General features: G+C 47.7%; 2 protein-coding genes across 4 annotated transcripts; one reads left to right on the top strand and one right to left on the bottom strand.

The window, feature by feature from the left end:
• The first annotated feature begins 31,429 nt into the window (after positions 1 to 31,429).
• On the top strand, positions 31,430 to 80,774 carry PNPLA1 (patatin like phospholipase domain containing 1). 3 transcript variants are annotated; one of them, XM_019456925.2, is made up of 10 exons: positions 31,434 to 32,112; positions 57,405 to 57,637; positions 58,781 to 58,846; positions 60,037 to 60,246; positions 62,316 to 62,376; positions 70,427 to 70,984; positions 73,600 to 73,678; positions 75,037 to 75,162; positions 78,493 to 78,619; positions 79,368 to 80,774. In XM_019456925.2, exons 1-10 carry the CDS (start codon positions 31,908 to 31,910, stop codon positions 79,416 to 79,418), a joined length of 1,716 nt encoding a protein of 571 aa, XP_019312470.1. In that variant the 5' UTR covers positions 31,434 to 31,907; the 3' UTR covers positions 79,419 to 80,774. The 3 variants fall into 3 exon arrangements, with proteins under 3 accessions (XP_019312471.1, XP_019312470.1, XP_019312472.1); XM_019456927.2 differs by lacking the exon at positions 31,434 to 32,112 and adding an exon at positions 56,347 to 56,420; XM_019456926.2 differs by lacking the exon at positions 78,493 to 78,619 and having other exon boundaries at positions 31,430 to 32,112.
• A 3,072-nt stretch (positions 80,775 to 83,846) lies between these two features.
• On the bottom strand, positions 83,847 to 104,144 carry BNIP5 (BCL2 interacting protein 5). The gene is made up of 12 exons (XM_019456924.2): positions 103,955 to 104,144; positions 95,344 to 95,954; positions 94,273 to 94,392; positions 92,685 to 92,749; positions 92,199 to 92,439; positions 91,028 to 91,159; positions 89,502 to 89,560; positions 88,947 to 89,184; positions 87,698 to 87,829; positions 86,767 to 86,831; positions 85,103 to 85,360; positions 83,847 to 84,360 (listed from the first exon to the last, which is right to left on the bottom strand). The coding sequence occupies exons 2-12, from the start codon at positions 95,948 to 95,950 to the stop codon at positions 84,325 to 84,327; spliced, it is 1,953 nt and encodes a 650-aa protein (XP_019312469.2). The 5' UTR covers positions 95,951 to 95,954; positions 103,955 to 104,144; the 3' UTR covers positions 83,847 to 84,324.
• Positions 104,145 to 126,353: the final 22,209 nt, after the last annotated feature.

Here is a 126,353-nt window from a genome sequence, read left to right as displayed (position 1 = left end):
GCACAAGTGGGGGAGGGGCGGGGGGAGGACAGAGGATCCGAAGCGGGCTCTGCGCTAACAGGCTGACAACAGTGAGCCCAGTGTGGGGCTCAAACTCGTGAACCGCAAGATCATGACCTGAGCTGAAGTCAGACGCTCAACCGACTGACCCATCCGGGCACTCCAACAATTTTAATATTTTTGAGAGGGCCAAGACTCCGGCTACGCAGAGTAGAAAAATCTAATCGTCCCCAAATTTCAGAAGGGTTGTTGTCTTTCAAAGAACATTGTGTCCTTTGCCTGGCCCCGGGGTTGGAAGTGGCTGAATTCAGTCTAACTGCTTTCTCCTGTGGCAGTGTGTGAATTCCTTCCTCTTCCTTCCAGCTTTGCATAGGCTCCTTTGGGGGACAAAGAGGCAGTATTGGCAATGCGACACTTTTGGCTCCTGATGGGCAAGGGTGCAAGATGCACGGGGCCCCGGGGGAGGGCTTCTTCTCTCCTGGCTTCACAGTCTAGAAAGATCCCCCAGGGGATTTTATCTGAGCTGGCAGGAAGGTTATAAAATGTGTTGTTTGCTACCTCATTTGGGATTTTTTTTTTAAGTGCAAAGGAGAAAGAAAAATTATCCGAACTACCCAGAAATAACCATTTCCAACCACTTTAATGTAAGTCCTTATAGTCTCTTGTGTTTTCTAAGTAAAGCATGTATTGCAGTTTCTTGTACTGGGTAGCTGAGAAATTGGCCTCCCCAAGAGGGTGTGGGTTCTGACATCTGTGCAGAAGGTCTTGGCATGATCGGAACACGAGGCCCAACACCTCTCCAGCCTTTTCTTCCTTTGTGTATCATGAACTGGCCCAAGCCAACTATTGGCTGTTTTTGTTTTTGTTTTTGTTTTTTCCTTCTGTTTTGCTAACATAGTGGCAGCCTCCAGCAGTTGAAATTGAATGGGCGTTATAGACTTTTATCCCAAGAAATTTGCTATTGGGTGTGCCTTTCCATGGAAATAAGTCCTAGACCAAATTCTGCCCTGTGTTCAAACATCTGCGAATAAGGAGACACCCCTCCCCACCCCCACCCCCGCCGCCCAATGGCCATATACTTTCTTCTCTAGTTTGAGAAGTTTCCACTCTGTGCTCAGGTACAGCCACCAGCACCTGGCCTACGAGGTCACTCCAAGGTATACACAACACTGTGTTGAGGGCAAGACCCTGTGTTGAGGAGCGGTGGAGCTTTAGACCTTGAATTTTATTGTTGTTTTAGATATAACTTTACATATGACAGTTACAAACCTTACAAACCTTAAGTTTAATCTCCATGAATTTTTACATGTGTATCTATCCATGAAACCACCACCCAAATTAAAGTCCAGAACACTTCCAGTGCCCCAGAAAGTTCCTCCCATTCCTTCCCAGTCAATATCTCCCTTCTCTAAGGGGGTAACTACTGTCCAGCCTTCTATGGCCATAGATTAGTGTTGCCTGTTCTTGAACTTCATATGATGAACACATACAGTTTGTGATCTTTTGAGTCTGGCTTTTTTTTTTTTTACTTTTATTATTTATTTTTTAGAGAGAGAGTGCGAGCAGGGGAGAGGCAGAGAGAGAGGGGGACAGAAGACCCAAAGCAGGCTCTGCGCTGACGGCAGTGAGGGGGCTCCAACTCACAAACCGCGAGATCATGACCTGAGCCAAAATCAGACGCTCAACCGACTAAGCCACCCAGGCGCCCCTTGAGTCTGGCGTCTTTAATTCAACGTTATGCCTCTGAACTCCATCCTTGTTTTGCATGTAGCTGTAGTTTGCTTTGAAGAGTATTCCATTGTACAATTTGTCCGCCCTCCTGCTGGTCTTGGGTTGTTTCCGGTTTGGGGCTCTCACGAATAACACTGCTGTGAACATTCTTGTACATGACGTTTTGTAGACACAGTGCCCATTTCTCCTCAGACTATCCCCAGGAGTGCTAGGTCACGGGGTTTAGCTTTAAGCATTTAGCTCTAGCTTAAAGTTTATGTGTTAAGCCTTAGGAGTTTCTCCCAGTTTCCATTGGCTGCTCTCCCACAGCAGTGTGCGGGGGGTCCAGCTGTTCCACACCCTCGGTGCTTAGCACCATCAGCCCATGGCTTGGCCCTGGAGGGGTTTGTTGACAGGCTCCCTGAGTTCCACTATATAGCCGGGCTTGTCCCCTGCTGTACAGCCCTACTTTGCTAGGTCCTTTTCCATCAGGGAACCCACGTCTCAGCGCCACACAGATGCCTGCACCGGCTCTTTGTGAAATAAGGCACCTCTAAGTTCAGAGTAACACAACCCTCCCTGGCCCTCTCCTCATCCCTGGCTACTGGGCAGGGGGGACTGAGCCCAGCCTCAGGCCCCCTCCCCTCTCTTACAGACCCAAGCCTCCAGGGACTGAACTGGTATCCTGTGAATGAAGGAGGTGCGAGCCTGTTTTGATGTCCTTGAGGGGAGGATCAGAATGGGGGTGAAGACAGCCCATGTGCTGTTAACTGTCCTTCGCGACGCAGAAGCACATTTCAGAGTCATTGAGGATGAAGGCTCAGAAGACCCTGAAGCGACTTCAAAGGAATTGCTCAAATCACCGGTGGGGAGAAGGTCTGAGCTAAGACGGCAGGGTCAGGGAAAGAGACCTGAGGACACCTTGTTTGGAGACAAAAGATTGCAGAGCCAGAATTGACTTGGGCAACTGTCGGAAGGTGGCTCTGTCCTTAGGGGCAAGACAGTGATCTGGTTCTAGGCCTGAGCTGTGGGATGAGGACACAGGCCCCCCTGGCCCGTCCGAGGGGTTTCTGGCTCCACGTGCGACCCTGGGCACACAGGAAGTTTTTGGCACCCAGAGTCTGGCCAGTCTTCCTCCTGCTCCATCCCTCCTCCTTCCCTCACACCCTCCTTTTCCCTCCCACAGGCCCCCACCTTGTTTCTCTGTCTTCAAATTTTATTTTTTAAAGCTTACGTATTTATTTTGAGAGAGAGAGAATCCCATGTGGGGCTCGAACCGATGAACCGTGAGATCACGACCTGAGCCAAACCAGGAGCCAGATGCTCAACCAACTGAGCCACCCAGGTACCCCTCAAATTTTATTACTTTTAATTTAAGTTGGTTTATGTGATTCAAAATTTAAAAAAAAATTAATTCTTTTTCTATTTTTGAGAGAGAGAGAGAGACAGAGGGCAAGTGGGGGAGGGGCAGACAGAGAGGGAGACTCAGAATCCGAAGCAGGCTCCAGGCTCTGAGCTGTCAGCACAGAGCCCAACGTGGGGCCCGAACTCATGAACCGTGAGATCATGACCTGAGCAGAAGCTGGACGCTCAACCGACTGAGCCACCTAGGCGCCCCATTTACATGATTCAAAATTTTAAAAATTCAAGGAAGTTTGTCATTCCTTGTCCCCAGTCTCCCAGTTCCCCTGCCAGAGGCAACCAGTTTTGCCAGTTGCATGTGGAACTTTCCAGACAAACATTAATACCCTTGTACGTGCACGTGCTGGTGTGGGTCCCTTTGTTATACAAATGGGAGCAAACTGTTCACACTGGCCTAGGCCTTGTTTTAAAAAATTTTTTGTTTTTATTAAATATTGAGCAGATACAAAAATAGCAGTTATACAATAATATATAAATTAAAAAATCCACCGCACGATAAGCCGCCTGGTAACTGCCACCTGCCCTAGACAAAGAAGCAGAACTTCTAACATCTCTGTGGCCATTCCCACCCTGCCTTCTCTTTCCCCAAATACTACTCTGAATGTTATACTTGTCATGCCCTTTTTTTTTCCCCTTTATAGTCCTGCCATATGTTTAAATCAGCACACTATTTATTTGTTTGTTTATGTGTTCATTCATTTGATTTTTTTTTTTCTTGAGAGAGAGAGAGAGTGAGCAGGGGAGAAGAGAGAGAGGGAGAGAATCTTAAGCTGAGCATGGAGCCCAACTTGGGGTGTGATCCCACAACCCATGACCCAAGCTGAAATCAAGGGTCGGATGCTCAACTGACTGAGCCACCCAGGCACCCCAGCACACGATAAATATTGTGTAGTGACTCACCTTTTTGATTTTGAAGAGAAGGAAGTATATTGCATGCAGCCTTACACAACTTGCTTTGATACCATCCATGACTATGATTCTGAGATTCAGTTATGCTGATATGCATGGCTGTTGGTTCATTTTCTTCATTTCTAAAAATTTTTTCGGGGTGCCTGGGTGGCTCAGTCAGTTAAGCGTCCGACTTCAGCTCAGGTCATGATCTCGCGCTCCGTGAGTTCGAGCCCCTTGTCGGGCTCTGTGCTGACGGCTCAGAGCCTGGAGCCTGCTTCCGATTCTGTGTCTCCCTCTCTCTCTGCCCCTCCCCCGTTCATGCTCTGTCTCTCTCTGTCTCAAAAATAAATAAATGTTTAAAAAAAATCTTAAAATGTTTTTTAATGTTTATTCATTTTTTTTGAGAGAGAGAGAGAGAGACAGCGTGAATAGGGGAGGGGCAGAGAGAGAAGGAGACGCAGAATCCAAAGCTGGCTCCAGACTCTGACCTGTCAGCACAGAGCCTGACACGGGGCTCGAACCCACGAACCGTGAGATTGTCACCCGAGCTGAAGTTGGACGCTTAACTGACTGAGCCCACCCGGGTGCCCCTGCTAGCCGGTTCATTTTCACTCTGTATGAATTCCATTGTGTTCAGATAATGGCATTAAGTTTTCATTGTACTATTTAAGACATTTGGGTTGGTTCCAATTTTTTGCTTCTAGGAACAGTACTGGTGTGAATGTTGTTTATTGTTTCTTTTTTGGTGTGTATGTTTGGGGACCTTGCTGGGGACTTGGGTACAGATCTTCCTTGGGCAATTTGCGGGATCCTAGGGAATGCACCTTGTCAACTTCAGCAGATAATGCCAAGCGGTCTTCCAGAGTGGTTGTATCAATTCACACACTTGCCAACATGCTTAAGAATTCCCTTTGCCCCACTTCCCCGCCAACACTTGGAATTAACAGTTTTGAAAAATTTCCAGACTGATAACGTGTAAAATTATCACTCAGCATGCTTTAAAATTTTATTTCCCTGGGGCACCTGGGTGGCTCAGTCGGTTAAGCACCCAACTCTTGATTTTGGCTCAGGTCGTGATCTTCCGGTTGGTGAGATCGAGGCCCATGCAGGGTTCTGCACTGACAGCAACAGAGCTTGCTTGGGATTCTCTTTCCTTCTCTCTCTGCCCCCCTCCTCCTCTTTGTCTCTCTCTCTCTCAAGATAAATAAACAAACTTAAAAAAGATTTATTTTCCTGATTATGCACATCGCATTTTTTTTTTTAACGTTTATTTATTTTTGAGACAGAGAGAGACAGAGCATGAACGGGGGAGGGGCAGAGAGAGAGGGAGACACAGAATCGGAAGCAGGCTCCAGGCTCTGAGCCATCAGCCCATAGCCCGACGCGGGGCTCGAACTCACGGACCGCGAGATCGTGACCTGAGCCGAAGTCGGACGCTTAACCGACTGAGCCACCCAGGCGCCCCATTATGCACATCGCATTTTTTCTTTAAAATATATTTTGGTGATTGTTCCATATCAGAGCAATGAGAACTTCTTCCTCCTTTTTTGGGCTAGAGAGTGACCTATCAGATGAAAATCTGACTGATGTGACCAATTCCTTATTGATACACACGGAGTTGGCCCCAGTGTTTCCCAGACAATTCCGCAATGAATAGGTGTATGTTGGTGGTAAAGTGTATCTGTTCGCGGAGGAGTCTGTGTACTTTTCTAACACAGGAACCTCCTGAAACGTTTAGATGAAAATGGAAGACCGTTTTTGCTCACCTCTGGCACTGTGCCTATTTCCAGAAAACTCCTTTCATTCCGAGTTCCCCAAGGTGGGAGCCGCATATGCCCTGTCTTGTTTCATTGCACTGTCTTTTTCCTCAGATGATGATGTTCATCTTCCCCCGCCCCACCCCCCGCACCCCGTCCTTCCCTCTGCACCAACCCAGAACCATCTTGTTGGCGTCTACACCGCCACCCCCACCACCAGAGAGATCACTCAGGGACAGTCCCTGCCCCAGCATCTCCTTCTTATGACCATCCCTGTCTCAGAATTAGTATTCCTTGAGGGGCTGGACTTGGCTCGGCCCTGATGGAGAAGAATAGAAACTAAGAGAGTATATAGTCTCAAAGGGGTCGGGGCAGCACATACACAGAAACAACCAGAGGGGCTAGGATGGATTCCAATCCAACACCCATCAGCTATGATACCCTGAACAAACCCCCATGTCCCTGAAGCTCACTTCTTTATAGAACGGGGACAGTAACATGTCTCTGGGGCTCAGGGCACCGTGGGGCTGATGTTTACAAAGCACCCCACGTTCAGGCCCTTGTGAGTCATAGCTCTCTTTGTTACCGAGGATACTTCTAATTCAAGGAAGCCACGGTGGTGCTATTTTAGATGCAAATTCTGAGTCTGAAAGTACCTGGAGGAAGGGGGAAATCAGAGGGCCTTCCTGGAGGAGGAGATATTTGTGCTGGATCCATCAAGACAGGCATCATTTAGACAAGTGGGGAAACCTCCCTTGAGGACGAGATCCTTGAAATCCGAAGCGTGGAGAGTGAAGGTGGAAAATGCTTGAGGAGGGGTGAGTGATCTGGGGAGAGACATGGAGTGTAAAAAGTGTGGGACCGAGTGCTGGAGATGTGGCTGGATCTCCATCTTGGAGGCCTCCGTGGGCAAGCGAGGTCCTAGGGAGGACTCAGGAATCTGAGGTGTACCTACTATTCAGACGCACGCTGTCATGTTTGAGAATTGCTGTTTTCAACAGAGTGAGGGGCTGCAGAGCAGCGTGAAGGGGTGTGGGGCTCAGTAGAGCTGATCCCTGTTACCAGAGAGCCCAGCAGCCTATCTGCAGGGTTTTTCTCTGGGAGGAAGAATTGTATTGCATTTGACTCAGGACACTCCCCTCGCCCCCCAGCCCCACACACCCTCTGCTTGGACCTGGTAGCCCGGAGGCACAGGGACTCCCTGGGGCTGGGTGCCTGGGGCATTGCATGTACCCTCCAGGAAGTCTGGAAGCTGATCTGGAGAGTGGGAAGCCCTGGCTGGTGAACCGGCTACAGCAACCATTTTCCATCTGAGTGCTTCAAACTCAGCCTCAGTCTCCCGAGTCCAGGTGGGTTACACCAGGAGGTGTTACCACATTACTATGCCCCTTTCATGCAGGAATGGAGCCTCAAAGAGGTTGAGCGGCTCATGCAAGCTCCCACAACTGGGAAGAGGTGAAGCTAGGATTCACGCCCGGCTCCCTGATTCCACAGCCCACACAGTGCTCCTCGCCCCACCCCCTCCCCTGTACATACTGCATTTACAGGGCCTCCAAAATCAAAAAGGGCAGACGGATATACAGTGATACTCCTCTTCCTACCCTTCCTAGAGACAACTAATGGGACTATGGGACTCGTTTCTTATAACTACTTTTAGCATCTTCTGTGCCTATATAAATAAAAATATTCCATAGATACTCTCCCCTGCTTCTTTGAACAAAAAATGGTAGCATCCTACATACTGCTTTGCACCTAGTTTTTTTTTTTTCCTTAGTATTCTCAGCAGTCTTTCTACGTCAGTTCACGGAGAACTTTTCTTTTCTTTTCTTTTTTCTTTTCTTTTTTTTCCCTTTCCTTTCCTTTCCATAGGCTCCATGCCCAACATGGGGCTTGAACTCACGTCCCTGAGATCAAGAGTCACATGCTCCACCGACTGAGCCAGCCGGGCACCCCTCCTTATCCTGCTTTATAGCCCATATATACAACCCCTGCTCATTTTGGTGGGTATTCAGGGGGCTTCTGAACTCATGCTGCTCTAAACCATTCTGCAGTGAACAGCCTTGAGCTCAGGTCATTTTCCATGAGCAGGAATATCTTTTGGGAGGAGCTCTTGGACGAGAATTACTGACTACACTCAGTACCACCATTGTATTCTCCCCAATTCTGCTCATAGGCTTAACAATAAAAACACTTCCTCCTGTAACCTGACCCCTCTAGCATTTTCTCCCATAGACTCTGGCTATCTTTTGGGTGCTTCTTGGCAGGGGAAATTCCATGGGCCAAATTCTGAATCTCTGTGCTCAGCGCGCAGGAGGCAGGCACTCAACACAGTGAGCCACACACACTCCTCCAGAGAGTCACCACTTACCTTCATGGAATCTTTCCTCAAAGGGGGATGATCGCTCCCTTTTGCAGGTGGGCAAGCTGAGGCTCAGAGACACCAGGCGTGCCCTTGGGTGCACTCGGCTGGGGCCTCGGAGGCTGAGGAGGAACTAAATCCCAGGGCTCCTCACGCCCAGCGGACTCCCTGACCTTGGCCCACACTGCCTCCCAGCGGCTCTCAATGAGTGGAGGAAGGACCCATGTCTCAGCTCTGATCTCTGGCTGGTTTTCCATGCAGAGAAATAGGAAGGATGCGGGGCCTTCCAGGCCTGCTTTTATTTGCTTGTTTATTTGCCAACAGAGATGAGAAAGAGTAGAATATCTAGCCAACATTTCTTTTAGTCCTCCCACACTCCAGGCTAATCTCTCTGCATATATCCGCTCATTTACTTCTCAGAGGCGGAAGGGGTAGGTGCTGTTATGACCCCCGCTGTCCGATCTGGTGAACTGAGGACGAGTGAGGAGCGGGGCTGGGATTAACACCGGGCAGAACCCAAATTCTTCACTCCCCTACACCAGGGCCTCTCAGTCAACGGCTTTCCATAGATGACACTCCTAAATTATCATTATAATTGCATTATTGCATTACTGCATTATTGCATCATTGCATCATTGCATTATTGCAAATTTCTGTTGGAATGGTGGCTGCCTCCTTGGTATTTCAGGAGAAGCAAGAAGACCCCTCACGCCTGAAAAACAAAACACCTTCCCATCAGCTTAGGGCTGCTTTCGATGGCACGCGTAGAGCTCCGTCTCTTAGGCTGACAACTTGGATCCTGGACGAAACAAGACTCTCCCAGGTACTTCCCCACCCTTTAATGCTCAGGCCTGCCTTTCGTGACAGAAACAGCTCTCTCCCTTCCTGTAGGTCTTATAAAAGCAACAGAGGACTTCCCGAAATGTAACATTAAATTGCACTGGTAAATATGTCCTTATAAGCTCCGCCACTCACCGCTGTCAGTTTAATGGATTACCTGAGGGTCTTAGCTCCCCGATTACTGTCCTCTCTCCGCTGGTCCTGCCACCGTGCTCGGTGCTTTCGTCTGTCATCCACTGATGTCCTGGCCTCCCCGTTCCCTGATTTCCTCTCCTGCAATGGCTCAGCTACTCAGCCCCACGGTCAAGCCCTGGGCCCTCCGAAGATCCCATGTTCAAATTTCTTCCTAGCTCCTTCCTTCAAGCCTTCGGCTCGAAGGGCCCCACAGTCACTGACTCACTACCTTTTCACTGTCCCCTCCAAGCCCCGCCTCCCCTCCTTTCCCAGCCTCAACTCCCCAGTTAGTCACTACGGCTTTTTCTTTCTTGCCTACACCTCTCACATCTCAAGCTTGCTAGATCCTAGTCATTCTGCAAAATCCCCACCCAGTTAAATCCAGGTCTCCTGCCCCATGGTCCTGGGTTCTCTGCTACTGCTATGTCACATGCAGTCACTTGCCCAACTGTCCTTACCCCTAAAAGAGGCAGAGAAAATGTTTTGTCTATGCCACACTCAGGGCTCAGATGAAAAATGCTGTCTGTGGGGGTGCTTGGGTGGCTCAGTTGGTTAAGCATCTGACTTCGGCTCAGGTCATGATCTCACAGTCCGTGAGTTCAAGCCCCGCGTCGGGCTCTGTGCTGACAGCTCGGAGCCTGGAGCCTGCTTCAGATTTTGTGTCTCCCTCGCTCTGACCCTCCCCTGTTCATGCTCTGTCTCTCTCTGTCTCAAAAATAAATAAACATTAAAAAAAAAAAAAAAAAGAAAAAGAAAAAAAAGAAAAAGGCTGTCTGTGGAAGAGACTGAAGGGTCCTACGGGCCTCCATCAAATGTGAACACAATGCTCCCTGTGGGGCGGACTCACGGTCCTTGGCTCTCAGGCCACATTCTCTCATCTCACCCCCACAACAACCCCCCCCAGGTAGGCACTATCATAATATACCCCCATTGCATGGAGAGGGAGACTGAGACGCAAGGAGGTTACACAGCAACACACAGACTTGGGAAGTGTCAGAGCCTAAATCCAAACCCTTGTGTGATTCAAGAGCCTATGCCCATAACCTTCACTCTCCAGGGCCTTAAATGTCACAGCCCAATGACTTTTCAATTCCAGCAAACTCTTCCCCCAACAGTTGTGAGTCCTGTCGGCAAAAGAAACTTGACCTTCCTGAAACAGGGCGTGGTGCGGGTAACACGGGCATTGCTGGTTAGGTCATCTGCCGGCTGCACTTTCAGCCCTGAGTCAGAAGGGGAAGTAGACCAGGAAAGGGGACCGACACCTACCGCGTGCCATTTTGTGCCGGGGGCTTTCTGTACACGAGCCCCACTTGGTGGGTTCCCACAGCTAGTCCATGGTGGAAGGAGAATTTGAATCAGATACATTCTACTCTATCGAGAGGCTTCCCAAGGCTGTGTGATAGACAGGACGTATTTACACACCCCAAGGAAGGCATTTCTGGGCCATGAGCTTGGAGTCTGAAGTGATCTCGGGAAGTCCCAGCTGAAGCTCTGAACTTCTACTTTCTCTTACGACTTGAGAAAATAGTGTGCAGACTGGAGTCTCAGATGGGTCACTGATACCTTTCCACTGAGATGGGTAAAGGAGTTTGGACCAACTCATCACCAGGTTTTGACTCCAAAAAGGAAACAACTTGTTCTGATTTGCCCAACCCTAAGTCCAATAGTTATTTTTTTAACTGCATTGTCAACGGGATCCCAAGTTTGGCAGTTCATCTTTTTAAAGATCAGTGAATCCGTGAGATTTCTAAATAGAGGCAGTGCACTGTGGTAGAGGGAACCTGCGAGTCAGGTCAGGACTCCTGGGGCCTGGACCCGGCTCTGCCCTGGGCTTGCTGGGTGACCTTGAGCAGGTTACCTGCCATCTCTGGGCTTTGGCACCATGAAAATAAAGGGCTTAGTTCTAATGAGCTCTCCAGTGCCCTCTAGACCTAAAGCTCTAGGGTAGGAACACGGGCTCTAGACTCAAGACACTGGAGTTCAAGCCCCTGTGTTATCACTTATTAGCTGGTAAGTGAACAGGTTGGACGGGTTGTTTAACTACCCTGGGATACAATTGCTTCATATGTAAAACAGATTGATCAGAACTTTGTCATGAGGTTGCAAAGACTGAATTAGAAAATTCATGTAACTCGTTTGGCCTAGGGGCCGGCATGAACAGAAGATGCACTCAGACTGGTTTGGCACAACAATGATGGAGTTTCTTTCTGGGTGGTGAAAAATCAACAAAGAGCCAGATCATGAAAATCTGAACTTCCACCAATAAACATTTGTTGAGCACAGATTTTGCACTGGTGGCGAACCCTTTCGGGTTTTTCCCCGCACGGTTCCCAGCCCCTTCTTTGCCACATCCAACCACAGAGACTGGAAATCTAGGGACTCTTTATCTTGGCCTTCCTTGAGGCTTGGGGTGGCCATGTGATCCATGGTTTGCTGTGAGACATCCGCTCCTGGGTGGCTTCTGGGAAAGCTTTTGTGCCTTGAGATAAAAGACAGTCACCGGAGGAGAGTCCCCTCCTACCCCCCCCCCCCCCACTTCTATGTTTTCTCACCTTAACTGTGAATACATTACGCGGAGCAGTGGCAGCGGTCTTGTGACCCTGAGGCACAGTCACAAGGAGAAAAAGCCAATAAGCCGAGCATGTCCTGGCATAAGGCTGGAAAGAGCTTGGGTGCAGAGAAACCAACCACGGCAGCTGCTGGCTGTTAGACTCGTCACTGTGTGAACGCACGAGCGCTGTTTATTTAAGCTGCTGTCAGCGGGGCTTCCTGTTCCTTATAGCTGAGCCCAACCTATCTCATATATCATTCAGCAAACATTTATTAAGTTTCGACTAGCTCTAGGCGCCATTCGAGGTATTAGGTTTACAGGGAGGGAGAAGACCTCTTTAGGGTTTTACAGCCTATTCGAGCAGACAGCCAAATTTTTTGACTGTTTGTTTTTAATGCAATAAAAATGTAAGAGGTGGTACAGTGGGAGTCTTTATATGTTAGCATGAGGGCATGGCGGAAGAACTTGCTTCCTTTCTAGACTGTAAATGCTTTTGGAACAGATGCAGTACTTTGTGTTTCTTCCCAACGCACCTCCAGCACCTTGCCTAGTATGTAATCAATGCTCAATAAATATTTGCTGAATGTGGTAACTGGTAGTGCTATTTACCCTGCACAGAGGATGATCTCACTTTTATCCCCTTTTGAAGTTAGGTGTGGCTGTACGACCTGCTTTAGCCAATAAAATGTGAGCAGAATTGATACATGTTGATTGTAGGCAGAAGCAGGTGAGAGCTGGTATGGATCTCTGTGCTCTATTCCCTCCCTACCCCCCCCTCCCCCCCCCCCCCCCCCCCGCCCCGCGCTGCCCATGGCCATTGAAAATTAACCTGATTCATCAATGGAGGAATCATTAACTGAATGAATGAATGAATGAATGAATGATGGCAATGTTGGAAATGAGTTAAAGGGGTGGGAGACCCAGGCAGGGATTTTGAGACAGATACTATTGAGTCCCTGCCCTCATAGAAGCTACCTCTTCAGCCTACTTTCTTCCAAACTCACTGTAGAGTTTGAAAATGCCACATGTGGGGCGCCTGGGTGGCTCAGCCGGTTAAGCGTCCAAATTTGGCTCAGGTCATGATGTCGCGGCTTGTGAATTCGAGCCCTGCGTCGGGCTCTGTGCTGACAGCTCAGAGCCTGGAGCCTGCTTCGGATTCTGTCTGTCTGTCTCTGTCTTCCTACTCCCCACCACCCCCCCCTCCCCCCAGCGCTCTGTTTCTCTCTCTCTCTTTCTCTCTCTCTCACTCTCTCAAAAATAAATAAAGATTAAAAAAATTTTTTTAATGGGGAGCCTAGGTGACTCAGTCGGTTGAGTGTCCGACTTCAGCTCAGGTCATGATCTCGCAGTTTATGGGTTCGAGCCCCGCGACGAGCTCTGTGCTGACAGCTCGGAGCCTGGAGCCTGCTTTGGATTCTGTGTCTGCCCGAAGCCCTCCACCCTGCCCCTCCCCGCCCCCCGCCTCTCTCACTGCCCCTCCCCCGCTCACGCTCGGTCTCTCAAAAATGAATAAACATTAAAAAAAAAAAAAGATGAAAATGGCACATGATGGCCTTCCCAGCCTCCCCTGCAGCTGAGGCATGGATGTGTGACCCAACGCTGGCCAGTGGACCCTGAGGGAGCGTCTTCTGGAGGGCTTTCTGGAAAGGGGTTTTCTCCCAAACAAAAAGAACAGACTTTCCTCATGATTTAAGCCACTCTGCATTGCGTTTTCTGTTACTTGCAGCCAAGAGCAAACTAAACGATACAACACTGTTAGCCACAGGACTGCAGGAGTCCACCTGAGAGATTTAAGGAGGCACTGGGTGCAGGCCTTGGTTGAAGGAATAGAAAGAGAGCTCAGGGAAGCTAGGAGGTAGAATCAATAGGACTCAGTGATTGGGTTCAGGGGTTGGGCTGCAGGCTGTGCGAAATAAAAGGAGTCTGAAAACCCAGTGGCTGATGTCAAGGATCCCAGTGGAGGAGACACGTGCTGTGTGCTGAAGGCGTTGTGAATATACTTTGAATGTAAGCATCATTTAAAATATGGCTACTTGGGGGAGCCTGGGTGGCTTGGTTGGTTAAGCGTCCAACTTCGGCTCAGGTCGTGATCCCACGGTCTGTGAGTTCGAGCCCTGCGTCGGGCTCTGTGCTGACAGCTCAGAGCCTGAAGCCTGTTTCAGATTCTGTGTCTCCCTCTCTCTCTGCCCCTCCCCTGTTCATGCTCTGTCTCTCTCTGTCTCAAAAATAAATAAACGTTAAAAAAAATTAAAAAAATAAAATAAAATATGGCTACTTGGGTGGGAGGGAGGGGAAAGTGGGTGACGGGCATTGAGCATAAAAAACCAAAATAAATAATAAATAAATAAAATGTGGCTACTTAGCATCATTAGGTGGATACACGGTAGGTCATTTAACTATTCTCTTACTCTCAGTTGTTATGAATTTCCAATGCTTGAATATTCAACATAGCACTGTGGTGAGTTCTTCCGGCCAGAGTTTTTCCTCTGACTTAAGATTATGAGGATAAGTTTCCAGAGATGGAATAACTCATTCAAAGAAGTGAGTTGGAAGCAGTGGACCTCACCCAAGACACAACTGCTATGATTTTTGGTAAATAGCCAAATTGCTTTCCAAAATGGTGCTATGATTCTGAATAGTCAAATTGCTTTTGCAAATTGGTAGAACCAAAATGCTTCTATGATTGCATGAGAGAATGTGTTTAATGTTAAAGTCGCGAGAATGGATTGCCTGACTCAGGAAGAACTTAGTATGTGTGGTGGCTATTTTCACCTTGGAAGCTGAGCCCTCGCCACTGTTTTTTTCATCTTAGGATCCTTACAGTCAGGGTATGCTGCTCTGATCCTGAGTTCATCTGGTCTGGATACGGGGCTTACGTTGTAAATATTGCTAACTGAGCTAGAAGGCAAAATATTTCCTCTAAAAAACAAAACCGCGGGGCGCCTGGGTGGCTCAGTTAAGCATCTGACTTCAGCTGAGGTCATGATCTCACGGTCCGTGGATTTGAGCCCCACGTCGTGCTTTGTGCTGACAGCTCAGAGCCTGGAGCCCGCTTCAGATTCTGTGTCTCCCTCTGTCTCTCCCCCTCCTCTGCTCGTGCTCTGTCCCTCTCTCTCTCAAAAATAAATAAACATTAAAAAATTAAAAAAAAAAAGCAAAACAAAATCGCACCCCTTGGTCAAACAGCTAAACAAAGTAACCATTAAATAGCCAAGCAAATAATCCAACATCGTCAATTGTTAAAAAAAAACAACAACAAAAAAACCCCTCTGAGGTGTAAACAATACTTAAGTTTCATGAGAAATAAATGCTTCTGTTCTTTTCTCACAAATCCTGAATTATTTTCAATCACAGCTTAATAACATCTTGGCCTTGATCCTCTAATTGATTAGAACGGGCCATTCCAACTGGAGTGGAGTTTAAAAGTCCTTGCTAGGCTGGTGTAAGCACCCGTCTGGCTTTCTAGACCTGGAATCTGTTACCCTGGCTATTCAGCCTTCGGCTCAAGAACCCCCACTGGGGCTTGAGTCCTCTCTGAAGCCTGGCTAAGCAGACAGGTTGAACTGTGAACTGGGTTGTCGTATTTTTCCTCCTAAGGGGCAGGACAGCCCTGGGCATTGAGAGAGGAGTACAATCGTAGCAGAGACTGGAAGGGATGTCCGAAGGGGTGGAAGGGACTGACCACCCAGTCTAGTTGGACGTCAAATGTCTGCATTATCAAAAACCCTGACAGCATCTGAATAATGAATTGGCCACCTTTACCCCCAGGATAGGACTAGTGAAACTCAATATAATAAATATCACTTTATTACTCTGAGCCTCATTTTCTTTTCTGTAAACGGGGGTTTAAAAAAACCTCCAACTCAGTATTGATGTGAAAGCCAAATGAGATGATTATCTGAAGGTCTCTGAAAGCAGATTAAGAAATTAACTAATTACTATGTTTTGTTTTCATTAATGATAACGCAGCTAACATCTATACTGCAACATGTTGTCTGTAGTAGTTCTCAAACTTCGGTGTGTGTATGAATCATCTGGAAGTCGTGTTTAAATGCAGATCTTAGGGGCGCCTGTGTGGCTCAGGCCATCCGACTCTTGATTTCAGCTCAGGTCATGATCTCAGGGTCGTGGGATGGAGCCCTGTGTCAGGCTCCAGCCTGAGCATGGAGCCTGCTTAGGATTCTCTCCCTCTCCCTCTGCTTTTCTCCCCTGCTGCGCTCTCTTTCTGAAAAATAAAAATAATAAAAAATAAATGCCGATCTTCGATTCAGTGAGTCTGGGGTATGAGATGCTGTTGCTGCTGCTGGTTCACACCCCGCATTTTCAGTAACGAGGGTTTGCGGTAATTTGCAAACGTGACATTTTCTAATAGAACATTCCAGACAGGCATGCCTGGGTGGCTCAGTCGGTTAAGCGTCCAACTTCGGCTCAGATCATGATCTCACGGTTGGTGGATTTGAGCTCCCGTCAGGCTCTGTGCTGACAGCTCAGAGCCTGGAGCCTGATTCAGATCGCATGTCTCCCTCTCCCTCTGCCCCTCCCCCACTTGCACTCTGTCTCTCAAAAATAAATAAACATAAACAAATTTTTGAAAAAAAGAAGAAGAAGATTCCGGGCAGGCTTCAAAATCCTCAGTTTGGACAGTTGTTATGTATTCCCCTTTTTCGTATGATCAAAACAGCCTGTGGCCTTTAACTTCCTACAGGTGATATAATTGAATGGCACAGATTTAGAAGGTAGAAACTAGGGCCGACACAGGACTCACCTAAGTGTGCTTGACATTTCCATAGGTATTAGTTAAAAAAAGATGTGGTCACAGAAATTTGGTCAACCTTGGGTTAAGCAAAATTAAGTCAAGTTCTTCACTATGGTGTTACAACTTATAATGCTTCCTTTCTCGTCTAAGTAACATAAAACCCAAATAGAAATTGCTTGTATAAGCACTTTTTATTTTTCTCCCAATGCGAGAAATCAGGGAAGGTCCCAGGTTGGTTAATCCAGTGGCTGACTGATATCATTAAGGACCCAGGTCCCGTCCATCTTCTTGCTCTGCCTCGTGTGGCGCACGGGCCCCATCCTTGCGCTAGCTATCCTCGCAACTAGAAGATGACAGTGGTAAAAGAATCATCACCTCTTGATGCTGGCCAAAGGCAAAAACTGGGCTATTTCTTCTTCCAGTCTTTTTCCTTTGGGGTATTTTTCAGTTCTAGAATTTCCATTATGGTCTTTCTATAGTTTCTGTTTCTCTGCCGAGATTTCTAGTTTTTCATTTATTGCTGATCCTTTCCTTTATTTTCTTTTATGTTCTTGGACGTAGTTATAAGCGCTGCTTTACAATGCTCATCTGCTAATTCTAACATCTTGGTCATCTGGAGGTTGGTCTCCTTTCATTGAGTTTTCTCTGTCAATATGGGCCGCGTTTTCCTGTTTATTCTAACGTCAAGTAACTTTGGATTGTATCCTGAACATTGCAAACGATACGATGTAGACTCCCGATTCCTGTCGTTCTTCTAAAGGGTGTTGCTTTCTGCGTGTGTTTGTTTCGGTAGGCCGTTGGCGTGGCTGAACTCCCACTTTGCAAACACCGTCTCCCCTCTGGTGGATGTGAGCGGATGGACGTCTATCTCAGTGTAGACCTTTTTAGCCTTAACTGTGCTGCTTGAAGTCTGTCCTGCACAAGTGGGCTTCAGAGAGTTGTGCAGTCTACATACAGAGTTTGGGACTCCCATTTTGTGGCTCCTTCTCCTTTCTAGGATTTCGCTCCTCACTTGCCAGCCATGTGTTCACCAGAACTCTGTCCTCTTGTTTTTCATGCCAGCACAACTGTGGGCTTCTATTCCAGTTTTGACCACCCCACATGCACCCGATGGGCATTCCCTCGTGTAAAAATTTACAAAAAAAGAAAGAAAGAAAGAAAGAAAGAAAGAAAGAAAGAAAAGAAAACAAACCTATCCAGTGCTATCCCCTTCTTGCCAGTGTTGATTCCTCCTCATTACCTGTGTGCTTTGATCACTCTTCAGTGACTTCATAGTTGCGTTTTATAATTTTGTCTTGTGGATGGTTTGTGGTCCCATAGGAGCTGCTCAGTCATCGGATGCATGACTTTTTTTTTTTTTTAATTTATGTGTAATTGATATATAACAGTTTCAGGTATACAACATAATAATTAGGATATTTGTATATATTGTAAAATGAGCACCACAATAAGTCTAGTTAGTATCTGTCACCACACGTAGTTACAAACTTTTTTCTTGCGATGAGAACATTCACGATTTATTCTCTTAGCAACTTTCAAATATGCAACACAGTATTAACTATAACCACCATGCTGTATATTACATCCCCAGGACTTATTTATTTTAGAACTGGAAGTTTATACCTTTGAGTCCCCTCATGCATTTTGTCCACTCCACCCCAGCCCTCCATTGCCTCCGGCAACCAGCAAGTGGTTCTCTGTGTCTATGAGCTTCCTTGGGTTTTTTGTTTTTGTTTGTTCAGATTTCACGGGTGAGATCACATGGTATTGTCTTTCCCAGTCTGGCTTCTTTCATTTAGCACACTGCTCTGAGGGTCCATCCATGTTGCAATGGCAAGATTTCATTCCTTTTGTTCCTAACCTGGTGGCACGGATAGCTTTTTGAGTCATTGTTTTAATTTTATTTGAACAAATACCCAGAAGTGGAATTGTTGGATTGTATTTTTTGTTTTTATTTTTGTGAGGAGTCTTCATACTGTTTTCCATAGTGACTGTACTAATTTACATTCCAAAATGCACTACACCAGAGTTCCCTTTTTCCCACACTCTGGCCAACATTTGTTGTTTCTTGTCTTTTTGATAATAGCCATTCTAAGAGGTGTGAGATGCTATCTCACTGATGTTTTGATTTGTATTTCCCTGACATCTAGCGATATTGAGCGCTTCTTTGGAAAATGTCTATTCAGATCCTCTTCCCATTTTTTAAAAAAATTTTTAACGTTTATTTATTATTGAGAGACAGAGAGAGAGAGAGCATGAGCAGGGGCGGGGCAGAGAGGGAGAGACACAGCATCCGAAGCAGGCTCCAGGCTCCGAGCTGTCAGCACAGAGCTTGACGCGGTGCTCGAACTCGTGAACTGCGAGATCATGACTTGAGCTGAAGTCGGATGCCCAATTGACTGAACCACCCAGGCGCCCCTCCTCTTCCCAATTTTTAATCAGATTATTTGTTTTGCTATGGAGTTGTATGAGTTTTTTAAATATACATTTTAGATATTAACCCCTTAGCAGATTTATGATTTGCAAATATTTTTCCCATTCCATAGGTTGTCTTTTCATTTTGTTGATGGTTTCCTTGGCTGTACGGAAGTTTTTTAGTTTGGAGTAGTCCCAATATTTATTTTTTCCTTTTGTTGCATTTGCTTTTGGTGTCAAATCTAAAAACCTATCACCAAGACTAGTGTCAAGGGTTCAAGTCTTATGTTCAAGTCTTTAATCCATTTTGAGTTAATTTTGGGGTATAGTGTAAGATAGGGGTCCAGTTTCATTCTTTTGCATGTGGTTGTCCAGTTTTCCCAGCACCATCTTGAAGGGACTGTCCTTCCCTCATTGTATGTTCTTGGCTCCTTTGTCATAAATTGACTGTATACATTTATTTCTGGTCTCTCTATTCTATTCCTTTGAGCTATGTGTCTATTTTTATGCAAGTGCCGTACTGTTTTGAATACTATAGCTTTGTAATATAGTTTGAATCGGGGAGCATGATGCCTCCCGCTTTGTTCTTCTTTCACAAGATTACTTTGGCTATTTGGCATCTTCTCTGGTTCCATATAAATTTTAGGACTGTTTGTTCCATTTCTATGAAAACTGTATTGGATTTCCTGATGAGGGTTGTATTGAATCTGTATATTGCTTTTGAGCCACCTAGGTGCCCCAAGATTTTATTTATTTTTAAGAAAAAATTTTTAGTGTTTTTTTTTTTTTATTTTTTATTTTTGAGAGACAGAGAGCACAAGCAGAGGAGGGGCAGAGAGAAAGGGAGACACAGAATCCAAAGCAGGCTCTGGGCTCTGAGCTGTCAGCACAGAGCCCAACATGGGGCTCGAACCATGAGATCATGACCTGAGCCAAAGTTGGATGCCTAACCGACTGAACCACCTAGGTGCACCTAAAGACTTTATTTTTAAGTAATCTCTGTACCCAATGTGTGCTCGAACTCACAATACCAAGATCAAGAGTCACATGCTCTACCAACTGAGCTAGCCAGGCTCCCCTTTAGGATTTTCTGTTATAATATCATGTCATCCTGGATGCATAATTTTTATTAGTGTCTCTTTAAAAAACAAAGAGGGCTTTCTTAGAATCCCCCAGCAGATTTCTTCTGTCTCATTGGCCACAACTGCGTTCTCCTGCTCTTTCTTAATCCCCCTTGTTCTGGGACTTAGTTGCCCTGAGGGACATGGTTGCCCTGAAGAGGGTAAACAGATTTAGGGTTTGATTAGCTAGGAATAAGTTAAGAATCTCTATTAAGCAGAAAAGCAAAGGAAATTGCCACCCAGGACTTTTCAGAGCCTTTAATATGAAGGTTTGCACTGTGGATCTCCAAGTTCTTATCCCCAATCTCATCTGCAGTATTTCTTACACTTGTTCATTTGATTAAGAAATCCTTTACCCACAGAGCACATGTCAGAACTGCGTCCTGTAGGGTACACTCAGCACACTGAGCAACAGGTTTCCTGGGCCACCTTCTGGTTATAACGTGTGCTTCACTGCAATGACAGACTGACCAGCGGGCACTGGGTTTTATCAGCGTTCTCAACTCAACAAACGTTTGTGAACCATGGCGATGGTTCGGACCAAAACCTGAGTTCCGAACCGATTGCAGGAATGAACACCCCTGGTGGCAGAGTGAGTGTTTATCAATTTTTGAAGCAAGATTCCTGGAAGGTGGTATCTTGGAAAAAATTCACGGGAAGTGAGTCTTTCCTTGTAACCACAGCTAAATGGAGGGACCAGGGCTTGGCTCTGATAATTATTTAAACTAAACGAAGCTGAGGAAGGGGTGATTTTCCTGGATTTACCGCTTTGCGGGTTAGCTAAACCCTGCTGCTGGGGAACAGCTCCCTTTCAAACCATTGATTGTCCTAAAAAATGGTTTAAAATATGTTTTAAAAAACCTCCACAAACTATTGAAAAGATGATACAAAAATACAAGTCAGGACCATTGTAAAGTAGAAAGATCCCCATCACCTCACCACATAACAGTTTTGGTTGTTACAATCCCTTTCCACATGCCACATTTTTATGTACTGTTTTTCCTTGATTCTAAAATACCATCAATGTTAAGACTTAGCATCCGTTTACTAAAAGCATTTTAGGGAAAAAAAGAAACCACTGCAAGAACCTATTAAGGATGTCCATTGATCATGAGATTCATTCTGATATCAGAAACTTTAAAATGTAGGGAGCAAAACCCATACCTTAGAATTGAGGAATATAGTAGGAAAAAATTATGGATCTGTTTTACTTTGCTATGTATCATCAAGTGTTTTATTTTACTTCTCTCTCTCTCTCTCTCTCTCAGTAATCTCCACACCCAACGTGGGGCTCGAACTCACAACCCTGAGATCAAGAGTCGTCTGCTCTGCTGATGGAGCCAGCCAGGCACCCCTTAAACTTTTCTTTTTTCTCTTTCTTTCTTTCTTTCTTTCCAGCAGGTATTTGAAATTATTTGATTTTTTGAATTGGAAACATTCTCGGATGGCTCAACATTCAGAAGGTACAGAAGAATTGTCAGTGACTTGTCCCCCACTGCTCACCTCTCTGTCCCCTCCCTACAGGCCCTCAGTGTTCTCAGTCTCTTGTGTGTCATTCAGAAGTATTTTATGCTTATAATTGAGCGTGACACCTTATATTCTCTGCCCCTTTTCTGACACAAATGGTAGCTTATTATACTCCCTCTTCTGAGCGTTGCCTTTTCAGTTAACGAAATATCACCAAGATGGATCAACATCATGTCCAGCCTATTTTGTTTTCTTTTGTTTTTCTAAGACTACATCATAAGCGTAACTCGATCTTTCTCTATAAATGCAATAATCGTCCTTTTCAAGGACTGTGTGGTTTTGTGGGGTGACTGGACCACATTTAATAATAACTCCCTGTTGTCCAACATGTAGATCATTTCTAGTGTCGCTATGACAGGGGACGCGCTATGACCATTTACTCATTCAACAAGTACTTTGTTGACAGCCATGAATTGTGATCCTCCTGTGTACCAAAGTGCTTTCCCCTAAGGGGCTGACAGGCAAGCATGTGGAAACAAATAACAGCACAGAACTGTTTCTACTCCCCAGGGAGCCTCTGAGCACCAGTCTAGGTTCCCACATGGGGAGCACAGAGAAGGATGATGGACCCACCCGCTGTGCTGGCCAGTGTAAATGGACAAGTTGGCTTCCAGTTTACTCATCAGGCTTGTGAACGTGGTTAATGTTCATCCACGACAGACGTGTCTGACAGACATGTGCTGACCCTGTCCCTGCCAGGGCCTCAGCCACGGTGAATTTACAAAGGTGGTAAATAAGGAAAGAAGAACAGAGGTTAAAGCTTCATCAGCATTTACTATATGCCAGGGCAACCCCCTATGCGGGTAAATATTATTCTCCCATTTTATAGATAAGAAAACTAAGGCACAGAGATGTGAAGTAACCTGTCAGCGGGGCAGTGTTGCAGCTGTGATTCGAACCCACAGAGCCCGGGCCCCTCACCAGCTACACTGCTCTGCCCTGAAAGGAGCAGCTGGGTTTAACCCTGGCAGCACTTTTCGTCTTTGTTCTATGACTGCTGACCTGATTCCTTTTCCTTCTTAAATCTCCAGGGTAGGCTCAAGTGCCTTTAATGCTCGTTTGCAGGCTGAGCATTTTCCTACTTTGAGCATGGCTTTTCTTCCTCTCCAGAGAACTGCCTGCCAGGAGCATTGAGCTGGGGGCTCCCCTCCTCCACTGGGGAAAAGGGTGCCTCTTCTCACCCTGCAGCCAAGCAGCTCAAGGTGGCCCAGACCTCGGGACTCAGACAGCCCAAGACTGCAGGGACCTGGGTGGATCCTCCTGGCTCAGACCTGCCCCGACCTTCCATTGTCTTTCCTGTGTCCCCTCCCCCCACATCTCTCAGCGCCCCATCCCCCTCTTCTCTCAGACAACCCCCCTGTCCCCCAGACAGCGGCGGTCTGAATCTCATCACCAGGCTTGCTCTCTGCTGGGAGCGCTGCCCTTCCGACCCAGCTCCAGAACACATGTAATGAAACTGTCCTGCGGATGCCCAGTCTCCTGCCCCATTTCTAATAATTCAATTTCATCTCCGCTATTGGAACGAGAGGCCCTCTTCACCTCGGAATATTTCAAATGCCAAAACAAATAGCAACTTACAGCAAATGGGACCATCCACAGCGATACTGCTTTGTTTACAGGAATGGAAATAACAGTGAAAACAGCACAAAAGATTGGCAATGAAAAATGGGTTTCCTTGCCGCCCTCAAACCCCGGTCCCCCTCCTCCAAAGTAACCACCCTCAGTTTTATTTCTGAAATGTTACATGCGTGCACAGAGAATCTTTTTTTTTTTTCTTTTCAACATAAATGATAGCATACTGTTTGGATCCTTGGTTTTTTATTTTCATTTTCCCTACTTACTAATATATCTTGGAGAACTTTCCATATGAGCACATCCAGATCTCCCTTATTCTTTTCTGTGGCTGCAGAGAATTACATTATATGACTGTGCCATAATTCATTTAGCTAGCTTTCTTTCCACTGATGGATATTTAGTTACTTCTAGATTTTTGCTATTACAAATGTTGCTGTATTTAACAACCCTGTGCATATATTTTTGGGGACTCTTGTGAGTATGTCTGTAGGATAAATTTCTACAAGTATTTATTTTAAAATAGATGGTGCCAAATTGCCCACCAGACTGTAGTTTTTCGACGGAGACTGAACCGATAGCTTAGGCTTGATGGTTAAATCATTTAAAATAACCAAGATTCTATTTTATATGGGAAAGCATTTTTATGACTTCAAGCCACAAAAACGTAAATCATAAAGGAAAAAGAATGATACATTTTAAACTTCTGTATTGTAGAGACAGCATAAAAAAATTAAGGGGTGCCTGGGTGGCTTAGTCGGTTAAGCCTCCGACTCTTGGTTTTGGCTCAGGTCATGATCTCATGTTGTCGTGAGTTTGAGCCCCGCATCAGGCTCTGTGCTGACAGTGAGGAACCTGCTTGGGATTCCCTGTCTGTCTCTCTCTCTCTCTGCCCTTCCCCTACTTGCACTGTCTCTGTTTCTCTCAAAATAAATAAACTTAAAAAAAATTTTTTTAAGTTACAAGTCACAAACTGAAAGAAGCTATTTGCGACACATTTAATATTAGCTAGTATTCGTACCAACATGTATTCTTTACTGACAAAAGACATATACTGCCCCCACCCCCAAAGGAAAAAGGCTAAGAAAAAGCAATTCAAAGAAGAGCAAACTGGATTGACCAAGGGATGGATGAAACGATGCCCAGCCTCACAAAGAACCAGGAAAATGTCAGGTGAACGATGAGATCGCGTTTCACATCACTCAGATTGGCAATTTTTTAAATTCTGGTAATACAAGGGAAGCAAAGCAATTAGATCTCTTATGAACTCTCAGTGGGAACGTAAATTGGCCCAACCATTCTAGAGAGCAATAGCCCGATTGAAGAAGTGCCCTCTGCATTAACTCTATTTTCTTATTTTGTATATTCTTGTTGCTGTGGCCTGTGTGGCATCCCTGACTGAGGAGAGACTGCCCACGCGCCCAAACCCCCAGGGCTAGCCAATTCGAGGAAACACCTTTCCTATGCCAACAAGCAATTGCAAGCCCACACTCCGACCCACCTCCTCCGTGGGCTCCTATACTCCAGGAGGCAATATTCCTCTGCCCTAATCACCCAGGGCCAGGGACCAGACAGCTAAAGGCCACTCCTACGGTCCACAGCCCCTGACATCATTCAAACTAGCCAGCCCAAGCTTTTCCTCCCACCTGCCTTGTGTTTCTGGCAGAAAACACAGGAAAGGCTCTGGGCCCTGCCTTCCCCTTATCCCTCTGCTTCCTGACCAAACCCGTTGCTTCCCCAGGTGGGCCTGCATGTGCCCTGGTCTCTGGAAATGTAAGTGCAGCACCACCCCCCGCCCCCATCCCCCTGCCACCCCAACCACTGGTTCGCTGTCTGTGGTTTCAGTTACCAGTGGTCGACCACGGTCCGGAAGCAGGTGACCGTCCTCCTGACGTATTGCCAGAAAGTCAGTGGCAGCCCGGCGCTGTGTCACAATGCCTGCGTCATTTTCCTCGTGGCATCTCCTCATGTAGGCATCTTGTCATCTCACACCAGCCCAGGAAGAAGGGTGAGCGCAGCATAGTAAGATATTTTGAGAGAGAGACCGCATTCACAAAACTTTTATTATGGGATTTTGTTATAATTGTTTTATTATTGTTGTTGCTAATCTCTTACTTACTGTGCCTAATTTATAAGTTAAACCTTACCATAGGTACGTACGTACAGGAAAAACCTAATGCATAGAGGGTTCACTACTATTCAGGGTTTGGGGGATCCACTGGGGGGGTCTTGGGGCGCATCGCCACTGTTATGGGGAACCACTGTAAGAGAAATCTGCTTTCAATGGCATTGGGCTTTCCCATCATCACTCAGTCCCCTCCATAAATTCAGATACACCCATACCGAGACCCGAAAAATTCCCATACCTTACAGAGGGAGATGTACACAAGGGTGACCACTTCAGCATTGCTGTTATAGTGAAGTGTTGGAAATGACCAGAATGTCCGTCAGTAGGAGAATGATAAATATGTTGTCCCACGGTCCCATAATGGGTTACCCAAAAGCAGCGAAATGCAAAAGACGAGAACCGTGTGTCACAACCCGAAAGAAAATGGCAAATCGCAGAATAAATCAAAGGGTTTGCTTACATGAAATTTAGAAACATTTATGAAACAACAGTATACATGGTTATAAATCATATTTGTGTAATAGAACTATAAAAACATGGAAGAGATAGGTTCTGTCCAATGTGGGACCTGGTATCCCATGGGAAGGAGAGTGGGGCGGGGGGATAAGATTAGGAAAGAGGGGAAGGGTTCAAAAGGAGGTTTCAACTCTATCTGCGATATTTCGTTTCTTGAAAACCAAACAAGCATTTGACTGAGATGTGGTGAAATGTTAAGATTGTTCAATATGTCTGGTAGGTCCTTGGATACTTCCTCTTCTATTTTTGGTACTTTATGTTGGAGCTATTTCATAATGGGAAGATATGATTGAGGCTGCATGAATTATCTCAAGGTCATGTAAAGGACACCATGACACCATGCCAGCAAGCTCTGTCCCCAACTCCCTTGTGTCACATTTTTCTTCTCTCCCTCAGCCTTAATTTTAAAAATTGCTGACTTTTTATTTATTTATTTATTTTTTAATTTTTTTTTTTAACGTTTATTTATTTTTGAGACAGAGAGAGACAGAGCATGAACGGGGGAGGGTCAGAGAGAGGGAGACACAGAATCTGAAACAGGCTCCAGGCTCTGAGCTGTCAGCCCAGAGCCCGACGCGGGGCTCGAACTCACGGACTGCAAGATCGTGACCTGAGTTGAAGTCGGACGCTCAACCGACTGAGCCACCCAGGCGTCCCAAAAATTGCTGACTTTTTAGAAAAGGTGTGAACCTTTGCACCACACAGAGGATACACCTATAGTCGATCAAGTATCCAGAAATTAAGCCATATGCATCAAAGTGCCGTGTTAGAGCCCTGTTTGATTAATTAGCAAGAGCCCCACTTCATTTTCAGGAGGAATACCGGAGAGAAAAACATTCTACTTCTTCTAACAAAAGTCATTGTTGATAAGCAGTTTCTAAAAGGTATTATAAAAATTTCCTGAAAATTTTTAAATTTTTCAGAATTTTCACACATCGAGATGATTTCATCGATAATAACAAACTACCTTAAAGTACTTCTTCTTGTTTTTACTAAAAACCCATGGCATATTTTATTTGTTCCTTTCAAGGTCAAGTTTACATTTTACTGGAAATATTTAATAGCCCTGGCATTAACCCTGAGATTTTTCACGGCAAGTATAAAATCAACAGTGGCTTAAACATTTGAGATGCCCAGTTGCCTGGCATAATAGAAAGGGTACAAAATGGTTGGGGGATTGGTACAGTCAGTCACCAATCTTCTCAAGGACTCAGGCTGTTTCTTTCTTTCTCTTTTGCTATCCCCAGTGGTAGCTGGCCTCCAGACTGGCCCTCAACAGTTCCCACCTTGGTATTCATATCCCTCCTACACTTTACCGGGGTTATCAATGTGGCCAATAGAATATGATAGAAAGGATGCTATTGCTTCTGAGATTAGGTTATAAAAAGACTACAATCCCCAACGTGGGTTCACACTGTTCTCTTTCTTTCTCTCTCTCTCTCTCTCTCACTTTCTTGCATCTCTCACTCTGGGGAAAGCAAACTGGGATCTTGTGAGCAGCCCACTGAAGAGATCCATGTGGCAAGGCATCAAAGCTTTCTATCAATAGCCAGCAAAGAACTGATGCCTACCAACAACCATGAGAGTGTGTTTGGAAGTGGATTCTCCCACCCCAATGACCCTTGAAATGACTGCAACCCTGAGAATCGGTTTAACTACAACCTCATGAGAGACCCTGGGCCAGAACCACTCAAATAAGCCATTTCTGGGCTCCTAATCCTCAGAAACTATGTACAATCATAAATGTTACTTTAAGAGATTAAGTTTTGAGGTAATTTGTGACACAGCGATAGATAATGAATAAAATCCATGTGTCCACCATGTTTCCCCTGATGGGCACAAGATGGCTGCCATAGCTCCAAACATCACATTCTCACAGGGCAGCATCTCAGACAGGAAAAATGGAGGATGGAGCCAAAGGGGCTTTCTCTCTGTACCTTCTTCCTTCACCAAGGAGGAAAATACTTCCTAGAAGCCACTAGCAGATTTCCCCTTACTTCACATTGACAGGAACTGGATCTCATGATTGTTTCTAGATGCAAGGGTGGGGGCGGGGGGGGGGGGCGGCAGCGCACCGGGAAATCAAGTATCACGTCTTTTAGCTGCTTTATAGGGAAGTGGCCAAAGAACAAGTGGCCCGGGAACGACTGTTGTGGAGCAACAACAGTACCTACCAGCCCTGCCCACAGTTGCAATTTGGTTGTTTTCACCCGGCACCCTTAGCTTTTTCCTTCACACTCTGTGTTCACTGTAAGCTGGAAAGTAAGTCTTAATCAGATTCAGGTTAAACATTATTGGCAACATCATTCACGGGCGATGCTGTGACCTTCATACTCTCTCGCCTCAAGAAACAACGAAGTTTCTTCACTAAAGAAATATTTTACAACATTTAAGCAGAGGGCGGGGCATCATCAGTGAAAGGCTAACTCAGTCTCCCCGCTGCCTTTCTCCCCGAGAGCCGTGTCCTGGGTGGCTTCACACATTTTCTACGAATGGGAACTGCAGGTTCTTCCATAAATTCATTTGGGGTCATCTTGATGGGATTGTGTGCGGTAAGCAGTCTCCTCTTCCCGCCTGTGATTGCCCCAGGGGCTGATGAGTCACATGGGCCGTGGTAACTTCGTTCAAAACACCTCAGAGGATTATGAACTGACCTGAAAAATGAGGCGCAGAAATGTTGCAGTAGGATCCTTTCTTGACGTCGTCCACTTGGAGTTCTCGGGGCTTTCAGTATAACATCCGGAACAAGGGGAAACGAGATGAACCTTCCCAGTGGTTTGACTCCGAGGCGCAGGAGAAGATGCGAGAAGCAGTCCGCCGGGGTCAGCACTGGGGGAACACGTTAGCAGCGCCCACAGGGCCTCCTCGTGTGCTATCCTGACTTTCTGGGTTGCCCGTTTGCAGAGAGGCTGTGCTGCACCTGCCGGGGCCTCCATCATCCCCGGCAGATAAGTGCCCTCCAGCGAAGATGACAGCCCGACCCAACAGCCAGGCCGGGGCGGTGGGGGCTCCTGAGGCCACGTCAGGGCAGGGCACCGTCCTTGAAAGGATGGCGGGCCCCAGCCTTCCCGAAGCCTCGCAGCCTTAGCAGAGCAAGGTGGTCTTGCTTCCTGCTTCCTTGGGGATGGCAACATGGTTCTGGAAGGAGACTACCGGCCCGAGATTGTCTTTCTTCAACGGAACACTGTGCCAACCTCCAAATGCTTACCCTTCTCTCCTGCCTCAATGGCAGGGGTCTCTGCCCCCTCTCCGGAGCCTTCCCTCTCCCCACCCCCCCTCCAGCTCCCTCATCGTCTTGTCCTCTCAGACACGTCTTCAAGTGAACTCAGTTTCCCCTGCCTTGTCCCAGTCTCCTCCAGTTAGGCAAAGGCCGCCCTACCCCTCCCGACCCCCAGGCTGAGAACGAGGCATCAGCAGTGACCCCTCTTCACCCAACCAGTCACCTGGTCATGAGAGTCTCTGCAGCGTTGGCTTCATTACCTCGTCTTCCTTCCGCTTCGGCGCTGGCCTGGCCACCAACATCTCTAGGAGGATACAGTGCTGTTCTCCTTCCCCACCCTCCAGTCCTGGTCTCACTGCCCTGTCCGAGCCCGCTGCCAGCTCCCGAAGGTCGCCAGTGGATCATGCCTCCCTCTTCAGAGCCCACGTTTCTATTATCTTACCTCCCAGGTCCATCTGTTCCAGAAGCCTCCACCCTTACTACCCTTTAATAATAGCAGAGGTACCACGTGCCAGGCATTTTACAGCCATATCTTTAACCTTTATAGCCACAGCATAGGCATTATCATCCCTTTCACAGATGAGCAAAACTGAGGCCAGGAGCCTCACACACAGGTCACGCTCCCTATAAATAGCAGACCTGGGAGGGGGCGCCTGGGTGGCTCAGTCGGCTGAGTGTCCAACTTCGGCTCCGGTCATGATCTCGCGGTTCGTGAGTTCGAGCCCCGAGTCAGGCTCTGTGCTGACAGCTCGGAGCCTGGAGCCTGCTTCGGATTCTGTGTCTCCCTCTCTCTCTGCCCCTCCCCTGCTCATGCTCTGTCTCTCCCTCTCTCTCAAAAATAAATAACCATAAAAAAAATTAAAAACATAAATAAATAGCAGAACTGGGATTCAACTCGTGTCGGTGTGATCCAAAGCCCTTCATCCTGTGTAACTGCCCTCCATCACGCCCATTCCGCCTTCTGCGGGGAGTTTGTACTGTTCCTTGCCACTATTCCTTCCCTCTTCCTTCCAGTTTCTTCAAATCCCCCCAACCCAGGGGTCTGCCGCATGGCTTCTCTGGTGGGTCCAGCCCATGCTACCTACTCACCCTCGGATCTTAACTTCCTTGGCAGGAATCTCAGCTCTGCGCAGTTTGGTCCTTAATTATAGACTGCCGTGTGTGCTTCTCTGGCTGTTTCACGTTGGCTTTGCCTTATTCCCAAGAAGCCTGCGAGTGTCTGAGTTCAAGGATGGTGCTTCTACACACTCCCGTCCCCCGGGCCCCCGACACAGAGCTGGGTGCGCAAATACTCAGTGGAGCTGACCTGGTTTCCCAGGAAGGAGGCAGGGTCTCCGTGTTCCGAAAGCTGGTTGGACTCCACCTTGTCACGTCCTGCCATCCTGCCCACCAGCGGTAAAGCGTCGCGTCCCTCTGTCTGTACTCACAGACGCACACGTTGTCCCTGTTACAACACACAGTTAATCAAAAGGTCCCTTCCCAGATGGAGGAGACAATTATATATCTGGAACTATCCACCCAAGAGAGAAAACTTCCTCCTAACTGAATCCGGGGTGTTGCCCTCATTGTGGATTCCAGTGTGGATCCATGGGGCCACGAGTTGGCGGGGGTTCCCTGGGACAGGGGGAAGCACTGACATCGCGTGTGGAGCTGGGCTGAGCGTTGGGTGGGGGACTTGGTGTCTCAATGCTAATTCTGGTCCTACCACTGTATGGTCTTGGGTTGGGGGGAGGGGAGAGATGTGATTTTGCCACTTTGCAGCTTTGTGGTATCCAAGGCAGAGAAATTTGTGGGGTGAGGAAGGGCCCTCCTCTCCGGGCCACATTACACAGCTGCAGAAGGGGCATGACCGATGCTCCCTGGAGCCAACCTTGGTCCCCACGCACCACTTCCTTTGCCCTCTGGGCTCCAAACACCTCTCGGCCCTGACCCCAATGCCCCCCTGTCTGGCCTCCCGAGGCTGTTCATTCTCGGGGTTAAATTTTGCCCTCTCCAACTTATCATTAGAAGAGCATACAGTATGAAGCTCCCATCACTTAGAATGTCTAGATTTCAGGTTGACTTTTTTCCTGTACACTTAGGAGACAGCATGGAAGTCTGGCGCTTGGTGAGAGGGTGCTGAGCGTGAGTGGGTCAGTGTAGGGCTGGAGAGGAAAGGTGGGGAGAGATGGTGAGGTGGTGATGGGTGGGGCCCTGAAGCCTGACTTCTCTTCCTTTACAATTTTGCCCGTGGCCAGTCCTAACACGTGAACAAACACACACGGTCTTACATAAGAACAAATAAAAACAATTGTGTAACACACATTGCGTGGCCCGTAGAGCCTGGAGAAGGAGCCTGGGGAGGGGCGATGCTGTCGGGGGGCACGGGTGGAGTGAGTGGGTCCCCCTCAAAGACCATAGCCAACCTGCCGGCCCTGCCCCTGTCGGGGAGGGGACACCATCCTCTTGGAGGGAGGCCAACACATAATTCCTTTGCTGCCACAGCATGTCAGAGACACCCTATGATAACCATCAGTGGAGGTTTTGCAACTCAGTGTGTGAAGCCTCCTGGGCTGAGAGCTGAGCAGTGCCTGCCTCTTTGGGATGGCCCTGGTGGCAGTTGCCGGTCTGCTAGCTGAACGCAGCACGGGACAAGGGCTGAGGAGTCTGTGCCAGAGATGAACCTAGCCACACAATGAAGCCAGAGGCGCGCTCGGAGGTCCAGGACGCCGCTCGCACATTCGGGGTGCCTTCTGCCCCTCGGCCTGGGCCCGAGACCTTGTACCAGCCTTTGGGACTGCCTCCCGGAGGAGCCCGACAAGCCCAGGTGGTGGCTGCCTGAGCCGCCCGTGAGTGTCCCAGCCGACCCGGGAGAGACGGCCCCACTCTAGGCTCCGGGCCGGCAGGGAAGCTTGGCCCTGAGTTCCAGTAGGACAGCAGCCAGAGGCAAGCACTGAGGGGCCAAGGAGATGGAAGAACAGGTGTTCAAGGGGGACCCAGACACTCCTCATTCCATCTCCTTCTCCGGCAGTGGATTTCTCTCCTTCTACCAGGCCGGGGCTGTGGATGCCCTTCGAGACTTGGCCCCCCGGATGCTGGAAACGACCCATCGCTTTGCCGGGACGTCGGCGGGGGCAGTGATTGCGGCCCTGGTCATCTGCGGGATTGAAATGGGTAAGGCCTTGGTTCTGGGTTCCCTGGGGGAACTTCTGAGCCCTTTCGGAGAAGGCGGCATTCAAACAGGGACCCGAGTGATATGAGAGCACAGGTCGTTTGAAGATGGGGGAAAGAACGTTCCAGGTGGAGGAGCAGCCAGGGGGCCAGGGAGTAGGGGTGAGGAGGAGGGGGTGGGGGTCAAGGCTGGAGAGGCAGGCAGGGGTCAGATGGTGCACCCGTGATGCCACGAACTTGGGGCAAACTACTGAATGCTCTGTGCCTCTGTTTCCGCCTCTGTAAGGTGGAAATTCTGTCTCGTACCGAATTCCCAGTGTCGTTAAAGGATTAACTGAGCTAGAGGGACCGGTTTATCAGAGTCTGGCACATGGGAACTGCTTGCTTGGTAAGCGTCAGCGACCGGCTGGGTTTTGAGTTTTTTTTAATGTTTTTATTTATTTTTGAGGAGGGGGGAGAGAGAGAGAGAGAGAGAGAGAGAGAGAGAGAGAGAGAGAGAATGAGCGGGGGAGGAGCAGAGAGAGAGGGAGACACAGAATCTGAAACAGGCTCCAGGCTCGGAGCTGGCTCGGACCCACAAACTGCAAGATCATGACCTGAGCCGCAGCCAGACGCTCAACAGACTGAGCCACCCAGGCGCCCCTACCGGGCTGGGGTTTTTAAGGAACCTCATTCAGCTGCTGGGCAGAATGAGTCAGAGGGGGAAGGGCAGCAACAGGGAGACCACCGTTGTGTCTAACGAGGGATGAGCACAGCAGGTGGCTGGGTGATGAGGACAGTATGAATGGGTTCAGGATACACTTTGAAGGTAGAACCAGTGAGCCTTATAGAAGGCGCAGCTGCATTGTGTGAGGAAAGCATGCCGGCGGGACTGCCTTCCCCTCCTGGGCACCTCTGTGCTTGCTGAGAAGTCTGTCTGTCTTCCTTGTAAAGAATAATAGTAACGCCCATCTACTGAGGACCTCTTATGGGCAAATCACTTTTTCTTTCTAGTATTTCACAAGCAATTAACTCTTTCTCACTGCACAAAACTCGAACAATGCAAAAGTAAATGGAGTTTTTTGTTTTTTTTTTTTTTAAGCCTCCCTCCTGTAGCCAGTGCTAAGGGCTCTGCTTAGATCCTTCTAGATCTTTTTTTTTTTTTCTCATTTAAAAAATTTTACATCCCAGTATAGTTCACATAGAATGTCACATTAGTTTCAGGTGTACAATACAACAATTCAATAATTCTCTGCATTACCCAGGGCTCGTCATGGTAAGTGTGCTCTTTAATCCCCCCACCCTCCTCCCCTCTGGTAACCATCAGTTTGTTCTCTATAGTTAAGAGTCTGTGTTTTGGTTTGTCTCTTTTTCTCGTTTGTTTGTTTTGTTTCTCAAAGTCCACATAGAAGTGAAATCATGGTATTTGTCTGTCTCTGACTGACTTCTTTCACTTAACATTATACCCTGAAAGTCCATCCATGTCGTTACAAATGGCAAGATTTCCTTCTTTGTTTTGGCTGAGTAATTATCCATTCATCAATAGGTGAACCCTTGGGCTGCTTCCATAATTTGGCTATTGTAAATCACATAAGTATAGGGGTGCACCTATCCTTTCGAATTAGTGTTTCCGTATTCTTTGGGTAAATTCCCAGCCGTGCTATTGCTGGGTCATAGGGTAGTTCTATTTTTAAGTATTTGAGGAAGCTCCACACTGCTTTCCAGAGCGGCTGCACCAGTTTGCATTCCCACCAACAGTGCCCGAGGGTCCTTTTTCTGAACATCCTCACCAACACTTGTTGTTTCTTGTATTTTTGATTTTAGCCACCCTGACAGGTGGAGGTACTATCTCATTGTGGCTTTGATTTGCATTTCCCTGAGGATGAGTGAAGTTGAGCATCTTTTCAGGTGTCTCTTGGCCCTTCTACATCTTTTTTAATGCACAGAGACCTCTTTGAATGTCGCAGTTAATGTTTCAGTCACACAATGGACCCTAGGACAAGCCTTCAAAAAGCGGCTGGGTGAGAGCCCCCACTCCCTCGTCTGATAGTCACAGAATTCCTGCCCTTGGAGACATCCTGCCTCTGGGATTCTGTCCCTTTCTGTGTATCTGTGCCACTCACCTGCTCTGTTGCTCCCACCCTCGTCGTATCTTTATTGCAACTTCTTAAAATACACCATCTGGGAGAGTAAGTGGTGTTTCCATCCTCTGGCATTCAAGGACTTGTCAGAACTCATTCATTTCAATCAGGAGAGTAGTTCAAGGAGGAGTGAGGTGCATGTGGGACTTACCCTCGTCATTCAGCAGCATGTTTGTGAGGTTTATTATCTCACGGCATTCCAGTCGTCTTCATTCAAGTTAACTGCCGTGTAATTTACTAGCACTTCCTTTATATCAGGCACCGTTCTAAGTCTTTGGCATATCAACCCACTCAGTCATCACAACAGCCCTCTGAGGTAACTATTATTATCTCCATTTACAGAGGAGGAAACCGAGTCACGGGAAGCTTAACTAACTTGCCTAAGGTGATACAAGCAGTAGTTCGTACAGCTGGGATTAGAACCCACTCTGGCCCAACATCTGCACACTCATCTTTTTTTTTTTTTTTCCTTTTTTCTTTTAATTGAAGTATAGTTAACACACACTGTTACATTGGTTTCAGGTATAAAACAAAGTGATTTGGCAAGTAGAAATACTATATGATCTGGTATTCCACTACTGACTATTTACCAAAAGAAAATGGAAATTTTCTTTTTTTTTCAATATATGAAATTTATTGTCAAACTGGTTTCCATACAACACCCCGTGCTCATCCCAAAAGGTGCCCTCCTCAATACCCATCACCCACCCTCCCCTCCCTCCCACCCCCCATCAACCCTCAGTTTGTTCTCAGTTTTTAACAGTCTCTTATGCTTTGGCTCTCTCCCACTCTAACCTCTTTTTTTTTTCTTCCCCTCCCCCATGGGTTTCTGTTAAGCTTCTCAGGATCCACATAAGAGTAAAAACATATGGTATCTGTCCCTCTCTGTATGGCTTATTTCACTTAGCATCACACTCTCCAGTTCCATCCACGTTGCTACAAAGGGCCATATTTCATTCTTGCTCATTGCCACGTAGTACTCCATTGTGTATATAAACCACAATTTCTTTATCCATTCATCAGTTGATGGACATTTAGGCTCTTTCCAAAATTTGGCTATTGTTGAGAGTGTTGCTATAAACACTGGGATACAAGTGCCCCTATGCATCAGTACTCCTGTATCCCTTGGGTAAATTCCTAGCAGTGCTATTGCTGGGTCATAGGGTAGGTCTATTTTTAATTTTTTGAGGAAACTCCACACTGTTTTCCAGAGTGGCTGCACCAGTTTGCATTCCCACCAACAGTGCAAGAGGGTTCCCGTTTCTCCACATCCTCTCCAGCATCTATAGTCTCCTGATTTGTTCATTTTGGCCACTCTGACTGGCGTAAGGTGATATCTGAGTGTGGTTTTGATTTGTATTTCCCTGATGAGGAGCGACGTTGAGCATCTTTTCATGTGCCCGTTGGCCATCCGGATGTCTTCTTTAGAGAAGTGTCTATTCACGTTTTCTGCCCATTTCTTCACTGGGTTATTTGTTTTTCAGGTGTGGAGTTTGGTGAGCTCTTTATAGATTTTGGATACTAGCCCTTTGTCCAATATGTCATTTGCAAATATCTTTTCCCATTCTGTTGGTTGCCTTTTAGTTTTGTTGGTTGTTTCCTTTGCTGTGCAGAAGCTTTTTATCTTCATAAGGTCCCAGTAGTTCATTTTTGCTTTTAATTCCCTTGCCTTTGGGGATATGTCAAGTAAGAAATTGCTACGGCTGAGGTCAAAGAGGTCTTTTCCTGCTTTCTCCTCTAGGATTTTGATGGCTTCCTGTCTCACATTCAGGTCCTTTATCCATTTTGAGTTTATTTTTGTGAATGGTGTGAGAAAGTGGTCTAGTTTCAATCTTCTGCATGTTGCTGTCCAGTTCTCCCAGCACCATTTGTTGAAGAGACTGTCTTTTTTCCATTGGATGTTCTTTCCTGCTTTGTCAAAGATTAGTTGGCCATACATTTGTGGGTCTAGTTCTGGGGTTTCTATTCCATTCCATTGGTTTATGTGTCTGTTCTTGTGCCAATACCATGCTGTCTTGATGATGACAGCTTTGTAGTAGAGGCTAAAGTCTGGGATTGTGATGCCTCTTGTTTTGGTCTTCTTCTTCAAAATTACTTTGGCTATTCGGGGCCTTTTGTGGTTCCATATGAATTTTAGGATTGCTTGTTCTAGTTTCGAGAAGAATGCTGGTGCAATTTTGATTGGGATTGCATTGAATGTGTAGATAGCTTTGGGTAGTATTGACATTTTGACAATATTTATTCTTCCAATCTATGAGCACGGAATGTTTTTCCATTTCTTTATATCTTCTTCAATTTCCTTCATAAGCTTTCTATAGTTTTCAGCATACAGAGGTTTTATATCTTTGGTTAGATTTATTCCTAGGTATTTTATGCTTCTTGGTGCAATTGTGAATGGGATCAGTTTCTTTATTTGTCTTTCTGTTGCTTCATTATTATGCACACTCATCTTTTAAACCACTATGCTTCTTTTTGTTGTTGTTGTTGTTGTTTTTAAATGTTTATTTATTTTTGAGAGAGAGAGAGAAAGAGAGCGAGTGTGGGAGGGGCAGAGAGAGAGGGAGACAGGATCCGAAGGGGTCTATGCACTGACAGCAGAGAGCCCGACACGGAGTTCAAACTCATTAACCGTGAGATCATGACCTGAGCCAAAGTTGGACGCGTAACCGACTGAGCCACACAGGCGCCCCAGAAATATGCTTCTTCTTGACAAGGCAACGTCAGGGAGTACAGATGCCGGTCGTGTGGATCCTGGGGTCAGGGAAGTCTGAGCAGGTCGAATTTGTGCACGGACCTGGAGCGGGTGAGGGAGCCAGCTGTGAGAATATCTGAGGAGAGCATTCAAGAAAGAGAGACAAGGGACTTGTGCAACATCCCATCATCAGTTAGAAGCAGAACAAGAAGGAGGACTCCATTTCCTGAGCATCTTTACCTGAGGACTCCTTTCTGTGAGCATCTTTACCTCTTTCTGTATATATTCCATTAAGACTATATCATGGCTCGCTTAGCCATTCCATTGATGGAACAGTCAAGTTTGTGTTATAAACACGTCAGTGAACATCCTTCTTTGTGTCTCTGATGCCCTTATCGAATGTTTCTCTAGGACACGCATTCCCATTAACGTTACCAGGCTTGACTAAATCATTCTCCAGCAGCATGTGCGAGTTCTGAGTTTCCCACAATGTCATCAGTTCCTGGTATTGTCAGACCTCAAAGTTTTAAGACAATCTAATGCATGTGAAAATATATCACATTTTATTTTGCTTATTTAATTGTCATATCCTGATTGGTCATAATGTTAAACATCTCTGTGTATTTCCTGCCCACTTGTGTGCCCTCTTCTGTGACTTACCTGCCTGCTTGTGAGCTTTTCCTGTTTTTTTTTTCCTACCATCATCTTGTTCTCTTTAACTTGTAGTCGATGTTCTTTACACAGTCAGCACACGAATTCATGTGCCAGTTACAGACATTACAGCCCTTTTATTCCACTCCGTGGCTTGTCTTTTTATTTTAGGATGTCTTTTGTCATTCAGAAAATGTCACTTTTAACACAAATGTTTCAAACTTTGCCTCTTATAATTTCTGTTTTAATATCTTTACTTCATTACGATGGCTTCTTCTACATTTCCTTTCAAAAGTTCTGAAGGTTTTTGCTCTTTCGTTAATCCATTAAAAAAATCCTTAATTTTTATTTTGTGGCTAGTTTGAGGGAGAAATCAAAGTTTCTCATTGTTTTGCCGTGTGAGAACCAATTTCTCCACACCATTTACAGTCAACCCTCTTCACACTGGTTTGAGATGCTGCCTCTGGCTTACTCAAGCTTCGGACTCTCAAGAGTCTGTCCCTGGCGTCTCTCTTCTCTCCCACTGGTGAATTTGTGCATTTCTGCACTACATCTCACTGTTTTCATCACAGTAGCCTTATTATATACGGCAACGCCTCTCCTCCTCTGCTCCTGTTCCAATTTCTTCTTCAAATATTGCCTCTGTTATTCTTGACCCCGCTTTTCCCCTTGGGAAAAGCTCTGTTGGGATTCTAACTGAAATTATATCTTCCCATTTGTAAATATAGTCTCTCTCTATTTCTTCTGGCCTTTAATGCCATTCAATAAGGATTGTGTATGTCTTTATTGAATTTATTAGTTTTTGTTTCTGTGAAATACGGGTTCTTTCTTCCTATGGCATTTTCTAATCTAATTGATTATTGCTGATATAAAGGAAGGTTGACTGTTTTTGACGTATTGAGCTGGTTTTGAGCAAACGTGCGAACGTTCTTAATAGTTCCAAAAGTCTGTTGGTAGATGATTTCATATTTTAGGTGCAAATAATCACTGTATCACCATGTAACCAGAGGTTAGTCTCTCTTTATTTTATTTTATTTTTTTTTGTGAGTTTATTTTTGAGACAGGGAGAGAGAACACGAGCAGAGGAAGGACAGAGAGAGAGGGAGAGAGAGAGAATCCCAAGCTGCTGTTGGGTCCATGCTGCCATTGCCAGGCTCGATGGGGGGCTCAGCGGAGGGCTTGAACCCCCACACCGTGAGATCATGACTGGAGCTGAAACCAAGAGTTAGATGCCACTCAGGTGTCCCTGAGGTTTGTCTCTTTTTTAGAAAATTCTTCAACATGTGGCACGCGGGGCCTCTCTCCTCCGGGTCACATTCCCTCCTCTTGTTGCCAACCTGTGCTTTCTGCCCCGAGATTGTATGTTTTGTTCCTGGGAAAGCCGAGGCAGCAGGGGGTCCATCTTCTGGAAATGTGTGCCAAGCTCTGTGATAGGACCGATTTGGAGTACGTGAAATTGTTTGTAAAACCACTTAGCACAGTGCCTGGTTTTCATTAGTGATGCAGTAAAGGTCTATGTTCATTCATTCATTCATTCATTCATTCAACAAGTGTTTGCTGAGCCTATGCTAGGCTCTACAGAGGACACAGACATATAACATAAAATGAAACTCTGCCTTCACCCTTAAGGAACTTATTTATAGTCTACTCGGACCTAAGGGCAGCCAGCAGGTAGGTATAACACAGGAGAGTTCCAGCTGAATGTCAGAAAATTCAAAGGCATGGGAGTGCAGAGGAAGGGGGCAACGTCTCCAGAGATGCCTCATGGAAGTGGCATCTGAGATGGTGTCTGAAAGGGGAGGAGAGAGGCACCTGGGTGACTCAGTCTGTTGAGTGTCCTGCTTCGGCTCAGGTCATGACCTCATGGTTCGTGAGTTCAAGCCCCACATCGGGCTCTCTGCTGTCAGCTCAGAACCCTCTTCGGATTCTCTCTCATCCTCTCCTCCTCTTGTGCTCTCTCAAAAACAAACATTAAAAAAGAAAATGGTGGGGGCGCCTGGGTGGCTCAGTCGGTTAAGCGGCCAACTTTGGCTCAGGTCATGATCTCGTGGTCCATGAGTTCGAGCCCTGCGTCAGGCTCTGTGCTGACAGCTCAGAGCCTAGAGCCTGTTTCAGATTCTGTGTCTCCCTCTTTCTCTGACCCTCCCCCGTTCATGCTCTGTCTCTCTCTGTCTCAAAAATAAATAAAACGTTAAAAAAAATTAAAAAAAAAAAAAGAAAAGAAAAGAAAATGGTGAGGAGAAGTTCCATAGGTAGGGGATAGGTTGGGCAGGAGCCGGGGCTTCTCGTGAGGACCTCAAATTGCATCACAACAGTAACACAGCAGGGCAGGGGGGAAGGGGATACCTCCAGGGAGTGGTGAATGGTGCAGGTTGACTGAGGTCAGCGGCCATGTGCAAGTGTCAGAGAAGCGGCTTTGGGCTCAGCAAGAGTTGTCCAAGATGGGAAAGGGCCGCTCCGGAAGAAGGGAACACCAGCCCTCTGAGAGACCCACCTGCCTGCCCGATTGCTGCTCCCGTGGGTCCCCTTTGTTTGGTGCAGTCACAGAGATGACCTGTAGACCCAAGGTCTCCAGATTCCCAGACTGAAATGCACAGGGAGAAATACCGTTTATGTTATAATCTCATGTACACGTAATTCTAAAAAAAAAAAAAAAAGATAGAATGCCATACTCTAATGTCATAATTTCAATATTCTCTTCTAGTCATTAAAACAGTCTTCCCCTCAACTGCACATTCGGATCACCCGGGGCGCTTTTAAAATGCCCGCTGCCCATGGGGCACCTGGGGTGGCTCAGTCGGTTAAGCGTGCAACTTCGGCTCAGGTCCTGATCTCTCGGTTTGAGAGATCAAACCCCGCGTTGGGTTCTGTGCTGACAGCTCAGTGCCTGGAGCCTGCTTCGGATTCTGTGTCTCCCTCTCTCTCCCCCGATCCGGTTTGTGCTCTGTCTCTCTCTTTTTCTCAAAAATAAAAACAAAAGTTAACAAAAAATTTTTTAATGCTCACTGCCTAAAACAAATTAAATCACCATCCTCCTGGGGCAGGGGCGGAACCCAGGCACCAGTGTCTATCCAACCCCCAGGGGATTCCAGTGTGCAGCCAGGGTTGAGACCCAGTGAACTTTGGAAAACTACCTCCCTAAGACTCTGTGAATGTCTGACCAGGAAGCAGTGGAAATGGCTGGAGCATTTCGTATGGAAACCTATAAAATGCCCATCACAGTACTGGCCTAATGAAAATTCTCTGTCCGATTATTAATGGGGAATGGCTTTTTCCATTCAATTTCCATCCATTCTAGAACATTTTAGTTATCTCCAAAGGAAACCCAATATCCCTTAGTTGTCACCTCTGAATTCCTACACCACCTCCACCCCGCGCCCCCCTCCAAGTGCCTGGCAACCGCTAATCTACTTTCTGTCTCTGTAGATTTGTCTATTCTGGACATTTCCTATCAATGGACTCACACAATGCGTGGTCTTTTGTATTTGGCTTCTTTCGTTTAGCAGAATGGTTTCAAATGTGTCCATATGGTCACATGTGTGGTTGTTTCATTCTTTCTCTTATCCAATATTCCATTATGTGGATATAACACATTTTATTTATTTATGTATTCACTAGGTAATATACATTTGGGGTTTTTACTTTGGGCTATTATGAATAATGCTGCTATAAAAATACATGTACATTAAAAAAACTTATTAATAACTTTTTTAACAAAGAAAATTTCAAACATGTTGGAGAAAGGGCAATATCATGGACACTCACCGCCCCCCCCCCCCCCCCCCCCGCCCCGGCCAAGAACCCATCCTGTAACTTCAATAGTTATCAGCATTTACAACCTGGGTTTCATCCAGAGCCTCCCCACCCAGCTTTGTTTTGTTTTGTAAGTTGCATGTAGCCTCACCAGGCTTTGTTTTTTACATGAACGTCTCAGACCATGTATCTCTGTGCAGAGAAAGACTGTGAGTCTGAGGAAGCCCAGGGGCACGGAGGCGGGTCGATCTGCTCACACAGCACAGACTGTGGGGGCAGGCACCTGCTTCAGTGGCTGTTACGCAGCATCTCCTAGTGGGTGAGAGGAGGGACCATGAGCTCATCAGGTGACTTTGTTTTGTCCTCTAAAAGTAATTATCTTCCTGGGGCGCCTCCGTTGGCTAAGCATCTGATTCTTGGTTTCGGCTCAGGTCATGATCTCAGTTTGTGAGTTTGAGCCCCACATTGGGCTCTGCTCTGGCAGCATGTAGAGCCTGCTTGGGATTCTCTCTCCCTCTCCCTCTCCCTGCCCACCCCCCCCCCCCCCCCCACCGCTCAGAGTCTCTCTCTCTCTTTCTCTCTCCCTCTCAAAACAAATAAACAAACTTAAAAAAATTTTTTTAAGTAATTATTTTCCAAGCACTGGCATGCTGCCTTCTCAACCCCCAACCTCTGCCCCAGCCCCCACCACTCCAAACCCCCAAACCACTAAATAAAATATTAAAAGGGTGGGACTCCGGACCAGGGCTAGGATTGGGAGCTTTTCTTTTCAGTCCCACGGTATGGAGTCTCAGGATGAGTCATATCCCTGTGCCTTTGCTCCAGCTGTTCCCTCTCTGAGGAATGCCGTCCCTTCTCTCCCCATGTAACGTCTCCCCATCCTCCAAGGCCTACCTCAGACATCACTTCCCCTGAGAGTGAATCCTGATTTCCTTCTTGCTCCCACAGCCAGAGAATAGCCCTTACCTCAGATGCCAGAATCCCCATGGGAAAGAGCACCTGATTGGGCATCAGGCCCTCTGGATTCTGAGAACCAAAATGTCCTAGAGGCAGATCATCAGCCTAGCTTGCCACACACATTGTTTTCACCTGGTCTTTCATGGTAGGGTTCAGTAAGGAGGGAGGTGGGGTTCAAACCAAAGCTGGTGTGATCCCAAGGTCTAAACTCTCTCCTTTCCCGAGGTCTAAACCCTTCCTTTCCCCCTGGGCCCAGGAATCCACTCAGCAGTGAGTGACCTTGGACCAGCCATCTTGAGCTTAGCTCGGTGGCTGTACAATGGGAGAGAATCAGGCCTGCCTTCCCCTCTCCACGGCCTCGCTCTGGGAATCACAGTGGTTCCTATGAATGAGCTTTGCCAACTAAGGGGTTGATACTATAGTTGCTTTGGTTGGGATAGCAGAGGCTTCAGCAAGACAGAAGAGCATTGCTCACTTACGTGACCTTTTGCACTCCAGCCTCCCAAAGCTAGTGTGGTTAGCTTTGGGACCACAGAGTTAGGACCAAGCTTCCTTCCATTGTGCTGCCTACAGTCCAGTAGGGCTCCCCATGATGTCTTTATTCCAGCTAGGTGGGGAAGGAAAAGCGGAGGGCACACCTCCTCTCTTTAAGGGCAGGCCTTGGAGGTGACACACATCATGTCACCTTACATCCCATGGATCTGCACTTAGTCACGTGGCCACATCTAACTGCAAAGGAAACTGGGAAATGTAGACTTTATTCTGGGAAGCCAACGTGTCTGGCTCAAAACCGTAGGTTCAAGTCCCAAGGAAGAAGCGGAGAATGGATGGTGGGGACAATTAGCAGTTTCTGCCACAACGACCATAACTGGAGACATGGCAATGAGGGAAAACTCAGTCTCGGCCTGGGACCAAGACCCTGACTCCATAACCACCGGGCCAAGTCCATTCTGTTGGCTGGGAGGGCCTCAGCTCCGAACCATCAGTAGGCTGCCCTCCGGGCAGCTGAGGGTGTGAGAACCTCAGTCCTGCTACAGGGCCCGGACGGTGCAACACAGCAGCCATTACACCCTCTACCTAAAATGGCCTTCTGGTTTTCTCTGGAGAGATGTCACCTTCTTCCAAGGTACCTTCCCATTTTACCCCACTGGATCTCTTTCCGTGATCTCTCATTTGCCCATAGAACCTGTCTACCTGTTCTAGAACTTGATGGTAGACTGTCTTAATGATTTCGTTTCGAGGGATGAGTCTTGTTTCATCAACTAGCTGGTGAGCAATCTGAGATTTTATGAGTCCCGTGGCTCCACAAACTGCTTGTCAAACAAGAAATGCTTGATAAACTCCCGATGATTGCTGGCTGTTGGCAGGCATGACGTTGAACGTGTTTTTGCAATTTCTATCTTGGAGTCTACCTGACTCTTAGATAAGTTTCTGCATTTATGGAGCTGATTAGACTTATAATACTAGAATTTCATAGAAGGAAGGTCAGTGAGTCCAACTTTTTCATTTTACAGATGATTGTATTTAGACTTTGGGAGAGGAAGTAACTGGTTGGAGGTGGACCTTGCTTTGGCCAATGTTTTCCAAACTGTGTTCCGAAGAACCCCATCGATCTATGAGAACAGGGGAGGTTGAGGGGAGGGAGGAGCCAGGGAACAGGGAGAGGACACACACAAAAGCCCTGGGACCTCCCCCCAGCTTCAAGAAGTATAGTCCCGGGGGCGCCTGGCTGGCTTAGTCGGTTGAGTGTCCGACTTCAGCTTGGGTCATGATCTCACAGTTTGTGGGTTCAAGCCCACATCAGGCTCTGCGCTGACAGCTCAGAGCCTGGAGCCTGCTTCAGATTCTGTGTTTCCCCTCTTTCTCTGCCCCTCCCCCACTGGGCTCTGTCTCTCAAATATAAAGGAACGTTTAAAAAAAATTTTTTTTGAAGTATACTCCTGCTATTGTTCCATTCTTCTTAAAATTTCATTTAGAGGAAGGTTCCAATGATTGATTGATTGATTGATTGATTTTTAAGTTTGAAAGCCACCGTTTGAGTCTAATCCACTTAGTGTGCAGACAAAGAAGTTGAAGACCAGGATCTGGCTGAATTGCAGTGATAAAATAGACCAGTCATTGATTCATTCCAGGTTCCAGCAGTGAACAAAACAGCCGTCTGCCCTCGTGCAGCTGACCTCGTCCTGATGGAAGAAGCCATGAATAACCAAACACATAGAAAAACATCAGCGTGCATGCTCCAAGGAGAAAATAAAGCAGGAGAAGGGTGTGGCAAACGATTAAAGGGTGGATTAAAGGGTGAGGTTTCAGGTGCGCTGGTCGCTGGTCGGGGGAGGCCTCTCCGAGGTGGAAGGAAGGGAGGAGGAGCCACGTGAGCTCAGAGAAAAGAGTGTTCTGGGCTGAGAGCCCTGAGGAGCAAATGTGCTTGATTCTCAGAAAGGAAGGCCCGCTGTCCTTCTGCACAGGAAGTGGGCTTCCAAAGGCCCCTGCAGGGCACATGGGAGCACCAGAGGGACCCTGCCCCACATACATGGCACGGCAGGACCCTTCCACGGAGATGGAGTCCACTACAGGTGTCCTGGTCTCCCTCCCACATGCCATTCCAGTGACCAAAGGCCTCCTGAGGCCCTGGAGCCAAGGCTGAAGTTATTGTCATTGGCAGGTGGCCAGGTGTGTTCCAGACGGTGGGCCCACTGGCCCTCAGGGGCCTGTACTGGGAGGACAAGACCACTTTGTGAGAACCTTGGCCCTGGTGACTCCTTTCTTGGGTCAGTTGAGGAACAAGACCCCCGGGGGTGGTGGAGAGTGCGGTTCCCACGAAGGAGGAGGTTGGGGCTGGCTTTCCGGCTCTGCCACTCATCACTGTGGGTCCTTGGCCGGCCAGTGACCTGCCTCCCCCTTCGGTTTTCCCATCTCTAACTTGGGGGTGCGAGCACATCCTTTAGCCATTACAGTGAGGGAGAAGGAAGTCATGGTGTTCCTGGCACAGTGCCTGGCAAAACAGGTCTTTGATGAAGGCATGTTGAGCAAAGGGAAGAATCAGTACAAAGAAAATTCTCTTGAAATAGAAAAGCATAGGTGAAGCAGCATTTTTCACATTTCACCGAAGAATGTCCTAATGAACTTATTAAACTTATTGAAACAAAGATTACTACCTGGGTAGCTTATTTGGTGGAGCATCCAACTGTAGCTTTTGGCTCAGGTCATGATCCTAGGGTCATGGGATCGAGCCCCTTGGGCTCCACGCTGAGCATGGAGACTGCTTGAGAGTCTGTCTGTCTCTTTCTCTCCCTCTCTCTCTCTTAAACAAAACAAAACAAAACAAAACAAAACCACACACACACAAAGATTACTAGACTCCAACCTTGTCCAATTAATTTTCTTTTGAGAGAGAGAGAGCGCGCGCAAGTAAGCACGAGCAGGGGAGGGGCAGAAGGAGAGAATCTCAAGCAGGCTCCACACTCAGCACAGCGTCCAGCACGGGGCTCGATCCCATAACCCTGGGATCATGACCTGAGCCGAAATCCAGAGTCAGACGCTCAACCGACTGAGCCACCCAGGCACCCTCAATATTTTTAATATTTTAATTGTGAGCTCATCTGTACAACGACTTAGTGGTTTGTTTTTGGGTTTTTTTTGCAAATTCTGTGTGGCCTGGGCAGTGACAGGACCCAACTGAGCTGGTTTGCCAGGCCCTGGCCAGGCATCCCTGGGTTCTCACCCACTCAGGATCAATTTTCATGGTCATTACTCTGGTAGGCTGTGTCAATGCTAACTGTAAACCACATGTAAGGCAGGCTTGGGGGGCTTTGAATTTTTATGAGAGACTATCTTTTCACCCAGAGCCCTGGGCAGAGATAAGCTACTGACACCTTTCACTGGTCCAGCAGTTATCGGAGTGTCTCGACTTTAAGGGGGGGTCTCAGTGCCCCTCACACAGCCCAGGACTACCGCCTCTGTGACGCCAGTTTCTGGTCTGATAACTACATTACCAGCTTTCTTCTCATGGCACTGACTTTCAGTTCCTTCCTTTCTTCCCCTTCTTTCTGGTGAGTTCACCTGTGTCTCACAATTTTATTTTACATCCGGCTCTCTGTTGTCATGGTTATTCCTGAAGCTGGAAATGTTCCTGTACTGCTGCAGTGGAAAGTCTCCCCAAAGTTCTTTAAGACCAGAATGAGAACCTCCATTTTTTCCCGTGCGTGCCCGTGTATGTGTCCCCGCGGGCGTCACGCTTGCACGCGTGCGTATAATGTGCACGTGTCCCAGATGGAACCGGGAGTTCAATCCCGGCTGCTGGGTGCGCTTTTGGAATCAAAATGTCTTCATCAGAAATCATCCCCAGAGTTACTTATCTGCCCAAGATGGCAGCACGGGCCGTAAAAAGTACTCTGCCCTGATTCATGTCTTAGTGTCACGCTATTAACAGCTATTTATCAAGCACTTAGAATGTGCTCAACGCCTTGCATGAATTATTTACTCTCATCTTGTCACAACCCCACGAGGCAGACACTGTATTTCTACCCATTTTAGAAAGGAGGAAACAGGTATTTGGAGAGATTAGCCAACTTGCCAGGGTTTATACAACAAAACCAAGACTGAGCTCTCTCTTCATTTCTACCTTCTCCGTCCTCGTAAATCATGAGCTTAGGTGTTGCTTTGCAAGCGACTCTACAGCTTTCCTGCCAAACTCTGCGGCTAGGCGATCATTTGCACATTGGTTAAGAAAATGAGATCAAATGACATGATAAGTGCAAAAAGGACTTTTTATAAAATGCTAGAAATGACATCACTGCATGGTGGTTGTAACTCGCACTACCGTGTTGAGATCAGGATCTTTTAACTCACTCCAAGTAACGTGTTTGATCAACCGAGTGGATAAAAGTTCTTTTTCTCCCAGTCTTCTGGACTCTTTCTTTTTTTTTTTTAAAACATTTATTTATTTTTGAGACAGAGAGAGACAGAGCATGAATGGGGGAGGGGCAGAGAGAGAGGGAGACACAGAATCCAAAGCAGGCTCCAGGCTCTGAGCCCAGAGCCCGACGCGGGGCTTGAACTCACGGACCGCGAGATCGTGACCTGAGCTGAAGTTGGACGCTTAATGGACTGAGCCACCCAGGCGCCCCTGGACTCTTAAGTTGAAGAGAATTGAATGGCAAATCTGGTAAAACTCTTTGAATATGTTGGTTACACCGTAGAAACATCTAACAATTTGCAAAGCAACTCAAGGGGGTGACAGCCTGCAATCCGTTCCCCCCACCCCAACATCAGCAGGCATTAACTGAGCCCCCTGCTGAGTGGCGGGCACTGTGTGCCTAACAGTCGTGGTCATCTGTATGTGTGTCTTTTTTTTTTTTTTTTTTTACTTCAATTATAATAAACTTTTTTTTTTTTTTTTAATTTTTTTAACATTTATTTATTTATTTTTGAGACAGAGAGAGACAGAGCATGAACGGGGGAGGGGCAGAGAGAGAGGGAGACACAGAATCGGAAACAGGCTCCAGGCTCTGGGCCACCAGCCCAGAGCCTGACGCGGGGCTCGAACTCACGGACCGCGAGATTGTGACCTGAGCTGAAGTCGGACGCTCAACCGACTGAGCCACCCAGGCGCCCCATAAACTTTTTTTTTTAATTGTATTTAAATCCAAGTTAGTTAACATACAGTATAATAATGATTTCAGAGTAGAATTTAGTGATTCATCACTTACATATAAACACCCCATGTTCATCCCAACAAGTGCTCTCCTTAATGCCCGTCACCCATTTAGCCCATCCCCACCCCCACCTCCAGCAATCCTCAGTTTGTTCTCTATATCTAAGAGTCTCTTATGGTTTGCCTCCTTCTTTGATTTAATCTTATTTTTCCTTCCCTTCTTCTATGTTCATCTGTTTTGTTTCTTTTTTGTTTTAATGTTTTTTATTCATTTTTGGGAGACAGAGACAGAGCGCTAGCGGGGCGGGGGCGGGGACGGGGGGAGCCGAGAGAGAGGGAGACACAGAATCTGAAGCAGGTTCCAGTGTCTTACTGTCAGCACAGAGCTCAACACAGGGCTCAAACCCACAAACTGTGAGATCATGACCTGAACCGAAGTCAGATGCATAACCAACCGAGCCACTCAGGTGCCCCCTGTTTTGTTTCCTAAATTCCACATAGGAGTGAAATCACATGATATTTGTCTTTCTCTGACTGATTTCCCTTTGCATAATACATTCTAGTTCCATCCGTGTTGTTGCAAATGGCAAGATTTCATTCTTTTTGATCATTAAGTAGTATTCTATTGTGTGTGTGTGTGTGTGTGTGTGTGTGTGTGTGTGTGTATGTATACCACATCTTTGTCCATTTATCAGTCAATGGACATTTGGTTTCTTTCCATTTTAATTCTGGAATATTGCTAGATTTACAGAAAAGTTGCTGAGGTTGTACAGATAGTGGGATATGTCCTTCACCCAAGTCCCCCCTAATGTGAGCGTCTTCATAACTATGATGTGCTTGTCGACACTAAGCCATCAACACTGGTACATCATTATAACTATAGATTTTGCCAGTTTTTTCTAGTAATGTCCTTCTTTCTGCCCCAGGATCTAATCCGGGATCCCTCTTCGCATTTGGTGGATCCATTTCTAAACCAATTCTAAACCAATTCCACAGGGAAAACAGGCAAACAAACAATAAAACCTCCAGATCAGTTTGACTCCCATCTGACTCAGGAGTTGACCTGTTGCTCCAGCTCTGCCCTCGTGAAACCACCCTGTAAGGAAGAATCTCCTTCTTGGCCCCAGCTCAGGGCCTTGTGCCCATCGATGTGGGGGCAAGAATTAGGACCAGGCTTGACAGAGAAAATTGCCCTGTGGTTTGCTTTCTCACAGCTGGAAAGATTCCTGTCAGTGCAGTAGAAAAGAGGTTCTTTGATCTCCTTCTTCAGCTCATCATTCATTCATTCACTCATTTATTCATTCATTCATTCATTTTTAAAGTTTATTTATTTTGAAAGAAACAGAGAGAGAGAGAGAGAGAGAGAGAATGAGAGTGGGGGAGGGGCAGAAGGGGGGGGGCAGGGTAGAGAGAATCCCAAGCAGGGTCCACACTGTCAGCGCAGAGCCTGATGGGGGCTCCAACTCAGGAACCTCGAGATCATGACCTAAGCCGAAATCAAGTCGGATACCTAACCAGCTGAGCCACCCGGTCACCCGTCATTCATTCATTTTTAAAACATGTTTATTAGTTCTTTCAGCAAACATTTATTAAGTTCCTACAGCGTGCCAGGTACTAAATTAAGTGCCAAGGGCATAATGGGGAACAAAACAGAAATAGTCCCTACTTATGGAACATTAAATAATTTATTTATTCATTCTTGAATACCTTGAATACTAAGTGTTCAACACTGTGCTAGGCAGTATGGGGGGAAGGATATTCTTAATACAGGCCTTGTCCTCAAGGGATGCAGCTGGCCAGAGACACAGGACAAGCCACTCAAGACAGCCTGATATAAACGGTGTGGACAGTAAGGAGAGACAGAGAGCTAAGAGCGAGGGTGAGCAGGGAGGGCTTCAGGGAGGGGGCCCAGATCTTAAGCTGGACTTAAGGGTGAGGTCTGTATGGTCAAAAAAAAAGATGGGGGGCGGGGGGTTTGGCGCCTGGCTGGCTCAGTCCAAGAGCGTGTGGCTCTTGATGTCAGGGTTGTGAGTTTGAGCCCCAGGTTGGGTGTAGAGATTACTTACAAATAAAATATTATATTTTTTAAAAAGTGCGTGTCGAAGGGAAGTAAGCAGGATTGTGCACTTGTGTTTACCCAGAAGAGTTGAGACAGACTGCCCCTGAGGAGGGGCTTTGGGTGTGGGGATAGAAGAACATATATTTGAAGGTGTGGTTTGGGATCCGTTGCTCTAAAGGGAGACTTCCTGTCTCCCGGGGACATCTGAGCCCTTAGGAAGTGTGCCTAAGCTAAGTCCCAGAAAGGCAGATCCCAAGAGCCTTCGTGAGAACCACCCCCTTGCCTCACAGTGGGAAGTATGAGGCTCTGAGAGACGAAGTGGTGGAAAGCACACAGGCTTTGGAGGCCTAGCTCTGCGGCTTTCCAGCTGTGCGCCCTTGAGCAAGTTACTGGTGAGCCTCTGTTTCCTGCGGTATAAAGAGATAACCCTAGTACCTACCTCAAAGGAGTCGTGAAGATTAAATGAGACAATGAGGCCTCAGAGCCCGGCTCAGCCCTCAGCACCAGAAAGTGCTAAGTGTCAAACGTGCTAAGTGTCATAAACGAGAACACTGTGGTCTCAAGAGAACTTCAAGACTCCCATGACATAGATTAGACATTTAATGAAAATAAAATGTATTTGGAGAGCTTCAAAAAAAAAAAAAAAGAAAAGACTCCTATGACATGGATGGAGAGAGCTGACTCTCCAAAGTCTCGGACAGCAGGGCAGTGAATGTCTCCAGTTGGCAGAAATGAACTTGCGTTACCATGGTTTGGAGAGAGGGAGACACAGGTGTTCCTCCACAGTGGCACCCTAATTTGAACATCTCTTGAATGAGGAGATATTCAGGGATGGCCTTTTTTCTGTTTAGCAGAGACTCACTTGGAGGTCTTTTGACCCTGCTCCCCTCCCCACCGCAACACACACAGAAAACAAAACAAAACAAAATACAAAGTAAAACGAAACAAAAACAACTTTTAAGACTAGTGGGTGACAAGTTCGCAGCTCTTGTACTACTGTAGGGTCCCCTCAGTAGTTCGAGGAGAGTCTGTAGGGCGGGATAGGCCACAGCCTGGAAAGGGGACAATACTGGTTTCTACCTTGGAGCAAGATCCCGAAGAGACTTCTGGTCCACCACAGAAAACAGTCAGAGAGAAAAGAGCAGAGGCAACGACCCTGAGAACATTCTGAGGTTCCAGAGAACTTTCTAGATACATTCCCTCTCTGCCTGTTTTATCTCCACTCGATCAGTAGATCCTTCAGTGACAAGTCAGGGAGATTGTGCCTGGATTCTGGGAAGAGGCACACAGGGGCAGGGTGAGGCCGCAGTCCTGGAAAGACCCCCATGGGTACCTTGACAGGAACCCAGGTATGAACCGCAGGGAAGCACTGCTGTTTCCATGGCAACCTGATATAAGCTGATATGAACTTTTAAAGCCAATTTAGTAAACTCTTCGGGCTAGAAAAAGGTCTGTGTGAAAGATTGTTATTATCCGTAGAAGAGTATTGGCTTTGAGGTTTTGTTTTTTTAAGTGCTTACTAGGTCAGAGTGGTTTTGCCTTTGGCAAAAGCCTGTAATGCATTCAGAACAGAGTAGAAAAATGTGAATTTTCTCACACATTCTAGTTCCAGTTTCTGTTAACATAGACTGTGGCCTATGGGATAACCATCTTTATTCATTTCTCTGTCCATCCAACCATCCAACCATACAGCCATCCAGCTGGATTTATTGAGTGTCATCTTTATCCTGGGCTCGGTTTCTAATTCGGAAAATAAGAGGATTTCGTCTGGTTTCGTATTTTGACCTAGGCTCCTAGAATCTTCGGCTGCTTTCAGCAGCCTCCTTCCTAGGGCGGGATGGGGCGATTGGGCAGGGTCTGAGACCCCACTTGGCTTCAACCTAGAACAGCCCTGTTTCTAGCTGTTGTATATATCGGATTTCCGCTTGAGGTGTCTTTTGAATAAAGGCTCCCCGACTGAAAAATCGCTGCCCCAGAAGGTCTCTCTGGATCTTCCAGTGGCCACGCTGCGGCTTCAAGCCAAATCGTTTTTCAATCAATGCCCCTGCCGTGTGGGGTATGGAAATAAAAAGGTGAATAAAACCAGGGTCACTACCCCTCAGGGGCACGCTGTCACTGTGAAGAAACACTGAGATCGCAAGCGCGAATGGGTAAATGACTGTTGTTAAGATAATAAGAATTTTTATTATTATAGTGCAGTCGGGCAGTCAGGATACACCCACAGGGATAGGCAGCCTATAATTCAGCCTACAATTAGGGACCAGGTAGGAGCTGCACACTCCCAGGTGCTCCATGCAGGGACTCCGAGAATTGCAGGGCTTTCCTGGGAACGCAGCTCTGCTCGCCGCCGCCTCCCCTGGGGCTGCTGCGCCGCCCGCTTCCCCCCTGCTTACCGCGCCCGCTGCTGGGAAGCACGGCCGGCGGCGGGGGGTGGGGGGGGGGTGGGGGGGGGAGGAGATGGGGGGGCGCCTGGCGGTGATTGGCTGAGCCGGAGGTTGCTAGGCTACCAGTCCGCGGGAGACTGGGGCCGCTCAGTCCCATCCTCCACCGCAGATCTACCCCGCGCCTCCGCAGACCCCATCCGGGCACCCTGTGAAGGAGATCCCCAGCAGTTTAAGTTGTCGGCCGCCACGTGCCCATCTTTCTAGGATTTTTCACTTAGCAAGAGGCCGTGTGGAGGAGGGGAAGAGAAGCGGGTTTATTCTCGGGGCACCTCGGATAAGCTGCTTCTCTCTCTGGACCTCAGTGCCCTCCTTCGATTCCTGAGGTTCATTCATTTATTCATTATGCATGCATGCAATCATGTTTATTAAGTGCCTACCGTGTTCCGGGCACCATATCGGGCGCTAGGGACGAAAGGATAAGCCAGATTGAGACCATCCTTGGTCTCACAAAGAGATGGAGGGGAGGGGGGAGAGGCATTAGATTTAAGCAAATACATAAGATAAACATATATCTTATTCCTTCCTCCTCAGTGATACTTCTAAGCCCTGCCCCTTTTCCCTCCTAAATCTGTAGAGCCCCCCAAGTTGGCAAGAGAGGGAGAGAGTGTGGATAGCAACAGCACTACATTACAGCTGACCTAGCACCTTACTGCACCCTGAAACAGAGGCACACTGTCCCGTCTCCACGGTGTTTTTACTTTGCTCCTTTGCATCCAAAAGTGAGCCTGAGCCCACCTCGATAAAGATGTGGGGGCAGGGATCATTGTCCCCAGTTCAAATGAGAAAGCCGAAAGCCAGAAACATCAAGAAGACTTCTCCGTGGTCACAAGGAGAATTCCTGGCATAACTGATAGAGCGAGTACTCTGTGCAGGCACCTAAAAAGCGATCTGCCTCATCACAACCCAGTAAGGTAGTATTATTCCCATTTGATAGATTCTAAAATTGGGACTGGAAGAACTTACTTGACTTGCCAGTGATGGCCCAGATAGTATGTGGCAAAGCTGGGATTTTAACCACATCTCCCTGGCTCCACAGCCTGCCCTCTTTCCAAGAAATGGATCTGGTCCTAAAAAGAGTAAAACGACTCTCTGAGTGGCTAAGACCCGGAGTAGCTTCCAAATGCCCTTCAAAACCTCCCAGTCCCAGGATCTTATGTATTTATTTTTCTATTGAAATTCTTGGCACGACAGATGCATAAAATTTGGTCAATTGGCCACAGTTATCAATACCGTTGACCCTGTTATCTATCCATCTCTCTGGGATGACCTTGCCTTCAGGCTTTTACTAGGTAATTAAGTCAAGTAGCTCTTCCCTGGGAGCATCTCCAATGCTTGCTTTTCCTCCCTGTCAGGTTTTTATGTTTCTTTGTTCACATACTGAATAAATATTGAACGCCCATCAAGTGTCGTGGGCACTTGCTTGGTGGGCAAAGGTGAGTATGGCCCATCCCTTGTCCTTGAGGCGTTTCCAGCTTCTAGCAAAGGTTTCTGAAGGGCCTTCCGCAGGCGGGGTGCAGTGATAGGCCTTAGAGAGGCGAGGACCATAAGGATCTTCCCCCAAAGAATCTTCTTCTTGGCTTGGGAGACAGACTGCACTTAGATAATAAAAGGTGCGAAAGGAGGTGGGAGGAAGCAGAAATGAATGTGGCAAGTGTGGGCTGGGGTGGGAGAGCCAACCTTGAGTTTCCTGTGGTGCTGCTTTTAAATCCCATCTTGCTGTGGTCAGTGTGGGATACTGTGTCTCGGAGCCCAGCAGACTGCAGCTTGGAAGGAGGCCTTTAAATGGGAGAAGGTGCTGGAAAGTACAGAGATAAAGAAGCAAGCTAAATTTATCCCTCCTCCCAGCATCCAGCAATTGCTATGCTAAACACTTGACTCTCTACCAGCAGAGACTTGTTTAACCAGAAGATTAGTTGCTTCTCTCTCGGCTGGGAAAAGAGGGAGAAAGAAGGGAGAGAGAGACAAAGAGAGACAGAGAAAGGGATGGTCAGAGATGTTGACGACAGGGACACACACAGAGAGCCCTCGAAAAGGAAACAAGGAGAGGCAGAGATAAAGGCATCCTTTGCTATACAGTCCCAATGCGCAGCAAGAAAGAAGGTTAAACTGGGCACCCGAGTGGGAGAAATCAGACAATCTCCTGTCCCCTCCCTCCCTGGCTACATGATTCTGGCTTGAGCACTGCTGATTTCAAGACAGCGCCATTTTCAGATGTCAGTATATTGGAGAGGTCTATACTATTTCTATTATCTCGGTCACTGCTTTGTCCCCGTCACCCATCACCACTCATGAAGAGCTGAGAGTAAGCTGTAAATGGATAATACACAAATGCCATGATTCAAATAAGCATTGCAAGATGAAACATGCATGCCTTTGACCTAGCATTCCCACCTCTAGGAATTTATCCTAAAGAAAATAATTAAGAACAAGACATAGGCGCGCGCACGCACACACACACACACACACACACACACACACACACACACAATTAGCATGAGATTCTTCACTGCAGCATTGAAAAGCAAAGAAACATAGAAAAGCATAGACAAAGCAAAGAAACAAAATAAATAACCGACCCCTACTGGGGACTTCCTCGGTAAATAATGGTACAACCTTACAAAAGCTTTCCACGCTGCGTGTAAATTGGGTTATAAATAGGTACTTACTGATGTGGAAAGACATGATTTATTAGGTTAAAAAAAACCAATCAATTACAAAATAATGTATATTATATGACTCCATGTATGTATTCTTATAAGTAGAATACATGTAATAAAATATATAATCCGGGAAGACATAAACTAGATGTTAATCTCCGGTTGGAGGGATCCCAAAACCCTTCAATTTTTATCTCTTTGCTTCTCTGCATTTTTCAAAATTATTTTTTTTCCACGAGGAACATGTGTTTCTTGTGCAATGGGAGCAAATTTTCTTCCAGCAGTCCCAGTGAGCATCTCCTGCCGGGAGTTCAGGTGTGTGGGGGCAAGCTCAACCAGGGGTTCCTGGCCCACAGGCGTTGTGGGAAAGGCCACCAACCCATGCAAGGCCACTCAAGCTGCTCATTGAAATGGCATGCCCCCACCCTGGTTTGCCTCCCCATCCTGACTGGTCTTGTGGGCGAGAACTCTGTGACCTAGCCTCTTGGCGTCCAAATGCGTAGTCACTTCACTACTGGTGAGCTGGCCATCGCCCTCCCTTGAGGGAAAACGCTGTTGGTACAAGTTGTTGGCACATGGTAAAGCCGGCCTTACCAAAACTGCAGGGCCTTCCCACCTGTCAGGAGCACCCTCCCCTGTAAGAGGGTGACAGCTACGATTCTCTGTCGCTCAGGTCAGTCCCTACTACACATATGCAGCTGTGATTCTGGATGTCGGTGGGGGGAGAAAAGAAGGCTGTCACCATGGCAACCCAGCTGGCTCAGCCTCTGGGATCAGTCCAAAGCCCAGGGGAAGAAGGTGGGGTTTAGAGTGGAAGCAAACACTGCCTGGCTGTCCGACCTCAGACAAGGCACTTAGCTTCTCTCTGCCTCAGTTTCTACATCTGTAAAACGATGCTAAATCTCTTTATCCTATCCACCTCCAGGATTAACGGGAAATAATCTCAACTGTAAAACATGAAGGTGTAGAGAGTCCCGAGCTTTGGTTTGTCTCTAAATTGCTGTGTGTAACTTTGGGCAAATCACTTAACCTCTCTGTGCCTCCTCAGCCGCTCTGTTTGTAAGTAGGAAAATAATATCCACCGCGATAACTCCCCAGATATATTGCCGGGCACCCCCACAAGAATCTAAGAATCTCCACGTTGGAAGGAATCTTAGCACTCACGCAGGAATCTCTTCGATAAGTCCTCTGACTGAGGTACTTGCCCCACCTCTGCTTAATTACCTCCAGGGCCGGAGAGCTCCTAACTGCCCAACTTCCCAAATGCTATTTCTGCTTCCGATTTTGCCAGAGGGTTTGCACAGGGTAGACATTAACAGCAACTGGTGAGTAACAGGTACAGGCCCGGCTCTAGAAGCTTGTGGCTTAGTGGAGTGGGAGCAGGATGGGTTCTGGGATCTAGGTTAAAATCCCACTTTGTGCTCTCGCCAGGGCGTTGACCTTGGGCCAGTTATATTATCTCTCCAAGCCTCGGTCTCCGGATCAGTAAAATGAGGTTGGAAATACCTACCTCATAGTGTTGCTGTGAGAATCTGGCAAGATTGCAGTTTCTTTTTGAGCTGACAAGCCTAACGTCCCCAGGGGAATTCTGGAGACAGGTTACACCTTTCTCTGCAATCCCCTGAACAACACATCTGCCCTTCAAACCCCATCTCGCATGGGTAGGTCCTTATGCAACCTGTTCTTCCCAGAAGGAGGGAGAAGGTTCCTCTCCCCATCCCGGAGACCTGGCCTTTGTACTCCACACCTCAGGGCCTTCTCTCTCTCACGCCTGTACCAGGGGCTATAAAGGGAAGATGACGCAATTGTTTCAAGACAAAGTTCGCCTCAAGGCCAGTGCCCCTTCCCTGCTCACAGATTTAGTGGGCACTAAGCAAGTGTCACAAGGTGTCACTTGGTGAAGGCTTTCCACCGTATCAGTGTTTTAAGAGGAATCTCACCCAGGGCAAAAAGCCCCTAAGACCCCAGAAGAATGTAGTCCAGTAGTAGATTTCCAGATGTGGTGACTGGACGCAGGAGAAAACAGTGCAGGGTAGGAAAGCGGTCCCCTACCCTCGATATGAAAGGAGGCAGGATGCCTGGGTCTAGTTCTGCCATTGACTAGCCGTGGACTCTCTGGAGCCAGTGACTTCATTCTTCGCGCCTTGTTCTCCTCGTGCGCAGAACGACAAGCCGACTCCGGGGACCAGCCCTGCTTCTGAATTCTAGGGTTTCCCATCTGTTGGAGACGGCGGGAGGTGGCATAGTCATCAGCGACCCCTCTTGTCCAAGAGCTGCTGACCGCCGGCTCCTCTCTGCTTCCTCCACAGATGAGTACCTCAGGGTCCTCAATGTAGGTGTGGCCGAGGTGAAGAAATCCTTCCTGGGACCCTTGTCCCCATCTTGCAAGATGGTGCAGATGATGAGGCAGTTTCTGTACAAGGTCCTGCCTGAGGACTCTTACAAGGCCGCCACGGGGAAGCTCCACGTGTCCCTCACGCGGTTCACAGATGGAGAGAGTGTCGTGGTTTCAGAGTACACATCCAAGGAAGAGCTCATCGAGGCAAGGGGCGGGGCCCAGGGTGTGGGGGCGGGGCCCAGGGAGTGGGGCCCAGTTTGTGGAGACGGTCCCCCATTCTGTCGCCTGTCTTCCAACGGCCCTTGACAAAAAGGTTGAATTATCACCCAGTGGGGCATCGCTTCGGAAAGGGCACTCTGTGCACTGTTTGATGCTCATTAATATAAATTTCAGTCATGAATGATTACTGTTGGACAGCGCTGTGGGTCTGCCCAATTTTCAGGACAAAAGGGTTAAGGGGCCCCTTCTCCGGGCCCCTCCCTCTGTCCCATATCTCCACCCCCTTCTCCTCTCCTGAATACAAGGCCCTGCCACCCATCCTCACAGCCCCACACTGGCACGGCCATGATCGTGGCCGTGGGGGAATGAATAGGCAGTGGGTGTGGACACCTCCTCCACCTACTTCGTGTCCCCCTGGGTTTATTAGCACTCAGCTCTTCAAGACTTTTCTCTCCAAGCCCTCTTCTATCAGCTCCACTCTTACTCATGCCAACCAGAGCAAACCACAGAAAGCAGGCCTCTGTGCCTTTGCACCTGCGGTGCTCTGCCTGGGATGCCCTTCCCTCCTTCCCAGCTCACTTCACCTGCTTGACAAGACTCCAGTTGCTCTTTCTGGGTACGTTCCATCATCACCAGCCTGCCCCACACTCCCCTGGGTTGGATACTCCTCTTTTGGGGCCACAGTGCCCTGGCTCATCTCCATCGCGGCACCTGTCTCACCATGTACTGTCATTAGTAAATGACATGCTTACTCTCCCTCGTTGGGCATTCGTTAAGGGTGGGCATCTCACCCTCCTTTGATTCCAGAGCCTGGACCTGGCCACACATACATGAATGGTTGTTGGGTTCCACTGGATTCGTGGAGACATGGTGCTAGAAAGGACCCTGGAGGTCACTGAGGCGGCTCCCTCTCTTTAAAGCTGGGATATCGGGCCCTGACTACCTAGTAGGGTAACGAGGACCCAGCTAGTTAGGGCCAGGCCAGGAATTGAACTCGAGGCTCTGCTCCCCAGGGCAGTGCGTCTGCCTTGGATTTAAGAAGGGCCAGGATGGTGGTGACCCAGAAGCCTGCTGGTGAGCCCTCCCTACCCAGCTGCCAACGTGTCTCAGCCCCTTCTCTCCCCACAGGCACTCTACTGCAGCTGCTTTGTCCCCGTGTACTGCGGCCTCATTCCTCCAACTTACCGGGGCGTGGTGAGTGCTTTGGCGTGGGAGGGGGTGAGCCAGGACCCAGGGGTGCCTCGGGTCCCTATGGCCCCCATCTGGGAGGGTTGGGGGTGGTCTCAGGATTCAGTGGAAAGACCAAGAGTTGGAGAGATTCTTGTGTTTTTCTACTTAGAATTCCCAGTGTAGACGGATTTCTGGGGCTTTAAGATGAACTTCCCCTCCCTATATCGGGCTTCACTCTGGACCACCAACCCATTATTGAGCCTGGCTAGTCAAAACTCCATAGGCTTGCTGGATTTTCTCATTCTTGACAGAGAATGTAGGATACAGATCCTGTGATATTGGTACCTGGAACAATGGGGACCTTTAACGTCATCTAGGCTAGTGCATATGAATCACCCAGGGAGGTCTTGTAAAATAATGCAAAATCTGATTCACTAGGCCTGGAGCCAGAGACTCTGCACCTCTAACCAGCTTCGGCTGATGCCAGTGCTACGGGTCCAGGCCCCACCCTCCGAGGAAGAGGGTCTAACTCATGCCCCCTTCTCATTTTATATAGAAAGAAAATAAGACCCAGGATTCAGCTAGTAGATGGAGCACATATTACATGTCAGCTGGGTACTTCCCAGGCACCCCAGAGAGTTAGAGCTTCAGGATCTGTGGTCCTGTGTTCATAGTTGAGGAAACAGAAGCCCCAGGAGGGAAGGGAAGTGTGGTGGCTGGTGGCCAGGCCATGATCAGGGGTGCCCTGGAGAGTGCTGAGGATACCTGACCTGAAAGAGGGAGGCAGTGTGGACCCACGGCGGTCTGGAGAGACCTGCACGGACCCACCTTGTGTTCACCTTCTCAAAAGGCCACGGGAACAGGCTCCATCCCCAGGGCCCCCTTCAACAGTTGAGTGGTTCAGGTGGGGTAGCCTGGGAGGGGAGGTGTATGGAGGAGCATTTGCTCCTGCTCTATCCAGAGTATGGAAGGCCTTCTCCCCACAGAGGCCTGGGAGCCCCACCTCAGCACCACTGAGACGGCTGTGGGGACACAGTGTAGGGACAGAGCACTGGGCTGGGAGTTTGGGGGCCACCGTGGACACACCACGCACCCACCTGGACCTGGGTCTCAAGGTTTGTCCCAAGGGACCCATTTCCTGGGTGTACTCCCTGGGTGGGGAAGAGGACCTCTGACCCCAGATGAGCATTTATCACTCTTCCTGCCCCCCATAGCGCTACATCGATGGGGGCTTCACGGGCATGCAGCCCTGCTCCTTCTGGACCGACTCTATCACCATCTCTACCTTCAGCGGGCAGCAAGACATCTGCCCCCGGGACTGCCCCGCCATCTTCCACGACTTCCGCATGTTCAACTGCTCCTTCCAGTTCTCCCTGGAGAACATTGCCAGGATGACCCATGCCTTGTTCCCGCCAGACCTGCTGGTGAGAGGACAGACGTGGAAGGGAGGAGGACTGGGAGAGGGGGGCAGGGACTGGTGGTGAGGACTGGGAGAGGGGGGCAAGGACTGGTGGTGAGGCCGGGGAGCCAATGGGGCCCACACAGCTCCATCTACGTCTCCTTAAACTTCCTTCTAAACCTGATTCCTGGCCTTGCCACGAACCAGCTATGTGAATGAGACCCCTAAGTGCTCCCAGTCTCAATTTTTTCCCCCCTGTAAAATGAGATATGTCAGAACTGCTGAGAGAAATGTCACCTGAGCATTTCCCCTCTGACATGTAATGTAGGCATCAGCCATGATGGCCCATGGGCCAAATCCAGCCGGCGTCTTGGTTTTTGTTTTTATTTTTAAATTTCCAAAACTGCTCTAAAAAAATAAAGTCTATTTTTTTTTACTGTTTATTTATTTTTGAGAGAGAGAGAGAGCACGAGTGGAGTAGGGGTGGAGAGAGAGGGGGACAGAGGATCCAAAGTGGGCTCTATGCTGACAGCAGAGAACCTGATACGGGACTCAAACTCATGAACCGTGAGATCATGACCTGAGCCAAGCTGGATGCTTAACCAACTGAGCCACCAGGTGCCCCAAAAATAAAGTTTGTTTTAAAAAATTGTTTTTTTTATCACTTACAAAATACATGTCTTTCTTCAGCACAGAAGTGTGATCCTAGAAGCAGGCATCAAGCTTTACTCATTTCTTTGACTATACTCACCGTGTCTACAAAGGGCATTGCTGATAGAAGGTTCTCAGTAATTGTTGTTTGAATGATAACTCCTCTAAGCCAGTTTTGTGACTTACAGTCTAATTATTATTTACAAAACTCACACTCAAAACCCTATTATGCTTAGCCAGGCTATGGATACACAAGATATTTTATTAATCCGATTGATTCTTTGTCCTCCAACTGTTGCATTAGGAATTCTAGCATTTGCCTTATACTAGTTTATCCATAAAGATTATGTCTACTTAGTTTCATAAAAGCAATCCACACGTAGGCAGTTCAAGAAAGATGGAACAAATGCATTGTATTCATCAGAGCCTCTGGAACTCATGTTTCTGCTTACAATCAGTACTTCCATTCTCAAGGTGGCGTGGGTTTTATTCTGGCCTGTGAGCTCAGAATAGGCTTTCCATTTTTAGAGCATTGTAAAGGAGAAGAAAGAGAAGGAAAAGAGTAAGAGGAAGGAGAAAGAGGAGAAGAAGAGGAAGAAGAGGAAGAAGAACAGGATGGAAAACAAGAAGAGGAGAGGGAGAGGAGGAGAAGGAGGAAGAAACAGAAGAAGCAGAAAAAGGAGGAGGGGGAGAGGGGGAAGAAGGAGAAGAAGAAGAAGAAGAAGAAGAAGAAGAAGAAGAAGAAGAAGAAGAAGAAGAAGAAGAAGGAGAAAGAGGAGGAAAGAAAAAGAAGAAGGAGGAGGAGGGGAAGGAGGAAGAGGAGGGAGAGGGGGAAGCGGAAGAGGAGGAGGGAGGAGAAGGAGAAGAACAAGAAGAACGAGAACTAGAACATAAAGAACAACAAGAAGAGACAGAGACTATCTGTGGTTTCCAAGCCCAAAATATTTACTATCCGGCTCTTTATGAAAAGGCTTTGTGAACAATGTCATGTAATCCTCCAGCATCCTTTGCAGTAGATATTATTATTATTATTATTATTATTATTATTCCCATTTTAAAGGTAAAGAAACTGAGGCTGTGAGAGGTTGTATCTACACAGCCAAGAAGTGGCAGCACTGGAATTTGAACCCAGTCTCCAAACTCTGTTCTTCATATGGCCCAAATGCACCTTCTCTGGTTCTATTAGAAACATCTCACCCTCCCCTGCCCAGGGGAAGCTGTAAATGGTTTCACAAACTAACGCACCGTCACTATGGACACATGATCAGGAACTGCTCCCCACTTCTTAGCAGATAGTGAGGGATGGGATGCTGGATGGGCACATTTTGAAAAGCTCATCAAATAAAGCTCAAGGGCAATGAAAGTAGCTTCTTTGGGTGAAGGGACGTCGTCTGTCTCCATTGCTGCAGCCTTAGTTTTTTCTCCCGCTTTCCCTCCTTGCAGATCCTGCACAACTACTACTACCGAGGGTACGAAGATGCCGTTTCCTACTTGAGGAGGTTGAGTAAGTAGCAAATGGGGCCCCAAGGAAGAGGTGGGTTGGGGGTGGGGCAAAGACAGGAAAGGCGGGGCAAAGACAGGAAGTAGAAGGGCTCAGTCGAGGAGGCTTCCCCCCAACTTTGTGAACTAGAGATGCCCTTTCCCAGGAGTTCCCGAAATGGGTGCGGGGATCCGGCAGCTTGCATTGTCCGGGCCAGAAATTGGGATCTTCGTGGAAAAGTGCTTTTTAGGGTAACTGCGGGGTCAGTGGATAAGCTTTTGTACAGGTATGTTTCTGGATTTAAGAACCATGTTTAGGAAAACACATAGCTCGCGTCTTCCTGGAGGGATTCCATTTTCGTGTCGTTTCATTTTATATTCTTTCCAAGACAATCGTATTGTTAATGTAGAAATAGAAATGACTAGTTTATATTTGTGTAAGACTCCCAAGTGACATATTGATCAACAAATGAGAGGGAAGAGCCTGTGCCCTGTGTTGGTTTAGCAAGTGTGATTCCTATACTTGCACCTCTTCCGTGCATTCTTGTGTGGAAGATTCCAATGGCGTGTATTACATATGCTAACTCCATGAAGACCATGGCAAACATCTTTGATAAAAGGAAAGAAACAAGGCTTTTTTCATACTTAGAATTGTGCCCATAGGACATGTTTCCAGAAAAAAGGATTCCTGGATCAAAGGAAGTGTTTTTCCCCCCGCGTTGTCATATGACCCTTGCGATTGTCTTTTTTGGCAATTGTGTGATATTTCATCGCAGTTGTGCAGCAAATTTTGATCATTCTTTTGAGTTTCCAAATGTTCACTATTATAGGGAATGCTGCGGTGAGCTTCTTGTGTATATACTTAAAAATATATATATTTTAGGAGCGAGATTAAGGGATCGAGCGTGGGTTCCCCCCCCCCCCCCCCGTAGGATATATTGACTTTTTTTCCTTCAAAGTTGCTTCCTGCTTGCCCAAGTTCCCCTTGTCCTGACTTTTTCCTTTCTCCTGGGTCCATTCTTCCCGCAAGGGGTAAGAGAAGCAAGAGAGAAGGATGGAGGTAACATGGGTTCTGGAGGCAAGGCCTGGGCCAGGATTCTCACTGCCCCCCTCCCCACCAGCTGTGTGAACTCAGGGAAATCACTTGCCTTCTCTGTCCTGATTCCTAATCTGTAAAGAGGCTTAAATCCTGATTCCTGACCCGTACTAACTGTGTGATCTTGAGCAGGTAATTCATCTCCCAGCACCTCAGCTTCCTCATCTGTAGAAGGAGGCTGATCAGAATTTTATTCCTAGACACAGTCAATCCAGCCCACTGACCCTCTGACCTTGGAGACACCTCTTCTCAGCTCTCTGCAGGACAGGCTCCCCCTAGCCCTGACTCTTCTCTGACAACTTCCCCGCTCCACATTTACATGGGTGACAGATGTGAGGACTGATTCCCAAGTGTCCAAAAGGAGGACCACCCAAGGGGTGGAGATGGGTCTCACCTACAGAGCCTCAGGAATAGGAGGGGCTGGCGAGGGCCTGGGGTCCTTCCCACCACCAGCTGGGGAGCCCCTTCACTCTTTCCTCTGTGATGGCGTGTACTAGGGGACTTGGGGTTGGGGGATCCCCTGATCTGGGGCCAGGATTCTAGAGCAGATACCAGTCCCTGCCTCAGGAGACCCGTCTACACCTCAGGTTGCAGCCTGGCTGCCTGTCTCTCCCCTAGAATTTCCTTCTCTTCCTCTCAGGGAAAGCCCTGGGGAGAGTTATGAAGTGCCTTGCTAAGCATCTCTGGTTTCCCCCACTTCTCAGTAGCCCCTCTGCCAGCCTCTGGGAGGAACCCAGAGCCATCGCCCCCTCCCCCGGCCCCATCATTTACATGATGGTGTAAACGGCAGTCTCAAAGCCAAGGACAAGACTCAAATGGTAGCATTTCGGGCATCCGCTAAAGAATTAGGGCTGTGTGTGGAGCATGGCGGGTTTTCCCAGAGGTCCTGGACTCACTCCAAGTAGGAACAGGCACAACTCATAAGGAAGAAAATGCCTCGTGCCGGCTACAGCTATTTCTGATTGCTCTTCCAATTTGCCAGTGTTGGCATGGCTTTGTCCGTGCGGCCTTCAGCTCCACCCCTACATCCTCTTGGGTGTGGTGGGGCTGGATTTTCCTCTCAGCACCAGATGCGAGCGGGAGGTATGACACATCCTGAGAAATCGTGGCTGGTGCCCAGAGCCACACTCTTAATTCCCACCTGCCATCTGGGAACAGAAAAATGGGAGTCCGCTCCAGCCTTCCGCCCTGCTGGTTTCTGGAGAGGGGGTCAGCTCTGGCAGCAAGCCACACCCGCAGTGTCGCCCTCAATGCCTCCACCCGCCTCCTGGCATCCCCCTTTTCCGCCCTCCTAAGGACTCACATCCTCCTAATTCTTCCTGCCGCCAGGCGAGCTTCCCTCTCCACCCTTGGCCTCCCCCGGCAGCAGCCTTCTGCCAAAGGCAAGGGCACTGCCTGCTGGCGTGCTTGAAAATCCACATTCCCCACACAGACGTGTGCATGTGGGCGTTGAGTGAGGTTGGAGCTCAGAGGATGCCCTGTCTAAAATATCCATCTGGCATCCAGGCGTGCCTGGCCAGGCTGACCGACTCCCTCCTTTCCTTCTTTCCTCCTTCTCTTCTTCCCTTCCTTCCCTCCTCCCTCCCTCCCTCCCTTCCTTCTTGGCCTTCTTGCTTCTTTGGCACCTTCCTCCCTCTCACAATTTAACTTCTCTCTCTCTCTCTCTCTCTCTCTCTCTCTCACACACACACACACACACACACACATACACACACGCACACACACACTTGTGAAACCAGCACCACAGTCAAGAGAGTGAACCATCATCCATCATGCCCGAAGTTTTCCTCCACCTCCTTGGTGACCCCTCCCTCCTCCCCCTACTTCCTGTCATTATACACATTTCCAGTATGGACTTACAGTATGGACTCTTTTTGGTCCACATTCTTTCACTCAGAATAATTATTCTGAGATTCATCGTGTTATTGCATGTATAAATGGTTCATTCCTTTTTCCATTCCATTCCATTTATGAAGATACCACAGTTCGTTTATCCATTCCCCCATTCATGGACATTTAGGTCGCATCCAGTTTGGGGCTCTCATGAATAAAGCTGCTGCGAATACTCATGGAGTCTTAGCACAAACGCATGCTTTCATTTCTCTTGGGTTAATACCTAGGAGTGGAATGTCAAGGTGGTATGGTGAATGTACATTTAATCATAGAATTCTATATACGTATAACCAGGGTAAACACACATAGCGTAGAATTTACTGTCTTAACCATTTGTAAGCGGACAGTCCAGTAACGTTAAGTATATTCACATTGTACAACCCGTCTCCAGAACTTTTTTGTCTTGCAAAACTGAAACTCTATACCATTGATCAACAACTCCTCATTTCTCCTTCTCCAAAGACCTAGAAGCCACCGTCCTATTTTCTACTTCTAGGAGACTGACTACTTTAGATACCGCATGTCAATGGAGTCATACAGCATTTGTCTTTTTGTGACTGGTGTATTTCACTCTCATAATGTCCTCAAGGTTTATCCATCTTTATCTATCAATGAACAATTTGGATTGCTTCTTCCTCTTGGCTATTGTGAATAATGATGCAATGAACGTGGATGTGCAAATAATCTTCGAGATCCTGTTTTCAATTCTTTGGGACGTATACTGACTAAGGACATATACCCAGAATGTATGTTTAACTTTTTAAGAGACTGCCAAACTATTTTCTGAAGTGGCTGGACCATGTTACATCCCTACAGCAGCGTATAAGAGTTCCAGTGTCTCCAAATTATCACCAACGCTTGAAATGGTCAGTCTTTTTAGTTTTAGCCATTTGATTGGTTGTGTGGTGGTATCTTGTTGTGATTTTAATTTGTATTTCCTTAACGACTAATGATGTTCAGCATCTTTTCATGTGCTTATTTGCCATCTACATATCTTCTTTGTCGAAGTGTTCGATTCTGTTGGTCATTTCCCACTATTTAAGAATAGTTCTAGATTCACAGAAAAAATATGAAAATGGTATGGACAGCTTCCATATACTCCTCATTCCCTAGTATAATGTCTCACACCCATGAGATGTTATAGTATGGTACATGGAAAATTTGGTACATAGTATAGTGGAGTGTTTACAATTATTTCACTAATATTGATGTTATTATTAATTGAAGCCGTATATTCAGATTTCCTTCCTTTTTAACCTAATGCCTTTTTTCTGATCCAGGATCCCCTTCAGGAGACCACATCACATTCTGCCATGGTGTCTCTTTAGGTTCCTTGTATCCGTGACACTTTCTCAGACTCTCCTTGTTTTATGTTTGTTTTTCATGTTTATTTTTGAGAGAGCACAAGCGGGGGAGGGGCAGAGAGAAGGACAGAGGATCTGAAGTGGGCTCTGTGCTGACAGCAGCAAGCTCGATGTAGGGCTTGAACACACGAACCGAGCTGTGAGATCATGACCTGAGCCCAAGTCAGACCCTCAACTGACTGAGCCACCCAAGTGCCCGACTCTTCTTGTTTTTAATGACCTTGGAAGATTTGAGTACTGGCCAGATATTTTGTGGAATGTTCCTTAGTTGGGGTTTGTCTGATGTTTTCCTCATGATTAGACTGGGGTTCTGGGTTCCAGAGAGGAAGACCACAGAGGCAAAGTGCCGTTGTCGCCACATTATATCGAGGGTACATACATGCTATCCCCATGGCATATCACCCATGATGTTGACCTTGCACTTGTCTGCAGTGGTGTTTATTGGGTTTCTCCACTGTGAAGTTGCTCTTTTTCCCCCCTTTCTTTTTTTTTTTTAATTTTTTTTTTTAACGTTTATTTATTTTTGAGACAGAGAGAGAGCGAGCATGAACGGGGGAGGGTCAGAGAGAGAGGGAGACACAGAATCCGAAACAGGCTCCAGGCTCTGAGCGGTCAGCACAGAGCCCGACGCGGGGCTCGAACTCACGGACCGCGAGATCGTGACCTGAGCTGAAGTCGGACGCTTAACCGACTGAGCCACCCAGGCGCCCCTCTTTTTCCCCCTTTCTATACTGTGCTCTTTGGAAAGAAGTCACTATGCACAGCCCACACTTAAGGGGTGAGAGTTAGGCTTTACTTCCTTGAGGGCAGGGAATAAGGGCAGGGTATCTACATAAATCTCTCTGCTTGGGAGATTTGTCTCTTCTCCCCCATTTGTGTACTTCTTCAATCGCTTGTTTGTTTCAGTATGGACTCGTGGATACTTATTTTATACTTTGGGTTATTTTTCAATCTTTATTTATTTTGCTACTCACATTGTTCCAGCTTTGGCCATTGGAAACTCTTTCAGTGGGTCCTTTTGCCCATCTGAAAATTGAATTGTTTTATTTAAAAGCTTTTATATATTCTTTTTTTAAAAAAGGAGAATGGATAATGATTTATTTCAATTGATACAAAATTTAAAAATATACAGAATAATGTATATTTTTATAGTACATAAATTTGGAAAGTACAAAATTGTATAGAAATTATAAAACTCAAACTCAGGATAGGGTATGTAGGAAAGATAATGGGAACATAGAAGGCTTCTTCTATACCTGGAATAGTATATAGTTTTTGCTTTTTCATTTGACAATAATTTAATAATTATTTAAATGTTTAAGAAATTAGGAGCACTTGGGTGGCTCAATTGGTTGGGCGTCTGACTCTTGATTTCGGCTCAGGTCATGGTCCCAGGAAAATGCCCTTTATTAGAAATATGACTTTCAAATATTGTCTCTCAGCCTGTGATTTCTCTTTCCAATTCCTTAACAGTATTCTGAAAAGGAGTTTTTCATTTTGATAGGGCCCTTATTATTAATTTGCTTCCTTTATGAATCATGCTTTTGGTGTCTTACCTAAGAAATCTTTGCCTTACTCAAGATCACAAAAACGTTTTCTGTTTCCTTCTAGAAGTTTTATGGTTTTTTGGCTTTTCATTTGTGTCTATATTCCATTTTGAGTTAATTTTTGGATGTGGTTCAAGGTATAAAACAAAGTTGGTTTTTTTTTTGCATATGGACATCCAGTTCCTCCAGTATTATTTACTGAAAAGACTACGCTTTCTCTAATGAAGTGACTTTGCACGTTTGAGTAAAGTCAGTTGTCTATATATGTCATGAGTCCAGTTCTAGACCTTCCGTTTTGTGCCATTGATCAATTTCTCTGTCTTTATGTCAGTGTCATGCTGTCTTCATCACTGCAGCTTTATAATAAATCTTGGTATCGGGTAGTCTTAGTTCTCCAACTTTGTTTTGTTTGTTTTTTTGTTTGTTTTTTCAAAGGTGTTTGGTATATTCCAGGTCCTTTCCAATCCCATATGAATTTTAGAACTAGCTTGTGGATTTCTACACAAAATACAGTCGTGCAGTACTTGTCTTGTCAAGCCATTCTCTCCTCCTCTGTAATCACCACCTCAAGACTACCCCTCTCCCTGATCCCCAGCAGAGGGATTTGTATCCAAACAACTTCACAGAAAAAAACCAAAGCCAACAGAGGGAAGTTCTCTCAACTTTGCACTACCGAATATACAGACTCACCCTTCTCTGTCTCCCTCTTTCCTCGAAAGTTAAAGGAAGCAACCCTCTTCTTGCCTAAAACCCACACCCTGCCTGTGCTCAGACCCCTTCACCATCTCAGGACTCTTGAGTCATCCATTATTCTATCTCTCTTTTATATATCGAACCCCCACCTCTCGACTGGATTCTTACCAGCAACTTTCTTTGGTCTACAGAAAGTCTACATCTTTCTTGCCTATTTTAGAAACTTGGCCTGGGTTCCGCCCTTCCCCCTCTCCTCGCTCAGTCCTTACTCCCTCTTGTTCTCACTGTGCTTTTCCTCCCTGGGCAATCCCTCCACAGCCACCAGCACAGCTGCAGTTACCATCCATAGATGAGGCTCCCAAAGGTACACCCTCACCCTCACCCCTTCTCTGAGATCCAAACCCATGTATCCAACTGCCCATTTGTCATCTCTCCTTGGACATCTCTAAGGCCCCTTAAAATCCACATGTCCCCAAACAACCTCATAACCTGTGCCCTCCTCACTGCTCCCCCGACCCATCCCCTCCATGGTCACCCTCTCAGCAACCAGCGTCCATCTGGCTGTGCAAACCAGCTACCTCCTCTCTTCCCTCAATCAATCCAGTGCCAGTTCTTATTTATTTTACCTCCAAAACAGAATCTTCTTTCTATCTCCTTCCAGGTGCAAGCCCTAAACACCTCTCCAGAGCAGCCTTACAGGTTTCCCTGGGTCCCCTAGGCCCTTCTCAGTGAGTCTTCATTCAGCAGCCACAGTGATCTCGCCAAAGCCAGAGGTAGTGCAGCATTGCCCCACCTATAAGTCTTTCATGGTCTCCATGGAAACCAAGGGCCCTCAACGTTGTCTACAAGCATGGTCTGGCCCCTGTGGCCTCCTCAGACCTATCTCTCCCCACAGTGCCCCCACCCCGGTTCTAACCACACTAACCTTTCAGGCGCTCCTCATGCCCCCTTGAACTTGTGGCATTTGTGTGTGCTGTTCCCCCTGTTGGAAATGCTCTTCCCCGTCCATCCTGACCCCCACCTGGACCTTCACTCGCCCTTCAGATCTCAGCTCAAATATCACTCCCTCAGGGAAGTCCTCCTGATTAAGTCCTCCCTGCTTCCCTGTCTGCTAACATCATGTTTCACTCTTACCTAGAACTTGTCTTGGTTACAGCTTGAGATTATTTGGGGGGGTCAATGCCTGCCCCCATGCTAGACTGCACACTCTAAGAAGTCAGGAACCATCACACTGTTTTTGTCCCCTTCATTCCTCAATGCCTGATATAATGCCTGGCACATGTATAGATGCTCAATAAATACCCATTGAATAAGTGAATCAATCCACAACCAAATAATATAAATTTGAGTAAGTAAAGAAAGGCAATTGAAAAGCACTAATCCTGCTTATGAAAATAATTTGGGAAATCCCTTTTTGCAAACACCATGCTGATGCCAGGGGTTAGAAATGCCACCTGTGACCCCATGCTGTTGTTTTCCTAGATGATGCTTATCTCAATTCTCCCTCCAAGAGAGTGATGTTCCCCCGTGTAGAAGTGTACTGCAATATAGAACTTGCCCTTGGCAATGAGTGCCCTGAAGGCAGCCAGTCAAGCCTCCAGACAGAAGAGGAATCCATACAACTTCACGCACAGTGGGCTCCCAAAGAGGAAGGAAAGGACAGCCATGGTCCACTTGTGTTGTCGCCTGTGGAGAGACTTGAATCCACACGTGCGTGTCCTGTAGAATCACCCGTTTCACCAGCTGGCTCTTCATTTGAGCAGTCACCTGCCACTGCGCTGGCCTCATCACCATCACATTCTCCAGCTGACCCGATGCCTGCATCACTCCCAGCTGTGCACTTAGCACTCAGCTCAACACCTGTCCAATCACAGCAGCAGGTACAAACGACCGGATCACCACCAAGATCCCCATCCTCCCAGTCATCTGTGTCACCCAGGCCACTGGCTGTAGTGACATCTCCAACATTGCCCCAATGTTCTCCTTCAGCATCACCTACACAGCTACCCATGGAAGACCTGGGCCCAGAACAGCCCCAAGGTATGGACACTTCTGGCTTCTCACAGAAGAAGCCAGAAGTATTTCTTATGTCTGGAGCCCCTTGGCAAATGTGCAACAACATGGTAGCTGATAACCATTGCTTTAGAGGGGTGCAGTGGTGACGTGAGCAGTTAGCTCTAGAGGCTTCACCTGTTTTGAGGATAGGCCACCACAAGGGGACAGTGTTCTTGACATTTGTTCAGGTTTTTAGTCCAGTGATTTTCAAAGGTTGGTCAGAGGCCGTGACAGCAAACTCATCACCTGGGAACTTGTTAGCAATGCAAGTTCTCAGGCCCCACCACAGACCTACTGATTCATGGAGTGGGACCCAGGTATCTATATTTTTTACAAGTCCTCCAGGGGGTTCTTTTGAGAACCATGTTTGAGAAGCACTGTACCAGAAGGTTTTTATTGTGATAGCCACTGTGCTGGGGGAGGGCTACTCAAAGAGTGCTTTGTGGACCAATGCTGGTCCCCAAACTATTTGTTACTAATTTACAATGAAATGAGCAGAGGTTGAAAGTAAGCATTTAGGACTATTTTTAGCAATAAATATTGTCAGGACATCCGAGAGCTTGGTCATTTTCCTACTAATTCATTGTATTTCACAAAAGTACTAGTTCCATTATGGATTGCAAAAAAAAAAAAAAGATTTTTAAAAACTGGTTCTTCACAACTAGTATCTTCTACAGACAGCTTGAAAAGTACTGCTCTTGAGTCTTCAAGGATGAAGAATTTTCAGTTCCTCACTCAAGAAATCTCCCCTCCAGCAGAGGGGATGACAGAGATACCAGCCTCAAAAATACAGAAAAAATTAGTAACTGCTACATCACTAACAAAAATGGAGCGTGGGAGGTAGTCAAGTAGTCATAGAGATTAAGATCACTTCTGGGGCACCTGGGTGGCTCAGCAAGTTAAGCATCTGACTTCAGCTCAGGTCATGATCGCGCAGTCAGTGAGTTCCAGCACGGCATCAGGCTCTGTGCTGACAGCTCAGGGCCTGGAGCCTGCTTCAGATTCTGTGTCTCCCTCTCTCTCTGCCCCTCCCAACTCGTGCTCTGTCTCTCTTTCTCTCTTTCAAAAATGAATAAACATTTTTAAACATTTTTTTAAAAGATCGCTTCTGTCTGAGGTAATTGATTAAGGAAATGCTTCTTGGAGGTGACAGGTGAGCTGAAATGAACAAGATTTTGATGACCGTGGTTTGTGAGACAGGATGGGGCAGAGTAGAATGAGAAATTCAGATTTTGTTTATTCTAGATGTTCAGTTTCAGAGAAGGAAAGGGCAAGGAACATTCAGGATGAAGAAGATACCTGTTTGGCTACTGTGGATGGTCTGTGTGGGGGCAAAGGGAGAGGTCCCCAAATGATGGACTAAAGCCAGCTCATAGGGTCTCCATGGTCCATCCACCAAACTCCCATAGTTGTTAGGGCAAACATTAGCACAGACTAGCATGACAGTTTCCTTCTTGGCGGATCTGCCCCAAATCAGGGTACACTTTCTCTGGAATAGATTTGACCCTTTTAATCACAGTAAAATACCAGGACCTTAAAAGTAAGGAAATTGGCCCGTGTTTCACATGCTGTCTTACATGCTGTTAAATTAAATGCATTTGTTTTATGTTATTCACACCCGTGTCCAAAGATAGCCATCTTCAGGTAGCCTGGGCAATCCTGGGTCCTGAGTTGGCATTACTTGCTCATGCTGGGGGTAGACAGAGGGGACAGACAGTCCAGTGCTTCTTAACTATGGGCCATTTTATCCTCAGGAGACATTTGGCAATATCGGGAGACATCTTTGATTTTCAGCTAGTGGGTAATATCTGGTGTGTAGAGACCGAGGACGCTGCTGAACATTCTACAGTGCAGAGCCTCATGATGAAGAAATATCTGGCCCTTACATTCAGTAGTGCTGTATAGTTATGGTCTTCAGCTGGGCCTCAGTAATGACAGCCTAGGCCATCTGTGGGAGATGGGCAGAAGGGAGCCTCTCAGAGGTTAGTGTGATCTGTCATTTAGTGGTGTTGCTGTTAGGGGTGAAGGGGGTTGCAAAATGTCCCAGGAAAATCCATAAACACAGGAGCTGCAAATAGATTTGGGAAAGCCAGGGATATCCAACGACACCCCAAATGGAAGAACTTCAAGTGGAGGAACTTACAGTTTACATTATTTTTATTTATACATATTACAAAATTACACAGTCATCTTCATATATTATTTATCCCCATACTCACAGAAAATAGGAAAAGAGCTTTCTTAAGAACAATGGTCATGAAACTATTAATATTTTCTTTTCCATTAAAAAAGAAAAAAAGCTTTACACATAGCAGGTGATGGGAGGTTCAGGCCCCTACGGGCGATTTTCCTGAAAACTTGCCCTAACACGGTTGCTTTTTTGTGAGGGGATTGTTGATACCACTACACCAAAGGTCAGTATCCATCCTGTCACAAGATGCCACTGCCCTGGGTCTCCGTCAACATGAGAATTTGAGATTAAGAGAGATGTTTACTGTTTCTGGATACTCTTGCTTACTTCCTATTGTTATTTCAAAAATGACTAAATACTCCTCCCCGTCCACGCCTTACTCACGTCTCCTCAATTTTTGCTTTTGTAGCTCCCCTTGCCTCTTCAAGTCGGAAAGGTGCCATGCCTGTGGTTAACGTGAAGGAAGCCACCAACAAGCCCTATGCAATGTAAGTTTGCCTTTAACTGGGGACACATTCTTTCCTTTGGCCAAGGAACGGGGGGCCTAGCTAAGTGAATTTTTCCTTCTCTTTAGCTGCCCTAGGAACACTGGGATCCTTTTCCAGTTTGTATGATTACAGTCCACCCCTTTACACTTCTCTCTTCTTCAGTGGGGGCAACGAGTGGGAAATGAGCTATTTGTGCTCAATGTACCTTCTCCAAAAGCAGCAGGAGAATGTGCAGCCCCTCACTTCTTACTCTCTGGAGCCAGCTCAGTTCAAGAGAGCTAGCAGGCATGTTACATCCTACCCCGAGGTAGCCCCTGCACAGTATGAATTGAGGGACTCTATCAAAGGCCTTCCTTAATCCAAATTATTTTCTATCAGCATGGTAAGAGGGCTAATATTCCTATGTTGTAGATTGTCCCCAGAAAATCTTTTTTTATAATGCACATCAGTTGTCTGGGTTGTGTAACGTGTTCTCCATTATTACCTTTGAGGTCATTCTGAGAGGGCCTCAGGATTGTTTTTGTTTTTTTTTTTCTTTTTTTTAGGGACCACATTACCCAGTCTCCCTCGTTGGCTGCTTGACAATTGGGCTGGCCATTGTCAGGCACCAGCAGGAGATCAGAGAGTGGGTCAAAGGGTATCTTTCCCCTCCCCTACCCTAATCCCTCCTGCCCCGGGGCAGCTCTGGCAGAGGCTGGGGTTCTCAGGGCCACAGTTGCAGGTATTGAGAGAGCAGGTCCTTCTGATGTTCCCACTCCATATCATATCAAATATATTAAAATATACCTGCTTCTCACATTAAGTATAATTTTCATTATGAGACTTTTGGGGGGCACCTGGGTGGCTCAGTCAGTTGAGCATTCGACTTCAGCTCAGGTCATGATCACATGGTCCATGAGTTCAAGGCTTGGCATCGGGCTCTCTGCTGTCAGCACAGGGCCTGCTTTGGATCCTCTGTCCCTCTCTCTCTCTCTCTCTGCCACTCCTTGATGTCTCTCTCTCTCTCTCTCTCAAAAATAAATAAACATTTTTTAAAAAGACTTTTTGAAAGAGTTTGCATAAATTTTAAAAATTTATGCTTGGGCATAAACTATGCATTTTTGTTCACATGGTTTAAATTTTATTGCATTGACATATAACTGTATAAAAGTTTGAGTTTCCATTGACTAGTTGGCATAATGTTACTTAAACAGTCATTGATTATGAAATAAATGTTTGCCGTGGAACTCTGGTGTTCAGCCAGGGTTAAAAACCATAGCATTGGTGTGTCTGTCTACCTTCTGAGCTGGAGCAGGGCCCTGATGGTGGGGAACACAGGACAGGTTATTAACAAACCATTTGCTTCATCTCTCACTCAGGGACAACCCTGCCGAAGACTCAAGTTGGATGAGCAAAATATTCAAGAAGAACAAACAAAAGACAAATGGCACCAGAAAAGGCTTCCCAAGACATCCACGGTCCAAAAAACCAGGCAGCAAAGCGCAGTGAGTGTGGCTAATGTTTCTCAAATTCCCTGGGGAGGAAAAGCTTTGGGAACAGTCTGCAGGAAGATCACAAGGAGTAGGGGAGGAGTCAGTAAGGGGGCGGCGGGGGGAGGTTAGGAGCTGGGCTTTGGAGTCTGACCCACCCAACAGAAAATCCCTGGTCTGCCACTATCTCACTCAGTGAGCATGCCTAGGACAAGTGGTCTATCTGAGCCTCTATTTCCCAGCCTGTAAAATAGGGATGATATTGTGAAGCTTTAATGAGGTCAACATGTAAAGTGCTTTGCTGCAGAATGCAAGATGTGTAATTAGCACTCAATAATTTAGTAGATATTAGGGTTATAGGCAGAGGTTAACTAACTACCATCTCAATAGAACTCTACTTAAAAAACAAACTAGACAGTTGTGTGACCCTGTGACCCTCAACACGTAGAGATCCAAATTGTTGCCAAGCTATAGCTAAAAGCCCTAACCGTTTTAGGCCTGCTTGGTATATATTTTTTAATTATATTATATTGTCATTGATTCCATTAGTCAACCTTTATTGAGCACCTAATAGATACCAAGCACTCTACTCGTCTCTGGAGATAGCGAATGAATTAAACTCAATCCCCAACTTTTAAGAGTTTACCCCAAAATTGAACTTTGAGCTAAAGACAAGAACGAAGTCTTAATTTTTTACTGAGCCATAACATTTTTTAAAAGAGACATGCATATATACATATACACTTGCAAATGAAAAATGCTAGCTTTTGTGGGTTTTTTTTAAAGTTTATTTATTTTGAGACAGGGAGAGCACAAGTGGAGGAGGAGCAGAGAGAGAAGGAGAGAATTCCAAGCAGGCTCTGCACTGTCAGTTCAGAGCCCAATGCAGGGCTCGATCCCATGGACCATGAGAACATGGCCTGAGCTGAGATCAAGAGTCAGATGCTTAACTGACTGAGCCACCCAAGTGCCCCGAAAAATACCAGTTTTAAACACAAATGAAGCCAGGAATCATCTACAACTATTTTACTGGATTATCAAGATATTCTCTGAATGGGACAGACCCACATTGCTATCTAATTCGCTTCAAGCCTCCATTGGTCAGAAAAATCCCCAAGTCATTTTAAGTGACATCCTTCCGTGTTGTTCCTGTCCCAGATGAGATCCCTGGGTAGGCAGAGAGATTATCAGATAGATGAAGGTCAAAAGCTCACCCCGGCAGCAACAGGCCCACTTTGAGGTCTGGGCAGTTAGGTACTTGGTGGGTGGTGGGAAGCAGTGTGGTGGGGAGGAGATTCTCAGAGCTGCTGCAGAAAGCGGGGCAGATGCATGTGTCACTTTCTGGATTAAAGGATGGGCGGGGAGGGTGCAGGACCCAGCAGGCCATTGGTGGTCCTTAGGGGTCATCGGTTTAGTGTGTCTTGGGATTAGTCTCACTCTGTTCCTTGGTCTTCAGCCTCCAGATTTCTTTGACTTTTGAGGGTCCATATCTCTGTCTCTAGCAGCTCAAGGTCAAGTTTGGTCATGAGAGCATAGGCAGGTCTGCTGTGGGGGTAGGGAAGCTTCCTCGGGGCTGGGAGTGCCATCTGGAAGCCAGACCCAGACTTGGGTCCCTTCATTCCAGGGCCAGGCCTCTTCCTATACATTGGAGCAGTGGAAACTGTGTAACTCAGCGAGCTCTACCTTGGCCGATAAACTTCTAGGATTCAAGTGGCTTTATAAAGGAGCAGCCTGTGATAAAAACAAACAAAACAACATTCACAGCTGTGGGAAATACTGTTGTCAGTAGGTCACACATTCCGTCTGCGTTGTTCCTTTATAGAACAGATTATGAAACTGCCTGGAAGCAATTTACCAATTGACGGTCTTAAGCAATTCCATGCCCATTCATACTCTGAGCTTCAAAGACCAGGGTAGGGGGTCAAAAAAAGATGCTCGAAAAGGTTAGGCATAGAGGAGGAGCAACCCAGAAAGAGAGGAAATCTACAATCACAAGTGACATTGTCACATCCATGGCCTAGTCCTGTGCAAACTCCTGATCCCCAACTGATATTCCTCCCAACAAACAGAAGAGAGGCTAGAATAAAAGCTATAGGGTAAGGGGCGCCTGGCTGGCTCAGTCAGTAGAGCATGTGATTCTTGATCTCAGGGTCTTGCGTTCAAGCCCCACGTTGGTCCTAGAGCCTACTTTAAAAAAATAAATAAATAAGTAAAAGCTACAAGGTAGATGTTCCATATGTTAATATCTCTCTCCTTCTCCCTTGCTGTCTCTCCTGTGTTTTTTAAATCGGATGTTCAAATTCATATTCTGGTGCTAATTGTGTTAGTCAGTTATTGCTGCTACGATAATGCTATATAACAAGCAATCCCCCCCCCCCCTTTCAGTGGATTATAAAACAAACGTTTATTCTCCTCTTCCATAGTCCTGTGAGTTGGCTGGGATGATGCTGCTTAGGTTACAGGGAGTCCGGGGCATGGCTATGTATATGTATCAGCCTAGCTTTCCACTGCTAGCCTCGTCTCTCTTCCAGTAAGAGTTCAGTGGTCATCTGATTTGGGTTGTGTAACTGGTCTCAAAGTGGCAAGATGGATTGAGAAATCCAGGGACTGCCTCCAGGCTACAAGTGGAAAAGGAAGAGGTCCCTCGTGCTCATTGCTGCTCGAATCCTCTCAACTGCTACCCATTCTGTCAGACTCCTCCAATTTCCACCAGTAGAGAGCCCCTCCTTTGAGTTACTATGGAATTTCTCCCTATCCAAATGTGAATGTAATGATAATAGCTAAAACTTCCAGAGTAGTTATTATGTTCCAGGCATTGTGGCACAGAGAGGGTAAGCAACGTGTCCAAAGTCACACAGTAGGTAGGTGGCAGAGCCAGGATCCGAGTCATCTGCCACCAGTGTCTTGGTGTTGATCACTGAGTGGTAGAAGGAGCACTGGAGTGAATCGGAAGTCACGGGGCCCAGTCCTAGTGCCTCCGTTTGGGCAGGAAGAGGTCTGGGGGTGCACTTGGAGGTGCACGGGCAGACGTGGCAGGGACAGGGCAGGCTGGCTCGGGTGCCGTGCTAACAAAGTTGGTCTTCACCTGTGGTGCTGGGAGATCATTACAGGATTTAAACAGAATGACACCATCGGATTTGAAAACCATCCAAGAACATATAAGTCCACATCCCAGCATTTCTCTGCGTGGGCTCTGCGGGTGTCTTCCTGCAATTTCCTCGAGAGGGCGAATGATTGGCCAGGGTCACACAGCACATGGAAGGGGCCTTGAAACTCAGGTCCTTGCAGAGCCCCCTTTTTGTCTCACTTCTCCTCACACGTGCTTTCTTGGCTTCTCGCATCCAGGTCTGCTCCCTGCCCACTCGACTTCTCTCTGCTCTCCACGTCCGAGACAGTTTGGGTCACCTACAGGCCTCATCCCAGATCCAGGAATACAGCTACAGGCCGGATCCAGGAATACAGCTGCCCCGAGGTGTGGAACTGCCCAGGGTGACCCTGGAAGCCAGGCACTGCCTGCTCTGTCCTGGGATGCTGTCTGCCCAGTTTCCTTTCTGACCCCACCTGCCTCTTCCTGGCCATAGTCAAGGCCAACACTAGCCCATATATTGCCTTGTGCACTGAGAAAACAGTACCCTTTCCTGGAGAACTTGATTTCCAGCTGCTGGAAGATTGTGATAATATACTGGTTTTGTTAAAACGGTTGACTGCCGCCTGCTAGAAATCTGTACGAATGACGTACAAAGGTACAGAACTGTACAAATAACATGCAGAAAACTGTACAAATAAGCCACAGCATGAATACGTCCACGAAATGCTTACCCTTTGTCTTAGCAGTGTCTCCTTGTACAGTGTGCAGTCTGCACGACTGCACTCAGCGCTCTGGAGGCCACTCCACTTCTTTCCCCTTCCTGCAAAACCAAATACTAACCAGACTTTTGTAAATCAAATGATGTTTCAAACACTATTAAGTCCTGCTCTGTCAGTGGAATTCTCCATTTGCAAAAGACCCGTGTAATTATAAAACGGGATCTGATAGCTGATTACTGGTATAAATTGAGATTTCCGATTCCTATGCATCCAGTTGGCTATCATGGGGCCTGGCTACTTGCTTGGGGCTGCCTGAGGCATTTGAAACTGTGAAGGATGTTCTCAGCGGAAATAAGGGGAGGAATTTCCTAGATGAGGGACTTAGAAATGATGAATCTTTGTCCTTTTTCTAGGAAACTGTGAGCCGAGAGAGAAAACTTGAGCTGGAATGGGAGAGAACCTGATGACCCCACGGTAGAGCCTTCTCCCCAAGGCTCTCAGATGCAGTCCCCTCACCCTGTGCCTTCTGGGGACCAGGTGTTACCCACTACCAAGCCTGTTGGTGTGGAGAGTCCTGATTCCCCTGGGCGAGCACTTCCTTGTCTAAACATCCTCCCGGCCCCGGCCTGACTTCGCTTCTTTGAGACGGGGCCGTGTCAGACCCTGGCCCCCCAGAATCTAGTCTACAGGGCCAAACCCTTGGGGATCGAGCGGTACTGAGCCACGGACGCACTTTCCTCTTTCCCATCAAGAGATCAGGCTCTTTTCCTTTGCTTTGTTTTGTTTTTAATTCTCTCACTGTCCCAAAGGCTTGACTTAGAACCACTGGACTCTGCCTCAGCTGCTCCCTGGAATCACTCGTGGAGCTGACCCAGCACGAGGTCATGATAAGCTCCCCAGGGCTTGTGTGGTGTGGCTGCGTGAGCCAGCCATCCTGGACTTCCCCGAGTCCTGGTGTGGTTGTAGAGGACACAGAGGCCAAACGTCCCTTCCCCTCCCATCCCCCAGCATGAGGGCAACACGAGGGCAGACCTTGTCTGCTGTTCACACCTCAGTTAAAATGTTCCACAGCAAAGACTTCAGCCTCAATTTTTCCAGCCCAGCCAGAAAAAAATTAGCCCCACTGCTCACTGGAGTGTGGATAGCTTCCAGCCCCAGCCAGGCCCAGTAAGGAAGCCTGGGCTGCCCACGGCCTCGGATGTATTTGCTTTGCAAATCCTGGAATGCAAACCCCAGAGGACTGGGTGGAAGACAGCCCTGAGCTTGGCTGGGGCCTCTGGAGGATGCATGCAAATTTTAGCCATGGAGGGCAGGGGGCTGTGGCAAGAGGGCCTGGCGGAGCCTACATCTAACAGGACCACGTCAGGGAGCAGGAGTCCACACAAGCTCCCTTTAGAACGTTCTGCCGGGAAGAATTTAATTTAACTGTACCTTTGAGAAGCTGAGAAGAATCAAATCTCAGGTGTTCTTGCACCCTGTTCCTACTCCAGGTCTGTGGCTCAGACCAGTCAAGGGGAGCGCCCTGGGGACCATGTGGGGGCGGAGAGACAAGTCCACGGCGGTCCCCTAGCCTCTCCCCCAGGAGTGGTCTTGTGGTTTGCAGGCGGGCGCGGCCAGAGCCCTTGAGACCTGTGAACCAGGGGAGGGAGGGTTTCAGGCTCGCACAACTTGGGAATGCTTATGCCCTGCTGTGCAAGGGGGAACTGAACGTGACATTAACTGTTGTTTGACCTGAAAGCCTGTATTCAGAGCCCAGATGCCCTTCTGTTAGAGTCAGGTTACAGTTAGAATCAATAAATTCCTGTGTATATTTCCCTTCATTTTTCGTATGTCCCTTTTCCCCATTAGGAGGCAATTAAGAGAATTGTTCTTGCGTTGGTTTCAGGGCCGCTGGATAAAATACAGGACATCTTGTTCAATTTGGATTTCAGAGAAACAATGAATAGTTAGCATGAGTATGGCCCCAGTATTGCTATTATTTGTTGTGTATCTGAAATTCAAATTTAACTAGGCCACCCATAGTTTTATTTGCTAAATTTGGCAACTCCAATTAGTTCCTTTCTCCTTATCTTTCTTTTCTCTTAAAGCCAATACTAGTGGATTGGTTTTTGATGTGTCAGTCACTGTGGTTCAAAATTGGAGCTCTCACTAGTGTGGAGGTCAAGGGCAGAGCACACTCTGGTCTTCCAAACAAGCACATCCAAATGACCCCTGAGGCTCTGCCCTCCCTGTAACTCAGCTAACATCCCGAACTCAACCAGGTCTTGGCTGACCCCATTATCTCTGACTCACTGAGCCTCCTGACTTCTCAGGGTCAGAAATTAGGTTAATTAAAAGTCCTGATGTCACTTACCCACCTTTTGAAAGCGATTCGAAGCAGCAGGGTGTCCCATGCACCTCGGTGCTCTCGAAAGCCTCTGTGGTGTGAGTTGAGGGAGCCCCACCCTCACACAATGGTGTCCCACGCTCCTACATTCCCACTGGCACAAGATTCCCATAGCTAGCGAGGTCCACGAGCATCCCAAGGGCAGGGGTCGTGCCTTCTGCATTTGTTTATTCCATAGAGCTAGATCAGACCTGGCACATAGTAAATGCTCAATAAGTATTGGTTGGGAAAAAGAACTCATGGATTAGACAACAAGGAGAGGCACTAAAATGGGTTCTGGGAGCTGGGTCCTGGCCTGGTTCTGTCTGTAGGTGGTTATGTGACCTTGAACGAGGCACCTGCCCCTCCTGAGCCTCAGCTTTTTCATCTATGAAGTGAGGCACTGCCCTCTTCTGCCCTCCTCAGAGCATGACAGTGAGGCTTCAAGGGTTGGAAGCGGAAAGTGGTTTGGAAAGAAGACAAGCTGTGCACACCAGAGGGTCGCCCTCCCCAGGCAGCCCCTGGAAAGACTCCTGTGTTATCTGAGAGAGGGGAGAGGAGGCCTTCGACGCCTTCCAGCAGAGACCACATTCTCTGGACCAAAAGCCAGACACTGTATTCTGTCCATTTTTACCCTGGTTCTGAATGGCCAAAATTAGGGACTTAGTAAAACAGATGGTGTAGAATCAAGACTGGCCCAGATTTTCCTGGACATATAATTAACTGTCATCCTAAGGGTCCCAGAGTTGTAGGATGTCAGGTCCAGAGGGCAAGTATCATGTCCCTGACGTCCCTCAGCCTGTGGGGAGCTGGACTAAAACCCAGGTCTCCTGATGCCCAGGGCACTTCATTACTGTCTTAGCAAGTTGGCGCTCAAGGACGGGACACCTGGGGAGCAACCAGAGAGGGCCCCCAGGCGGGGACAAGGGGGCTGACCCTCACAGCCTTGCAGGCGCCAGACTGGCCTAGTTGTGGCGGGTGGGCTCCCATCTTGCCACCACTGTGAATAATCCAGATTAGACCTTTGTGCAAGTCAATTTCTTTATTTGCTTAAATAACACAGTACAAAAATGAGACTCAGATGCCAGCATCGGGAACTCATACCAAATAGTCATATAGCTTAAAGAACATCATTCTAAATAAGAAACAATGTACAGAAGGTTCCTGACCCTCATGTCCAATCTGGTTCTGATCCTTCACATTTGGGGGCTGTGTTCTTGAACAGTGTCTAAACTAAATCCATAAATAGCTCACCTCTCCCCCACCTCCTTAGAAGCAGCAATAAAAGAAAATGACTTTCCAGAATATGCTTTGTTGAACTTCCTAAAACTTTGCCTCAGGTTTGAGGCCAGTCCCATCTAAGTGCCCAAGGCCTCTCTGCCCTAGGTTTCACCCCTCTCCCCAGCCTTACCCCACAGTGATCAGTGAATGTTCAATATAGCAATAGAGTATCTACCAAGGGTAATAACAGTGAGTCCATATTTTAACACCCTCTCCCCTATGACCGTATGTTCCAGGTAGTGTCCAAGGGCTATGTGCATATCCCTGTTGGGCATGCATGTACATAATGGACATGTGGCAAATTGCCCATGTGAGCCAAGCTGTTCAAACTATTCAGCTTTGTAGAAGGCAGAGCCTCTAACAGACCACACTTCACCTTTGGGCAAAAATAAAAAGGAGCCCTTTCTCAAGACATTTTACTGCCATCAGGTAGAAACCTATTATCATAAATCTACAACTCTACAATGTCTAGGAAGTGAATAGCACTTCCTGGGGTATGGTGTTCTTGAGCAGTGCACATCCGTGCAACCATCCATGGCAATCCACCTTAAAGTCTTCCCTCATTTCCTGAAAACTACCCAGATAGTAACTATAATAACAACATACATGGACAAGGCACTATGTAATTTTCAGAACTCTTCACATTCATCTTCTCACTGACTCTTGGCAAGGCATGATATGCGAGAGGTGCAAGGCATCAGCTTCACTTCTCTGAACAAAGAATTCTGGGACACAGGGTTGGAAGGATTCTGAGAGGCCAGGGATCCCCAATCTGCAGGTCTTCCCTATCTGAGGCCTGCAGACTTCCTGAGAGGCGTCTACAAATCCATATGGGCATTAAGTACCATTGGTGAACTGAATAAATTATTTGTTGCGTATAGATGCACATCTGTTTAAATGCATGAATCCTTTGGGCACTCTGGTGAGAGATTAAATAAAAATTTATTTAAAAAAACTAAGACTCATATGAAATTAACATTTTAAAAATGCCAGCAGGACTTCCACGTGATAGTGGGGCATGATTTGGGCCCCTGTGGAGCAAGAAAATACATGAATGTGAAAAGGGCACATAAGTCGGTATTAGGGTTAGCCCCAAAATGCAAAGGCTTGAGTCAAGGTAGCTCCCCATTTCCTCCCTAAACCCCAATTTAGAGATAGAATGACTGGTTCCACAATTCCAGTGGAGGACCAAGGCCTCCCAAGGAATGCCTGGTAGAATTGCCTGGATCTCAGGAGCTCTCTCCCTCATTCGTTCATGCATCCAACGAGGACTTAAAGACTGTCTCCAGCTCTGTGGGGTGTATTTGGCCACAGGATGAAAGCACCGACGGCCCCCCTTTAGGGAGATTTCAGCATGATAGAGCCAGAAGGGGTCCGATGGGTCACACAGTCTTGCCCAGAATCCAAGGTCTGGAGAGGAGGGCACACAAGTACAGGGTCTCGCAGCAAGTTTGGGGCAGGTCAGCCGGCGGAGCTCTGGTCTCCCACCTCCCCAGTCCTCCCCAGCTCCTTCCGCTAACATGGCCTCTGCCTCCAGTTAAGAACGCTTTGTGTATCTCAGTCTTAGCCCACAAGGGCTCAGGGACACAGGTGGCCATCCACTCTCGTCTTCATTCATGTCTGTGAAGCACTGGATTGGGCTATCGTGAGGCATCTTCAGAGGCTCCTGGTCAAAGCCGCCATTGTTTGATAGCTCAAGGGAACTTGAGCGCAAAGCACAGCTCTTAATCTGGACTCTGGCTCTCAGGATTTGTGATGTTCTGGGAGGAGAAAAAGAACATAGGTTTGAGCCATAGCCCAGTTACTTGTGGGTCCTACTCTAGTAACAACAGACTCCTAATTTAACGTATCAACACAGCACATCAGCTGTCACCTCTGGACCTTTACTCACTACCTCCTGCCTGCAGTGCTCTCCTGGCCCTTTCTCCCCCCCCTTTCTCCTCGCCATCTTCCAAGGGCAAAAATCTACGCCTTTTGACGTAGATTTTGGAAGGCTTCCAGGACCAATCACTTCATTGGCCTCAGCGACCACTAATCTGGCATTTTACTGATACTTAATTTTGTCATCAGTAAACATTCTGTCTTTTTCTATAGCAGAACCATCCTCAGGCTCTCACAGCGCCTTGCACAGCTAGGCACAGTGGAGGCTCTTAACACCTATTGGTTAAATGAATGAATGGATGAATGAGTGAATGAATGGTTAGTAAAACCAGGAGATGGAGTTAGGGCCACGGAGGATATCAGAACTGATGTTTCTATAATGTCTCTCACAAAAACTCCATAAGCTATTGCCTAACCCAACCTAGAGGGCAAATTATCCATAACAACCCCATATCTGGACAAAGAAAATAAAGCTGAGGAAAGAGAGGTCAAAGGTCTTAAGGAGCTTCCATCGGGAAAACAAGCCAACATAGAACCCAGCAGGGGAGGGGAGAGGACGGTAAGAGGATCCTGTTGGGATCTTGAACTTGTCTTTGCTTGTGCCGTCTGGCTCTTTCTCACCTGCTGGGCCTCCCTGTACGGGAAGTGGGTGTAACTGGCATGGCTGTAGCACAGGCCCATGAGGCTGAAGACGGCGTGGCTGTTGTTGCTGGCAAATTTGTTGGTGAAGCCAAAGGCAAGCTGGTAGGGTATCTTGGTGAGGTTCCTGCCCAGCTCAGTAGAGCGGGCTTTCTGGCTGTGCAGGGTGGCTGCCAGCTTCCTGAGGGAGGAGTCCGAGACCTTGTAGAAAAACTTCTTGAAGCTGGGATGTCGCCTGATCTGGAAGCAGAAATGAAGGCCGGCCGTCAGTGTTGCTGGCAAGTAGCCCCCTTCCCCCAACTGTGCCCCCCCCTTCAATGCCACGAGCCCAGACTGGGCTGGACACCTCCCGTCCCTGGGATGAGCTTCCTTGTTAAATGCTTCCTCTACCTCTAGCCTCTCAGAATCTGTTCTGCAAGGTTCACCTCCAAGCAATAGGACAAGGTGGGGGGGGGGGAAAAAAGTGCAGGTCTTTGTATAACGGACGCTTCAATGGCATTTACTCGCTCTGTGACTTCTCTGAGCCTCTGTTTAGTCATGTGTTAAATGGCAGGAACGATACCCCCACCCGCACGCAGTGTTGTTGGGGGAAGGGGAGGAAGTGAGCTAGCTGATGTCAAATGTCTCACGCAGAGTGGATGTTGGATGAATTTTCGTTCTCACTTTAAGTCGCCTCCTCTCAATACCTAAGTGCCCCAGGTTGCGCTCCCCCAGAGACGAGGGCTCGGGTGCAGGTAGCGATGCTGGGAAACAGCGATGGGGGAATGGAGATCTGGGGTCGGAGGGGAAGGCAGCCCACGCAGACTGGCTGCTGAGCGTGTTCCTCACCCGGCGCTCCGGGAGCCCGAGTAGAGCACACTCCTCAGAGTTAGCCCTACGAGGGGCAAGGGGCCTGAGTTATGTATACACCAGCTTCCATGAGCCATTGGCTGAGGGCTGCTTCTCGGGAGGTGGGGGGCGATCATTCTGGCCTCCCACGTGGGTGGTAAAATGGTTCTAGGGGCCGGTCCTCAGGCCACAAGATGCGGGTGCCGGCAGCGGCGAGGTGGGCCGGCGTGCACTGTGGCGGGAAGGCGAGGTACCCACAGCGTCCGCTATGCTCATGACCCGTCCACGGCCCGTGCTCATCTCTGCCACCTCCGATGCGATCTCTCTTGGTCTCTCCAAGTAGACTGTGAGGTTTTCAGTCTATCTGTGAGGCCACAGGCTATCTAGCAGGAGAGGACAATCTAAAAGCGTGGAAGGATTGGAGACCACATAGACACTGAAATGTGCGACAAGACAGAGTGAAAAGGAGCTAGCAGAGGACGAGATCAGCAGGACCCGCAGGCTGGACTTGGGGGAAGGAGGGAGGTGGGACACGGGCTGAACTGCAAGGGGGATTTGGATGGGGGGAGGTCCTGGCTGGCAGGATAAACCTCGTGAGCATTATATTATTGTAAACTAACATTTATCTCATCTGCTATGTGGCCGGCAGTTTCCGTATATGCACTAAACTTTGTCAAGTAGGTAGTTACCCCCCGCCCCATTTTGCAAAAGAGAAAACTGAGGCTCCGAGAGGTTGAGGGACATGCCCAAGGTCACCTGGATGCAGGGATAGGGATTGAACTCAGGCCTCAGCCTTGGGGGTACCGAGCACTCCTCACCTGCTCCCCCAACTGGCCATCCACTTCTTGGAGAAGGGCCACCAGATTCTGGATGACCAGCTCCTCTAAGGAAAACAAAGAAGGATTCAGGGGCTGCTGACAAGTTCTGCAACAACACATCCATCTATCACAGACGGCACTTTGTCTCTAAAGCACAGCACACAGATTCGTTTCGAAGGGCAAAGAAAAATCTTCCCCGAAACTAGGGCTGGAGAGTGAAAGCTTTATCTGAGTTTGTTGTATAGAAACTGAAAGGACGTCGGCCAGTTGAGCGTCACCTCAGCTCCATTCGACAGATGGGGAACCTGAGACCTCCCAGTGTCCCCGGTCCAGGCTACAGAGTAGCGTGGTCAGGAATGGGAGCGGGGGCCCAGAGAGCTCATCAGAAAGCAGGGAGGTGGGGGGACGCCACAGCCACAGATGCCACAGGAACACACCCACCGGTCCGGGCTGTAAAGGGCCGCACGTGGCTGCCTGCACCAAGACCTAATCGCAAGCATTCAGGATATTTGTGGACCTTTTGTGATCAACTGTTGGCAGCTTGAAATCAGCCACGGTGGGAATATTTACATCACAGCAATCTGCAAACGCTACAAATCAGGGCTCCCCCCCTGCCCCCGCCCAACACCCACCCTCAGCCTGTTTGCCAGTCCGCCACTGGTTATGAGACCCAGGGCAAGGCAGGAATTGTATATGAAACATTCAAGCAAGTCCACTGAAGTTACATCCCACCGAGTTCTATACGAGAAGAGAACTCTCCATCTGCAACTCTGCCCCAAGAGCCCCCGTTGAAAGGCCAACCCTGCCTCCTCCCTGCCCTGCCGGTGTCTCCCCAGCCTTCCCAGTCTCTACTGGAATTCAGCCTGCAAGATCCATGCAAAAAGAGGCCCTAGGCCAGCTGACCCAGGAGAGAGCAGGGTGGTATACTAACTAGATTCGAACACTCCATCTGGCTGAGGTCCCCCCTCTGGCTGGTGACTTCTGGTCTGGGAGGGCGCGTCTGAGGATCCCACAGGTGCCTCTCCTGCAGGCGAGGACTCCTGGAACTCGACATCTTCCAGGTCTGAGGGCAGAAAGGAGATGGTGTGAGTGTTTTGTGCCTGTTTCAAATCCACAAGTCCATCACGGGGCCCAGGTTCTGACAAGAAACCGTCCAAAGACACTGGCACCAGACGGGGTCCTGGTTTCCCAGGCTCCTCAGCAAGCCCGCAGCCCCCTGGGCCCGCCTCAGAGGCGTTCACGGGGCCTTCTTTACCCCCTCTGGAAATCTCATTCCTCTTTTCTGCCACCAGCCCCCTCTGCCTCCTCACAGTCCGGGAGGAAACAAAGCAGGCCTGCCAAGATCCCCCTAAATGAGCCCACTTCCCCGTGACTCTGTGAGGCTTTACTGAACCACTAGGCCTGTCTGAACCTCACTTTCTCCATCTGTCGAATGGGAATAACAAGAGTGACTTCACCAGGCTGTAAGTGGGCTGAACGAGATCCCATGTGTGAGCGTGGCATGCAGTAGGCACTCCATAAATGTCAAGGGAATCACTCTATACCTCACACTTGGCAGTGGTGAAAAAGCAGAGGGCCAGGCCATATCCTACTTCATGAGACCTGGGTCTATGTTTCTTCCTTAGCTTTCGGGTGAGTCTGATGCCCTTAAGCCAATAAACCGATGTGCTGCTCTCACACTGCATTTGTTGTTGTTATTGTTTTAGTGTTTATTTATTTTGACAGAGAGAGAGAGAGAGGAAGAGAGAGAGAGCATGCACATGAGCAGGGGAGGGGCAGAGAGAGAGGGAGAGAGAGAATCCCAAGCAGGCTCCCTGCTCTCAGCAGAGCCCTGTGCGGCGCTCGAGCTCACGAACCGTGAGATCATGACCCAAGCCGAAATCCAGAATCAGAGGCTTAACGGACAGAGCCACCCAGGCGCCCCAAACGGCATTTGTTTTTAAGTGTTGGTGTGTTTTTGTATGGGTGGAGGGAGGGAGTGTGTTGTGGGTGGTGAGTCCAGCTGGCAGCCAGCGGCCCCCTCTTCTCCGCAGCCCTCCCACACCTCCCTGCCCCACTCAGAGCTGAGAGCAAGAGAGTCAAGCCTGAAGCAGAGGCCACGAAGCTGGCCAAGCCCGCCCTGGAGGAGGCCTGGGGCCAGAGGCAGCCTCTGTGACCATGGCCACGCGGGGCCTGCTTACCGGGGCTGTTGGAGGTGGAGGGCTGATGGCCCCCCACACACAAGGGCAGAAAGCTGGGCCTCTTGGGCGGCCGGGACTCCGGGCTGGCAGCACCTGCAGCCCCCGCTCTCCTGGACTCCTTGGGGCCATGTCTCTTATAAGAAAAGGCTTTTCTGAGGCTGGACTTCTTCTCTTGGGATCTCCTTCTGTAGGGTGGGGACAGGTTTTCTACAGCCACCTCTGGTTCCTGGACTCGAAGCTGTTGCGGGGGAGATGAGAGAAACTGAGCCAGGGTCCCGACCGTGAGGAGATTGTGAGTGAGCCGGGGAAGGACACCAGCACCCCCTGAAACAAACTGAGACCCGCTGGGGAGCAGAGGGTGCGGCCTGGCCAGAGCAAGAGTGGCCAGCAGCGATGGGGGTGGGGGTGGGGGTGGGGGCTTGGGGAAGGAGGAGCGACAGGAGCCAGGCTCTGGAAAGATGTAGCATGGGGGAGGGCAGGAAAGTTATTATGCCAGGCAGGGGTGGGGGTGTTCATAGTGAGGGTCAAGATCTACGTGGGGAGTGTCTTCCTCACCTCTCCTCCCTGCTCTTCTGCATCCTGGAGTAGGGCAATGATCTTCTGGATGAATTCTCCTAAAAAAGAACAAAACGTTTGCTTGTACTTTAGTATGGAGCAAAGCATTTCTACGGTCAGTCGTCACTTCCTGAGGCCCAAGTGGCTCCCTGGCTGATTCTCACAGGTCTCCAGGTGCTAATGAGCTTGCACTTAGTGGGTGTCCCAAGCCCTGCCTGCGGACACCTCAGACTCTTCGGAAGTGGCCCGAGGGCAGAGCTGGTTACGAGGCAATACGTTCACTTCTCCATTGGTCAGCGAACACCCAGATGTGGCACTTTAAGTGTGAGGAAAATAACAGAGGCCGCTGCCTCCAGGAGAAGGCGCCTCAAGGCCATGTGGAAAGGCCTGGTCCCCAAAAGTCCCCTCACCCAGCATCGTCCTCTTCTACTTAGAACAGGGGCCCTTCTCAATTCCCCTTCAAGGCACATTTTCTGTGAAAAGCAGGTAAGATAGGATGGGGGGTGGGTGGGGGAAGTAGATCTTTAAAAGTATCTTCAGGGGCACCTGGGTGGCTCAGTCGGTTAAGCGTCCGACTTCGACCTAGGTCATGATGTCACGATTCGTGAGTTCGTGCCCCGCGTCAGGCTCTGTGCTGACAGCTCGGAGCCTAGAACCTGCTTTGGATTCCGTGTCTCCCTCTCTCTTTCTCTCTCTCTGCCCCTCCCCTGCTTGCGCTTGGTCTTTCTCTCTCTCTCAAAAATAAATAAACATTAAAAACGATTTTTTTTTTAATGAAAATAAAAAAAAAATCATGGACTGAGCCTTGCATCGGATTCTCTTTTGGAAATTTGCTGGGGATTCTCTCTCTCCCTCTCTCTTTCTGCCCCTACCCTACTCTCTAGCCAGGGTAAGGGGTTAATAATAGCATCAGCAGCTGCCATTTGTGGTATTTCCCTCCTGTGGCCCCTACCCACCTCCTGCCCCCACCCCCTGACAGCCTCTCAATTTCTCCCCAGGCTACAGGGCTACACAACTACAACAATAATAGCAGTAAATGGCAGGTAACATTCGTTAGCTCTAAATAGCTTATTAACTGCTCTAACTGCTTTATCAGCATTAATTCCATTAGTGCCTCCGAGGACTCTAGGATCTAGGAACTGGTATTAGCCTCATCTTGCAGTTGAGGACGCTGAGACCAGAGATGAAGTAACTCATCCAAGTTCACACAGATGGAAGAGGTCAGAGTCCAATGCAAACCCACGCCCTAAAGATCACATCATCTACAGAGCCCTTGCCACGGGCCAAGGCTCTCCTGGCATGGCCTGTGCCGGCCTCACCGAGGAGGGCGTCCTCACTGTTGTGATTTTACTGCTGAGGCTCACTTCGGGTAAGACAGGGGTCTGTGCTCTGGACCCCACACTGCCCCTTCCCGGCCTGCTGCCCCCAGAGGAAGTCAAGGCCAGGTTACTGCCTCTCTCTGGGTCAGTATGGGGTCAGGCCGGATGATTTCCGAGGGGTGTCTGAGAAAAGGAGGGGGTACTAACTGAATTCCAAGGCTCTGTTCGCCTGCAAGTCCTCTTCGGGTCCCTGGCTCCCTGCTGGGGTGGAAAGCTCCAAGTGACTCAGACCCCCGCTGTCTGTAGGCAGGACCTCTTGGACTTTGGGTTCCTCCGAGCCTAAGAAGCAAGATGAAATGGCGGGTGTGTTTAATCAGGGTGAGGGTGTTAACAACACACAAAAGTTAGAAGAGGTTCCAGAGTTCACCTCATGGCTAGATCATGCAAAGGCCTTGCTGGGACAGAGGTGAGCTGTGGGTCAGGGTCAAAGCTCTGATGTACTGGCCCAGACCTAGCTCCCTTGCCCCTTTGCACCTCTTTACAACTGACTTTCCTGGGCTTTGCCCTCGTCTCCTCCCTTCCCTGGCAAGCTCATCCCTCTGGCATCTTGGCTTGGAGAGTAAATGCCTGATTCTATGGCACGAAGTAATGCAGCAGGGCCAGAATCCCCCTGCATGAAGGTATCTCCAGTTTTGGCCGGAAATTCCACTGCCGGGGCTCCATATTTGGTGTTGAGCATTGCCCCTCCTTTTTAAAATGTAAATTCCCCTGGCCAGGCTAAGCAGCTAGGCTGTTCCTCCCTGGCACCCAGGATGATCCTTTCTCTCTGTAGCTCAGGTTCCATCACTGGTGGGCCACAGAACCTTGAACACATTGTTTTACCTCCCCAAGCCTCAGCTCCCCCATCTGTAAAATGGGGATAATGATACGGCTCTGAAAACTGGTTGAGTATAGACACACAGTAGGGAAGTGTCTTATTTTACAGGTGAGGAGACTGAGTCAGGCACGGAGATGGCGAATGAGGTAGAAAGTACAGGTCGGAACTCAGGCCCCCTGCCTCCCAGGCTGTGGTTCCTTCCTGCACAGCTGCCCCCTGCCGGGGTACAGCAGCTGAGGCTGTGGAGAGATGCGGAGGGCTAGGGGATTCCTCAGCACAATTTCCACAGGGGCTTAGCTGGACTGCCCAGAGAGGTCTCGTGTAGGGAGGTGACCTGCTGACACCCCTTTCTCCTCCCTACTGCCCTCCCCACGCTGCTCAGAGCAGAGCAAGAGTCAGAGCTAGGAGGGCGGCCCTTCCAATGGCCGACTCCAGCCCCGCAGAAGGTTCCAGAGCTGGAGGCAGCTGCAGTGTTGCTATGGTAACCCTGAGCCTGCTCACCAGGGCTGCTGGAGGTGGAGGGCTGATGGCCCCCAACACACAGGGGGAGAAAGCTGGGCCTCTTGGGTGGCCGGGACTCCAGGCTGGAAACGTCTGCAGGCCCGGCTCTCTTAGCTTCCTCAGAGCCATGTTTCTTATGAGAAAACGCTCTCTTGAAGCTAGACTTTTTCTCTTGGAATTTCTTCCTGTCAACTGACACTGGAATCTGTACAACCACCTCTGGCTGAGGAGCTTGAAGCTGCTGTGGGAGAAATGAGAGAAACCGTCGGGCCCTTGACCTTGAGGAGAGGGGAAGGCTCTCTGAGAAACAACTAAAGAGCAGCCAAGTGCTTCGTGGTGGCCCCAAGCGAGGGAGGTGACAGAGCCTAGAGCTGGGGAGCACTGAGACTTTCCTGGGCAAGCGGGCCTTGAGCAGGAGGAGGAGGAGGAAGCAGTGAGCCCATGGTGGGGGGAAGGGGGGTTCTATGCAGACCATTTGCTCCTTACCTCTTCCTCCCACTGGTCTCCCACTTTTTGGAGGAATTCCACTATCATCTTGATGATTTTATCCTCTGGAAAAAAGTAAATGCACCCAGTTAATCTTTCTAGATGCCCCGAGAACTCTTTCTAATGACTGTCTTGAACTTCTGACATCAACTGAGTCTCTATTAAGTGAGGATGCTGTTAGGCCATGGAAGTGGCGAAAAGCACCATGTCCCAGGAGCTAGTCCTTCTGAGAGAGGCTTGGGAGATCCACAGGGAAAGGGCGGGAGGCCAAAGCACAAAATTTTACCCAGGCAATTTCAGGTCAGTCCTTCAAGCATTCAACCTGTGACCCCATTATTTCCTCTGACCTTTACGGATTTGTAAATATCTGCTTTGGGTTCGGCCAGCCGTGTGACCTTGAGTAAGTCTCTTAACCTCTCTGTGCCTTCGTCCCCTTCCCTGTGAAGTGTGAATCATGATCCCCGTCCCCGCTTCCCTCAGCAGGCTGTCAGGCCATCAAGGAACTCTGCTTGGAGATACTTTACAAGGCTAATGCTGCAAAATTCCGGTAGGGGAAATGGTAGAGACCCAGCGACACTGAGGTGCAGGGCAGAGGGACCCCAGCAGGCCTGACACGGACAGCCTGCCGCATCGATGCCTCACACCACATCTTTACAGAGAAACCACAAACAACAATGAATGGTTTTCTTTGATATCCCGGCTGACTGATCCAAAGACAATAGGCCCAGAGTTGCCTCTGCTACCTGCCAGCTGATCCGTTTACAGAAAAGGTTTGTTTAAGGCTCCCTGGTCCCTGGACTGCAGATTTTTTCACCCCTCACCTCTCTCTCATTTATAAATCCTGTTTGGCTTTTGTTCCTTGTCTCAGTCTACCAGCTGACTTCTCTCGTCTGAAAAAACAGCATGCAAAATAAACAGCCTGCAAAATAGCCAACTAAATGCCTTTTAGTTACTCTCTGACAGATGCATAGATGTTTGACATCTCTTAAAATATGCCCCTTCCTTATAGGGAATTAGATTAGTAGAGCATTCATTATCGATTTTATTAGGGGCAATAACACCATTGTGGTTGTGCGTGACACTGTAGTCATTTCTCGGAGATGTGTGCTTACATATTTAAGGATGAGGGATCATTTTCCTTAAAATGGTTCAGCCACAAAATTACACACGCACACAATTCTGAAGCCAATATTGGCCTCCGGTGGACGATTGTGAGTATAGGAGTGTGCGTAGAGCTATTCCACGCTGGCATCTATTTAAAAATATATATAAGTTCTATATTCCTCCATATCACATTCCTTCCATAAATCTCAAAAGACTAAAAAAAGTCCCATGCTCATTAACACATAAGGCAGGAACATTTGCCAGTGGCCGTTCTAATTCCTGAGACTCCCTTCTGTGAAACTCTAAAATAAGTAAATGTGACCAGAAGCGCCAGAAGGAGCAAGATCAGTACATGCATTTTGAGAGGGACCATCCAAGGTGCAAGCAGTCATCCAGAACAATCCATTTGTTCCAGAACAATCATTTGGTAACGGCCCCCTCCCCGGCTGCAGGGCAAGAGGACACTAAGAAGATGAGGACTCACGGTCAAGCTTTCTGAGTTCCTCTTCGGGCCGATGACCTGTGGCTTGAGAAGAAACCTCGGATGCTGCAGGACCCCCAGCTTCAATGAGCAAGGACTGGTGGAGACCAGAACCTTTCCCACCTGGAAGAAAGATGAAAGGAAGCGTATGTGTGGGGGATGGGAGTAGTGGCATCAGTGACATTTTTCTGACTTTGTTCATGAGCACAATAAAATGACACAGAATTCACAGCAGGATGGGCTGCTGCAGCCAGCACTAGGCTTAACCAAAAAGAAAAAAAAAAAAATCAGAAACCTGCCAAGGTTTCCATCTGAAAAGAGGTGGCATCAACCCAGACATGCTTCTCATTAAGAACAGGGAGAGTTTTGAGAGCTACAGGGCAAAGCTCTGTCTCCCTCCAGGTGCCTGTGGGGCATTCAACCCCAGGACCTGAGAGTCAAAGAAGAAAGGCACCTTGGGGGGGTCCAGCTTCCTTATTTTACAAATGAAGAACCAAAGGTCTCTGAGAGGGGCAGCAATCTGTTCAAGGTCACAGAGCAGGTGTATTCTGGAAATAGCCAAGTATAGATCCGGCCCCCAGGGTGGATGGCTCTATCTACTTCTCTGGCCCCATCCCCAGTCCTCGCACAGGGATCAATGCTGGGGGCTAGGCTTCCCCCCTCACCTCCCTCCCTGCCTTCCCATTTCTCCTTGGTCTGTGCTCCTTCAACTAGAGTACTTAACAACAACAGCTGCCACTTAACGGAGCACCTTCCGCGTGCCAGCTCTGGGCCACGGCTACCCAGGAGATAGCAACTGTTATCATCTCCATTTCATGGACGAAAAAAATATCGAGGCTCGGGGAGGAATGTCACCAGCCCCAGGTCACACAGCTAATGAATGGCGGAACAGGGGTCTGACCTCAGGCTTTCAGCCACCGTGCTGTTCTGCCTCAAAGAAATTTCACGGTGGTGCTGTCCCTGATGGTTGTCCCAACTTCCACGTCCCCTCTGTTGAAAGGTTTGAGGAGTCAGCTTAGAGTACCCTAGCCCTTGGGGTTGGGGCAGTGGGGTTACCAGGCATGGTCTGCTCACCCTTGGGTGCTGGGCCCAGGTCAGCCTCCTCAGGGCGTGGGGCAGCAGCCATCTTGGGCAGCCCTATCTCTTGGCCTTCGGCCTTCTGATCTTGGGCCCCCTTGGTTTCCTCAGCAACATGTTTCTTGTGACTGTGTTTCTTGCGACTGGCCTTCTTGTCGTGGGCTTTCTTCCTCGGAGCTGTCTCCCCTGGTGCCTCCGGGGTTTCTGCAGGCTTGGGGAGGCCCTCCTTCCCTTTTGCCTTCCGGCTGGCCTTTTCTTTGGGCTCTTCCGGGCCTGTCCTCAGGAGGAAGTTCATCAAGGTCTTCAGCCACCCCTGCTGGCCCCGTCTCTGGGTCTTTTCCTTCTTGGTGTCCTGTGGCAGCCTCTGGTCAGTGGGAAGAAACTCCCTGGTCTCTTCCAGGCTGTGGGCTGTGGCCGTGGCATCCTGAGCTTCCACAGACTGAGCTGGGCTCTGGGGACATCTGCTCCCATCGCTGGCTGCTTGGTGAAGCATCCTTCTGGAGGGGGTAGTGGGCATGGACAAGCACCGGCGGACCTTCTTGGGGCTCTGTGACCTATCCAGAGACGTGGTTCTCCTCCCTGACAGATGCTTCCTGGGCTCCATTGCACTGCAAACAAAGCAAACAGCTCCCTTACCGGAGACCTACCAGAGACGTGGTGGCGGGTTACCAGTGCTGCCCTGTGCGCCGATCCACCCTGCCCATCAATGTGAGTGATATCAGCCCTCAAAGCTGCTGTCTCCGTTAAATTCCTCAAAAGCCCTGGGAAGGAGGGCTACCCTTGTCCACATTTTCCAGAGGAGGAAACTAAACTATGGGAGGTCATGCCCCAGATGTCACAGCTGGTCTATAACTCCCCTGGGGCCTCCACAAGGAGCAGGACCTTACCAACACCTTGGTTTTAGTCTGTGGAGACCCGATTGTGGACTTTGGACCTCCAGAACTGAAAGATAATGAATTCGTTTTGTTCCAAAGCCTCTGAGTTTCTGGTATTTTGTTGCAGCAACAATAGGAAACTAATACAGCTGGAGCCAGGGGCCAAGTCCTGCCCCTGGGGACTCTGGGCAGCTCATGTGCCACTGTCCTCATCTGCATTATGCCTGAGACCTGCCTGTCTGTCTCACAGGCTGTTAAGAATATTTCACAAGACAGTTCGGTAAATGGCAACTCTACTCCTCCAATCGCTTGGGCCAAAAATTTGAAGTCATCCTTGACTCCTTGCTTTCTCTCACTCCCCACATCTGATCCATCAGCAAAGACTGTTGGTTCCATAAAGCACGCCCAGACCCCGACCTGTCTCCCCAGTTCCTTCAACACTGCCTGAGTCTAGTCCCAGTTCTGCTGGCCTGGACTACCATAATCACCTCCCAACTGGTTCTCTTCCTCTCCTCTCATCCTCCTTCCAGATTCTCCCCTCAGAAGCCACGGGGCCTTTTCCAACCTAAGTTAGAGCACGTCACTCTCCTGCCTCCAACAGCCCCCCTTTCACTCAGAGTCAAAGTCAAAGTCCTTATAGTGGCCAGCAAGGCCCTGTCCAACCTGGTCCCATTAGGCCTCCTGCCACCTCTCATCACTCACTCTACTCACACAAGCACTGCTCGCTGCCTCAGGGCCTTCACACTGGCTGTTCCCTCTTTCTAGAACATTCTTATGGTTTGTTCCTTTGCTTCCCTTCAGGGCTTTACTGAAATGTCACCTTCCCAGAGAGGCCCTCTCTGTGCACCCCTTGTGAGCATATACTCCCCACCTGTACTACGTGATGTTACGCAATATCACACCTTTGTGTGTGTCATTGTTTATTGTCTGAGTCTCTCTCCCTTCCCTTTGTCTGTTTTGCTAGGTCTTGTATCTTGGGTGCCTAGAACAGCTCCCGGCACGTCACTAGCACTCAATAAGTACTAATTCAACAGATGAATAAATGTACTACACAAACATTTAGTAAACTGTGCAATATATAGGGTATCTTTGGGTGTGTAGTTAACATATAGGAAATGTACATGAGAGCAGCAGGGGCCTTTCATTCTCCATCCAGAAGGAAGCAGCTGCCCATGCAAAAGACAAAAAGAACCATCTCCTCCTGGGCAGCATTTTAAGCAGGCCAGGATGGGAACAGTGAATTTCATTGGTGTGTCTTTAATCTGAAACTCCCGTGGCTTCCCAATTTTTCCAAAGTTGTTCAGACCCCCTTTGCCCTTTGGTGGAAGTTTAAAAAAATTTTTTAAAAATGATCTTGAATCCCAAATCTGAGCCCCACAGAGTTTCCCGTGGAGTTCAGACACCTGCACCGCCTATTCTAATTTGTAATCATCGCCTCATCATGCATTTACTAAGTATTATTTAGCGTATTACATATTCATGTATTATGTATTTACATCGTGTCTCCTGCATTTACTGACTAATTCATTCCTTTAAAATGTGCTCTGTTACATGTCCAGCTTATAGGCAAAACCAGCAATCTATAATTGCAATTTCAGATGTTCAGGGATCCATGTGAATATGAGGACAATACGTAAAGAGAGAGAGGAAAAGCATGGGGAAATACAGAGAGATTTGAAGGTGACTGTAACATTTGGGGAGTCTTCCCTCCTTCAAGCACGAGTCTGGGGGAGGAAGGGCTGCAAAGGGCGGCCAGAGGCCAGTGGGCAGCAGTAGACACACGGGGACAATCTTGGAGGAAATGAGACAATGGGCTGGGGAGGAAGCAGGCAACTTGGAAAGCTTTATTTGTTGTTTGATGTGCCTTAAAAGGAGCATTTGAGTTACACAAAAACTCATAGCACGACATGTCTGTACCTTATATGGAAATTAACTAATGCTCTTGAAAGCCTTCGGAGGCTGCCTTATGGTTGTGCTTTCAAAATACCGTGTAGGGTGGGGTAAGCCAAAGAAATCATAGAGGAAAATATTCTCTTTCTTCTAGTTTATGTCTTTCAACAAGGGTTTTTTTTTTTTTAAATTTTTTTTTTTTAACGTTTATTTATTTTTGGGACAGAGAGAGACAGAGCATGAATGGGGGAGGGGCAGAGAGAGAGGGAGACACAGAATCGGAAGCAGGCTCCAGGCTCTGAGCCATCAGCCCAGAGCCTGACGCGGGGCTCGAACTCACGGACCGCGAGATCGTGACCTGAGCTGAAGTCGGACGCTTAACCGACGGAGCCACCCAGGCGCCCCTCAACAAGGGTTTAATAAGCACACACTAAGTACCAGGAATTATGGCCGGTGCTGGGGATAACGAACCAGACACAGGTTGTGCCCTCAGAGAAAATGCTCTGGTCTTCTTCAAATGGGCACCCCAGTAAGTGGTGGTGACGGGAATGCTCTATTCTGTCTCTCTCTTTAGTAGCACATGGTCTTAAGAGAAGATAAATTTAGGTTGAAGCTCTATTTAATTTAAGATCCAAGTCAGCGGGGCCAGAAATATTTACTGAATGGTGTTAGGGTTCTCTCTCTTTTTTCCATATATTCCTGTGGTCAGGGCACAATGGGTGGGGTTGGCAGAGAAGCTGTTCGATCACAAAACCACCAAACCAGGAGAACACAACAGAACACCCTAGTCCGGCTCAGTCCCTCTTCTTCATACGCTAACTTGGCTCCAGGGGTGGGGGGAGGGGGAGGACATCGCGCAGAGGGTCGAAGCATCCTTCCCAGCTACTGGGAAAAGAGGCGCAGTAATCTGTTTAAAAGCTGTCATTGCTATGGTAACGGTTTCCACCATGGCTGATGGCCGCAGTAGCGTCCTCTTGCATTCAAAGGACACGCAGCAACTTGCAATCAGAGCATCAGTACAATGCCACCAGGCAGTGGTTTCCTTCTTAATGCTTTCTCCAGAAAACTGCCTTGATTTGGCCACCCCTTCCCTGGAACCACCGTGCCCTGGGCCTAGAGGGAGACAGCAGTAGCTGCAGCAGCCCCAAGGGCTGGGAGAGGCTGTAGCCATTGGAGCGTTTCCCCAGACAGATTCCAGGATCTCCCAAGGCCTCCCGATTCCAAATCCAGGGACTCTTCCCATGCCTCGTCCTTCCTTATGGGGGGGGGGTACTGCAAGGGGGGGGGGCTGCAGCACTGGATACCGTGTTCACACGCCCCCTCCGTGCTTCCCGCAACTCTTCCCCCTCCAGGCAGCGGTGACCCAGCTCAGCCTGCTCTCCCCCCTACCCCTGCTCCTCCTCTGTAACACTCCAAAGATTCTGTCTGCCAGCACCAGCCCCAGGAGTTGAGAGCGTGTGGCTTGCCAAGGAGGCCAAGCCCACCCACCCCCAGGGAGACACCCTGGAAAATCCTCCCTTTGGCCAGCGTGTCCTCAGACTTTTAAAGCCCTGCGAGGATTGTGTTTTCACGCGCACACGCGTGCTCACACACACACACACACACACACACCCCAAATTCTATGTGTGCTGAAATTAAATCTTTGCAGACTTTCTGACTGTAAAATTCAGTAAAACTCATCAAAGCAAGACCTCCTCCTTCCTTCCTCTTTTTACGGGTGTTGCACCCCAGCTTTGCCTGGGCGTCCACCCACATGCACCCCGTCGGGGAATTTCACCCTGTCCTGGATGTGCTTCCAGACCCGTAACCCTGAAACTGCAGCAAACTGTTGCCGCATGGAAACCCAACTGCTCTCGTAAACTCGTTTATGGCCTTGGCAGAAAGCGGACTTCAGAACAAAGTCCAAGTCTGCTCAGGAACACCCAAGTGATGTGCAGATCACGGACTTCTGATAAGACGTGACACAGGCCAGTGACGTGTTAAAAAGAACAACCACCCACCAGAGCAAGCACACGGGGCTGACCTTGAGTTACTGTGGAGCAGGAAGTTTTCTGGGGGTTTTCTAAGCATACTGACACTTTTGTTTTCTTTTCTCGGTTACACACTGACCTCACCCGTACACCATTCTCCAGTTTATTCATCCAGCTACATTACTCTGTAACTGCTCTGGCGACAGTTCACAGGTATATTCTGCCGCCCCGCCTCTCCACCCCTGTGCTTCACACAACAAATGTTTAACAAATAGCTGGCCCCTCTGAGGGAGCGTGCGTGGCACCCACATGGGGGCCCAGAGTCTACACCCACAGACGCTCACTGCTATAGACTGAATGTCTGTGCCCCACCCCCCCAGGTTCTTGTATTAAATCCTCATGCCCCAGTGAGATGGTATTAGGTGTGGGGCCTCTGGGAGGTGATTAGGTCACAAGAGCAAAGCCCTCATGAAAGAGACTGGCTCCCTCACCCCTTCCACCACATAAGTGCACACTGAGAAGCTGACTGTCTGTGAACCAGGAGGCCCTCACAAGACTCCAAATCTGGGGGTCCCTCGGTGACTCAGTCGGTTAAGCAGCCAACTTTAGCTCAGGTCACGACCTCCTGGTTTGTGAGTTCGAGCCCCGCATCGGGCTCTGGGCTGACAGTGCAGAGCCTGCTTGGGATTCTCGCTCTCTCCCTCTCTTTCTTCCCCTCCCACATGCGTGGGCACACGCGCGCTCGCTCTCTCTCAAAATAAAATAAGTTTATAAGAAAAAAAGCACTTAAAAAAAAAAAACAAGGGGCACCTGGGTGTCTCAGTCGGTTAAGCATCCGACTGCAGCTCAGGTCATGATCTCACGGTTCGTGGGTTCGAGTCCTGCGTCAGGCTCTGTGCTGACAGCTCAGAGCCTGGAGCCTGCTTCCGATTCTGTGTCTCCCTCTCTCTCTGCCCCTCCCCTGCTCACACTCTGTCTCTCTCTCTCTCCCTCAAAAATAAACAAACATCAAAAAAAAAAAAACATTTTAGGGGCACCTGGGTGACTCAGTCAGTTGAGCGTCTAACTTCAGCTCAGGTCATGATCTCACGGTTCATGAGTTCGGGCCCCACATCAGTCTCTGTGCTGACAGCTCAGAGCCTGGAGTCTGCTTCGGATTCTGTCTTCCTCGCTCTCTGCCCCTCCCCCCCCCAAAATAAATAAACATTAAAAGAAAATTTTTAAAAACACCAAATCTGTTGGCGCCTTGTCCTTGGACTCACAGCCTCCATAACTGTGAAGAAATAAAGGCTTGTTGTTTGAGCCCCCAGTCTATGGGTCGCTGCAGCCTGAATGGGCTCACATATTCTTGTGTCACAGAAGCACACCCAACACACATAAACCTATGTGGATTCATAACACCGTGTAGTTTTCTTGCCCCAAATGCAAGGGAACAATTGAGCTCATTTGCCACACACCCCTCCCCCCACCCCACTCCCATGTCTACCTCCAAGTTCAGAGACAGGACCTGAGCCTGCCTGGTTCCCAGCTGAACCAGACAGGCTGGCAGTGGGAAACTGAGTCTCTGAAGGGTTGAAAGGCCTGCCTGGGCTTCCGCAGCTGGGAAGCATTGTGAGCTGGGGCTTGAATCCACCTCTCTGGATTCTAAATCCTTCCTTCTCTCTCCTACACCCAGTGGCTTTCCGTAAATATGAACACACACATAAGGACTTAAGGGTGAACAAATCTGCTTTCCACACCAGTGAAGATAACCACGTCTACACACAGGCATGCTGTCACCTGCGTACATGGAGTCACAGGTCTACGTGTACCTTCGTACAGACACCTGTGCCACACAGGCAAAGACTGTAAACCCTAGGCGCGGCTCACAGACCCCTGGGCTGGAAGCCAATTAGTAGGCTGAAGGATCAAGGGCTGTACCCTGAGGTCACACTTACTTCTCATCGGCACAGGTGGCCCCACGGACACTCCAAAGTCCCGGAGTAGGAGTTCTGTTCAAGTTCAAAGCCTTCAACCTGGGATCCCACAATGATGTGGGTCCCACCCACAGCTCACATCCCCCACATACAGTGTAGTGAGGGTCTTCTTGGGAAAGACCCTCCACCTCCACTGGCCAGACTCAAGTGGGGGACAAGGCTGTCATCTCTTCTTTCAACACTAGACCCATCCTCTACCCACGCCCACCTCTCAGGTGTTAGATGGTAACAATTCAAGGTATTCTTTCTCCTTTCTGGGGCTCCTAATAGGCTCTGAGTGCCAGAAGGGACCTGGAAGTATCTAGCCCCACCTCCTGCATAGGACTCTTTTATGCCACATTCCCACAGGGCAGACTTAGAACCCCTGTAGGAACATTTCGTGGAGTGGGAGCTCACCACCCTTCAAGGCAGAGCATTCCATTGTCAGCCAGCCCAGATTTTAAGGAAGCCCTCCTTAAAGCTAAGCTCAGCTCCTAAGCTCAGCTGAGACGGAGCTTAAGTCACCAGCGGCCGCCCTGCATACCCCTGAGGGGAGGCCGTGTCACCCCTTAAGCAGTCTCTGTTCCAGTCCATCATCCCCATCACCCCGGTATCTGGGCACCTCCTCTGGATATTCCCCTGCTGGTCCTTGCCCACTTCAAAACGTGAGGCTTAGGCCAGGACAGAGGCTCCAGCCAGGGACCAACCACGGCAGAGCATGGCGGGACCTCTGCACGAAGCCTCAGATCACAGGGACATCTGAGCCACCACATGGCACCGCTGGGGGGCCAGCTCTGCCCAGGCTGACCTGCAGCATAGAGGGGTGGACTTTGACCATCTGCCTGTTCCTTATTGTCGCTGCCAGACACACTTATACCTGGTGCCTATTTTCCAAAGGTCGGGCATTTGCATGTCCTGAAGATCTTTCGAAACCCAAAAGAATGAGCTTCCCGACGGTGGAACTTCAGGCGCTATGATACACAGTGGGGCACACTTGGGCCGGTGCAGTGGGGCCCTCGTTGCCAAAGCTGGAAACCTCCTAAGAGGACTAGACTGCGTTCTGCTGATGCCCCATCCTGTCCCTACCCCATTGTGTCCTCCCTCCAAGACCACAGGCAGTGCAATGCTATAATCCCCCCTCAAATCCCTGTCAGAGCAGCAGGCCACCAGAACTCTTCACAAAATCTTCTTGTCCTTGGACGAAATTCCAAGAACGTGATAGAAATTGAATCCAGCCATGGGTAACAATAACACCTCCTGCTTATGCAAGGTTTCCCTTCACTATGTACCTTCACATAAAGACTACGACTTGACCTCTACAACACTCAATAAAGAAATGAGCAAGAGTCGGGACACTTGGGTGGCTCAGTTGGTTAGGCGTCCAACTTCAGCTCAGGTCATGATCTCACACTCCGTGAGTTCGGGCCCCGCGTCGGGCTCTGTGCTGACAGCTCAGAGCCTGGAGCCTGCTTCGGATTCTGTGTCTCCCTCTCTCTCTGCCCCTCCCCTGCTCGCACTCTGTGTCACTCTGTCTCTCAATAATAAATAAACGTTAAAAAAAAATTTTTTTTTTTTTTTAAAGAAAGAAATGAGCAGGAGAGATAGGTCATGCTGCTCCCATTCGACAGATGAGGAAACTGAGGCTCAAGGAAGTGAAATTCCTTGCTCGGGATTGCTGGGCTAGTGAGTGGCAGGGCTGGGACTTGAATTCAGAGCTTGTAAGTCCGGCTGAGATTCCTTCACTGAAGTCTGCTCTTTCTAAAGATGAGGACACTGAGGCCTAGGGAAGGCCCAACAAGCTGGAGCAGAACTGGGGTTAGACTCAGGGTTTGAGTCTTGGGTCTGCTCTAGTTTTAGGACCCCCAAGATGTCTACCCACTACTCCGGCCCCCTAAGGAGAGAGTATCGTCCAACGAACCTCAGACAACAGAAGTCGCTCTTTTCTGTCGCAGGACACCTTCGGCCAGGACCTCCAGACCAGGGGGTTCTACGTCGGGTACCCTCACATCGTCTGGGTCCGCTCCCTGTTGGCTGGAAGTCGTATCGAGGGGCAGTCCCCCTCACTCTCCCGGGAAGGAGATGCCCCTATTGCTGCTGTCACTTTCCAGCGTTTCAGAAGATGCTCTGGCCCCGGTCCCATGTATATATATCCTAACTTCCAGGAGCTGAGCTCATGGGCAGCCAATCCAGAGAGCCGAGGGCCAGTGCACGCCAACCTTGGCCAGTTACGGCCCCGTCCCGTCCTATCACGGGGCCGCTTCCTGCTCTTCCAGCGATAGGAGGCTTACCTCAGCTAGGAGAAAAACAGTTTCACTTGACACTTCCCTATCACACCCAAACCTCAACAAGAAACCAGTGCTCAGAAAAAACAACCTTAGACCTGGCTGGAGGGAGGCCAGTCCTTGGAAAAGAAAGCAAGTCCTTATGGGGAACGCAGGTGGGGGAGAGAAGGACGAGGTAGTTTTTATCACCTCCACCTTCAGTTCTCTCCAAAGAGAGAAGGCTCTAGAAAGAAAGGCCACTGAATGCCACACATCCATCCTTTGAGCTGGAGGAAAAACTCAAAAGGAGGAGTTGACAAGGGGCACGTTTTCCAAATCCCACTATCCCTGGATAGAGTCGCCATGAATCTTGACAGAACATCTTAAGAAGTCTTTGGGGGGCGGGGGGGGCGGTGCCTGGGTGGTTCAGGCGGTTGAGTGTCCGACTTTGGTTCAGGTCATGATCTCACAGATAGAGAGTTGGAGCCCCGCGTCAGGCTCTGTGCTGACAGCTTGGAGCCTGGAGCCTGCTTCGGATTCTGTGTCTCCCTCTCTCTCTGCCCCCACCCCACTCATGTTCTCTCTCTCTCCCTCTCTCTCTCTCTCAAAAATAAATTTTTTTAACATTTATTTATTTTTGAGAGAGAGAGAGAGAGAGAGACCGAATATGAGTAAGGGAGGGGCAAAAAGAGAGGGAGACACAGAATCCGAAGCAGGCTCCAGGCTCCAGGCCATCAGCACAGAGGCCGATGCGGGGCTTGAACTCATGAACCGTGAGATCATGACCTGAGCTGAAGTCAGACGCTCAACCGACTGAGCCACCCAGGCACCCCAAAAGTCTTTTTTTTAAGTTTATTTATTTATTTTGAGAGAGAGAGCATGCACGAGTGGGAGAGGGGCAGGGAGAAAGGGAGAGAATCCCAAGTAGGCTCCACACTTGGGATCCGGCAGTGAGGAGCCCAATGTGGGGCTCAAACTCATGAACCGTGGGATCACAACCTGAGCCAAAATCAGGAGTCACTTAACCGACTGAGCCACCCAGGCTCCCGGAACATCCTAAGAAGTCTTAAAAATCCATATGTTCACTTTCTGTAATGCCTGAATTTCTTTAGAGAGTTTATAATGTTTATAATAAAAAGAAAAAAGGAAACTAGCTTTATTTAAACAAAAGCAAAAATTGTTAGAGATCCAATTTTGGATCATTGTCATGGGGAGACATCACCAAGTACATATTGAAAGCACTGCACTTCGGAGGTACGCAGACCTGGAACCATATGTCAGCTCTGTGACCTCCAGTGGGGGACACAGTGTCTCCGAGTTTCTTATTCAAAAACTTAGTCACCTCAGAGGGTGATCGTAAGGCTAAATGTGATAATGCTCCTAAGGAAAAGAAGAAAATATAGTGCCAGGCATGTTTCTCTGTACTGTCTGTGTATTAGGAATGCCTAGCACCTAGTAAGTGCTCAATAAAGGGCCAATATTTTATTACTGGTAGCACAGTCATTAATATTTCATTCATCCTGCCAGCAAACAGATTTTGGATCCAGCTATGTGCTGGGCACTGTCTCAACACTGAATTTAGAGGATTTATTAGCTCAAGAGCTGACCCAGGCTTCAAACAAGGGTTAAATTATATCCCTCCTATGCACACACTTATTCTTTTCGTTTGTTTAATGAAACTACGTTTTCTTAGCCATGTCCTCCCGGCCCCATCTGCATCATACATGCTCTTTCTTATTCAGAGGTGAATAAGTACACCCCTGCCCCAGCCCTCATGGTGTTCACAGTGTAGTTGGGAAGAGAGACGCACAGAAGAATCATACACGGAGGTGGAAGGGAATGGGGGGATCATTTCATGGGTACAGAGTATCCGTTTGGGTAGATGAAAGAGAGCTAGAGATGGATGGTAGACTGGTTGTTCAACGGTGTGAATGTACTTAATGCCATGGGGGGCCATAGACTGAAAAATGGTTAAAATGGTACATTTTAAGGGTGCCTGGGTGGCTCATTTTGTTGGGCATCCAACTCCGGCTCAGGTCATGGTCTTGCGGTTCGTGGGTTCGAGCCCAGCGTCAGGCTCTGTGCTGATAGCCCAGAGCCTGGAGCCTGCTTCAGATTCTGTGTCTCGCTCTCTTTCTGCCCCTCCCCTGTTCACACTCTGTCTCTCTCTCTCCTTCAAAAACAAATAAACATCAAAAAACAAAAAAACAAAAAACCATTTTAGGGGCACCTGGGTGACTCAGTCAATTGAGCGTCCGACTTCAGCTCAGGTCATGATCTCACGGTTCATGAGTTCGGGCCCCCGTGTCGGGCTCTGTGCTGACAGCCCGGAGCCTGGAGCCTGCTTCGGATCTTGTCTCCCTCTCTCTCTCTGCCCCTCCCCTGCTCACACTCTCTGAAAAATAAACACTAAAAAAATTTTTTAAAGACCACACATTTGAAAAACGGTAAATTTTATGTTAGGCATATCGTACCACAATTTTTTTAAAAAAAGCAGATGAAGAGCAGGGGCAGAGTCAAGGGGGTGACGTGCACCAACTTACCCTATGACCCAGTAAGTCCATCCACAAGTACATACAATGCCAGGTTCTCACAGAAGGGAGAGCTGTCCCAGGGCCATTACGGGCATCTCTAATCAGGCAGAGGGGCAGCCTAGCCCTGTCCCTGGTGCCCGTCAAAGACCAAACCTCGGCGGGAATCTGTGGACAGACACTGGCAGCGGCCCGTGGCCGGGACCGGCTCCGCGATGTGTGAGGCTTGGTGCCAGATGAAAACGATGGGCCCCTTGTTCAAAAAGTGCTCATTATTCCAAGACAGAGACGGCGGAGCATGAAACCCACTGCAGGCCTTTCTGAGTGCCAGCCTTGTGCCACTGTACAGGTCACAGGGCCACGGAGGGGACTCTGATGGGGACAGTTCCCAATCAGTGCTGCGAGGAAAGTAGACAGAAGAAGGGAGAGGGGGAAACTGAGACGGAATAGTTTTTGAAGATTGTATTTAAATATAACCTAGAGAGGGGGCACCTGGGTGGCTCCGTCGATTTAGCGACCGACTCTTGATTTCGGGTCAGGTCATAGTCTCAGGTTCATGAGTTCAAGCTCCGAGTCATGCTCTGCTCTGCGCTGACGGCTCGGAGCCTGCTTGGGATTCTCTCTCCCTCTCTCTCTGCCCCTCCCCTGCTCATGCTCGCTCTCTCTCCAAATAAATAAACACTTGTAAGTAAATACATAAATATAACATAGAGAAAAGCGCACAAATCATAGCCACTGAGAATTTTTACGAAGAGAATGAACGTGTGGAACCAGCGCCCAGATCAGGAAATGGAACCCAGCACGTGCTTCTCCCCGGTACCGCTACGGGGACCTCTCACGGTTTGCATTATTTTGGCCGTTTCCGGGCACGGGAACCAGACTGCATGTTTGTTCACGTCTGGCTTCTTTCTCTCTAGTGCAGGTTTCAGCCCCGCGGCGCGGAGCCCCATTTGTACGTTTCTCAGACTGACAATACCAAGTGTCTGCGAGGATGCGGGGGGGACCAGAACTCTCATGCGCTGCTGGAGACCGTGGAAACTGATGCGACCACTTCGGGAAATTGAGGGGCAATGTCTCCGAAAGCTGGACAGACACCCGCCCCCCCGGCGGGGGCACGTCCGTTCCTAGATGCAAACACAACAGAAACGTGTGCGCAGGCTCCCCCATGACAACACTTACAAGAGGGCTTATAGCAGCACTATTGGGTAATAGCCCCAAACTCAAAAACTTGAAAGTACTCCAAGGCCCTGTAACAATAAAATGAACAACAGTGACATATTCACAAAATGGAGAATTTTCTCCCCCCCCCCCCCCACCTAGTTGTTTTTTCAGAAAGATTATTTACCCTCTGCTGTGGCCTCCGTATGCAACACGGGGACACAAAAGATAAACTTAGTCTCCAGCGAAAATTAAGGTATTGATTTAAGAGGGGCAGGTAGAGGAGAGTGCTCTAGTTTCAGGAGCCAAGAGAGGGGCAGTTCTGAGTGATGTATTTAAAGAAGAATTTTCACGAGAGGCGCTCAAATCTGTCTGAGGTTAGAATCCCAATTCCCAGAAATCCAGCTGTCATCCCAGCAAGATAATTTGCGTTATGGAAATGGTGATTCCCGGGAGCAAAGAGCACGAGAGCGTGGACACGCCCTCCTTCCCAGGGGCACACCCTCTGCCGGGAATCCACCAATTCAAAGTCCAGCGCCAGCCCTGTGTGGGCCCTCCACTCACAGAGCTTCCTGGAAAGACATCTTCTTTGCCCTCAGTGAGAGGTACCTGGGCACTATGACCTCACACTTTCCCAAGCCTGGTCAGGGACCAAGGACCAAAGTCCTCTGGCCTCAGAATTTCTTTAGGCTTCTGCACAAAATGACTGAATTTAGGTGCTGGGCCTTAGTGCTCCATGAATCTCCATTCCCAGCTGTTCTCCCCTGCCTCAGTGACTCTTCCTGTCCTCCAGTGGCTCCCAGAATCTCCCCATCCTCAGTTGTTTCTGGGTCCCCACGGCAAGTGGGCAACTCAAGGGACCATCGTGATGGCATGGCTTTGACTTTGGACGGAGCTGTGCTGCAGGCCAGCTCCTCGCCTGAGGTGGGCATACCAGTAATAGTAACAACAACAGCCGTTTGTGCAATGTTTGCTGTATGTCGGGACTCGTACTAAGAGCTTTTACGTGTGTTATTTATTTTTGTCCCCACAACAAGGTTTATAAAGTTGATATTGTTATTTTATAGACCTGGAAAGTGACACGCAAAAACACAAAATGTTTAAGGGACATGGTTAAATGGCAAAAGAAAACCTGTCAGTCTCCAAACAGGTCATTAACCGTGGCCCCCTAGTGTTCTGAACCTCAGTTTTCATAGCTGTGCAATGGGAATAAATGATACCTACCGACTTGGCAGAATTGCCAGGAAAGTTCAAGAAGGTGATTCTCATGAGCATCTCACCTGGGGTACATAGTAAGCATTCGGGCAGTGGCGACACTGGGTGTAGAGGAGCCCACGATGAGGTCTCGGCTGAGGGGCTGTGAACCACACCTCTCTCACCCAACTTGTGTTTTACCTAACGGTGCTGTGGGAGAGAGGCCAGCTGACATAATTCCCTGCACTCACCCTCCTGGGGCTCTGGCCAGCCTTTCACCCTCTCTGTATCAGTAACGAGCACCCTTGGTCAACAATGTCTTATACCTTGGCTCTCACCTTGGCTCTCCTGACATTTGAGGCCAGATAATTATCTGTTGGGTGGGCTGTCCTGTGTATGGTAGATCCTGGCCTCTACCCACTAGATGTCAGGAGTAATCCCCTTTCTGGTAGTGAAAACCTAAAATGTCTCCAGATATTGCCAAATGTTCCCTGGAGAGCAAAATCACCCCCAGGGAAGAACCACTGGCTTAAGCAATGACATGTAATGATCTTAACCAACTGGGAGTCCCTGAAGGGAGATAGTTCCAGGTTTGGTGCAGCAGCTTGATGATGCTAACAAGGACCATCACCTCATGATCACAAGATGGCTGCCACAGATCCCACTGTGCCACCATCACATACGAATTCCAAGGTAGACAAGAAGATAAAAGTGATGGTGTTCTGTGAGGCTTCACCTTTAATGTGAAGAGTTTCCCCAGACACTTCTCAGCAGATCTCTTCTATGTCTTGTTGACTAAAACTGGTTGTATGTCCATCCTTAGCTGCAAGGGAGCCTGGGAAATGACTAGGCAGCCAGGGAGAAGTGGGTAGGAAATGATGTGGGTGCCCCCTGACATGGCGCTATGGGCACTCTTCATACCTGTGAAAATTATTTTTCTATCTGCTTTCCTCACTTCACGACAGGGACCTCCTCAGGTTTTCCTCTGTGTCCTCAGAACTCAGTGCTCAGCACTGAGAAGGTACTCAGTCAATGGTCATTGAATGAATGAGTGAACCAATCAGTCAATGATTTCTCCTCCCCTCTTCTTTGCTTGTATCACTAAGAGCCCTATGCAGGCAATTATTTATTCACATGCAAACTAAACTTGGTTTAACTACAAACAAGCCCATAATGCAAACGATAATGCAAACATCTCCCAGTTCCTTCAACACGCTGGGATCCTCTGGTCATCTGACTTGCTGTTCTCTTTGCCCAGAATATTCTTCCTGCCACCTCCAACCTCCCCTCACCCATCTTCACACGGCCAGCTCTTTCTTACTCTGTAGGTGTCTGCTTACACATGACCACCTCCATGAGCTTTCTCTTATCTCCCCAGTGTGGCTCAGAGACCTCTGCTATATTCCCCTGGAGCCCCCCCCGCCCCATGTCGTCTCATCCTAGGAATTGTCACCCTGGGTTGTGACTTCTCCCTGGTAGGACAGTAATCGCCCATGGGGACCAGAATAGCACATGCTTCACTAGTAGGTTCTCCATAAACTTTTGTTGATTAAAAAATTTATACCAGGGTTTGGCAAAGCTTTTATGTAAAGGCACAGATGGTGAATATGTTCAGCTGTGTGGGCCACAGGACCTCTGCTACAACTACTCAACTCTGTGAACAGAGTGAGTGCGAAAGCAGCCATAGATAACATGTAAACAAATGATCATGGCTCTGTTCCAATAAAACCATATTTATGGGCACTGAATTTGAATTTTATATAAGTTTTGCATGCCATGAAAGATGATTCTTCTAGAAAATCTTTCTTTCGACCATCTAAAAATGTAAAATTCAGGGCGCCTGGCTGGCTCAGTTGGCTGAGCACCTGATTCATGGGTTCGGCTCAACTCATGATCCTGGGGTCACGGGATCGAACCCCACATGGGGCTCGGTGCTGACAGTGTGGCACCTGCTTGGGATTCTCTCTCTCCTCTCCCCCTGCCCCTCTCCCCCACTCCAGCTCTCTCTCTAAAATTAAAAAAAAAAAAAGTAAAAATCATTCTCAAAAGCTCTTGGGCCATACAAAAACAGGTGATAAGCCATAGTTTACCGACACTAATTGATAATGAGAGTCACATGCTTTGGGTTTTCCAGGTCACTCTCAGGGATACATCAGAGTCACTTACAGCAGTAATATAACCGTATTTCTTAATATCAAGCAATAAATTAAACTTAAAAGTATATCATATGACTTTGCCATAACATCCAGTAGACTGTGTTTTAAGAAATCAAGGACAATTTAAGATTAAGAAACTGTTACTGTCAGGGAACCATGTCAGCGGGCTTAAACAAAATTGACAATTTCTATAGGCAATCCCAATGGGGATTTTTTTTTTTCAAAAGATGGATTTTTTTTTAAAGTTTATTTATTTATTTTGAGAGAAAGAGAGGGCATGTGCAAAGGGAGAGAGGGAGAGAATCCCAAGCAGGGTCTGCACCACCAGCACGGAGCCCAACGTGGGGCTCGAACTCACGAATGTGAGATCATGACCTGAGCGGAAATCAAGAGTCTGATGTTGAACTGACGGAGCCACCCAGCAGCCCCCTGCCATGGGGATTTTTTTTGACTAGGAGGCTATTTCTTTTTCATGATAAAATTATTTATCTTAAAACATATCCAAAATATGACTTAGATCAATGAAAGTAACCACTGAAAAAAACAGTGCTTTGGGGCGCCTGGGTGGCTTAGTCGTCGGGTGAGCATCCAACTCCTGGTCTATGCCCAGGTCATGATCTCACAGTTGGTGGGATCAAGTCCTGCATCAGGCTTTCGCACTGTGCACAGGGATTCTTGGGTTTCTCTCTCATTCTCTCTCTCTCTCTCTCTCTCTCGTTCTCTGCCTCCCCCCACTCTCTTTCTCTTTCTCTCTCTTTCTCAAAACAAATAAACTTAAAAAAAAAAGAAAAAAACGTGGTTTTTGAAACTGGGTTTCATGTGTTACACGACTCTGAAGCACCGAATGGTAGTGAAGCGATGGGGATACCGGAATTTCCATGCTCTGCTGCGGATACGGGGCATGTGGACTGGTGTCCGTGGTACCAGGATGTAGCAATTCTACTCCTAGAAATTTTCACACGGCTCTTTAAGGGCATGTGAACAAAGGGGCTGCCGCAGCACTATTTGTGGTAACAGAGAGTTAAAAGATCCGGGGAGGAGGACAGATAAAATTCTTCTACACCCTGAAGAATTATTTCCACAATTAGAGGCATCTGATTGGAAGAACAAATAGCAATATGGAAGCATCCTAAAAATGTAGCGTTTGGCGAAAAAAAGTGAGAAACAGAATGAGATGTACCAAATAACACTATGGAAATGAAGAAGATAAGCAGGCAAAGTGTGACAATGCTGGGTTTGTAAGAATACAAGGGAAAAGATACACATTGAAAAGACGAGCAGGGTTGTTTGGCAGAGGAAGGGCTAGTTTGGCAGCGGAAGATACACCTGGGATAAACACACCATAACACAGGGGCACCTGGGTGGCTCAGTCAGTTGAACGTTGGACTTCAGCTCAGGTCATGATCTCATGGTTCGTGGGTTCGAGCCCCGCGCTGGGCTCTGTGCTGACCGCTCAGAGCCTGGAGCCTGCTTCCGATTCTGTGTCTGCCTCCCCTGCTTGCACTCTGTCTCTTTTTCTCTCTCTCAAAAATAAATACACATTTAAAAAAAATTTTTTTTTAACATATATAACACATGCCAGAGGGGGTCTTACAGGCAAACAATGTACCCTGAACTGTACCTGAGAGCCAGGTAAAACAAAACAAACACACAAGCAAAACGAAAATAAGTAAGAAGGACATAAATCTCTCCAATCTGCACGCATCATTACATGATGGTGAAATATCAGAGGTATTTCCAGTTGAAACCAGGAAGAAAAGAAAGAGCCAATTATCTCATAATTGCTGAACGTTGTTCCGGGAATTTCTGACCAACACAGCAAGACCCGAGATGGAAATAAAAGTTATACATAAAAGGTAACTAGGTAGGTAGATGGATAGATAGATATAGATGCAGATACGCACATACGCATAGATACAGATTTTATCAGTTTCCAATGTAGCCAACTTCTGCCTATGGAGCCACTTAAAAAAATCTTTTCAAATATCTTGTCAGGTTTCAGCCAGGATGCACAGTAAATATTCCTGGCAGTATTTAACAACGCCACGGACCCAAGGGTCGTTGCCCCAAAGGCTGCGAAAGATGATACCTGTCAAAGATCCAAAGCCACTCTCCAAAGGTAGTTAAATAAATGAAAGACTTAGACGAGTCCCCCTGGGGCTGGCAATAGACCCTGCCTGCAAATGGGCTGCAGCCCACATTCCTGTCCGGCCATATTTGGGGACCTCCAACATGATGGTTGCCAAGTTCTTAGGACACAAAACAAGACAAGAAAGTAACAGCTACCCAGGAGGAAAAAGGATCAGTAACCAATGGATTTGGATTTGGATTTGGAAAGGAAGAGACAATGTGAAATTTGATCTTCGTCTCTCAACTGAGCAGGGCAGAGATTCGGGAGAGCTGACCCTCGTAAGAATTCTTACCTTTTGCTGGCCGTGGCCAGCTTTCCTACGATCCCATCAACAGGATCTAAAGCAAGTGGGGTTTAGGCGCCTGAGTGGCTCAGTGGGTTGAGCGTCTGACTTTGGCTCAGGTCATGATCTCACAGTTTATGAGTTCAAGCCCCACATCAGGCCTGCTGCTGTCAGCACAGAGCCCATGTTTCAGATCCTCTGTCCCTTTCTCTATGCCTCTCCCTCCCTTGTGCCATCTCAAAAATTTTAAAAGATGATAATAAAAAAAATTTTAAATCCCAGAAATTAAAAAAATAAATAAATATTAAGTACAGGGTGTGGCTCTGGTATCTAGCCAGAAATTGGCAAGATTTCCCATTAACGTTATTTTATTTTTTTAAGTTTATTTATTTTGAGAGAGAAAGAGCAAGTTGGGGAGGGACAGAGAGAGAGAGGGAGACAGCGAATCCCAAGCAGGCTCCACGCTGACAGCAGAGAACCCAATGCAGGGCTGGAACCCATGAACCATGAGAACATGACCTGAGCTGAAGTTAGACACTTAACCAGCTGAGCCCCGCAGGTGCCTCGCCATTAACTTTCATTTTAATTTCCCTTGACCGTTTAAGGAAATCACTGGTAGCAGTTTACCAGAAAATCCCTCAGATCCCATCAGCCCACGGGAGGGGTCTCTTTGAGGGGTCAACACAGGGGCATCTGTAAGACCACCAACAACTGACTTTTGTTTACAGTACTGTGGTCTCTTCAGAGTGGAGACCAATCAGACGAAGGACCGGTAGAACGACTCAAGTGAAGGAGAGTCGAAGGAGAAGCAGGAGGGACGTCAGTCTCACGGCCTTTTGTGTTAGGTACCTCATGCCTTTAATTTTTCATTAGCCTTTTGCAATGAATATTTCAATAAAACTGTTTTGGAAATTTGAAGCCCTCCGGGGGCTTCTGCATGCCAATTAAAATAGGTGTTCCATGTCCCATTCTGTTTGTTTGATTTGGGAACCCTCGCTTTCGGATGCAAGTTTTTTTGTTTTTGTTTTTGTTTTTGTTTTTGTTTTTGTTTTTAGAGAGAGAGAGAACGCATGAGCAGGGAGAAAGACAGAGGGAGAGAGAGAGACTCTTGAAGCAGTCTCCACAGTCAGCACAGAGCCTACTCGGGGCTTGATCCCACGACCCTGAGATCACCACCTGAGTGACATCAGGAGTCAGACGCTCAACCAACTGAGCCACCCAGGTGCCCCTCTAGTGCACTTTTTAAATGAATGATCCTGTCTAATTGGAACATTTCTCATAATGTCTGTTGTTCTAGGTTGTCTTCCGTGAAATTAGTCCATGCACATGAAGAGAGACCATAATTGTTTTAACATGAAACCAACCATAGTTGCTAAGCCATCCTTAAAGCGTTTAGATGACTGGGATCCCATTTTTGAAGTTTTCCTGAGAGCAAAGAAAAAAATCTTAGATTGCCTAGGGGACATGCCCAACTGGGGTTGACTTTGGTTTTGTCTGACAGTGTGCCTTTCACGGGATACTCCTTTTTCCCGGCAGACAGCTTCTGCCCTAGTTATCTGACCTGTGCCCAGGTATCCCTCGTTGCACAGAATTTTCTTGCTGGTGGCAAGGGCCCTACCGTGAAACTTGCTCATCCATGATCACCTTATCTTTACCCAGCAGCCTTATGCTTCAGAGATGGCTCTCTCTCACAGAAAGGCAGCATGTGGCTCTAGCAGCATCAAGGTGCTCAACCCATGCCCATCGAGTTTAGTTTAATCTTGCTCTCAGGAAAACTCACAAGTTTAAATCTAAACCCAGCACATTCTAATTCATAAACCAAGCACATTCTAAATTCAGAAACCAAGTGCATTCTAAATTCAGAAACCAAAAGAGTACTCACCAGAAGGACAATCTGTCCTTATCCAAATCCAAAAAAAAAAAAAAAAAAAATCAGAGAGCTCAACCAAAAGGAGAGAGCTTGAAATCAGAGAGGAGACTCACAAAACTAGAAGCAGAAGGCCACTCGTGAAAGCGTTGAGCTCAAAGGGCTCAGTGCAGGAGACTTTCTTGATTCTGAGGCTCTTCTTCCCTGGGGCAGGAGGGTCATGGCTTTCCGATCTCACTTTTGACACCATTAAATGTCAGCCTAAAGAAGGAGGTCAACTGAGGCAAGCTCAAATTATCAGAAATTTGAGTTTATTTTGGAATAGCAGAGGAATTGCAATTCAAGAAATGTATGCCTTAGCAAGCTTCGGGGGAGACCGCTGAGGGCTTGGGATGGGCTGTATTTCCAGTCAAGGAGCACATAGACAGGAGGTGCAGCCAGAGTCCAAGCAGTGGGTTTCATTGGCTTGAGGAGAGGGAGAGATTCTTGGCAGATGCTCATGGATTAGGAGATAAGTCTTGGTCTTCTGTAAGCCTGGCATTTAATGGTTCTTAATTTCTGTTTTTCTGAGGGTGCATGTGTGAGATTCTCCATTTCATATCCTTTGGTTCTATTTTAGATTGAAATCCTTTCATAATTTAGATACAGATAGGCGATATCATGATCACTTGCAGAAATATAATTACACAGCCAAAAAACTGGGATCAGTTGAAAATTTTTAGAATTAATAACACAAAAGAGCCTGTGTGCAAAATAAATACACACACAAAAAGTCAAGTTTTTCTAGTTAATGTTATTTATAATATTTTCTATTTACTGTTTAATTTCTATAGAACCAGCTAGAAGGTGTGATGGCAGAAAACATTGCAGCCACAACAGCAGTGTATGAAGATTGTATGAAAAGAAGGTACGAGATCTATAAGCAGTATAAAAGATGTGAGAAAATACAGAAACATCCATATTCTTAAAGGGAGAGCTTATGAAATAAAACCTCCAATTCTCTGCTGGTTAATTTATAGTTTATCATAGTTTCAGCTAAAATTCAAAAGAATTTGACAGAATTGGAATTTAGAAACTGGCAAATTTTCCATGGCTATATTTCACTGGAAAACTTACAGGTAAGTTTACTGTAAAATTTTTGGAAGATAAAAATAACTGAGATTGGGGCGCCTGGGTGGCTCAGTCGGTTAAGCGTTGGACTTCGGCTCAGGTCATGATCTCATAGTCAGTGAGTTCGAGCCCCACGTGGGGCTCTGTGCTGACAGCTCAGAGCCTGGAGCCTGCTTCCAATTCTGTGTCTCCCTCTCTCTCTGCCCCTCCCCCGCTCATGCTCTGTCTCTGTCTCAAAAAAAAAAAAAAACATTAAAAAAATAATAACTGAGATAAAGAAGGGACATTTTCTCTGCCGGCTGTTAAATGTATTATAAAGCTAAAGAAGTAAAACAAGGCTGTGTCAACAAGAATTAATGGACAAATCAAGCAGAAAAAAATAGATAGCTCTGAGACCACTCCAAGCAGTATATGAATTTTATGCATGAGAAAGCAAGCTCACAAACCAGAAGTGGATTATACAGCAAATGGTGTTGGAGAAATTAGCTGGGAGGTGGGGAGGTTCGATCCACACTTTATACAGTAGTATAAAATAATTTGCAGATGGGGCACCTGGGTGGCTCAGTCAGTTGAGCAGCTAAGTCTTGATTTCAGCTCAGGCCCTGGGTTGGGCTCTGTGCTGAGCGCAAAGCCTGCTTGAGATTCTCTCTTCCTCTCTGTCTCTCTCTCTCTGCCCCTCCCCTGCTCACGCCTGCATGCTCTCTTTCTCTCAGAGTAAATAAACATTTTAAAAGATAAAATAATTTGCAGATGCATTAAGGCATTACATGTAAAAATAACGCCACTTAAAAAAGCTTAAAAAATAAGTATATAATTAAATTTGAATGAAGGACTTTGTAAGAATAAAAATCATAAAGGACACCTGGCTGGCTCAGTCAGTCAAGCATGTGACTCTTGAGTCATGAGTTCAAGCCCCACATTGGGCCTAGAGCTTACTTAAAAACAAAACAAAACAAACAAAAAAAAAAACACAATGAGAAGAGTCATATAAGAAAAGAATGATAGATTTGATTTAGTCAAAATGATAGACTTCTGCAAATCAAAAACACTATCAAAGGTTAAAAGGTGATCAACCAAACTAGGAAGAACTATTTGCCACAAACGATACAGGCAACGGGTTACTCTCCTTATTTTATAAAGGATGAAAAATAAATACAAATTTAAAAGTAATCTGTAAACACATAATACATGTTCAACTTCACTGTTAATATATAGTTACACCTTATATACACTGTGTATTTCCATTACATATGTTATGACACATTAAGTAGAAAATTCAGGATATAAAATTGCACATGCAGAATAATGTAAATGATATTAAAGCATACACGTGTTTTTTTTAATGGAAATATAATCACTTCAATATTTTAAATGACTTTCATTTGGAATGGAATTGTAGGTGATTTTTTTTTTCTTTTGCCAAATGCTCCAAATTTTCTATAATACATATGTATTACTTACAGGCCACACTTTGTAATGTTTGTTTTTTTAAGAGAGAGAAAGTATCAGGCAAGGGGCAGAGAGAGAGGGAGACACAGAACCCAAAGCAGACTCCAGGCTCTGATCTGTCAGCACAGAGCCTGATACGGGGCTCAAACTCTCGAACCGTGATATCATGACCTGAACCGAAGTCAGGCACTTAACCAACCGAAGCCACCCAGGCTCCCCTATATGCTCCATTTTTTAAAATTAGTTAACAGTATTTTCCTGGCTTGGTCCCCCCACCAGGCAAACTATAGAAATGGGTACCCACTTCGGTAAAGAGGGTGTTGGGGGGGAATTCCTAGAGTATCTCACTCAGCGACAGCTTCCAGGTTGCCGTGCCCCATGGAAACTTCCTTCCTGTCCACCCAGGGCCTCAGACACGCTGCCCTGGGTCTGCAGGCCAGACCTTCTCTGTCATGATCCTACTCCCAAAGAGAAGGCCACGTGGTGTCTCCAGACACTGAATAAACCCATATCAAGCCTTCCCATCTGAGAGCGTTGGTGGGCATTCCCCACCAGCACGAGGAGGCCACAAGCAGAGGGGAGGAGGAGTTTCGAGAAGGCCCTTGCTCCTCAGAAGCTGACCACCGGCCCCAAAGTGCCCATCTACTTCCCCTTCTCTTAAGCGCCCTGGTGTCTTCTGCAAAAGGGCCCCATTATGCCCACCTTCCAGCCAGGTCTGAACTGGCTGAAAGGCTGCACCTTGGCTCCAGGAGCTGGCAGCTCTTTTGCAAATATGAGATCATGCAAATTATTAGAGAGAGATTTGCAGCATGCCATGACCAATTCTAGTAGCCAGAAGGGCAACGAGAGCAGAAGCAACGTCCCTCTGTCTCTCCCTCCCTCTCGTTCTCGCTCTCGCTCTCGCTGGGTCCCTCTCTGTAGTGAGTTGAATATTGACCCCCCAAGAGGATATGGCAAAGGCCGAACCCTTGAAACATGGGAATATGACCTTATTTGGAAAAAGTCTTTACAGATGTAATTATGTTAAGAACCTCAAGATGAGATCATCCTGGATTGAGAGGGGGCTCTGAATCCAATGGCAGACGTCTTTCGAAAGACAGAGAGATTCGCGAGTCACGGAGGTACGTGTGCATCTACAAACCGAGGAATGCCAGGGCTTACTGGCAACCACCAGAAACTAGGAGAAAGGCATGGAATCCATTGTCCCTCAGAGCCTCCAGGGGGAACTGACCTGCTGAAACCTTGATTTTAGATCTCTGGCCTCTTACAAAAGAATGTTTCTGCTGTGTGAAGCCCCCAAGTCTGGTAGTTTGTCACAGTAGCTACAGGAAACAGATACACTCTCTTTCACACCCAGCTATTCAGCAATCTGGGTCTCCAGGTTCCGGAACCCCCACTGGAACTCTCATCCAGGCTCAGGGTTCATCTGCCCTTCTCCTCCGAGTCAGGAACCCACTGGAATATTCCCCTTCCTGCTAGAAGGGAGCACTCAGAAGCGCCCTGAGTCGATCACCTTGAGGGTCCTGCAGAAGGGTGCATTCCGGACAAACGACAGTACCGTCCTGCCACTTTCAAAGTGTTCCCTTCATGGCCCTACAAAATAAGCAAATACAATGAACTACGAAGAAAAATAATTAATGTTGAAATTTTAAAAATGTAAAACCAGTACCAAAGAAACCAAAGCCAAGGCAAGACATTACTCACAGGTCTGTCTGCCCTTATGACAAGGTTCTTAGTCAGCTCTGACCTTCCCACTAAGTTCAAGGCAGGACCAGGTTTTCACCTGCAGGTGTTGTCCACAAGGTGATACTTGAGGGCCAGTCCTTTCTGACTGCTTTGGAATTCCCTGGGGAATTTGATCAGATATTAGGATCTTGGATACAAGGCCCAAGCTGGAATAAGCCACATTTCAGGGAAGAGGCAGGATTTTGCACTGGCAAAATAAGGAAGATCACTTCACTCCCACCGGGGAACCCGAAACCAAGCAGTCCAGGGCAGACGTTGAAGGTCTTATCTTATCAAAACAAGAGCCCCCTGACGGGCAGGGAAGCCTGTGGGCCAACTTTGCTGGGGGCAAAGCAAAGAATATGTACGAGAATAAATGTGTCTGTGTGTAACTTAATACACTGGAGGCCACTGGCCATCTAACACCCCCACACACACCTTAGAGATAGCCATGGTTTTGAATAAGCCCCTCTGGGATCGTTTTTTAATAGCAAATACCATAGCATCACATAATGCTATTATTACATTCACAGATAGGAACATCTAGCATACACTATTTCACAACTCGTCCTTTCTTTCTTTTATTATTTTTATTTTATTTTATTTTATTTTATTTTATTTTATTTTATTTTGAGGGAGAGAGAGAACACGTAAGCATGCACACAAGTGGGGGAGGGGCACAGAGAGAGAGAGAGAGAGGGAGAGAATCCTAAGCAGGCTTCACGCTCAGCACAGAGCCCGACGGGGGGCTCAATCCCACGACCCTGGGATCATGACTTGAGCCGAAATCAAGAGTCCAAAGCTCAACCGACTGAGCCACCCAGGCGCCCCCCACTCGCCCTTTCTTGTTTATGTTCCTCTGGTGGTGGTGATTCCACAATAAATTGTTTCTTAAGGGAGTCTGGGCCCAAAGAGTAGGGGAGATCCCTTCTTCCTTCCAAGCTCCAAAGAATTTTTTTTTAACATTTATTTATTTCTGAGACAGAGAGAGAGCATGAACAGGGGAGGGTCAGGGAAAGAGGGAGACACAGAATCTGAAACAGGCTCCAGACTCCGAGCCGTCAGCACAGAGCCCGACGTGGGGCTTGAACCCACGGACCGCGAGATCATGACCTGAGCTGAAGTCGGACGCTCAACCAACTGAGCCACCCAGGTGCCCCCAAAGAATTTTTTTTTTTAACTGAATGAGTGAAAGGGTTCAGAACTCCAAGAGACAGTCAATACCCAGGACAGGAGTTCAACAATGTCCCTGTATTTCCCATGCATTTTAGAATATTTAGAAGAATATTGCATTTCACCCACATTGGCTTCTCAGCCTTCCGCTAATGACCTTTCTCCTTCTAAGAGATGGAGTGAAATTCACAGGCCCCACTTGCACCCCAACCTAGACAGGCAGGGGTGTGGGGAGAGGGTGAAGAGGTGGATCAAAACCAGCTGTCGGGCAGTTGGTCCCTGCTTCCCTCTCCAAGGCTACACCCTTCCCTCTTTTAAACCCAAGGTATTTGACAATTAAGACATCCAAGTTCAACTTCTCCTTTCTCACTGGGGGCACTGAGAGGTGAGGAAGATCCTCATGACTTCTTGAAGGACACGAAGTCTAGAGAATATCCCGTGCTTCCAGTCTGATTCCTTGGTATAATTTATATCAACTATCTTGCAGAACAAAATAGTATTCCACTGTATTTATTTATCCAAACCCTACTGCTAGTCATTTGGGCTTTTCCCAAGTTTTTGTAATTGTAACCCAGGGCTCCAGGGACTATTTCTATAAAGATATTTTTGCTTGTATGTGAGAACATTTCTGAAAGGTGTTTTCTCGGAAGCACCTCTTTACCCCTCCAGCCGTGGTCGCTGAGAGTGGCTGGTTCTCCACACCCACTCCCGCCGTGGACGTGGGTCGAGGCAGCTTCACCGTAAACGTCTTTGCCACAGACGTCTCTACCGCAAGCATTTTCACTGCATAACTACTTGGCTGAAGGCAACGTTGCCATAAAGATAAAATAATTCAAAATGAAAGAGGGACATTCAAAAAGACAGAATGAAATAGGAAAAAAATGAATAGAATCACCATAAGGCAATCTGCTGCCAAAAAAATAAAAGAGGAACATTCATTAAAAGGCATAACAATGAAACTCGGAAAATGAATAATGGAATTAAAAATATTGTGAAATACAAAATATTTTGAATACATTCGAGATACCTAGTGTAGATTCACAGCAACCCTGCACAAATAATAGATTTTGTTTTGTGGATTGTACCTAAGTACGTGCCTGTCTTCAAAGTCTCTCATTCACAGGAACACAGGGGTTCCCCCCCTTATCCACGGGGCGTATGTTTCAAGACCCCAGTGGATGCCTGAATCCTAGGAGAGTACAGACCCCTATATATATGATGTTTTTTTCCTATCCATACACACCTATGACAAAGTTTCATGTATCAATTGGGTGCAGTAAGAGATTAACAACGGTGGCTCAGAATAAAACAATCACAACAATATATTGTAATAAAAGTTATGTAAATGGGGTCTCTCTCTTTCAATGTATCTTACCACGCTGTGCTCACCTTTCCTCTTGGGATGATGTGAGAAGATAAAATGTCTACGCGAGGAGACCGAGTGAGGACAATGACATAGGCGCTGTGACACCACAGGAGGCTACTCTTGACTTTCCAATGACGTAGGAAGGAGAATCATCGGCTTCTGCCACTGTTGACTAGGGTAAATGAAACCGGGGTTAACCAGGATTGTGGAAGGCAAAACTCCGGACAAGTTTGGGGGTGGGGGGGGTGGCGAATATGGTGAAGCTGCCTCAACCCACGTCCACGGCGGGAGTGGGTGTGGAGAACCAGCCACTCTCAGCGACCATGGCCGGAAGGGTAAAGAGGTGTTTCCGGGAAGACATTTTTTTTTTTTTTTTGCTTGTTGATTCATCTCCTCATTCCGCATCACGGGGTTTCTTCTGCATTAAAATTTATTTTCATTAAGAGAGGCATCAGTTTCCAAATACTAGGATGCATATTTGTAACTGAGCTCTGTGTCGCGTCGTGAAAGCCTTCCACACTGTTCTTCGTTCTTGGCATATTGGTACACGTCTGTCGACAGAAATGTGGAAGAAATGCCAGTGCTGGAAAGCATTTCTAACTGAGCATTGTGATCACTGTAACTGATACATTATCAGTTTCTGGTGTAGTATAGTGTGCGGTCTGCTTTACACGCTATTTCACACTTGCCAGTAAGCTTTCTCACCGAACTTTTTATCAAAGAGCTATACATAGTTGTTATCACCCACTATTTTAAGACCACCATCTCTACTCAACACTGTGTAGACCATTATGAGAGCAAGCAAAGTTTTATATAACATATAAATGGGAAATGTGTCTGGGGCGCCTGGCTGGCTCAGTCGGCTAAGTGTCCGACTTCGGCTCAGGTCATGATCTCACGGTTCCTGGGTTCGAGTCCCGCAATGGGCTCTGTGCTGACAGCTCAGAGCCTGGAGCCTGTTTCGGATCTGTGTCTCTCTGTCTCCGTTTCTCCCCCACTCACATTCTCTCTCTCTCTCTCTCTCTCTCTCTCTCTCTCTCTCTGTCTCTCTCAATCTCAAAAGTAAATAAAGCTTAAAAAAAAATCTTTTTTAAAAAAGGAAATGTGTCAATGGAGAAATGAAACCAAACACCAACCAGTTGTTTTATCTCCTATGGCAAAATCACCTTATGGCCAGTTACGTGACAAAAATGTTTGCAGCGAAAACTCTTGCCGCAAAGATGCTTACAGCAAAAATACCGGACACAGGTAGACACTATTGAGCCTGTTCATTGTTGTTGGTATGATGAGCCACTCGTGTTTCTGATTTGCTTTTAATTATTCACGAAGCGAAGCATCTTCTCAAACGCTTCTTACTGCTGAGTTTGTGGTTGAGCAGTTGTTGGCTCTTTACTGAAAAAAAAAATTCAACATATTAAGTTATATTGTTTCCTCCGGGAAGTGCTCATTATCCTCAAGAGAATACGTGGAAGCTCTTACTTCCTATAACACACAGGAGTTTCGCACTTCCTGTAGAAAAGGAGACTATTCATTTCAGCAACAGCCAAACAGAGCACTTGAAGTCACATCCGAGGACTCATCAGAGGAAACCACTTCTCCTGGTTTCAAGGGCTTGTGTTCACAGGGCTTCAGAGGTAAATTTAAAGACTCCACACACAGGAAAAAGTCATTTCACGCTGCAAATATAAATTTTACACAAGAAAAAAAGAAGAAAGAGAACATCAGTTGTTCAGTTCAAGTGAGTTTTGAGCCAAATGAAATGTCAAAATCTTGATATAAGGAGACTGGTCTTTTTTTCTCTGATTGACTTATTTTGCTTCGCCTAATACACTCCAGCTCCATCCATGTCGTTGCAAATGGCAAGATTTCATTCTTTTTGATGGCTGAACAATATTCCATTGTATATATACCACATCTTCTTTATCCATTCATCAGTCGATGGACATTTGGGCTCTCTCCATAGTTTGGCTATTGTTAATAGTGCTGCTATAAACCTCCAGGAGCATGTGTCCCTTGGAATCTGTATTTTTGTATCCTTTGGGTAAATACCTTAGTAGTGCAATTGCTGGACTGTAGGGTAGTTCTATTTTTAATGTTTTGAGGAACCTCCATGCTGTTTTCCAGAGCGGCTGCACCAGTTTGCATTCCCAACAACGGTGCAAGAGGGTTCTAAGGAGGCTGGTCTTGATGGATTGCCCCCATTTATGTCCATGCCTTCCTTTACCTCACAGGCTGAAAAGCTGAAAAGTACACTTCCCACCCTCCTTTGCTGCTAGAGTTTCAGATGTGAATTAGGCCCTGACGACTAGATGCTGTGGCCCAAGGTTTGGGAGGAGCAGGTGAGATGGGATGTGGGGACAAGCAAGGTCAAGAGAAACTGTGTTCTTCAGCATTCCAGCCTGTGGGCACCCCTTCATAGAGCAAGGGTAACCCTTGATGCCCAGGTCACAGGAATCATGGTGGCGTTCCAGATCACTGTTGGGGGCCACAACTCAGAACCCACTCCTCCACCCCTTCTGATGACTTTAAAAGTCTCTAATTCCTTTACTGCTACAACCAGCTGGCACAGCTTCTCTTTCCCCCAACTGCACCCTGACTGATACAGCTCACAAATTCTTATCTCCACGAAGCCAGGCAAGATACGAGGGAAAAAAAAAGAAAAAAGCACGGACATAAGGCAATGCTGTCATGAGTCATGCTTAGTATGGGTTTCCTACTCAGCACTCTAGTCAGATGACCTCGTCCCTGTAGAAAATTTGACATGTGCAGGAAAGGCCGAAGAACACAATCAAAATCATCTGTTACTCCACAGAGATCAAATATTGATGAGAAGCAAACATCCAGCCCCACTGAGATGTAGTCCCAATGGGCCTGGCTGTTGCTGCTGTGTGCAGAATCACTGGGCTGGTTTGGGGGCTCACACTTACTATCGAACGCAACACTACGGGGCCGCGCCCGGCCCCTCCCCAAGAGTAAGGGAGAAAAGTTGTGGCACTAGAATGTGACAAGATACCCTATCTGCCTCCTAGTTCTAACCCACTTGGTGATGGTACCAGGAGGCTGAGTATCTGTACTCTTTCCCTCTCCAATCACCCCCCTCCTGGAGGGGATCCTCCATAACCCTCTAGCTCAACCTACAGCCTAAAATCGATTTGTCTCCTTAGTTCACCTGGGCCTCTTCTTTCCACCTTTCATCCAAGGCCAGAGTTTCCTTCCAGAGACCTCTTTCCTCTCTGTCCAAGAGAAAATAATGTTAATAATAGCCGTCATCTATCGGATACTCTGAGCCACGGAGCAGGTACTCCTCATAAGAACCCTACAAAGTAGAAATTATTCTCAGGTTACAGATGAGAGGCTCAGAGAGGCTGAGTCAATTTCCCAACACTCTACAACTCCTAAGAAGTAGAAACAGTGTTCAAGCCCACAACCATCAGGATGACAAGCCTGTTTTTTTAATCCTTGGGCTCTGTCCCACTCTTAGGGGTCCGGCAAAGTGCCTCTGACCTGCTGCTGTCTTTGGGGAAGCTGTCGCTCCACACGATATCTGTTTGCTCACAAACACTTTTTTACCCCTTAAGAACATCTTTATTGAGATCTAATTCACATGCCAGAAAATTCACATGCCATAGTTCTTAGTATATCCAGAGTTGTGTATCAATCGCCACTATCAGATTCCAGAACATTTTCACGGCTCTGAGAAGAAATCTCATTCCCATTAGCAGTGCTGTCTAGGACTCCCTCATCCCTCCCTCATCCCTGTAGTCCCTGGAAACCACTCCTCTACTGTTTGTTTCTATCAATTTGCCTATCTGGACATTGCGTGTAAATGGAATCACACAACCGGAACTTTATTCCTTTTTATGGCCAAATTATACTCCATTGTACAGATTCCCACATATTGTGTATCTGTTCA

Source organism: Panthera pardus, unplaced genomic scaffold (genome assembly GCF_024362965.1).
Source record: "Panthera pardus isolate Hobbes unplaced genomic scaffold, ASM2436296v1 HiC_scaffold_17, whole genome shotgun sequence".
NCBI classification, from domain to species: domain Eukaryota; kingdom Metazoa; phylum Chordata; class Mammalia; order Carnivora; family Felidae; genus Panthera; species Panthera pardus.
Note: the sequence above shows the minus strand (reverse complement) of the source record. Positions and strands in the feature narration are given on the sequence as shown.

Coding starts and splice junctions, on each gene's coding strand:
- BNIP5 (XM_019456924.2), bottom strand. CDS start 95,950: ATGGAGCCCAGGAAGCATCTGTCAGGGAGGAGAACCACGTCTCTGGAT. Junction 92,440..92,684: donor GAGACCAGTGGGAGGAAGAG/GTAAGGAGCAAA, acceptor TTTCTCCCACAG/CAGCTTCAAGCTCCTCAGCC. Junction 86,832..87,697: donor AGATGGAGTGTTCGAATCTA/GTTAGTATACCA, acceptor TGTTTTCCTTAG/AGGAGCTGGTCATCCAGAAT.
- PNPLA1 (XM_019456925.2), top strand. CDS start 31,908: ATGGAAGAACAGGTGTTCAAGGGGGACCCAGACACTCCTCATTCCATC. Junction 70,985..73,599: donor GGGCCCAGAACAGCCCCAAG/GTATGGACACTT, acceptor TTGCTTTTGTAG/CTCCCCTTGCCTCTTCAAGT. Junction 78,620..79,367: donor AGGAATACAGCTGCCCCGAG/GTGTGGAACTGC, acceptor TCCTTTTTCTAG/GAAACTGTGAGCCGAGAGAG.